At 36.1% G+C, this 144,179-nt stretch overlaps 8 protein-coding genes and 2 long non-coding RNA genes across 10 annotated transcripts; 3 read left to right on the forward strand and 7 right to left on the reverse strand.

Annotated features, from left to right (window-relative positions):
- The first annotated feature begins 2,090 nt into the window (after positions 1–2,090).
- On the forward strand, positions 2,091–16,009 carry LOC127878095 (phospholysine phosphohistidine inorganic pyrophosphate phosphatase-like). The gene is made up of 7 exons (XM_052424517.1): positions 2,091–2,274; positions 7,915–8,102; positions 9,023–9,176; positions 10,038–10,101; positions 12,487–12,579; positions 13,627–13,718; positions 14,459–16,009. Exons 1-7 carry the CDS (start codon positions 2,156–2,158, stop codon positions 14,559–14,561), a joined length of 813 nt encoding a protein of 270 aa, XP_052280477.1. The 5' UTR covers positions 2,091–2,155; the 3' UTR covers positions 14,562–16,009.
- A 4,599-nt stretch (positions 16,010–20,608) lies between these two features.
- On the reverse strand, positions 20,609–21,517 carry LOC127878327 (free fatty acid receptor 4-like). The gene has a single exon (XM_052424853.1). The coding sequence runs from the start codon at positions 21,515–21,517 to the stop codon at positions 20,609–20,611; it is 909 nt and encodes a 302-aa protein (XP_052280813.1).
- A 2,435-nt stretch (positions 21,518–23,952) lies between these two features.
- Positions 23,953–26,101, forward strand: LOC127878328 (uncharacterized). Its single transcript, XM_052424854.1, has 2 exons — positions 23,953–24,426; positions 24,796–26,101. Exons 1-2 carry the CDS (start codon positions 23,953–23,955, stop codon positions 25,660–25,662), a joined length of 1,341 nt encoding a protein of 446 aa, XP_052280814.1. The 3' UTR covers positions 25,663–26,101.
- Positions 26,102–27,603: 1,502 nt separating this feature from the next.
- On the reverse strand, positions 27,604–36,698 carry LOC127879027 (uncharacterized). Its single transcript, XM_052425617.1, has 3 exons — positions 36,572–36,698; positions 34,291–34,468; positions 27,604–32,306 (listed from the first exon to the last, which is right to left on the reverse strand). The coding sequence occupies exons 1-3, from the start codon at positions 36,671–36,673 to the stop codon at positions 32,050–32,052; spliced, it is 537 nt and encodes a 178-aa protein (XP_052281577.1). The 5' UTR covers positions 36,674–36,698; the 3' UTR covers positions 27,604–32,049.
- A 1,582-nt stretch (positions 36,699–38,280) lies between these two features.
- LOC127878329 (uncharacterized) lies at positions 38,281–49,353 on the reverse strand. Its single transcript, XM_052424855.1, has 3 exons — positions 49,105–49,353; positions 44,899–45,524; positions 38,281–38,625 (listed from the first exon to the last, which is right to left on the reverse strand). Exons 2-3 carry the CDS (start codon positions 45,490–45,492, stop codon positions 38,281–38,283), a joined length of 939 nt encoding a protein of 312 aa, XP_052280815.1. The 5' UTR covers positions 45,493–45,524; positions 49,105–49,353.
- Positions 49,354–54,310: 4,957 nt separating this feature from the next.
- LOC127878019 (uncharacterized) lies at positions 54,311–58,792 on the reverse strand. The gene is made up of 2 exons (XR_008048710.1): positions 58,562–58,792; positions 54,311–55,573 (listed from the first exon to the last, which is right to left on the reverse strand). It is a non-coding gene; the product is annotated as an uncharacterized LOC127878019 (long non-coding RNA).
- Positions 58,793–66,427: 7,635 nt separating this feature from the next.
- Positions 66,428–68,170, reverse strand: LOC127878331 (somatostatin-like receptor F_48D10.1). The gene is made up of 3 exons (XM_052424856.1): positions 67,748–68,170; positions 67,229–67,382; positions 66,428–66,441 (listed from the first exon to the last, which is right to left on the reverse strand). Exons 1-3 carry the CDS (start codon positions 68,168–68,170, stop codon positions 66,428–66,430), a joined length of 591 nt encoding a protein of 196 aa, XP_052280816.1.
- Positions 68,171–72,360: 4,190 nt separating this feature from the next.
- On the reverse strand, positions 72,361–77,632 carry LOC127879202 (uncharacterized). The gene is made up of 2 exons (XR_008048967.1): positions 76,894–77,632; positions 72,361–74,624 (listed from the first exon to the last, which is right to left on the reverse strand). It is a non-coding gene; the product is annotated as an uncharacterized LOC127879202 (long non-coding RNA).
- A 2,639-nt stretch (positions 77,633–80,271) lies between these two features.
- On the reverse strand, positions 80,272–102,302 carry LOC127879201 (NACHT domain- and WD repeat-containing protein 1-like). Its single transcript, XM_052425900.1, has 21 exons — positions 102,185–102,302; positions 101,487–101,580; positions 100,861–100,992; positions 98,844–98,973; positions 98,324–98,529; positions 97,455–97,600; positions 96,242–96,344; positions 94,907–95,119; positions 94,307–94,477; positions 93,711–93,870; positions 93,288–93,419; positions 91,676–91,825; positions 90,843–91,062; positions 89,727–89,883; positions 86,458–86,629; positions 85,907–86,077; positions 84,826–85,029; positions 84,256–84,507; positions 83,527–83,627; positions 80,890–83,202; positions 80,272–80,306 (listed from the first exon to the last, which is right to left on the reverse strand). The coding sequence occupies exons 4-20, from the start codon at positions 98,932–98,934 to the stop codon at positions 83,026–83,028; spliced, it is 2,826 nt and encodes a 941-aa protein (XP_052281860.1). The 5' UTR covers positions 98,935–98,973; positions 100,861–100,992; positions 101,487–101,580; positions 102,185–102,302; the 3' UTR covers positions 80,272–80,306; positions 80,890–83,025.
- A 613-nt stretch (positions 102,303–102,915) lies between these two features.
- LOC127878332 (NACHT and WD repeat domain-containing protein 2-like) lies at positions 102,916–111,067 on the forward strand. Its single transcript, XM_052424857.1, has 9 exons — positions 102,916–103,033; positions 103,638–103,731; positions 104,226–104,357; positions 106,245–106,374; positions 106,689–106,894; positions 107,618–107,763; positions 108,990–109,092; positions 110,215–110,447; positions 110,857–111,067. Exons 4-9 carry the CDS (start codon positions 106,284–106,286, stop codon positions 111,065–111,067), a joined length of 990 nt encoding a protein of 329 aa, XP_052280817.1. The 5' UTR covers positions 102,916–103,033; positions 103,638–103,731; positions 104,226–104,357; positions 106,245–106,283.
- Positions 111,068–144,179: the final 33,112 nt, after the last annotated feature.

Consider the following 144,179-nt stretch of genomic DNA (forward strand, 5'->3'; position numbering starts at 1 on the left):
TTCTAAGAGGAACGCTATCTTATGTAACAAACCAGATATAACAGTTGTAAGTATTTTCACAGTTAATTAGTTCAAGTGCTCCCTTAACTTATTTAAGTGCTTATGTAAAATTACTAGCATATGCGATATGCAATATAAACAATACAATAAAAATAAATGTATATCAATCAGTTTTTAATCAGAATATTCGATTTCGTTAAGTGTTTATAATAAAAAGAATATTACACAAAATATGGTTGCTTTTTCTTGTGACATAGTGTGCATTAATTAAAAAAAATCTAGTTAATGCCCTGATCGATATGACATACACAAGTCGATAATAAATAAAGTGTATGCCCTCTTCGAAGACAAGTGCCGTATAGACGTCGCAAAGTCCTTCTGTGAGTCCTGCTGCTTGTCCGGGTGTACGACCGTGCATTATTGTTTGAGCCGGGTTTTTTTAATATTCATAAGACTCAGTGCAACGTTATAAACTTCTCCCATGCCTAAAATTTAAGGTGAAACCTAGAGGTAAAACGTCGACTTTGGGCATACAACGGCTTTAAACGCATTGTTGTATCATAACAGTACACACTATTGATGGATGGTTAGTAATTTGACACAGCAGTAAAACATTATAAGACAACATGTCTGGTGCAATGTATGCCTCCCTTCATTAAAGATTAAGGTAATAGTTAGATGTTACAACTCAAAACAGGTATATATTCTCGTGAGGACTGTATTTTGTCACCATCGCAATATTTATAAATAGCGTTCTACAAATGAGTATCACTACATGATGACATGCATCTGTAAGTAGGTCGGTTCCTCTATGGGTCCGCTTTTATAACATATCTAGATACCAATAAGATCTACTATGAAAGTTTTTTTTCAGAATGCGAGATAGGAAAGTTTGTTTAGTTTTAACTTTTTTATTGGACAAACATTATAACCGGCGCCGCTCGCAAAAGCCTTCAAATTGTGGCGCCAAATTGACACATGTGTAGGGCTTACCGAGACCCGTCGAATGGCGTCAGTCCGGACGTTAAGGGACGTCATATGGCGGTGCTCTTTCGTCAGAACCGACAACCCATTACGGCACTTAAACCGAAAACGACGTCACAGGGAGGGACCGCAACACACGGAGCCTGCGTGGCACACTTGGCGACACATGTTTTACAAGTTTCATGGCTAAGCAACGTCATATTGCGGCGCCGCCTACGTCAGTTCCGCAAATATGCGGCATAACTTATACCGGGAACGACGTCATCGGGAGGGATAGAGACACTTGAGGCATGCTAGGCTCACTGAGTGACACAAGGTTTGCAAAGTTTCATCATTTTCGGACAACAATTTTGCCTCCTGCCTTCATTATAAGGCTTCCGTTATAAGTCAACGGAGCGATGGCGTCACAATGTGCGTTAACACGTAAACGTTATAGCCGACGCCGCTCGCATACGCCTTGGAATTTCGGCGCCAGATTTGGCATGTAGGGCTCAACGAGACCCGTCTAATGGCGTCAGTCCGATCGTTGAAGGATGTCGTATGGCAATGCCTTTTACGTCAAAACCGAGAACCCATGGCGCCACTTATACTGCAAACGACGTCATCGCGAGGGACCGCGACATCTGGAGCCTGCTTGGCACACTGGGCGACACACGTTTGCCAAGTTGCATTTATTAATCTGGTAAATGACTCGTTTACTTAAGTATATAAATTGCGGAATTATTTGCATTTGACGTAAGTGTGTCTTGATTTCTATTGAAATACATATGTACTTTACATTATTTTCCTCTACTATTTGTTATATATTAAACAACATGTAATGAATTATATATAAACATGTATGATGTTGGCGCTTTGCGTTTGAAGATCAATTGTTACAGTAGAAATAAATTAATGCACTGGCTTGTTGTGTAGCGATATTCGTTGCATAGATTCCACATAAAACATCACAAATGGGACCATTTACTTCATAAATGTGCCGTTTGAACAACACATCATTGGTCGTTCTAAAAAAAATTGTTGGATTGTTTTAACTCGGGTTCGTTTTGTCTGTAATCCTTAGTACTTGATGTTGTGTAACCTTAAAACAACGGTCGAAGATTGCCTCCCTTTTTATTTACTTTGCTACTTCCTCATCTGTTATTTGCTCATAGCGTTTACAATAGGCCTAATGTCTGAGTGGTATAAAAAGAAAGTTAAAGGGGTTCTCTTGGACATAACAGGGGTTCTTAAAGATAGCGGGCCAGGTGGCGGATTCGCCATTGATGGATCCATTGAAGCTGTTAAAAGGTTGGTTTATGTCTAGTTTTGTTCTCCGTGGCATGCATGAATAGCCTCTAATTTCTAAACCTTTGTATAAGTTCGTGCACCTTAAACTTCAAAGGCATATCTTTCATGAAAAATAATTAGACAATAAGTAAACTTGATATAAACTAATTATTTTTCATTTGTTTAACAAATAACAAGTGAAATATGTTGGTTGTCAGATAATAATAATAAATTAAATGGAGTTACGTACCTTTAAGCATTCATGTACATCGTAGTCTGCATCACACAGAATTACCCTATAAGATCGTGAACCAATTTTGATGACATCATAGCGAGGCCCTGGGATGTGTTTATAAGAACCAATATATGTTTTTGTGAATATGTGTTTATTTGTATTAAATATGTGTTGTTTTAGATGAATTTCATAAATAAACTGTATTTAACAGAATGGTTTAAACTAGTCTTATTTATAAGACGCGCAAAAAATTTCAGGGCTCGCGCTGTCGTTCGCCACTTGAGCCATTTGCGAACATATTGAGAATTTGGCTCAAGAAAAATCCGATTTGCGAAAATGCTAAAATCTCGTAAAATTTCATTGAAAACAGCCGCCATTTTAACCCGAAACTGGTTTTCTATATTTTTCTCTTTGTTTCAATGAAAGTATTCGCAATTTGAACAGTGAACGAAAACCGGTCTGCACCTGTATCGAGACATCGCTTGACCTTATTGTTATTGAAGTGCACATGGTAGCTGGCCAATCAAAACTGAGCTGGCTTACATATGAAATGACGTTGTTGAATGAAACGTAAAAATGGGTGGAGCTATGAATACACAGTTAATATTGTCGTCTGCAAACAAAATAGCGGATGGTCGCAAATGTCGTATTATAAGATTAAAAATGAAAATAAGCGTGACAATAAATTAATTGTTTCCAAGCTGACTATCGATCCAAATTAAAGAGTGATAATTAAATAATTAGTTCTATGTCGTTGATGTTACAACTTTCTGCCGATTTTCTATTGAAATGAAAAGGTGTTCATTAATAATTTGATCGATTTACTCACACACTATGATAACTAACAGCGGCGTATTTTAATCAAAGGAAAACGTGAAAAACGCGCGGTTTAATTGCAATTAAAATTTAATTAAAGTTACGAATTTGTAACGCATAGGAAGACTAATTCATGTCGTCTACTATATAAATGGAAGATACCACTTTGTCCGTACAGTCGCTAACATGACTTCTTTAACCTTAAAGCGTCCTTTGGACGAAAATGAGTCTGAACAAACAAACAAAATAATTAAAACACAAAAACTAGAGCATTCCAAGAGTCATGGAAAGTGGATAATAATTGGCTTCGCTTTGAGAATGAATCAAAATCAATGTACTGTGACCTATGCATTAAGGTGCAGAATTCCAACACGTTCACTGTAGGTTGCAATATCCTGAAAAAAGACTCGGTGACGAAACATGCAAAGTCTACAGGTAAGATTTTGAAGATGAGAGGAATTTTAATTTGAAATTACTTTGAAATGCTATAGTCTAACTATATGTATATATGCAGATTGACTATGTATTTTTTTTCAGATCACACTCATGCCGTCGATTCCAGCAAGCAGTAAAGCAGCAAAACAATGTATTTTGTGAATGAAATGTATGCTTGTATTTTACATGCCATTCATCATGTTGTTAAAAATGCGCTGTATTAAAATATCTTTATTACTATGAAAATTGTGATGTGATGTATATTATAATATGTGACATGTGCTTGTTGTCATTAAAAGAAATATGAAAAATCTATAGTATAAATTGTTATTTGAAACAAACGAAAACTGGTTGGCAATAGGCCCAAGACGCACCACAGACAATCTAGGATCCAAAAATCTCCGGGGGGGGGGCATGCCCCGGACACCCCTACATCTGGGTGGCTCAAACATTTTTTGGGCCAGCGCTAGCCCTGAATTTAGATATACTTTTTATATGGGCTAAATTCTTGTGAATGTCTTATCGGGGAAAAGTCAAAAATGTGTTGGAAACCAGAAAGTTTAAATTTTCATTGATTTGCGTAAAATTGCAGAAAAACATTACCAAGTTGCGCACAAAATCCTTGCGCAACAATATAGACAAAGAACGAAAAATTCCCACCATTAATTTTGTCTTTCCCCCTTTGTACGCTACAAATATTACCCATATAAAAAGTAGCTTAATATTTGAGATCGTCAATAATTTGGACTAGGTTTAAACAAAACTGGTCTTCATAAAAACAAAATATGAACTATGATAACTGTACTCAGAGGTCTAGATTTTAGTTTATTTACTAATGGAAAAATAGCTTATTACAATTCTATTCACAATGGGGGTATAAAAAGCTGTCACCCTTTCTAATGACAGTTGTTTTTGACAAAATCCCAAATGGACGCAGTGAAAACATTTACTGCAATAGGCCCAGGTCACGATCTTAACATATGGTCTCGTGTCATCATTTGGGGAAAAGAATTTCCCCATACACAGCATACTTTAATCGTATTGTAATGCAAAGTACTCATAACAGATACAAATTCGAGACGGGCCTCCAAGGGAAATTATCCTTACAACATTTTACGATCAAAACATTGACAAACATAGCCGCGTCCATCTGGTGAAGGAAATGTGCAGATTTTAAACATTGTTTAGGCTATTTCTATGGAAACAAGGTCAGAAAAACAGACAATTTATATCATATTTATTGTTTTTTCCTCATGATTGTTGTCTTATCAGCTGAGGAAATTCTTGCGTTACAAAAGTGAACAGTTTTCGGGCATGTGCGTTCGAATGTTGCTCAGAAGTTTACGTCATGAAAAAGTACACTATCTTATAAGGCTGCACAAAGTTATAGGAAAAGAGGATAATATGACCAGTTTTATTAACCCTTAGTCCTGACAAAATTATATGTAATTACAGACAAGGGTTTTGCCCTAAATTATGGCTAGGTTAGCACTGTATGTTTTTAATACTCAATGAATTGTAATTTGTAGTATTATGACCACTCGTCCTGATAATCTTCCTGTTGACCACTGATCTAGACTAAGCAGCATGGCTTTTTTCCTTCTGTGAGAATGGCTGTTTTTCACTATTCTTGAAATTTACGACTCAATTTTTCACAATTTCAACAAGTTTGCAACTCAAATTTTCACAATTTCAAGGAGTTCGCAACTCAAATTTTCATAATTTTAGAAAGTTGGAAACTCATTTTTTCACAATTGTGAACAGTTAGTTTGTGATTAATTTTTTTCACAAAATAGGGGGGCCAAGGCCACTTCACAAAAACAGGAAAAAAAGCCCTGAGCAGTTACTGTTTCTTAAGACACAAACAAACCTATGCTTATCTACCTGTAGACACTTGCAATATATAAATTCTTTAAAAAAAACACCCAAATGAGCACCTTCATACAGTTTTCACCCCTTAACCAAATATTACATCATACTGAATGTTAATCCTCAAGCTACTTAAAAAGAACCATCATAGTTTCAATGCTTTAACACTCGCTATGTACTACAAAATACCAAATAAAAATTAATTTTTGAAACAATAATACACAATCTTGGCATATAATGTCAGATGTGAAATTATAGTTAACTTGTTACGAGTTTTACTATTTGTTTGTAAGTAAATGTTTTCAAACATGAATGTTTTTCCCTGTAGACCTCATATGATGTAATGAATGGTAAGAAGCCTCTTTTTGTGTGTCGGATGTTTATTATTAGCTCATCAATTTTTTTATAATTATGAGCTATTGTCATCACCTGAGCGTGGGCGTCTGCGTCAGCATCGGTGTCCGGTTAAGTTTTGTGTTTAGGTCCACTTTTCTCATAAAGTATCAAAGCTATTGCATTCAGACATGGCACACTTACTTACTATCATGAGAGGACTGGACAGGCAAAGTAAGATAACTCTGGCTGGCATTTTGACAGAATTATGTACCTTTTTATACTTAGAAAATTAAAAAAATTGGTTAAGTTTTGTGTTTAGGTCCTCTTTATTCCTAAAGTATCAAAGCTATTGCTTTCATACTTGCAACACTTACTAACTATCACAAGGGAACTGTGTAGGCAAAGTAATGTAACTCTAACTGGCATTTTGACAGAATTATGGCCCCTTTTATACTTAGAAAATTGAAAATTTGGTTAAGTTTTGTGTTTAGGTCCACTTTATTCCTATAATATCGAAGGTATTGCTTTCATACTTGCAACACTTACTTACTATCATAAGGGGACTGTGCAGGCAAAGTTATGTAACTCTGACTGGCATTTTGACAGAATAATGGCCCCTTTTATACTTAAAAAATGGAAATTCTGGGTAAGTTTTGTGTGTTGGTCCTTTTTACTCCTAAAGTATCATAGCTATTGCTTTCACACTTGGAACACTGGCTAACTATCAAAAGGGGACTGTACATGACAAGTTGCATAATTCTGGTTGGCATTTTGATGGAATTATGGCGCATTTTTTTACTTTGAATATTTTGTTAAATTATGTGTTTAGATCCAATTTACTTCTAATGTATCAAGACTTTTGATTTCAAACATTAAATACTTTCTTACTATTGTGAGGGTACTGTACCTTGCAAGTTGAATTGACCTTTAGATGACCTTGACTCTCAAAATCAAATTATTAAATTTTGCTAAAATTGCCATAACTTCTTTATTTCTGATCAGATTTGATTCATACTTTTCACAAAACAAAACTTACCTGACATACCACAATTGACTCCACCCAAATCATCCCCCACGTTCACCCCAGAATCCCCCCTCATTTTTTCCCATGGTTTTCTTAGTTTTGAAAGATAATCTAATAAATGACCCCACCCCACACTATACCCCCCCTCTCAACCATCGACCCCCCCCCCCCAATTTATTTTATTTTTTTTAAACATAGTTTAAAAAAACACTAATATTTATTTTTATTATTTTATTTTTGAAAGACTGTCCAACCATCCCACCCAAGAATTCCCCCCCCCCCCCCCTCCAATTTTTATTATTATTATTTTTTTTTTTAAAGATAATGTAATAAATGACCACACCCCACACTATACACCCCTCTCCGCCCCCCCCCCCCCCGCCCCCCCCCCCCCCCCCCTTTTGATTGAAGTATTGAGGTGGTCCCTTCACCTTTAAAAAGAAAAATAAATGAGCGGTCTGCACCCGCTAGGCGGTGCTCTTATTAAATATGTTTTTTTATTAGTTTTTTTTCCATACGTAACAACACAGCAAGCTTAGGAAGGATAATTGAACACTGTGAACAAGCAACTGAATCAATGGTTATGTCATCTGACTGAGTAAAGTTTGTTTGCATTGAAAGACATATGCAGTAATATTCTTTTTCTGATTGATCTGTTACTAAAGTTTAAGTGACATTTTATACTGAGTGACAAAAAAAATCAAAGCAAGTGAGATATTTAATTTAATGTTTATGAAATTACAACAAAATAAATGACATATAATTCACATTATTTGGATATTTCCTTAGTTACAGGCCAATTTTAGGAAGGCACCCTAGAAACAAACTTCTCTCAGCAAGTGTTTATTTTTTATAATTAAACATTTTAATAATGGGTTAAGATAAATAATGAGTGAATAATCAATTGCTTTTCATGTGTGATATGTTAACAACATGATTTTTACAGGTTGAAAGCGTCAGGATTGATGGTTCGTTTTTGTACCAATGAGACGACAATTACAAGAAAAACCCTGGTCAAAGATTTGACTAATTTTGGTTTTGATGTATCCGAAAGTGAAATGTTTTCCCCCATCCCAGCTATGTGTTCGATACTGACAAGTTGTGGACTCCGTCCACACCTGTTAGTATCCCCAGGTCAGTACAGTCAAATAAAAGTTGGTTTGAGCCTCTCTCTCCTGTAAAACGGAGCTAGTTTAACGCAATATCTTAAAGTGACGGCCAGATCTGCTCATCAGGGACATCACTTTCCTCTTTCAAATTTGTTTTTGTCCAAAGGAAGTCTCTTCTTAGCAAAAATCCAGTCAAGACAGAGAGTGTTGACTCTGATTAGCCTGTGCACAATGCACAGTCTTATTTGCTACGACACTTTACCCACATTAATTACTGGTTAGTCCAGAGCAAGGCTCAAGTTAAATTGTTTTTGTGTTCTGAAAAAATTGGGCTTAATGCATGTGAGTAAAGTGTCGTCCCAGATTAGCCTGTACAGTCCGCACAGGCTAATCAGGGACGACACTTTCCGCTTTTATGGTATTTTTAGTTTCAATGAAGTCCCTCCTTGCTGAAAATCAAGTTTAGGCGGAAAGTGTCGTCCCTGATTAGCCTGTGTGGACTGCACAGGCTAATCTGGGACGACACTTTACGCACATGCATTAAACCCAGTTTTCTTAGAACGCGACTCCTATTATCATGAACTAGTTTTAAGTGGTTTGTTGTAATATTTTGGAATCAGACAGACTATATATTGACACTCCATGAATACATACATATACAAGCGCATGGAATCTCTAAGACTTTTCCATGTTACATTGCAACAATTGTGCACTCAAAATGTACTTCCAGCTAGATAGAGAATTTGAAAAAGAAATCCATGAAAGAAATGTCCTTCCTCAACTACTCCACATTAATGATTTTATTTGTAAATGTATACAATTGATCTGTGCAACAAATAAACATACTAGTAACATTTTCATTGCCTCAGTTACGAAGATAAGAATCCAGAGTTGCATGGTCAAACTGCTGTTTTTATGACTTATATTTCATATGCTTGTTTTCAGCTTGTTTGCCAGACTTTTCTGCAGTTGAGACCTCCAATCCTAACTGTGTTGTACTCGGGGATTCAGAATCAGTCTTCTCATATGAAAACCTGAACAAGGCATTCCAAGTCCTCATGAGCCTAGACAAACCTGTCCTCTTCTCTCTTGGGAAAGGGTATCTACATTGTCTATATCTAGTTTAAATCTATTTATTTTAGCTTGATTGCATCGAAAGCCTCAGGCTTATTGATACGCTCTCGAGTCTGATTCCTGGGCCTAGAACCAGTACTTGGTGTCTTTGGGGGAGATCTAAAGAACACTCTCCTTGTGGGGATTGAACCCTTAACCTCCCGGTCGCTAAGCAGACACCATATCCATTACACCACGGTGACCTTAGTCTATATCTACAACTATTAAATCATAAAAAATAACAATATCCCGCTTTACCACATTTGACAAGCTTACAATTATTAATTAAGTCTTCCGTTGTTTCATGCTCTTTTAAAAATTGTAAACACAATAATTGAGCCAAGCTGTAGGAAAAATAGGCTTAATGCACGTGCACAAAGTACTTTCCAGATTAGCATGTGCAGTCCGCACAGGCTACATGCAGTCCGCACAGGCTACATGCAGTCCGCACAGGCTAATCAGGGATGATACTTTTAGCTTTTAGGTATTTTTTTGTTTTGTAGGGAATTTTTAATTTAAAGGAAGCCATGTTTTCCCAGAGCGAGGCACACTTACTTATTTATGTCTTCATATGTTTTTTTAAGGCTTTTTATTATAAACAAAATATGTATGCAACTGTTAATAATTTCAACGCTTATGTATATATTCAGACAGTCCCACATTTCATACTTTTTATTTCACTATTTTGTGTTTCTATACTTAGGTCTTAAACAGACAATTGATTTTAAGAAAACACACACTATTTTAAAAAATTTAGTAAATTAAAGATAAATTACATGTATATTGATGTTTGTTACTTTCGTTTTTATTAAAAAGTATTCTTTGTACTTTGGTGGTACTAATTTAGGAAATACTACAGAAGTGGTGGAGAGCTGGTGTTGGATGTTGGACCGTACATGAAAGCCTTGGAAGTCAGTATTACCCTTCATTCTTTGAGCAGTCTGTGCCAAACGCTTTTAAGACTATAGTCTTCTGGACTATGACTCATTTAGAATTTTACAACCCAAATACATGTATACAGATATCATTTATTTCTGAAAAATGTGTTCAAGTATTGACACTTATCACTCCACCAACTGCAGTGCAAACTTTTAGTCCAGTGTTGTCTTCAGCCTGTTGATTGTTGAGAATATTGATGCTTGACCACTTAGTTGGAAAAGATAGAACTGATATTAGACTAACTGTTAAAAAAAATGAAAGTAATTCTTTTATGTATTTCTTGCCAACATCATAACTTTTTATTTCTTACTACCTATGCTAGTTTACTATCACATTATCCGAATTTGTATGTGCGATTTTCAATGGTCACCTCCAACAATTACTCTCAAGCCCCTTTTAATATTTTGTTGTCATTCATTTACAGGGACTCAACACATCTGGGAAGCTAAAAGTCATTAATTTGCTCTCAATTATTGCATCAATCACAACTCACTGATGTCCAGTTAAACCTTCTTTAAAGGGACCTTTTCACAAATTTTGGAATGTATTGAAGTATGTCATTGATAAATGTAAACATTGGCTCTAAAAAGCTCCAGTAAAAAAATCAAGAATAAAACTTTAAAAAAAGTAACCCTGAACAGGGTTGGAGTAAAAGTCTACCTCTTAGACCACTCAGCCATCCGTGCTCATTAAATGTAAGATGTATTTTATTCTTAGTATAAGCAATCCTCGTAGTTTAACAAAATATAACGACATCAACAGAACTCCAAATTATTCAATGGTTTGACTTTGCAACACTTAATTTTCAGGTTTTAAAATCCTCTGAAGATGCATATAATGGCTATTTTAGTGCATGGTGAATGTTCAGTATTTCTGTTTCCTTTCCTCACAAATATCATAACTAAAAACGAAAATTTGTGAATCTGAAACAACTTTTTTTTAATTTGTCAATTTACCAAAATGTGAAAAGGCCCCTTTAACAGCAAACTTGAATACAAGGTGCTCACTGCTACACCTAGCTCTGATGTGCTTGAACTACCTGGCAGATAACTGGTCTGCAAGAACTGTTTCATTAGTTTCCTGAATATGACTAGCAGGCCCACATGGCATTACTGTGGAGTGATGCAGTAGACATATGAGATTTAAAGCTTTGCTGTAACAAGAATTTGGAAGTAAATCACGGCTGGTATTGTTTAGCCCTGTCAGACTATGACAAGGGTAACAAATTATAGCCCGACCAGAATTTTTATTGCCTTGGCGTGTACTTTATTCTTTTGGCACAGACTATTGCAGAACATGAAAGTCTTGGAAATTAGTATTGTCTTGTGTATCTTGATTCTTGTAAACACTAGGGGATAACATTCTTATACAATTAGATCAAATGACATTGTTTTAAAGGGACCTTTTCACATATTTTGGCATGTATTGAAGTTTGTCATTAAATGCTTTATATTGATAAATGTAAACATTGGATCTAAAAAGCTCCAGTAAAAAACAAAAGTAAAATTAAAAAAAAGAAAAAAAAGTAACCTTCAACTGAACTCAAACCACTGACCACTGGAGTAAAAGTCGCTAAGATCACTCAGTCATCCGTGCTCATACAATTAGTCATGTTTTTTATATTTTATATAAGTAATCTCTTGGTGTCACTCAATATAACGACAACAACAGAACTCTCCAAATTATTCAATCGTTTTTGCATTGCAACGCTTTATAATTTTCAGGGTTAACCGTTTTAAATCGTCAAAAGATGCCTATAATGGATATTTAAGAGCATGGTAAATGTTCAGTATAACTGTTTCCTCACAATTATCATTACTACAAAGGAAATGTGTGAATCTGAAACAATTTTTTTTTATTTTGTCAATTTACCAAAACTTGAACAGGCCCCTTAAACAATTATTATCCAGAAAATTAAAAAATCAAATAAGCATGCTTTTGTATAAAATAATTATTGCCACAATAAAACACATTTCAGTGTTTCTTCATAACACTAATTATGAAATTATATCATTTAAGTGAGAATCTGTATTATTTGCAGTAACAAATTGTTTGTTTCAAAGATCCTTGCTCTTGGACAAACAAGGCTTAATGCATGTCTTTAAGGGGTCATCCATGATAAGCCTGTGCAGTGTGAACAGGCTAATCTGGTACGACACTTTCTACTTTAATGGATTTTTTTGTTTAAAGAAAGTCTGTTCTTAAATAAAATCTTGTGTAAGGGAAAAGTGTCATCCCTGATTAGTCAGTGTGGACTGCACAGGCTAGTCTGGGACGAAACTAAATGCACATACATTAAGCCTCAATTTCCTAGAGGGAGGCTCAGATCTTAGTTGCTTCTGTTTGTTTTGCTGCAGTATGCATGTGATGTCACTGCAGAGGTTGTTGGCAAACCAGAGAAGTCTTTCTTCCAGTCAGCCGTACAAGACATGGGAATTAAACCAGAGGAGGTAGCTATGTAAAACAAATAAATTGCAGATAATTGATTATCATTTAAGTTCTTATGCATTAAAATTGAATAATCAGCTTGTTTGTAAGTTAAAATTGTTAAGACTGGAGAATAATTTATACAATCAAGATGTGTCTGTCATATCACTGATGGCAAGTTTTGAAAAGAAAAATTTGCTTTACAGAGATTATTTGAAAATATACCGGTATGAAGTATTGTTATACCGTGATGGTATGGCAGGTATAAAGCTCTGCCTTTTTTCTTTCCTTTTATGTGTTTATGTACATACGTATGTCACAAAGCTTGTATTTTGAATTTGTTAAATACTTGGTGGATCTAGCTAAAATATTTGGCTCTTGAATTAATATAATGTATAAATGATTTTAAAGGACGGAATTTATGCTGCTCCCAATTTTTGCACACTTATGGCCCTTTGTCTATTTGTCTACAATAGAATAGATAGCTGCCAAAAATAATGGGTATTGAACTCATCTCAATTAATTGCTTTGTGGATTTAGTTTAAAATTGAAACGATAAACAACATCCGTGTGTACATGATCGTAAAGAATGGAAATTTGTCTGTGATCACTTTTGGCAGATTTATGGCTGTTTGTCAGTTTAGAAAATATTTAAAATATTTTGTGTACCCAACTCTAGTTGAACTGCCAGTCAGCATTGTCGGTGACACATTTGTTGTTGATTCTGTAATGGGAATAAATTTTTATTTTACATTTAGTTACATTTAGCAAATGTCACTGTTTTATGTTTTGATTTTACATATACTATAGAAACATAATGTCCGCAAAATATTTCACCAGGCCATTATGGACCCTTAAAAGGCAAGTTAACCTGTTACCACACAGACACGCACTTTGATGCGGTTGAAGTCCTCTAGAAAATCAAATTATATATTTATTTATTTTTTCTAAATTCAAGTTTTAACCCCCTCATGTCCAATCCTACGATACTACCATGAGCAGCAAACAGTATAAAACCTGAACAGACTTCACAGTATCGAGTAAAGATCCCCAAAGTGTGTATGTTTCAGTGTGTCATGATTGGAGACGACATCATGGGGGACGTTGGAGGTGCTCAGGGGGCTGGACTACGCGGAGTGCAGGTCCGCACAGGAAAATACAGGTACACATACACTGTCAACAAAATGTTGCTTTGATAATCTTTTAACAGATACTAATTTTGTGATCCACCAGACAAGCACTGTGAAACAAGGCAAAGAGTGGAAAATAATCTAAAGGGAAACATCTGAAATATTTAAGAATAAGACCTAAACATATCCATGACAATGTGAAATCCAGATTGTTACAATAAATCAATACAAAAATACTTTAAAATAAGCAGTAAAATATTTAATAACGGCTAGATATGGTGGATCTAAATAATTGTCATATATTTGTGTACACTTTCAAATGTGGTCTTCAATTTTATTGGGGTATTTGTCGCTTTATACGATGGAAACATGTTGGAATGTGGAACTTAAGTGGCCACCCAGAATTCAGCATAACTATGGTCCCTAACGAATCAACCAAAACACCTGAAGACAGCACTGACCATGGTTCCCATTTTGAAACAAAACAATCCATAAAGCAGAGAATGTCATCTCTTATTCATTTGGTAGGACTGCGTTAGCTAACTTGAAAAACACCTAATGTCAATGCATTAAGCCCAGTGTTCCCAGAACCTGGCTCAAATTGAAGCTGCGAGGCTGAAAAACCAGGTTTGGTATGTACTCCCATATGCCGTGATATAAAAAAGTAGTATGCTTAGTGCATACCATCCCTTGACAAGGCTTGATTCTATGTCACCTTTTTTGATTGTGATACCTAATTCACTAAGAGACAACCATGCCATATTTCTTGCAGGCCCCAAGATGAACAACACCCCACCATCCAGGCAGACGGTCGCACGAACAACTTGGCAGAGGCGGTAGATCTTATTCTTGCTCACATCCAGTTAGGGCAATGACACCTGCGTTTCCTGATTTGATACCATTCCAGTACACAATCTCAGTCTAAACTTGTGACTTTATTACAAAGATATTTCAATTTAAAAATGCTTCATAACAAATGTGTGTACTGTATAAAAATGCTTATTAAAGTACTAATTGCAATCACAAGTAACATTATATTATAGTTATGAAAGCAAAATAAATGAGCCTGGCTCTAGAAAAACAGGGCATTATGCATGTGCTTAGTGTGTGTTCCAGTCTGCACAGGCTAATCATGCACAGGCTAATCATGAATGCCATTTTCTGTTTTTATGGAATTGTTTGTCTACTGGAAGTCTCTTAAAAAAAACATGTTGTCAAGGCTGAAAATGTCGAAAAAGTCGAATCTGGGATGACACTTTAGACAAATAAATTAGGCCCTGTATTCCTAGATCACAGCTCAAATATTAAAGACACAGGAACCTCCCAGAACTGGCACGGCTACATCTTTACTTTTATTATCATGGTTCACACAAATACTGAAATTGCTGCCTAGAAAAGTACTTTAAAAGTTGTTTGCGTTTGAATAGCAAAGTTATTTGTGTTTAAATATGAAAATTATTTGTGTTTGAATATGAAAGTTATTTGCGTTTGAATAGGAAAGTGATTTGTGTTTGAAAAGGAAAGTTAATTGTGTTTGCTGGAAAATAGTGTTATTTCTTAAATAATTGCTCGAAATGCATGTGTTAATTTATATTGCATGTGCTTCTAAACATTTTGCAATATGCAACAAAAATGTTATTGAAATGTTGCTTGTTAATCTGTTAGACCTTTGATTCAGAACGCCTGTTGTGCTATATTTACCGGTCATTTATTACATCTGTTTACTATCCTCAAATTACATTATGTTTATGTTACCAAGCAATTTTATCAATGGATTAAATATATACATTACACATTTGTTTAGGTCCATTAGAAATGTTTTCTACAGTTTTATTGTTTTCAAGTATAAGACGGGTGTGGCAGTGTAACTTGATAAATGTCTATTGAAAAGCTTTTTTGCTCAGCAGTATAAATTAGAACAACATAAGGCAGCGTTATTGATGTTCCGAATTGTTTAAATTGCCTTTTAAAATTTCATTTACAAAATAATGGAATCATGTTTTGAGATTCGTGGATATATGTCTCTCTTAATCTGATAATTACATATTCTTGATAATTAAAAGACTGGTTTCAAATTTTTATAAACCGTGTACTGACACCGAGCTCATATTTTGGAACATTGCTAAACATATTTTGTTGGAAGTTTCTCAAACGCATACATTTTTGGTTACTAATGGAGATATGAAGCAATGCGAGACTCACTCGAATTTGATATACCTCACTCATTGCAGTACATGTATATATCAGTTTTGTTGTGTAATTGGGTTGTTTGCTCAAGTTATTTGTGCCATATGTTATTAAATAAATATACTTTCAATGTTAATTCAATTTGTTATAATTGTTAGTGTCCAACTGCCCTCGGCAATGATCTGGTCAAAATTTACCTTAAAACGTGTGGACATTATTGGTATTTCTGCGTTTGAAAACATACCCTACATTGTAATGGGGGGGGGGGGGGGTAGCGGTTGTCTGTATAAGTCTGTTCGTAGACATTAACTTATCCGAAGGCATTCTCCTACATGAGAGATTTTTATGCCCCCCGGATCGAATGATCGGGGGTATATTGTTTTTGGCCTGTCTGCCATTGTATGTGCCTGTCATTCTGTCCCAAAACTTTAACCTTGGTCATAACTTTTGCAATATTGAAGATAGCAACTTGATATTTGGAAGGCAAGTGTATCTCATGAAGCTGCACATTTTGAGTGATGAAAGGTGAAGGTCATCTTGCAAAGTCAAAGGTCGAATATATGGCTTCAAAGCGGCGCAGTAGGTGGCATTGTGTTTCTGACAAACACATTTCTTGTGTTACATTTTAAGTTAAAAAATAAATAACTTAAGTCCGTTTTTAAGTTAGATAGTCTATGACATCGTGAATGTTAATGTTCACCTTAAAGGGACCTGTTCACGTTTTAGAAAATCGACAAAATATTAAAGAATAGCTTCAGATTTGCAAATTTTCGTTGTAGTCGTATTATTTGCGAGGAAACAACTATACTGAAAATTAACCATGCTCTAAAATACTCGATATATGCATCCTTTGACGATTTAACAACCTGGAAATTATAAAGCGATACAAGCGCGAAACGATTTAATAATTAAGAGTGCTACCGGATTGCTTATAAAAAGTATAAATACAAACTCATCTGACGAGCCACAGACGTACATTTATGATTACTACCTGGGCACATTAAAGTCTCATTGGCAACCGTGCCCTGATTTCCTTCTCGGGCAGTCCGGGTAAATTTGGACCTACTTTGGCTAAAAATAAATATTCTTTCCTGAAAGGTCATAGGTGAAGGTCCGTACTTAATGTAGTGGTGAAGACGCGGATACGGCCTGAAAATAAACACTTAATTACACACACACGTTTCTGTGTCAGCACGGTTGGCCGAGTGGTTTCAGCGTTATTTTTTTTACTCAAAAGGTCAATGGTTCGAACCCAGGTTTGAATAACTTTTTCTTGTTTTAATTGTATTCTTGTTTTATAATGGAGCTTTTTAGTTTGAATGTTTTATCAATTATAAGCATGTAATGACCAAATTCAAAACATGTCAAATTCCGTTAACAAGTCCCTTTGAAGTCCCTGGTCGACTGAACAACGAAACGGAATTACAATACGGATTTTTTTCATAATAATGTTCATATTGTATAGATAAAAATATTTATTAAATATTATTGTCATATAACGTAATCATATTGGAAAAGCAAATGTTTATTTAGTAACGGCACATATTTGTATAAATTATGTCTTAACCTGCAAGAACAAAATGCTTCGTAAGGCAAATCTTACAATTAGGAAGATACAAGACGTATGTTTTAGGTGAGGTTAAACACAACGAATTTGAGAGTATTTAGGTTAATGAAGCACATATCCCCAATTTCAAAACATTCGAATGTAAGTCATGGTTCTAGAAAATTCTGTACACTAAATCGTAGACCAATCATATAAAAATCCTATAAATCTGACAAAAAGGGAAATATCTAATAATACCAGTCAGCACGATTACTTAGAGGATAATGCACGGCTGAGCCGGGCCGGACAGTGATAATCGGCCCGCAGGGAGCATAACTGCGACCTGGGCCGATTATCACTGCCCGGCCCGGCTCAGCCGTGTATTAACGTCTATAATATATATCTTACTTTTATACCACATTATAGATGGGCACAGGTTTTGAGTCATACAATCATACTATTTTTGGTCCTTCATTAAAATTTATGAAGAACCCTTTCCGTACTTTTATTTTCATTCAATTGATTATGCAATTTATGACGTATCTCATGTGACGTAATTTCAATGACGAAACTAGCCAGACGATTTGGATTTAAGGACAACAATTCGGACCAAAAGGGGTTTTATTTAACAGTTTAATATTTTTTAAGCATCGAACGATTCCGAAACGTATTTCGGATTGTGTTTTTGTCGTGCATAAATGTGAGCTTCGATAGAAATACAATTATTGTAATCGCTTCGACATTCGATTTCGTAAATCGTGTTTTGTTGACAGTGTCAGTGTTTAGCATCCGATACTTGTAAACGTTTTAAAAAAGTGTGATTTAAAATCAATATAGCTAAACGAAATGAATAACAGAAAATGGAATTAAAATCTTTGTTATTTTAGTGTTATATGAACCGGATTTAAGTTGTCATCGAGGTAAGTGTGTCTTTTACTTTAAATTTTGCTGTTTGACGAATCTTGTTAAAGCACACATAGAGGCATCAATTTAATGTGCAGATGAGTTTCAGTTTCAATCGATATTTGTATTATCCTAATTGTGTGCTACATGTAATAATAACTGTGTTATATTCTTTCGTTGAGTTTTGGCTTAATGTTATTGATCATCGTTGACTAAGACGTCACGCGCACACGTTCTAGGGCCGAATATTTATAATGACCCCGCAACGGTGATAATGGCATGAACAAATGTACAAATTTGTTACTATATATAGTAAGGTATTTATTATATAGATCTATCTTACGGAGGTTCCGGAGATCTGTCACGATCGAATGCTAGGGGAAAAATAATTCGGAACCACACCTAGTCTCTTGAGATAGTATTTAAAGCCGCCCGAAAACATATTTGATTTCTTTCAAATACAGGTATAGTTCTCCCCAGTGTGCATCAAACGTTGTGCGAACGTTGCCGCAACGTAATATTTAGGTCGCAACGTCGGCAACCATTACCGAACGTTGCGACAACGTTGCATACAAAGCATTACCCGGACGTCCGGGTAATGTTTTTTATGCAACGTTGTGGCAACGTAATATTAAGGTCGCAACGTCGGCAACCATTGCCGAACGTTGCCACAACGTTGCATACAAAACATTACCCGGACGTTTCATCAAACGTTGCAGTTTGGTTGTCACAATGGTGTATATGAAAGTTTTCCCGACGTTTTTTCCCACGTTGCTGCAACGTTATATTTAGGTTGCATTCGAACGTTGCAGTTTGGTTGTACCAATGGTCTATATGAAAGTTTTCCCGACGTTTTTTCCCAACGTTGCTGCGACGTTTTTTCCCAACGTTGCTGCAACGTTGTATTTAGGTCGCATTAAAACGCAGTATTTTTAAATTCTATTTGTTTAATAATATAAAATTAAAAAAAAATATTTACTGCCAACCGCTCTTTCGAGTATTATCGGCAGATATGCACACTGTCGAGTCCGTTTCCTAGAAAGAGCCAGTACTTGGTGTCTAAAGAGGAGATAATAAAACGCTCCCCGAGTAGGTGGCGTAGCATCAATGAAAATATGATTTCTTGTACATTTTTGAAATTCAATTTTTTAATTTTACAGATCAGTTGCTTAAACTTAAAGATGCTAAAGATGAACTTTTACTCAAAATCGCCGGATAAAATATTTTGTTTACGTTGTGTTATGCATTAAAATTGTAGAATCTAGTTTCAAAGTTTCATCAAAAAATAAATAGTCAACATTTTTGTCTAAAACTTGCAATTGTCGCCGTGGTGTAGTGGATGAGGTGTCCGCCTAGCGATCGTGAGTTGGTGGGTTCGATTCTCACTCTGGGAGCGTTTCAATAACTCCTCTATAGACATCAAAGAATGGTTGTTTCTAAGAAATAGGAATAACATTTAACGTATAAATAAGAACACAATTTGGTTCACTAAATAAATAATGAAATATCCTAACTTCATCCGAAATTCCCCAGCCTGAAATAAATGTGAATCCGTAGTAAGACCGACCGGACAATATTAACTTGAAGTGGAGTTGAATGGAATTTGAACGTATGCAACTCCCAAGCGTTAAATCTGCGTACAGTAGAATAAAACATGCGCAACACTTAAAGTTTGTTTAAGTTTTGGGCAAATGTTCTGTTCTGTACTCCACCTCTTCACCTAAAAAGGACGCTATTGTTAAGAGGCCTTTCTTTTAAATAAACCAATGCGATTGAATAGTGTTTCTATTTGTGCCTACTGGAAAAATGCCAAACATTCTTGAAATCAAGAAAAAGTCAAAACTTGGGCAAGACAGTTTAGCCGCACAAACAATGCATACATTTTAAACGAATCATCGACATATCGTTATTGACTTAAAAATAAACAAATTTTAGCATTAATTATCAATTTAGACTGCTATGGGTATCAATTATGACGCGAGTTTAAATGCATTAAATTATATTGATATACATAACATTTTGAGAAAAACCAATTATACAAAGAGACAAATATACAAGATTAATCGTGGCAAAACCGGGATAAATGTAAGTGCAAAAAGCTCAGCGTATGATGTCCGCACAGTTGAATACAAGAATGTAAATCGGCACCTGCGAATCGATTATGTTCTCGTGCGACAGCCCCAGGACATTTTCAATATTTCGGGAACATCGTCTAGCCCTGCACATAACCCAAACTCCCTGCCCACCATTTGTGAACATGTCTGTTAACTCCAGTACACGTGTACTTTAATGTTTGACATTAGCCGGATGGACACTTGTGACAGGGTTGGCAGGGTTGTTGTTTACAGCAATCGTCGCGGCGACGACGTTATTCTCCTGTCGTCTGAAACAACCAGAGAACGCGTTCCAGATCGTGACGTAAATTGATCCGTAAATAACTGCGTTCACGAGCGAGTTGCAGTACGCCACAATCAGCGCCCAAATGAGGGCCGACGATGGAATGAAGTTCAAACCTTTAGTGACGTCATATTCCACCAGCACGATGACGGCGAACATGGGAGACCACATCACGACAAAGACGATGACAATAAGAACGAGTTTCCTCACGACTTGTTGTTGCTTTCTTACGCGGCTTTCTTTACGAGTGTCTGATCGTACGTTAGTTGAGGCGAAACTCTCTATGGCCCGCTTTGCTTTCCAATATTTCTTTAATATACGAATGTAATTTAAAGATATAATGGTGACGGGTATAAAACAACACAGTACAAACTGCAGTGAAATGAAGATGACGGGTAGATGTTGATCACGTGGCCAGACCAGCGTGCATACCGTCACCGTCTCGTTCCTTAGTGCGGTGCCTTCTTTAATATTAAAGTACATGGCGAAAGGGAGATAGCAGATTGCACTCGCTAACCAAATAAGGACACAGATGCAGACGACCTGCCACTTTCGGAGGCGCCTGTTGGACGCCACGCCGACGTTTATGTTCATATAGCGGTCGATGCTGATCGCTGACATCGTCCACAGCATGACCGTTCCGCAGACGTTCATAGAGTAGACAAGCAACCGACAGACGCCTCGACCCACTGCCCAATTTTCGTTCACTCGGACGCTGGCCACGAGAGGGGCGGACATGCAGAACGCAATGTCGGCCACGGCGAGGTTACACACGAAGCAGTTGGTGACAGTTCGCATTGTGTTCGATTTCAGTATGAAATGACAAATGATTGAATTGCTGAACACTGAGAGAATTGACAATACGAGCATGAAACTGGCCTCAAGTGCATTAGCAGCTCCCCAGTCCCTCTGGAATTCTGAGAAAAAAGTGAAATATGACCTCATGTGCGACCCATTCCCGACACAAATATAGGACCTACCCATCTCAGCCCCGCTGCACGACATCGTTGTCTTAAACCTACCGATGTGGCCAAACTATTCCAAACATGCCGATAGGAAGGTTCTTTACAGCCGTATTTATCTTGCTGCAATTACATACTCTATATGTTTGGAATTCTCAGTTATAATTATTAAGTTTTTCTTACCTATGTGTTAGGTATTAACATATTCATTTACACTTCGAGATGTCTTTTTCTAATTACACACCGAACGAGTTCCTTTCCAATATTCAAATCGATTATGAAAAGCGATGACCTTATTAAACTTATTCCTATATAATAAGTTTTCTATTTAAAACACAACTAGATCATTACAGAAGCAGCGGACTGCACTTGCTACTTTAATATAGACTTAACACATATAAACAGTATTGAAAGTCTTTGCACTGTGCGTGAAACCACAAACACAATCCCCCTTTATCACTGTATTGTAATTATTCGTAACATTAAAATGGTAGTGTGTACAAATAGATTTCCATACAGTGATACTAAACATCTTCAAGTTACAAATTTTAACCACTTTAAACTATTAAATAACAGGAAAGAGACGTCAATATTTCGTGCACAACGCCCACAAGCGCGATGTTCACAAATGAGACAGAACATATTATCTGACTATAAAAGTTGACGTGAGCATGTGAGACATTTTACTGTGCGTGCAAATGGACTCACTTGTAAGAGCGGATGGATGTCAATAAAAGAATATTTCAAGTATGGAAGACGTGTTTCGTGTTGTTGTTGAATAGTGTTGGTTGACTTTTAAATGTACGTTAACGGTTCGACATCATACTAGCCCATTAATTAATGTACATATTATTTTATATACCGACACTATGTTTTCGCATATGATTAACAATCTGTCGTAACTTAATGTTGTCCTAGGATCGTTGTTTAGTCGGGGACCATACATGCAATGCACATTGCAACACAATCTCATTAATAATTTTAAATTGATTTATTTGTTATCGTATTCACATATTTAGCTTTATTGACATGCTGATGTCCTGGATAAACTTGTTAGCTTTAGATGTTAATGAATACATTGTCCGTTTAAATTAATAGCAAGATTTTTCCTCTTGAATCGTATTAATTTACGAAGCTTTGATTCCGCGTTAAAGCAATTTTGAAAAATGTAATTCCTTAATATTTGTATCGGTAGATCAGTTCAAGTCCTTCGCATTACGCAAAGTGTTGAAGCTGTGTCTCGGATGAGCAGGTAGTAAGTGCGTGATTCGGTAAATACAAGACTGGTCAGAGCTTTGTGCAGGCTTACATTTTTAGTCAAAGGCTTAGCCGGTCGTTAAAAAACAAACGTAGCAATATATTCTATAATAAAACGGTTGGGGCTTTTGGTTGCATTGATGCTAGCAATCTTCATCAAGCTTCTTATGGGTAATATTTGCACAATTCCTAATCTTTAATCAATGGAGTCACTAGTAATCTATATTTGACAAGTTCCATTACATAATAACGAATATGTATGCATACCTCAAACGCTACCATATGGAACGCCTTGACTGTCTTATAATACCAAAACTTGTGATATTACGTCAATCTGACTCTGCATGAATGCCTGTAACCATTATATATATGCATAATCACAATATATAAATACATAATTTGAATATATACAGATAAAACTTTAATATATAAAGATATAATTTTCTTATATATAGATAAAATGTAAAATTATACAGATATTAATGTATTATACACAGATAATCTTCCATTATATAAAGGTATTTCTTCTTTATATGAAGGCAAAATATCTTTATATGAATGCCTGAAACCATTATATATATGCATAATCACAATATATAAATACATAATTTGAATATATACAGATAAAGCATTAATATATAAAAATATAATAATCTTCCATTATATAAAGGCATTCCTTCTTTATATGAAGGCAAAAGATCTTTATATGAATGCCTGTAACCTTTATATATATGCATAATCACAATATATAAATACATAATTTGAATATACACAGATAAAGCATTAATATATAAAGATATAATAAACTTCCATAATATAAAGGCATTACTTCTTTATATAAAGGCAAAAGACCTTTATATAAACATAAATCGTAATTATATAAACACATATCGTCTTTTTATGCAGATAAAATTTGAAAAATACGTTAAAAATCATTAACGATAACATTTTATATACGAAGCTTTTATTACACACGGAAGACAATTTGTTCTGCATCATTTTACAACAATTGATATGGATTTGATACTTGAGCGACTTGGAGTGGAAGAAGGAGTGATACGGCGCTTCAGACAGGAGAAGATAACACCGGACATCATATCACTTATGTCACTGTACGACTTTAATTGCTTGGGTGTAAATGACAAAACAACTATCATGAAATTGCGTGTTGAATGTGTTTGTTACCGGAGTAATCCGTGGGCACATAATAATGATAGTACACGGTGTCGGAATATACGTTTTGAAATTTCAAGTATCATGATTGAAACATTGTTCGAAGCCGGATATTCAGTGAAGGACACTAGTATTGCACTTGGGGTTTCTGAAAGTACCTTATTCCGGAAGATGGGTCAATTTGGCTTGTCAAAGCTCGCATTTACAGAAATTGATGAAGAAGAACTAAACATTGTTGTTGCCACGACCATCACTGAATTTCCTAGGTGTGGAGAAGAAATGCTGCGAAAAGTTTTACTTCAAAAAGGAATTAAGGTACCATGATTTTACTATGCATAACTAGATCTTTTTATAATTGAAGGCGTATACGGTACATTGTTGATTGATTTTAGTAGACAGTCTATAAATAAACAGATACATTTGTCCGTGCAGATTCCAATAAAGTATTGTCAAACAATTGAAAACTAACTAAATTGTTAAGACTAGTTTTAGAGTACAGTTTGATTTGTGCCAAACAATCATACCTGAAACGGCTATCGCTTTAATCTATTAAAAATAAGAATTTTGTTAGATTTTTTTCATAAAAAATTCTATTGTTTATAAGGCACTTGGCTAAATGTAGAAGTAAATTAAAGCATATTCATTTTTGCATAAAACCAACATAAAGTATTATTTCTTATACAGGTTCAACGTTTCAGGCTTCGTCAGTGTCTGAAACACCTAGACGAAGATGGAATTCGTGCACGAAAAAGAAGGCGATTACGACGTCGCATTTACAACGTTTCAGCTCCAAATTGTTTATGGCACATTGACAGCAACCATAAATTAATTCGATGGCATTTTGTTATAATAGGCGGCATTGATGGTTTCAGTCGTTTAGTTACATATCTTAGATGCACGGACAACAACAAAGCGGAGACGGTTTTGCATTGCTTCAGAGATGGTGTTTCGAAATTTGGAGTTCCTGACCGGGTCAGATCAGATCAAGGCCGTGAAAATATGAAGGTTGCCGACTTCATGATAAATGCTCGCGGGACAGGACGTGGAAGTATGCTCACTGGTAAAAGTACACACAATCAACGTATTGAACGATTGTGGAGGGACGTGTATGACGGAGTCTTGAGTTATTTTTATGACTTATTTTACTTTTTAGAGGACAATGGCCGGCTTGACATTTTAAATGAAATAGACTTGTTTGCACTTCATTACGTATTTATTTCAAAGATAAATGAAAGGTTAAACACCTGGCAAGGTGCATGGAATCACCATCGAATACGAACAGTGAACTCAACACCAATGCGGCTTTACACGGCCGGTATGATGGACAACCCATCAGCACATGTTGATGATATTCTTCCAAACACTCGTACAGAATCTTCGTCTGATGAGGATATGGAGTCCCTGGACAACAGGCCAGTATTATCATCTCTTCAAATTAGTGTTGAAGAAAACCGGATGCGACGGCTCCACGAGCTATGTCCTCAAAACTGGAGGTCAAACAATCACGGCATAGACATCTTTTTGACAGCTAAACAGATATTAAGTGAATGACAACACAATTGATTGCTCGATTTTTACAAGCTGCTTTATGATTTCCAAGCGAAGTTTAAGGGGCCTGTTCATAGACGTTTAACCTTTGCAGAAAGTGTTTTCGTGACATCTATACCAACATACGTTTCAATTATCAAAGCAATTTATTTAGTCCCCGATATGTAAATTGACTTAATTAAATCTACTAAAACGCAAGTATTCATTTTTATAATATTTTGTACTTAATTATGGTTATTATAGTGTATTAAAATCTATACTTCAAGATACAAATGCACTTCCTTCATTTGCGCTATCAACGTAACATTTTCATTTTCAATGTAAATTGAGAATGAGCAATTTTATGATGACGGAGGTGCAAATTCAGCATACTCCGCCTGCACATTATTTTTATCACATGCTATACCTTGCTTCCCCATATTATACAGCCATTACGAATAGTTTTATAATAAACATGTGTAATATACCTTTAAGCGTTTGTATTGGCTAGTTTTCATTAAACTGACCACGTGATAATACGGAATATTACGCTAGTCAATTGTTTCAATTGTTCCGCCCCAGAGACATGCCTGTTCGTCCGTCGGAACTGACATTTACCCAGCACACTTCAATGTATGTGACCTACTTTTCGCCACTAATGTATACCTCAAGGTTGCACCATTTGATGACTAACAAGCATAACAAAAATAATCATATTTATGGTTTGTTACATTCATTTCCTCGTTTATGAACTACTGTAGGTCAAGAGGGTTGATGTGAATGAGGAAATACGGTGTTATTTTTGTCAACACCATTTCAATCATATAACGGAGTTCAGCTGCTTCTTAGTGCAACAAGCAAATTCGTTGAATTGATATCCCCCGCCAAATAAGAGCTTTGTCACAGAAAAAAGCTTTTTTCAAGATACAAAGGGCCATAACTCTGTTATTAACAGATGGTGTACAATGCCATTTGGCTTGCATCATCCTCTTATTTATATATATACTCATACCAAGTTTCAAAGAAATCCGTCAAAGCACTTCCAAGATATGGCTCTGAACACACAAGTGCCGGACGGACGGATGGATGGACGGACAACGCCAAAACAATATCCCTCCACCTTTGGCGGGGGATAACAACTATGGCAAGTTTCATGGCTCTGGCTCATGTGTTAATGGAGATAAAGCTCTAAGCTTATAGTAAAAAGCATTTTTTCAAGATACCAAGGGGCATAACTCCGTTATTAACAGATGGTGTACAATGCCATTTGGCGTGCATCATCCTCTTATCCATATATATACTCATACCAAGTTACAATGAAATCCACCAAAGCACTTCCAAGATATGGCTCCGGACACAAAAGTGCCTATAGTAAAAAGCATTTTTTCAAGATACAAAGGGCCATAACTCCGTTATTAACAGATGGTGTATAATGCCATTTGGCGTGCATCATCCTCTTATCCATATATATACTCATACAAGTTTCAATGAAATCCAACAAAGCACTTCCAAGATATGGCTCTGGACACAAAAGTGCCGGACGGACAGCCGGAAGGAAGGATGGCCGGACAACGCCAAAACAATATCCCTCCGCCTCTGGCGGGGGATAATAAGTTAATGTACTTATTACTCCTCAAAACAGTAAACATTACTAACATGTCGGTTGATAAAGTAACCATTCTGCTGTCATAAGTTAAATAGCTTATGATGGCAGGGATTTGAAATGAGCTTTGCTTGGAACAAGGTTGAGTACAAGAGTGTTAACAAGCCCGTCCACATAACCCAGTCAATTTGAGCTAATGACCTAGTTTATGACCCCCATGACCAAGTTTTACACTCAGCCGAGATATTGGGATATATGTTCCAGCAAAGTTCCATGGAGGCAAAAGTGTGTCATTGAGATCTAGAGTGGACAGAAGCTAATACGTTTACATACACGCTGGACATAATTAAGGCAACAACACAAGCGTTTCATGAGCATACTTTGCTCAGGTTATTTTATTTACTTTCAATTACAAATAAAACAAATTTTCTTAAATAAAACAAAACATACATGGAAAACAACTAAAATATAGGAATCAAAACAGTAATAAAGCACTTTCATTTAAAAATCTTTGGCTCCATTGTTAACAAAGTTATCTCCTATCTCTATATTTATTTGAAAAAATAAAACTAAATATAAAATTACTAAGAAATAATCCCCAATGATATTTACTGGCTCAAGAAAAGTTGCTGTATATAAATAATTTAGCAAAAAACCTACACTAATGCAATAAAAAATAAAGAAATATGATACATTATTTCAATCACTCTATTATGTATTTACAGTTGGTCAATTGAGATTATTTTGAATTTGTAAATAAAAGTTTCATGCAGCTTATCATTTTGTTTTCATATCTAGTTACAAGAACATAACAATAACACATAGAACTACTTACATAGCATGTACTGTGTTCACATACAAACACACAGTATGAACATGAAGAAAACAGCATAATCAAACATACCTGCACAAACTATTCCCACTGTACATACAGGAATCGAGCAAGATTCAAGAAGAACAAGCAAATTCGTAGAATTGATATCCCCCGCAACATATATTTTGTTCAAGGATGGGTGCAAATCGGACGGATGACGTACTACTATACAAAGGGCCATTACTCCATTATTAACAGATGTTGTACAATGCCATTTGGCGTGCATCATCGTCTTATCCATATATATACTCATACCAAGTTTCAATGAAATCCGCCAAAGCACTTCCAAGAGATGGCTCCAGACACAAAAGTGCCTATAGTAAAAAGCATTTTTTCAAGATACAAAGGGCTATAACTCCGTTATTAACAGATTTTGTGCAATGCCATTTGGCGTGCATCATCGTCTTATCCATATATATACTCATACCAAGTTTCAATGAAATCCGCCAAAGCACTTCCAAGATATGGCTCCGGACACAAAAGTGCCTATAGTAAAAAGCATTTTTTCAAGATACAAAGGGCTATAACTCCGTTATTAACAGATGATGTACAATGCCATTTGGCGTGCATCATCCTCTTATCCATATATATACTCATACCAAGTTTTAATGAAATCCGCCAAAGCACTTCCAAGATATTGCTCCGGACACAAGTGTTCCGGACGGACGGACAGACAACGCCAAAACAATATCCCTCCGCCTCTGGCGGGGATAATTACATATCTCATGCTGGCTGTCTATAATTTCCTTGGGCATTTTCATTTTGCTTCTAAATGAAGTAACACAGACTAACCTCAAATAACTAAACATTTAATAAGATTCTCAATTACATGAATGCAGCTCGTGTGCATACTTTCACAAAGTTGTACAAAAGAAATATCACATGAAGTCATTCAAACGGACACGGGCAACATGTTATTGCTAGAACTTTACCTTTAGCTCATTAATTACGTCTTTACCTGCACCATATGGTCTTGTCTCAAAAGATTGCCATTCATGCTAAGCAATTACAAGTACAAGTCGCTGTCACAGACCACAAAGGTTATGCTCCCTGAATGTGCTTTGTCTCTAATTTTGGCAATACACCTACAACAGTGGCTGAAAAATGGAACATGTGTAAGGCTCAGAGAACTTGCGCTTAACAACATGTAATAACATAGGAATCTTTAAAGGACAATAACTCAGACAAGAAGAACTAACTAATTCCCCTACATGCCACATTGACACTGAATATTTAACCCGTTGTTTTCACAAAGTAAGAGAAACTAATTTTATTTTATTTTAAAGAATAATTTATTATCATGCAAGTGTGACCTTGACCTTGGAGATATCGGTGTTGGTCTTTCACCTGACATACTGTTCAATGATGGTGAACAAATGCACTGAGTCATTCACAAATCTCACAAGGAATGACATAGTTATGGCCCAGACAAGGTCAGTTTATGGCCATATATGACCTTTGAACTGAAAATGTGACCTTGACCTTGGTGATATGGACAGAATTTTTTCGCATCACACACCGTGTAATGATGGTGAACAAACCTGCCAGATGATTTAAAAATCTCACAACAAATGACATAGTTATGGCCCAGAAAAACTCGTCTATGGGCATATTGACCTTCCAACTCAAAGTGTGTCCGTGAACTTGGAGATATTGACATACTTCTTTTGCATGATGCACCGTCCCATAATGGTGCACAAATTAACCAAGTCATTTTAAAATATTACGATTAATGACAAAGTTATGGTCCGGACAAAGTTTTGGGACAGACAGACAAAGTGATTCCTATATAGCCCCCCCCCCACCAATGGTAGTGGGGGTAAAACAGATGATATTTTTTTAAGTTTTTCCTTTCGCTTGCCATGGCAACAAGAGCCAGAGTTATTCATGGAATGCTTTTGTTTGAAAAACTTTAAAAGAGCTTCATGCAAGGAACATTCTTGCCAAGTTTAATTAATATTGGACCAGCTGGTAAGGAGGAGATGTCGTTTAAGTAAATATGTTGACACAAGATACAGGACGACCAACAGAGACAGGTCACAATAGCTCATAAGTAACAATTTGTGAAAAAAAACTTTTAAACAATGAAAAAGATATCACAAAAATATGACAAAAACATGGGGTTACATACCATTAGGAACAAAACCAAATTACACGTCATTTTTATGATTTTGATTTGGGGAAATGGTCAAAATGTTAAATATGAGGAAAAGTTACCACTGAGGAGATAATATGGTTTTTAAAAGTAAATTTGAAGGTAAACAGCATAGTTTTTCTTGGGTAAAAGGGTCAATATACTTTGCTGCTGCAAAAGAAGGAAACAAGCCCAGACAACACTTAAATGAACATCACATTTACAATGTAAACAAGCAAAATGTATTGCATGTAAATAAGACATAATTAACAACATGCTAATAAGCAAATTCAAAGAATTGATATACTTTACACATTGTGTACACTACAATACAGTAAAATTTGTAAATGTTCATGGAAAAAAGGCTTATTTTCATGCTCAACCAACAATGAACCTATCATTAAAAAAAACATTATTACAAAATTACATGAAGATTAGGCATCAAATTTGACCTCTAGTGTTCACATGGTTTTTCTTTTTTGACCTAGTGTTTGACATCTTAATGACCCAATTTCAAACCGAGTCCAGATATCATTGGGACTAATTATCTGACCAAGTTTCATTTAGATCGGACAAAAATGTAGACTCTAGCGTTCACATGGCATATATTGACGATGCACAAAAAAAAAAGGACTATATGCACAAAAAACAAAGGACTATCACATAAGCTCTACATAGGGGCTATAGTGCTCAGGAGAGGTAATAATGTTATGGGGACAAATGTGCTGACCAAGTTTCAAGATTGCAAAAAAAGGTTGGCCTCTTGAGGGTTCACAAAGTAAATGTTGATTACACCAATATAACTCACATACTACATTCAAAACATTTTTTACTACATACATATACACAACTAGAGCTTTGTCACAGACGTGACATATACCCCAAAATGCTGCAGTGACATTGAATATTTTGCACGCTGCCTTCACAAAACAAGAGAAGCTAATTTATGGCGATTTGGAAGAATGATTATGCCATTGTCTTTTATTGCCATTTTGACCTTTGAACTCTTGAATTCTTTTGCATGACATGCCGTCCAATGACTGTGAACAAAATTAATGTAGGGAGTCATTTTCAAATCTTACAATGAATGACATAGTTATGGCATGGACAAGCTCATTTATGGCCTTTTTTGAATTTTGAACTCCAAGAGTGACCTTGACATCGGAGATATCGACTTAATTCTTTTGCATGACACACTGTCCACTTATGGTGAACAAATGTACCAAGTCATTTTAAAATCTAATGATAAATGATATGGTTATGAACTTATGGTCCAGACAAACTTTCAGTTTAAAACGCAGTTAGTGACCTGTGACCTAGTTTTTGACCCGGCATGACCCATATTCAAACTTGACCTTGACAACATCTAGATACAACTTCTGACCAAGTTTGGTGAAGATCAGATGAAATTTTTGGGACAGACAGACCGACCGACTTGACCTTTGAATTCAAAGTGTAACCTTGACCTTGGAGACATCGACGTCCTTCTATTGCATGACACACCGTCCTATGATGGTGAACAAATGTACCAAGTGATTTTGAAATCTAATGATAAATGACATGGTTATGGTCCGGACAAACTTTCGGTTTAAAACGCAGTAAGTGACCCGTGACCTAGTTTTTGACCTGGCATGACCCATATTCAAACTTGACCTAGACATCATCTAGATACAACTTGTGACCAAGTTTGGTGAAGATTGGATGAAATTTTGTGACAGCCCGACTGACCGACAGAGTGACTCCTATATAGCCTCTATTACCAATGGTAATGGGGGTATAATTATATGTGAATGTCATTTTTTATTCTAAACCAAAGAATGTGTTACAAAATGCTAGATCAAACAAATTGAACAGTTCCTCTTGCAGTGGTAGTGGATTACTTTCATCTGGCAATGATAAATTCATTCTGTTTATGCAGGTATTTGCAGTGGGCAGGAAATTAGCACTTTCCATAAATTGAATGGAAGGCTGAAGAGCAAAGCTCAAGGCAGAATCCTCCTCTGTACCAGTGGCAAACCTTAATATGCTCCCAAGATTTACAGCACCTCGTCTTCCACCTGAAGATATACATAATACTAAAATAATTTGGTAAATGTTAAACTGTTTATACACACTTACCACTCTGCAAGTGGCAATATTAAGGATATATCAACTGTAATAATCATGTGTGTGTGTGGGGGGGGGGGGGGGGGGGTTGTGGATTTTGATGTGAAATAACTTTTTAGGAATGATTTATGAAATTTTAAATTTTCATAATAATACTTACCTTGAAAATTTAATGGAATAAGCTAACTTACTTAAAACATCCAACATGCTTTAACAGTATTTGAATGCTTGCTTTACAGAAATTATTCTATAATGTTTTGGGCAAAATTTTCGTTTAAAAGGTATGACATATAATGCATAAATATACTTTTGCACCAACAGACAGGGCAAAAACAATATGTTCCCCAGTATAGACTGGGGGAGGTTCAAGGTTTGATGAATCCGGAAGTCAACCAGTGAATAGTTTACACAGAAAATAATATGGCTGCCAAATAACATCACACACCAGTTTAAAATGCAGTTTAAGTATTGCCAGCAAATAAACACACCTTGCTGAACAATTAACAGGAGGGTATATATGGAGGCTTATAGTGGTACACAACTGAGACTATAAATAAAATGCACAAACAAGAGTAAAATAACAAAATAATCGTTAGAAGATCTGTGTAATATATATTACACAAGTAGTCATTTCGCTTGCAATTGGAGTGTTTAACTGCAATATAGCGATTGAAATACTAAGTACCAAATTATGCTCTCTGGTGATGACAATATCATTTAAGACAAGCATAGTTTGTACTAAAATATGCGTTGGACAAGACTACTTGGTTTCTAAAAGATGGACCTTTTTCAAATTAAACATAACCATTATGAACATTTGAACTCTTTAACTAATGGTAATATACATGACCCTGCCTTTGTGAAGATGAACAAAATATCTTTTGACTGCTACTGTGCAATTGGGGGATAAATATAAACATTACCAAACACAAACAAGAGGATCAATTGACAATAGCCAGAGCTCCAGATAAGGATTTGTGAAATTAGTAACGGTACTGCCACTGACAGAAAGAAAATGAGTAACGCTTAAAATCAATTAGTACCTGTACTACCATATCCAAAAATACAGGTAGTACTGTACTACCCGTGTTCTTGGATATTGAAGGGTGCATAACTGACTTTACAGAAACATTTGCAGCAATTATAATTAATATATGTAGTTCTTAAACAGTTACTGTATTAGGTTTTCCATTCTGAATTATGATGCAAACCCAACTTCACATTAAAACTCATGACTAATACTATTTCTTCATTTTTCTTGACAAGAAAACACAAGCCAACTAGTAAGCTAAGTAAATGAACACTTATTTCACTGTCTCATCCGTTTCCCATCGTGTTTTCTAACGTTTTAAGCCATCGATGCAATCAAATCGTTTAATATCGGGGCGACAATGTCTTTTTCTGGGTTTACAGATTTAATGTCAGGATGGTTAGACGACACCGTATGTAGTCATTATTTGACAACAAAGTGTTGTTCTGAACCGCTTTCGGTTAAGCCGGCATTCCATTGCGCGCAGACATATTGTTTTTGACGGATTTACAAGTTACAGGAAATCACACAACAGAATAGACAATAATATATGAACCCAGTCTACAACTTTTCGGTAATTTAAATCAACGAAAAAAGCCGTTAGGTTAGAGACCAACAAATCACGCCGCGCTGACGCAGACGAATCGGTACGGCCAGATTTTGTTCGTAAATGCGTAAATGGATATTAAAGTCGTAATTGTACGTCCAGTTTATAAAAATTAATGCGTAAATCTTCATGAAAAAAGGCGTTTTTACGGCTGTACGGCCCTTATCTGGAGCTCTGAATAGCGTTTGACAATCTTTTCCTTTGAAAAGTGGAGCTATTTAGACACAATTTAAGACTTTAGTGTATACAAAAAGGATGCATACCACAATTGAATGTATAAACGCTGAATGGAACTTACTTGCAGCTTCACGCATGTATTTGATGAACAACGTGTATGTGGAATTCTCTCTCTGTCTTCTGTTTGACCCTTCAGCACTAAACTGTGGGTTCAATAGGTGTGTCAACATCTTCACCATTAAAGGATTCGACTGTTGAGGTGTGAACAGGTGAATAACAGATGGCAGTTCTTGAACAAGCTGAAAACGAAGGTTCAACAAAATCTTGCTGTTCAAAAACTTAAACTCAAACTGCAATTTCTATTGCAACTATACAGGATTTTAATGGATATACACATTCCAACAACAAGATAGCCATAATATCCCTTAATCGCTCACGATAGAGTGATTGTTTTAAAATATAAAATTAATGTGCTCATAAGAATGGATTTGACTTTGTTATATTAAGATACATGAAATTAACTACATTCAATTTGTTGACCCAGAATCTGATAATGTCAAGAGTTATATATTCTGGTCATATTAGTCACATGGGTTCAAAACTTTGCCCTCTATTGTGTTAAAGATTTTGTAAAACAAGAAAGAAGGCAACTCAACTGATGGATATGATTTGCAATATTTAAATGCTGGACATTGGCCAAATGCTTTTGTATGCTATTGGTAAAAAAAGTTATACTGGTACATCATGATAATAATGTACATCTAGAGCTTTGTCACAGACCAGACGAATACCCCCATATGCCACACTGACACAGAATATTCCGCATGTTGTCTTCACAAAAAAAGAAAAGCTTATCCTACCAAGTTTCATGTTAACAGGTCAAACCAAACTCAAGTTATTGAGCGGAAACCATGATACGGATCAACTCTCTTTACTTAAGTCACAGTGACCTTGACCCCAAAAGCAGTCTGAGGCAAGGTCTCGTCATTAGCATCCTTTAAATCATGTTTCATTACGGTATCTAATATGAAATAGAATTTTTTTATCGGAAACCATTTTTCTATTGTTAGCCACGGTGACCTTGACCTTAATCTGATGCAGGGCTTTTTTCCAGCTGATTTTATAGCCGTTATTTGGTCATATTTCCAATGGCAAAACATATCCCAAATCGAGTAAAAAAATCCCAATGGATAGCCTCAGTTTTAAAAATTCAAAAATAATGAAATTTTTCAGTGCAGAAAAGGACTGGTAGGTTGAAATCACCATTTTAGTGATTGGTTTCAGCTCATGTCGTTCTATTTTATGATAAGTTACCAACATTTTCATAATTTTTTAATACTACTAATATTTTCCCAATTTGTGGTCAAAAGATGCTTAAATTACTAATTTCAAGGGTATAAGTCATGTTCCCAAAGTGGTGAAAAAAAGCCCTGTGATGGACCCCAAAATCAATCCCGAGCAAAGTCTTGATACAAGGCACTATCCTAGTTTCATCAACAGGTCAAACCAAACTCAAGTTATTGAGTGGAAACCATGAAACGGCCCAACTGACAGACAAGTGCACTCCTATATACCCCCCTAAACTTTGTTTATGGGGATATAATAATTGAATGGGAACTTAATTGTTTTACATGTTTTGTAATAATACATATATCATCCTTCTTCGCTGGTCAAATGCACAATTCCATTATGTTGAAGCACTCGTTTTGTTCATAACAAAGTCATGAATGAAGATATATTATTTCGGTTATAAAATAAATGGTATTGTCATGTATATGGGTTTGGTTAAGACATTTAAGTGGTAGTCTGCAAAACCACACATTGGGCTTATAAAAATGGAGAAAAAAACAACAACCCACCTATACTTATTTTAAGGGCCATACAATTAACTTTAAACAAGCTTACAGTTAGTATTGCACGCAATACATGTCCCCTACCATCACCTACCTGCATAACTTGAAGGTTAGCTGTGTTTATACGGCAGCATCTGCTAGATTTACAATGTTATTTGTGCATTTACAGTTACAGCATGCACGATAGTTGAAGAATGTGAATTTAATGTATGTTAATTGAAACCAAATTTCTATTTTTAGTAACAGTGACCTAGATATTTGACCCTTTGACCCCATATGCAATCCCACACCAGATCTTCCCCTAAGCTACCTACAGACCAACTTTCAAACAAATCCATCAGCCCTAAGTGAAGTTATCATCCGGAAACCACCTCGGATAGACACACGGACAGACAGACTGACATCGACAGACACTATAGTCCCCTCTGGAAACAGGCAGGGGACTAATAAGCATGTTTTGTATACCGTAATAACTGTTGGTTCATCCGCTGTACATTGGTTTAACTGCTCTAATCAGAACTTCTATTTGCAACATTCAACAGTATTAACCTGAACAAGACCAAGACTGTCAAGACCTTTTCTTAGGTCCTGGATGTACTTGTCTACAGGCAGCACTTGATTGAATACTTTCTCCACTAGCTCTGCTGACATAATTCTAGGTAATCTTCCGTTTTGAATAGTGCTCAGAGCTGGAATGTTAAATGTACCTAAAAATATTTATATATTTTTGTACATGTCTCATTGGGAAATCAACTCCTCACCCAAGAAAAGTTTTTCACATTAGACTATGTAAATGACCAACTGAAAGCAAAATAGTTGATTTCCCCTCTAAACGGGAATCCTCACTTAACCTGAATTTCCTCTTGGTCCCAGGGCAATTTCATGGCAAGGGCATACAAATGCAATAAAATATTATTAAAGTTAAAAGTTAGAAGGTTTTATGATATCTAAAAATAACAAGCTGTAAACACCTTAAAGGGACCATCAACTACGAATGATGAAAAAAGAAAAGTTCTAAAATAGAGTTCTAAGTTCTATGTTATATACCAGTCCTGGTATTTTAATCAAAATAAACTAATATAAATTGTACAAAAATACGTTATTTTAGAACTTTTCTTTTTTCGTCATTCGTGGTTGACGGTCCCTTTAAAACTGAGAATAAATTACCTTGCTGAAATGTGATATACTATCATAAATTTTCAGAATAAACAATTTGAGATGCTCATTAAAGTTACATTATACTGCAGTGGCCTGTTTTTGAACAAGGATTTACAAATAAAAGCAAAACAGCACCACTTTGGCAATTATTTTAAATCACTATGGGGGAAATTTGTTTCTGAAATGGGAGAACGTCATTATATACATTTTCACTGTGCTTATGGGGCTGAATTTTTGCCTCATATATCAGAGTTCAAGAACCCTGTATGTACAACTGGGATAATGTATTTTTCAAAGCCTGAATGACTTGGACTTTGCCTTTGGAACACTAAGTACAGGCCACTATATGGCACTTTGTCCCAGTCAAATAAGCTTAATTTAATAAATTTACCAAATATTCTGCCAACAGCTTCATAGTCATCTGACCACTCTCTCACTGGCTCGAAGTATTCTTCCTTAATGCAATGCAGGACAAGAGAGAAGAATTCCTTTCTTGGACCTCCAAAATCAGCAGCACACTGCAAAATTAAATGACAGGTACAACCCACTAGATTTGTTACAGACACTAATGTTCGCATTTTTTTTTACCAAAATGGTGAATCACCGCATGTTAAAATTGGGTCTTGCACATAAACAGTTTTTCCTTATGACACATGTCCAGTTTCAAGTCAATTACTTACACAATTTATGAGTAGTTTGATCCACCTGTTGGAGCAGTCAGAGAGAGATGAACAAACCCACAGCCGACCAACCAACAAAATGACAACTACATACTCCCTTGCAAACTTCGTTTGCTGGGGTGTAAAAGATTACGTTATTCCCATAGCATGGCTAGGCAAGAACCCGCTGACACTAAAACAAGGAAATTCAATGCCCCAAAATTTCCAAACCTCTTTGCAACATTCTTTCTATATTTTTCAAAGTTTGAAAAATCATATTTATGAAAGATGTAATATAGTGAAACACAATAATCACAAACAGGGAATTATTTTCAGTGAAGTAGACTTGGAATTGGAAAATCGTATGGTCATTTGGGTATGTGGATTTTTTTTCTACACTTTATATGTATTTACCTCTCCATAGAACTGAACTTCAAGGCATTAAATCCTCATGTCGCTTATTGCCCTTATTTCCTCAATTGCTGTTTTCAGTAGATCGCCTCTGTCTACCAAAATGAAATTGGTTTCACCATAAATGCCCGTAGATGATGTCTCTTCTGTTAGTTCTAATGGTCTCCCAGTGACAATCTCTTTTTGAAAGATCTTTAGCACATGAATAGGATCAGACACATCATTGGATTTACAAAATGTAGTACACTTTTTAACAATTGTACTTAAATAATCTCCATTATGCTGGTCCTCACTGCCCGGGAGTACATTGTCCAGGGTCACCATGGAAGTTATGCTGGCAATCTCTGGTAAATCATGGAATTCCATGGAAAACCCCTGAAATTGAAACAACTGTGGTGAGGGGTGTATAGTGTGGGGGTCTGGGCATTTATTACATTATCTTCCAAAAATAAGAAAAGAGGGCCTGAAAGGCCCAAAGTCGCTCACCTGAGATAACAAGATATTTTTGGGACAAATCTTCTGACCAAGTTTCACAAAGATCGGAAAATAAATGTGGCCTCTAGAGTGTTAACAAGGTTTTACTATAGCCATATAAGGAAAAATGCCCCGCCCCCTGGCAGCCATGTTTTTCAACCAACCGGCATCATTTTTGAACTAATCCAAGATATTATCGGGATGAATCTTCTGACCAAGTTTCATGAAGATCGGACAGTAATGTGGCCTCTAGAGTGTTTACAAGATTTTACTATAGCCATATAAGGAAAAATGCCCCGCCCCTTGGAAGCCATTTTTTTCAAGCAAACATAATTATATTCGAACTCATCCAAGATTTATTGAGACACATCTTCTGACCAAATTTCATGAAGATTGGACAATAAATGTGGCCTCTAGAGTGTTAACAAGGTTTTACTATAGCCATATATACCCATATAAGGAAAAATGCCCCGCCCCTGGTGGCCATGTTTTTTAAGCAACCAAAACCATTTTCGATTTTCGAACTCATCCAAGATATCATTGGGACAAATATTCTGACCAAGTTTCATGATGATCGGAAAATAAATGTGACCTCTAGAGTGTTAACAAGGTTTTACTATAGCCATATAAGGAAAATAGCCCAGCCCCTGTGGTGGCCATGTTTTTCAACCAACCGGCATCATTTTTAAACTCGTCCAAGATATTATTGGGATGAATCTTCTGACCGAGTTTCATGAAGATCGGACTATAAATGTGGCCTCTAGAGTGTTAACAGGATTTTACTATAGCCTTATATAGCCATATAAGGAAAAATGCCCCGCCCCTTGGCGGCCATGTTATTCAAGCAAACGTAACCATTTTCGAACTCACCCAAGATATCATTAAGACAAATTACCTGACCATATTTCATCAAGATTGGACAATAAATGTGGCCTCTAGAGTGTTGACAAGGTTTTACTATAGCCATATAAGGAAAAATGCCCCGCCCCCTGGCGGCCATGTTTTTCAACCAACCGGCATCATTTTCGAACTCGTCCAAGATATAACTGGGATGAATCTTCTGACCAAGTTTCATTAAGATTGGACAATAAATGTGGCCTCTAGAGTGTTAACAAGATTTTACTATAGCCATATATAGCCGTATAAGGAAAAATGCCCCGCCCCTTGGCAGAGACAGATAAAACCTCAATACAAACAAGCAAATTCGTTGAATTGATATCCCCGGCCAATATGCTTCTGGACACAAAAGTGTTCTGGACGGATGGAGAACAACCTTTGACCTCAATGTGTGACCTTGACCTTAGCCCCTAGGATTATGGGTGTTGAATGTGAAGCACCCCCAGATGATTGAGAACATCTATGGCAAGTTTCATGGCTCTGGCTCATGTGTTAATGGAGATAAAGCTCTAAGCTTATATTAAAAAGCATTTTTTCACGATACAAAGGGCCATAACTCTGTTATTAACAGATGGTGTACAATGCCATTTGGCGTGCGTCATCCTCTTATCCATATATATATACTCATACAAAGTTTCAATGAAATCCGCCAAAGCACTTCAAAGATATGGCTCCGGACGGACGGACGGACAGAAAGAAGGACAGACAACACCAAAACAATATCCCTCCGCCTATGGAGGGGATAATAACTCATGACTGCATGCTTTAACAGGACAATACGAGATGTGCCCCTTACATTACAATACATGACATCCCCTTTTCTTTTTTCTTTTTTAATTATGATTCGTGCGTGATACATCAACTACTGTATTGTTACATAAGTGAAAAGGTATATGAAAGAAAGAAATTAACATAACCTGTCGTAACACATTATATATTACATCTCTCTTCATAAAATCATAATGGGACTGTGTCTTTTAAAGGGGCCTTTTCACGTTTGGGTAATTTACAAAATTGAAAAAAGTTGTTTCAGATTCGCAAATTTTCGTTTTAGTTATGATATTTGTGCGGAAACAGTAATACTGAACATGTACCATGCTCTAAAATAGCCATTATATGCATCTGTTGACTATTTAAAAACCCGAAAATTATCAAGCGTTGCAACGCAAAACAAATTTATAATTTGGAGAGTTCCGTTGTTGTCGTTATATTTTGTGAAACTTAACAAGGATTGCTTATATAAAGTATAAAATACATCTGGCATTGTATCCAGAACAGGGGCGTAGCTAGCATTTTTTAGCTGTAGGCCCGGATATAATACATAAAAACGGGGGGTCCGGATGTCCTCCCATGGACAATTTTTAAATCCTATAACGCCTGTGGTGAGATTTGAAGCTTATCTAGACAAATAATAAGATATTTGCCGAAAATATAAGACTTTTGCCTGTTTTTCTTTGATATTTTACTGTTTATCTCGATGTTAGTGAACTAAATTTTACTGTATTATCTTCATACCAGAGAACTAAATTTTAAAACAATATGGAACAGAGAAACATTTAAAAGTGTTACACCACACTTATTCACAAGTCAAACCATGGGAATTCTTTCCAATAATACTGGCTGCATGTCTATAACGGCACCGTAACGTGTTGAGTGTTAAACTAACTTATAGTTCATCTATTACACTAATTATTCTAACAAGTGCATCAATTACAAGAAATCAATATTTCTACACTTAACCGAGGCAAATGTGTTGATGATTTCATTGATCGAAACATCCGTTTCTCTGTGATTAAATTTCCGCGGTCATTTACATCATTCGGAATGTGTCAGAATTGATTGTCTTAGGATAATGTAAACATGAAATGCAGATTTCTAACCCCTCACCCACCTCAGGGTCAACATTTTAATGTTTAAAAAAAATGTAGGCCCAGGCCTGCTTTGCCTAAAAGCAGCTTTATATCCAATGTTTACATTTATCGATACAAAGCATTTAATGACAAACTTCAAAACATGCCAAAATCTGTGAAAAGGCCCCTTTAAACCTCAGAGTTTTAAATGGTTATTGAAAATAGAACATTCCATATGAACAAAATTCAATTTAATTAATATAGAACTACTTTTTAATTAAATAGTGAATTGAAGTTCATTAAATCAAAATATTAAACAACATGTACAACAAAAGTTATTCACTAAAATAAATGTTCCCTATAAAGTTTCCATAAAATTGTCGCTGTTATCTCAGATTCAGGTTATGTTCAGGACAAAATATTTTTCTAACAAATGCCAGATATACTCATCTCAGGTTTCAGCTAGGAAATGATGGCAAACTGTGTTCACAACAAAAACAAGCTAGAAAGTAGATACACCTAAAATCAAAGCGCTGAAGGCACTGATATTGTTGGCTATTGCATAATCTTAGACGCAACTCAGTTTTCAAAATTATGTTATAGCTTTTTATATGTCAAGTTTGTAATGAACACAACCCATTCAAATTTATAAAGAGTTTGTCTTAAAGCACAGGTTGAGATGTGTTTTTTTTCTTCAAATAATTAATAAGAAAGATAATTTAAGCTTCATTTTGGAAAAACAGGGCTTAATGCATATGCATTCATTGTCATCCCAGTACCACAGACTCTCTTTAAACGAAAATCAACATAAAATCAGAGGGTGTCGTCCTTGATTGGCTTGTGCGCATTGCACAGGCAAATCAGTGTGCACAGGCTAATCTTATTTGACATGCATTAAGCCCTGTTTTCCCTAAAAGCACCAAATATGTACAGATTTTGAATGTATTTGAAGTTTGAAAGCAAAAGCCTTGATTCTTAAGAAGTAAAGTGGATCTTAACACAAAATTTAACCAAATATTCAAAGTTACTAAGTCAAAAAGAGCCATAATTCTGTCAAAATGCCAACCAGAGTTATGCAACTTGTCCTGTACAGTCCCCTTATGGTAATTAGTGTTGCAAGTCTGAAAGCAATAGCTATGATACTTTAGGAGTAAAGTGGATCAAAACACAAAACTTAACAAAATTTCCAATTTTTTAAGTATGAAGTGGCCATAATTCTGTCAAAATGCCAGTTAGAGTTACATAACTTTGCCTGCACAGTCCCCTTATGATAGTTAGTAAGTGTTGCAAGTTTATGAGAAGTGCTAACAAGGTTCCAGGAACATCCATCCAGACAGATCTCTGGACAGCACAAAAAAAAAATGTCCCCCCCCCCCCACCAATATGGGGGGGAAACATAATTTGTGCAACTTTATTTATTGGTGTTAGTGCAAGTTATTGACGCGACACGAAACCATTGCAATTTTTTGCACATTCACACACACAAACACACGGACAGGGTAAACACTATATGCCTGTAGCCATTTCATGGTGGGGGCATAACAACAAAACATTGCTACTAATCCAAAATAACATAATTATCCCCACGCTTTTTGAAAAAAAGGTGGGGATATTGTGGTTATCTCCGCCGTCCGTCCGTCTGTCTGTCTGTCCGTCCTGGCCACTATCTCCTCCTACACTAAAAGCACTAGAACCTTGAAACTTACACACATGGTAGCTATGAGCATATGTGCGACCCTGCACTATTTGGAATTTTGATCTGACCCCTGGGTCAAAAGTTATAGCGGTTGGGGTGGGGCCGCGTCAGAAATTATCACTCATTTTTTTAGGTTATTTTACATTTACTTCTTTATTTCTACACCGATTCACTTCAAATTGATACTGGACCTCTCTTATAACAATACGGTCAATCTCAACCATGCATGGCCCCATTCCCAACCCTGGGGCGCCCCGCCCACATAGGCCACACCCACCAAAAATTTCCATTTACTATAATTTTTTCATTTCTACACGGATTCACTTCAAATTGATACTGAACTTTTGTTATGACATTAGGGTCAATCTCAACTATGCATGGCCCCAATCCTAACCCTGGGGCGCCCGCCCACATAGGCCACACCCACCAAAAAATTCCATTTACTATAATTTTTTCATTTCTACACGGATTCACTTCAAATTGATACTGAACTTCTCTTATGACATTAGGGTCAATCTCAACTATGCATGGCACCATAACCAACCCTGGGGCCCCGCCCACATAGACCACACCCACCCAAAATTGCCTTTACTATAATTTCTTCATTTCTACACCGATTCACTTCAATTGATATTGAACTTCTCTTATGACTATACAGTCAATCTCAACTATGCATGGCCCCATTACCAACCCTGGGGCGCCCCGCCCACATAGACCACACCCACCCAAAATTGCCTTTTACTATAATTTCTTCATTTCTACACCGATTCACTTCAAATTGATACTGAACCTTTCTTATGACAATACGGTCAATCTCAACTATGCATGGCCCCATTACCAACCCTGGGGCCCCGCCCACATAGACCACACCCACCCAAAATTGCCTTTTACTATAATTTCTTCTTTTCTACACCGATTCACTTCAAATTGATACTGAACTTCTCTTATGACAATATGGTCAATCTCAACTATGCATGGCACAATTACCAACCCTGGGGCGCCCTGCCCACATATGTCACACCCACCCAAAATTGCCTTTTACTATAACTTCTTCATTTCTACACCAATTCACTTCTAATTGATGATGAACTTCTCTTATGACAATACGGTCAATCTCAGCTATGCATGGCCCCATTACCAACCCTGGGGCACACCTAGGTCAAACATTCGGCGTGGGGATACGCGTCGGCCTCTGCCGCGCCATTTCTAGTTATTTATGCATTAGTTGGACATAAAAATGTTTATTTTTTTTATTTTTTATTTTTTCTTGTCATAATTTGAACCATTGATTTTAAATATACATGTACCTTTAAAAACAATTAAATTAACATATTGTATTTATTTAAAACTTGACACACTGTGCACAGAAAACTGACAAACGCAGATAATCTGCATAACAGTGATTTTAAACAATCTAAAATATGATTGGGAGAAAAACTGCCGCAACACCCCTTAAAACAAAAACTGCCGCAACACTCCTTAAAACAAAAACTGCCCACAGACAGGGAGCAATGACTTCCAACTGACTGTCTCCATTAAAATATAAAGAGAACTGACGAAGCCCCTGGTGGCTATTTTGTTTTATAGAACAAAATTTCTCTGACCAAGTTCAATAAGTATTTTAATAATTAAATCTGTGTACAGTCTGGTTTTGATTATAACATTTTTATAAGGCGAGCAAATACATGCAAGTGTATTCACGTATAAATACCGTAAACAAAGTGCACGTACCTGTTGATGAATTATCTCTGAAGCACTTTCAGGAAGTTCTTCATCTGAATTTCCCTGTGAAGTATACAGGTACGTTCCTGTATGGTCCAGATTTGTGGCTATACAGGACTCAACATGGTTACGTATCTGACCTAAAGAAACGTCCTGTTTGCATATGTCACACTTTGTCATTAACTCTGTTTCTTCATCTTCTGTTACTACCTCAACCGTCAAACACTTTTGAATGGGTCTAATATAAAATTTACCTTGAGGTCCTACAACACTTTTCAATGTTTTAACATCCCATTTACAATTAAGTTTTTTCAATTCTCTGCACGAACTGTTACAATGTAATAGCTCAAAGCCCCCACACTGTTCAAGTTTTGTAAACGCTTTAATAAGAGTGTCGTGAACACTTTGTTCTTTTGCATCTCCTTCAAAAGTTACTTTTTTCAAACCCAAACCTGCCTTGTATAAGCATTCTTTTTCAGCACTGTTAGGTACCTTATTTTGATGATTGTTTGAAAGGCACATAAAATTAGCAGTCCAAGTTCGTGGACGTTTTCTTTTGCCTACAGAAGTACTGGTACTAGGCTGCCTGCACCTACTTGGCATAAATAAAGAGTTCCTTTCTCTTAATGTAGCGTCTGAAAAAAAAAAGCCAAGCTTATCTTTCTTACACATTATTAACTGCATTCTGAAACAGAGATGAATATTATTTTGCTGTTCACACAATATATTAATTTCAAATATCTAGAGCACTACAACATATGACAATGTGCGCTGCAGCACTGAGATATTCATTGTGTTAGCCAAATGAAAAACACACACAAATAAGCAGTTGTGCAGAGAAGCTCTACAGGCCGTTTTCTAGAGATTCTGTGGGTCAGAATATCTTACTGATTCCCAATGCAAAATATGACTCAATATGTTTTCCTAATTTGTAGGCAATTTTCCAAATTATATAATAAAAGCCAAAATAATATGTAAAAAAAAATATCTTATAACAAGACGGCCATGATGGCCCTTTTTTGTTCACCTGAGGATTGAGTCAACATATTTTTGTCAATATTATAATATTTTTGTCAATATTAACATGTGCCATATTATTTCAATATGGCACATGTATGTTCTGAACAAATTTTATTAAGATTGGGTCAAACATGTTGCCTCTAGGGTAAAAACAATCTTTCCTAAGATTTGACCTAGTGACCTAGTTTTTAACCCTGGATGACCCATTTTCAAACTCATTTGAAACTTCAATGAGAATCACATTCTTACCAAGTTTCATAAAGATTAGGTAAAAAATGTCACTTCTAGGGTGTCAAAAAGCTTTTCTAAGATTTGACCAGTCCTAGTGACCTAGTTTTGGACCGCAGGTGATTTTTTTTTCAAACTCGTCTTTAAAGTCTGCAAATTCATATAACAACCCGGAATCCTCATGGACGAGATTTCTTAATAAAAGATTTCATTCGGAACTCGCGCACTGTTGTTTTTTCCGATTTCTGAGCGCGCGCATGGTCTTGAGCAAATAATTTTCTTCTATTTTTTTAGATGACATTTAAGGAAAAACATCGCAATAGGGCTATATACATTGACATATAAATAACCAACTTATATGAATCAATATATTAGTTCTAGTACTACGAATGGACTGAGGATATTTATGTTTTTGTTGTTTGGTACTTGTCTTTATTATTACCAATACATGTGAATAGTTTAATATATATACGATAAAGTAAATGTCTTTGTATTTCCGTTGACAAACTTCCATTAAAACTGTATGCCCAGGCCTACACACAATTGTATAATAATGCAATGACATAATTACGTCACCAAACCTGTTAATATGTTTCAAATTTGACCCCAGGGGCATAATTTGAACAAACTAAGAAGAGAAGTTTTCCCACAATAGGCCTTATATAAGCATATGTTCAATTTTGTGACCCTCGGGACAGGGTCAATTTGACCCCAGGGGCATAATTTGAACAAACTTGGTAGAGGACTATAAGATGTCACTACATACCAAATTTGGTAGCCCTAGGCCCAATGTTTATGGACAAGTAGATTTTAAAGTTTTCAAAAAATAAGACCTTTATAAGCTTATATTCAATTTTGTGACCCCCGGGGCAGTTTCAAATTTGACCCCAGGGGCATAGTTTGAACAAACTATAAGAAGAGAACTATTACATGTCACTACATACCAAATTTGGTAGCCCTATGCCATACAGTTATGGACAGAAAGATTTTTAAAGTTTTCACAAAATAGGCCTTATATAAGCATATGTTCAATTTTGTGACCCTCGGGGCAGGGTCAAACTTGACCCCAGGGACATAATTTGAAAAAACTTGGTAGAGGACTATAAGATGTCACTACATACCAAATTTGGTAGCCCTATGCCCAATGGTTATGGACAGGAATTTGTAAAGTTTTCACAAAATAGACCCTATATAAGCATATGTTCAATTTTGTGACCCCCGGGGCAGGGTCAAATTTGACCCCAGGGGCATAATTTGAAGAAATTTGGTAGAGGACTATAAGATGTCTCTACATACCAAATTTATTAGCCCTAGGCCCAATGGTTATGGACGAAAATTTTGAAGGTTTTCACAAAATAGGCCTTATATAAGCATATGTTCAATTTTGTGACCCCCGGGGCAGGGTCAAATTTGACCCCAGGGGCATAATTTGAAGAAATTTGGTAGAGGATTATTAGATGTCTCTACATACCAAATTTAATAGCCCTAGGCCCAATGGTTATGGACTGGAAGATTTTGAAAGTTTTCACAAAATAGGCCTTATATAAGCATATGTTCAATTTTGTGACCCCCGGGGCCGGGTCAAATTTGACCCCAGGGGCATAATTTGAAGAAATTTGGTAGAGGACTATAAGATGTCTCTACATACCAAATTTATTAGCCCTAGGCCCAATGGTTATGGACGAAAATTTTGAAGGTTTTCACAAAATAGGCCTTATATAAGCATATGTTCAATTTTGTGACCCCCGGGGCAGGGTCAAATTTGACCCCAGGGGCATAATTTGAAGAAATTTGGTAGAGGATTATTAGATGTCTCTACATACCAAATTTAATAGCCCTAGGCCCAATGGTTATGGACTGGAAGATTTTGAAAGTTTTCACAAAATAGGCCTTATATAAGCATATGTTCAATTTTGTGACCCCCGGGGGCCGGGTCAAATTTGACCCCAGGGGCATAATTTGAAGAAATTTGGTAGAGGACTATTAGATGTCTCTACATACCAAATTTGATAGCCCTAGGCTAAATGGTTATGGACGATAAAATTTTGAAAGTTTTCACAAAATAGGCCTTATATAAGCATATGTTCAATTTTGTGACCCCCGGGGCAGGGTCAAATTTGACCCCAGTAGCATAATTTGAAGAAATTTGGTAGAGGACTATTAGATGTCTCTACATACCAAATTTGATAGCCCTAGGCCCAATGGTTATGGACAATAAAGTTTTTGAAAGTTTTCACAAAATTGGCCTTATTTAAGCATATGTTCAATTTTGTGACCCCCCGGGCAGGGTCAAATTTGACCCAAGGGGCATAATTTGAAGAAATTAGGTAGAGGACTATTAGATGTCTCTACATACCAAATTTGATAGCCCTAGGCCCAATGGTTATGGACGAGAAAGTTTTGAAAGTTTTCACAAAATAGGCCTTATATAAGCAATTGCATATGTTCAATTTTGTGACCCCCGGGCAGGGTCAAATTTGACCCCAGGGGCATAATTTGAATATGTTTAATTTTGTGACCCCCGGGCAGGGTCAAATTTGACCCCAGGGGCATAATTTGAAGAAATTTTTGTAGAGGACTATTAGATGTCTCTACATACCAAATTTGATAGCCCTAGGCCCAATGGTTATGGACGAAAAGATTTTTTAAGTTTTCACAAAATAGGCCTTCTATAAGCAAATTTTCATTTTTGTGACCCCCGGGGAAGGGTCAAATTTGACCCCAGGGGCATACTTTGAACAAATTTGAAAGAGGTTCACCCCAGGAACATTCCTGAGAAATTTCATCAGAATTGGACCAGTACTTTAGGAGAAGATGTTTTAAGGAAAAGTTAACGCACGCACGCACTGACGCACGCACGCGGACACAGGACCATGACATAAGCCCCGCTGGCCTCTGGTCAGTGGAGCTAAAAACCCAGACTGGACCGAGTTCCGAATTACAACTATTGCATTAGTCAAAACTTACAAGTTATGCTATTCCAGATATGAAAACACTATCACTGTTTGGATTCCGATTGTAGCCATATTGCACTGTGTTTATTGAAAGCTGCATAGTGTTACGTCATTGGTCGTTTATAAATAACTTGTTTATCTATACATAGGATTGGCATTCCTGCCATAAATTTTCAGACCAAATCTGGGACTTTGACTTCAAATTACCGGGACATGTATACATATAGCGATATATATAGACATACATGTACGATATATGCACTTTTGGTACGCAGTTTTTTCGCGATATCCAAGCTATGTAATTAGGTAAATTTCACATGTAACTTACCTATAATAAACAAAAATTAACATCCATGAGATCAATACACAAACAATAAGTCCAAACGCCTATCGGAAATACACTAGATCTATTAACGTCAAATTAAGCATTACTACTTTCATTACTAGATACAAGCCACATGTTGTTGGTGTTAGAAAAAGGTTGCGAAGTTGCTTTTGTGTACATGGTCACATGATCTGCAGGAAACACGTGGGCGTATCAACTGCCACATAAAAACTTTGTAGTAGATCTTTACTTTTGTATGAAAATTATGTAGCGCGTAGTTGTAAAATAAGGTGATCTTTACCGTAAACGATACTTTTACAGATAAAATTTTGTAAAACAAGCAAAATGCGCCTTATTGGTTATGCCTATACGTCCCTGGTTATTCTTTTTGTCTATTAGGTAGTTCAGTGCTGATTTGATTTACATTCACTGTACATGTATACACTCAAACAAGGACTGTGTGCAACACATTTGCCAGATTTCCGATCCGGGACATATGGCAGGTATGGGATTGCATTTGGATGAAATTAATATGCCAAGAATATCCTGTCGATTTAAGATGAATTTTTTTATTTTGCCATGTGTGTTTATTAATATTTTACATTTCAGAAAGATTTCAATTGTGTAGTCCTTTTTGTTAACCAGCATTCTTTTTCCTTCTTTAACTAGTACCGGGGAACGGTACCTTTCCCAAAGCCTACCGGAGGCTTCCCAATTTTAGTACCGGACTTTTCCCAATCTCCATATCTACCGTTCCCAACGATCCTCAGTGCCTTTCCCAATGGCCAGTGCCTTTTATGTTCGCTGAAAATATCTTTTTCCTGTGAAAGAATTTCATCGTTACATAAATCAGTCTTCCTTACATAAATAAACTTTATCAACACTAATTTTTATCAGCAATTTCATCAAAAAAAATCTTAATTGGACATCATAATGAGTCAATTAACGCCAAATACTACCGGAAACGATTAAAGAAAGAAACAATTACCAGCTGTTAATAGAGTTTGAGCGATTGCATTTAGTTAAATGTAACTTTGTGCCTGTGTCACTGTGAGGAGAGATTATATAGTTTGACTTTGATCTGATTATCACCTGTTTAGAATTAAACATATAATTTGATAATTCCTTATTATTATTTTAAATTGTTATTAATTGATATCACTGAAAATGTTAACACAAAAATTACTTTCCAGGGCTTGTGAGACTTTTAAGGGCTTAAACAAAATTATTAATATCATTTTTTATGCAACCCCAGTGATAATCATTAAAAAAAAATCTATTGACAGGCACATTCCTACTGAAGTGGCAATTACACAATTGTGGTGAGGATTTCCAAGTGTTCTATTATTATAAATGTTTGGACTATATACAATTAAATCACCACATTGAGTTCATTTACAACACAACACTTTGATAATATTCTTGATCATATTTTATTTTCTATTTAACCACAAGTTTCATAATATTCCAAAATAAGCTATTTTTACTTTAACACTTAATATTAAGTTCTTTCCTTATTGCTGGTCTAAATGCAACTGATGTTTACTTCTTGCTGGTCTTATTGCAACTGATATTTACTTCTTGCTGGTCTTATTGCAACTGATGTTTACTTCTTGCTGGTCTTATTGCAACTAACTCTAAAATCCCTAAAAACCGAGAATTTCTAAAGTATCTGGTGTCTGTCATAAATCAAAGAGATACAGAATTGACATGTTCTCTGATTACAATTAAGAGAGAGCTTGGAAATGTAAACATCTAACCCCATTTGAACTAATTAATAAAGCCATTAACCCAAGTTTATCAGTCCCATCGCCATGCTCTAGGGAGTCTACAGGTCAGGGAGTCAAGTATCAGCCCCACCATGATGTCTGGTAAATTACTCGCATTTCGCGACAACAATTTTCACATGACATGTTATGATTGTCAAAATATCATCACTAGTAGTTTTTCTGTTAAAACCTAGAGCTTAAAATGCTTTGTGATGCAGAATATACATGTACCCCCTAATGATAGATAAAATGCATTTTAACGATTCCCAATTCATCAATTTTGCAACTCGATTTTTTTCCCAATTTATTGATTTTGCGACTTGTTTTTTTCCCAATTTGAAGATTTAAAGACGCAAAAATTCCCAATTGGGGAAAAAAACGCTGTTAACTGATTTTAGCAAAAGATTAGAACCTGCACATAAGTATCTTTTCATCCGAAGTAATTTTATATTTAAGAGTAAGAAACAAAAACAATGTGTATTTTGTTAATAATATCTATTTTAAAGATCTACAAAGTGATATTCTGACATAATTCGCACACTTTAAAGGGGTAATGGAGGTCTTTACATGTAACTAATGATAATTGCATGTGTTAGCAAAGATTAAACAGGAAGAACTGAAATAAAATTTGAAAAACAATTTGCAATAGGAAAACGATCGTAAATTAATCATTATTTGAACTATATAAATCTAAGATGGCACAACCATAATTTTGATTAAAATAGTCCAGTTTAACAAAATAAATCAAAGTTTCAAAGGACAAACATTTATATTTTGCTATTAACTTGACTTCAAATGGCCTTGTGACTTGTTCATTGGTTTGCATTGGCATGTGGATTTGCTAACGACAGACAGGAAAAACAATGACACTGTACTGAATAACCAAATAAACATTTAATAAAATATATTAGACAAGAAATATCTTTAAAAAAGATATACGGCGTAAATAGTTTAATGAATGAGATCAAGTATAGCGAATGTCTTTTTCTGTGCAGTTCTTAGCTGCATCACACGCAGTACGGGATGTTACTGGGAGTTTTCGCGGCTTATTTAAGAAATAATACGTTATAGTTTGTTGTCGAATAACCCACGGCCGGAAGTTTAGATGCGTAGGGATTAAATCACGAGTGCGAAGCACGAGTGATTTGAAACCACGCATCTAAACTTCCGGCCGTGGGTTATTCGACCACAAACTATAACGTACACGAATTATTTCGATTCTAACACGATTTTTACTAAAGATTTATAGAATGTATCTTATTTTTCTTGCATACTATTTAATGTGAAGCTCCGCCCATAAAAATAGCTTTCGGCTGTTCTGTCGATCAGATCTCCGCCCTCAATAACAGCCAAACTGGATGGAAAAAACCCATTTCATTTCTCACGTTTGGTTAACTAAGAACAACAACTTGCGTAAACTAATATGTTTTCATTGTACTCTTTAAATTAACGCAAGAGTGTTGAATCTACAAGACAACAACTCCGATTCGAACTTCAGCCATTTCAGTATCGAAGCAGCAGACGAACACCGTGGGAAATTGGGTCAAGTTTACGCATTTCTGTTCATAGCGTAGTATTTTGTCACGTGACTTTAATTCATAAATTACCGGATTATTACGCTGGTGGAAAATGTATCGGCATGTTTAGTTTAGCTACAGCGCGTGCTTTCAGTGTATAAGCTCCGCCCATAAGTTATTGCAGAATAACCCACGCTTGATTTCCTTCTTTGTCTATAGAAAACAAGTCACGTGCCGTGTTAGAATTTACATTATAACATATTGCTGGTCATAAACCTATAGATACAAAACAGAAAACCAAAAGAAGAATGGAAGTGAAATTTAAACCAGGGACCTATACAAACAAAGGGATTAGCAACCTCGCGATATCCCGTTACAGCACGCAAAATAAACCGGTGCGCGAGATCAGGGACCTATACTTTAATCTCGATCGATTGGTCCCGGTGTAGCGATAATAAACCGGTGCGCGAGATTTGATAATCTCGTTCGATTGGTCCCTGTGTAGCGATAATGCGGCTACACGATATCGATTGCGAGGGATTTCGCTTATTTAACGCGTTACGTTTTTTCGGATTCAAATTATATTATGTTAAATAAACAAGTACCTATTCGTTTAATTGTTGCGTTGTTGATCTCAAAATCAATCATTAATTAGTCTTATTATTACGCAGTATGTCAAATGGGCACCCAATTATCGGACTCTTTGATGAATATTAATTGCCGGTTGTTTCGCCAGGGTTAAATTGCCGTTGTTTATCGCACGTATGTGCATGTAAAAAAGACCGGTCTTTTAATAGAATTAAAATGTTACCATGTTTTGTTTAAAATAGCAACATTATCAAGACATGTTAAGTGCAAACAACTCAAAATGTATAATTGTTCTTTTAACCTCCGACGCAGCAAATTTTCGAATGTCATTTTAATATTTATTTGGACTCCCTTAAGTCATAGTGAACGTTGGAATTCATGGAATTTACTGAAAATGTCTTCTAAACATAAAAATTTCCTTTCATGGGATGACGACATAGATTTAGATTTGGTATAAGGTTATTATACTGATGATGAGGCAAACAATAAATCGCAAGCAAGCACGAAAGAGCTGTGCTATATTTGTCCTGTTTGTGGTGCGGAGTATAAAAGTGTATCAGGATTTCGAGGTCATGTCATAAAAAAACATTAACAGAATTTACGAGGTAATAAATATTGGATGCATTTTTTTAGTTCTGCATTTTGCGTACAACCCAAACAAAAAACAAGAAAGGTTTTCGTGTTTTAGTAGTTATATATATATATATATATATATATATATATATATATACTCATGTTTTATTCGTTTTATTATCATATATATCTCGAACAATCAATATATAAAACAACATTAATAAATCAAATCCTCGCACATGCAAGTAAGATATCCAAAACAGTGGACACATGATACGGTGTAATAATGATGAGACAATTGAATCAGGCATTTACAGTTACTAGTTAAGTAAATAGTGTGTACAAAGGAGTTTAGTGTTTTATTCCTTTAATTATTTTCAAAGAAATGAATATAGAACGTGTTGTAGAATGGTTTTAACAAAATTATGGACAAAGATTTAAATGCAGTTAATAGAACATAAAAGTTTATTCTGACTTAAGCATGTTAAGCTAATCGTCATTTACATTACATTTACAATAACAGCATGCTTTTGAAGTAAATACAAATCATGCATCACTTCGAAAAAGTTCCTTTTACAATATAAGGAATAAACATGTTTTCGTGAGAATGTTAATATTGTTAATACATAGTGACCTGTCTGTACCAAAGTTCATAAGTGAAAAATATAATTATTAAATGACTTTTTTTAAACAAGAATTACATACATTAATATAAAATTAGGACACATATAAGAAAAATATATGATCCCTGCATATAACTGCATAAAGTATATACTTGCATTGTTTTTTCATTCGTATTTTTTTTTTAGAAATGTAGAATTGAGTAATACTGACAATGTAAAAGCTGTATGATATACCTCTACCTATGCTACACTTAATTGTAGTTAAGTATAAGTAAAATCCCTGTGTTGACAACCTATACTAAAGCAAAACTATAGTTTATGTATAGCGATATGGTTCCTTAGAGTATATAAAGTACAATCATTTTATTTAGAGAGAAATCTATAAGTAAAATTAATAACTCCATCTATATAAACTAGTTAATTTCATTTATCTATATCCTACATCGACTATCTATGCGAAAAAAAAATAATTGAAAATTCCACCTCAGGATTTCCTATGCAGACATCAAATTTCAACAGTCTTTCCTATAACACCAGAACATAAGCAACGCGATTGATATGTTGTGGCAGTCCAGTCCATATTTGGTGAGATCTCGGAATGCATTTCCGATGCACATAGACAGAGCACGTAAAATCACTCTTAATTTCAACCGATAACTTGATTGCTGTCAGACTGTCATTTGCGTACAACTGTAACATTTGAATTGATTGCTCTAATTCCTTTACAACGAACTGAGATGAAAATTTTTGCAGTTTAAGTTCCACAGCAAAGTCTGAGAAGGTTGTCGTCTCCACCTCCATTTCTAGAAGCCCTGAACTACATTCCATCACATCAGCTTCAGGCTTATCATTGTTTGTCTCCTGGAAGGAGTCAAGCTCATATGTGGAGTCTTCATCAATAGCATAACTATGATCACTTGTGAACTGCACATTTTCACTTTCTGACTGGGTAGAAGAATCTGTTGTAGCTTTAATTTTCACCAGGGGTTCACTGGCAACATGGTTTTCTTCCTTTGGCTGTTCAGATGTTATGTAGTGGTACTTGCGTTTCACCGTAAGGGATCCTCTTTTGCGTTTTCTAGGCATTCTAAAAGCATAAAACAAAACATATTCTAAAAATCAGTTAATAAAATGTTTACACAGTCACCAGCATTTATTGAAAACATGGCTTGCCACCATAGGAAGACTAATAGACTATGCCACCCTTTTCCACATTTTTCGAAACGTTAACGCAAAACCTAAACGCAAAGTGTGACGGAATTTCAGACGACCAGACAGATGGACATAAAAATGTACGTAGTTGTATCAACATATTAATAAAATTAATTGAAATATTTATGTAAGAATTCCGATTTTTTGCATTAATTGAATAACAATTATCTACACATTTCAGAAATTCTTAATAGAAGCATTAACAATGTGGAAACAAACTCTTGAAAATATCTCAGAATAAATGTTTTCTCCAATGATAAAGAAATATGACCTTTGCAATTTTTCTATTTTTTTTCTAGAATAATAGTTATTAAATTTATATTTTAAAAAAAATGGCCAAACATTCTGTGAATGAGAACGATTATATGTCTCGTGTTTTGAGAAAACTTGGCATAATGCATGTGCGTAAAGTGTCGTCCCAGATTAGCCTGTGCAGTCCGCACAGGCTAATAAGGACGACACTTTCCACTTTTATGACATTTTTTGTTGAAATGAAATCTCTTCTTAGCAAACATCATTGAAAATTCCACCTCAGGATTTCCTATGCAGACATCAATTTTTTTTTTCAAAAAATGCATTTAAAATATGCACCATACATTTCATTGAAATGTAACATTGGTACAAACACAAACAATAATAGAGCTTGTATTGATCAATCCCTAAGAAAAAGCGGAGACAAATGTTAATCTCAATTGTTTTTTTTAAATAATTGATTAAGGACTAATATTGTATCATCATTGAGCTTATACAAATCAAGAACTTTGCAAATAATGCAAATTAAATGTACACCACACAATGCACTGAAGTGTACAATTTGCTAATCCTTAGCATGCTGGGAAATTTGTCGTCTGCTAAAGTGTTGTCTGCTGAATTTCTAAAATTAGCATTTTCTTAGATTTTTTTCACAGAATACTTTCAGAATAGCAAACAGTTTGAATCCTGATGAGACGCCACGTTCTGTGGCGTCTCATCTGGGTCCAAACAGTTTGCAAAGGCCTTTAAAGTTTGATTCCAGCGCTGAAAGGGTTACGATACCAACATGAATAATATAGGGCTAGTATTTACAGAGCCTTGGCCCTTACGCAAAAAGCAATGACATATGTATACACAACTGAAAGCGGTCTAACAATTAAAAAATGACTAAAGTTATACATGTGTATTGTCCTTTAGCTTATACAAAGTTATGAGTTAGTAAATAATGCAAATTAAATGTGAAACACACAATGCATTGAAGTGTCACATGTCTAAAGATACCAACATGATTATCATAGGTCAATTATTGACCGAGCCTTTTGAAAAGAGCATTGACATACACATTCAAAACCGAGACTGGTTAAAAAAAAATGACTAAAATTGTATAATCTCTGAGCTAATACAAAATTATGCCTTTGCAATTCATGTAAATAAAATGTGCACCACACAGTTTATTGAAGTGTAACATTTGCAAAAATACCAACATGATCAAAATAGTGCTACTATTGATGGAGTCTATTGAAAAAAGCCTCAACATATGTTGATAACACGTTTAACTAAAAAAATTGAAAAATAACTGAAATTATATCATCTTGGAGCTAATACATAATTATGCCTTTGCAAATAATACAAATAAAATTAGCATCACACAATGCGTTGAAATGTAATGTTTGTAAAGATACCCATAAGATTAATATAGGGCTAGTATTGACTGAGCCTGTCGAAAAGAGCCACGACATATGTTGTTCAAACTGATAGTGATTACAAAATAAAAAAAATGACTAAAATGGTATTATCTTTGAGCTAACACAAAATTATGCCTTTGCAAATAATGCAAATTAAATTTGCACCACACAATGCATTGAAATGCAACGTTTGTAAAGACACCAACATGATATATATAGGGCTAGTATTGACTGAGCCTTTCAAAAAAGAGCCACGACATATGTTGATGAACTGATAGTGGTAAACAAATAAAAAAATGACTAAAATTGTATTGCTTTTGTGCTAATTCAAAATCATGAATTTGCAAATAATACAAATAAAATTAGCATCACTCAATACGTTGAAATGTAATGTTTGTAAAGATACCAATAAGATTAATATAGGGCTAGTATTGACTGAGCCTTTCGAAAAGAGCCACGACATATGTTGATCAAACTGATAGTGATTACAAAATAAAAAATGACTAAAGTTGTATAATCTTTGAGCTAATACAAAATTATGCCTCTGCAAATAATACAAATAAAATTAGCATCACTCAATGCGTTGAAATGTAATGTTTGTAAAGATACCCATAAGATTAATATAGGGCTAGTATTGACTGAGCCTTTCAAAAATAGCCACGGCATATGTTGATGAAACTGAAAGTGGTAACCTATAAAAAAATGACTAAAATTGTATTGCCTTTGTGCTCATTCAAAATCATGAATTTGTAAATAATACAAATAAAATTAGCATCACTCAATGCGTTAAAATGTAATGTTTGTAAAGATACCCATAAGATTAATATAGGGCTAGTATTGACTGAGCCTTTCAAAAAGAGCCACGACATATGTTGATGAAACTGATAGTGGTAAAAATTAAAAAATGACTTAAATTGTATTGCCTTTGTGCTCATTTAAAATCATTAATTTGCTAACAATACAAATAAAATTAGCATCACACAATGCGTTGAAATGTAACGTTTGTAAGAATACAAAAAAACAATAGTATAGAGCTTTATTTGACCAAGCCTTTTGAAAAAAGCCACGACACACGTTTCTCGGATTATGGAAGTGTAAACAATGATACGCATGATTTGGTGAAAATACCCACCGTTGTTTTATAAGTAAATACAAAGCATAGTCGAAAACAAATGAAACAATAAGATGTATCAAACTCAACAAACCTTTGCAATGAATACTTCTGTGTTGGCAACACTTGGTTAATTTGTACTCTTATTATTTCTCGATTGCTTTGTCACGGTCTCGCTTTGTCAAAATGGCGGCTGTTAAAATTTGCCTCGAAGCGCGAAGTCTCGTTGGGTCGCAAGTCTCGTTCCCTTTTGCGTAACAACGCGATAGCTTGTTCTTCGGTTCAGTGAGTGTCTCATCCCTTTGTTTGTATAGGTCCCTGTTTAAACATATGAGTCAACCGGCCACACGAGAAGTATCCGTATTTATAGGCGCGTTCTTCGAACAAACCTGTTTTAGTGGTTTGTCGGGCATTGCTATTTGATTCGATTATTAACAGTATCAATTATCATCGTGCTAATGCTTAAAGTGATATTATGGGCATTTTGCACTGTTGAATTGAGCTGAAAAGAATTAACAGGTGAAAATAGTTAGTTAAAATGTGGTTACTGATTAATTATCTGCAACTCACCTTGCTACCAGTTGTTTATAAAAATATATTTTATATTCGATATTCTTACGTGACCCACCCAGTCCTGTAAGCTGAAATGATCCGTAAAACAATTTCGTGTCTTTGTGTCGTATGAACAAATCTGCACTAAAACTGAATTTAGGTTCAACTCGTAAACGCATGATCAGTTGTCAAACGAAAGTACGGTTGATATTCAAATGCATTATTTTTCTCTTTCTGGTATATTGTTTTAGTATGATGATGCTGCATTAATTAATATAAGTGTATATGAAGTAGAAACATCAAAAATAATCAACGGTTGCGATAGACACCTATAAACTGTTACATGCTCATAATATCACTTTAGTACATTAGGCAATATGGACGAATAATTATTGTTAAATTTATCAACAATAATATTTATCATTGTATTGTTGAAAACACATTAAAAATCTATTATTACATACCATAATTATATTGCTGAATATCTTCATTTAACATATTTCTGGTCTAAAGAAAATTCCAGGTCACCTAGTTCACGGATAGCGTCTTTATTATATAACGATTATTTTACTGGCCGCCAACTCCGGTGATGACCTGTATATAAACTCTGAATGACCGCAATTTGACCCGATATACCTCGCGGGTTGAAATGCAATGCTTTAAAGTGAGGCCTCGCTTCCATTGCTCTTTATACTTTTACATGCTAACATGTTGACAGGAATAAGGAAGTAAGTACTAAATATGAGAACATAGCCTTTTAAGTATAAACGCTCTTGCGATGGTAATACTCTGAAAATAAAAGGTGTACGCACAAACTGTATTGATGTCGAGAATTGAGTGTAAAACTGTTCTATCTATTAAGCCTTTTTCATTCGAGATAAAATTGTTTCATACAGTAAAACAGTGTTACAAAGACGCGGATATGTTTCCAATGTTCTGGTGGTATACTCAAATCAGCCAATGGAATAAATGAAGTGTATTCATTCGTACCTAGCCGCGGGAAATTTTATTGGAATTTTATTGGACACTTACAAAGGTCAGGCTAAGGTGAAAAGCTGGCTTAAGACAGCTTACGCCGAAAAAGTGTACCTGCGCTGTCGAGATCCTAGATCCAGATGCGGCCGTATCGCTCTCAGCCATGGGCATGATGGGCATGGATTGCCAATGCTGCACTGCATTTTTAAACTTAATTCTTTCACCAATGGTCACCAGACCTAAATTTGTTAACTGGTTATCTTCTAACGATTTACAAATCTCAATAGAATCTATTTTTTGACTCATAAAATTTTGATACAGTGAATGTAAACCAATTGAATGCAAAACACTCCTTACGGCGTCGTCTGCCATGTTGTAGACGTAGACTGTAGGTTACAATATACTAAATCTTTTTGGAGTGCAATGCTATACTCTCTAAAAACATGAACATCATTTATTTGAAGACACGGTTCTCTGTAGGGTCACTTGCCATGAAATATTTTAGTATATTTCTGTGTGCATGTGGCAGGGAAAACATTGTTGTTTACTAGAAATTCACTCTTTTATCTGAAGATTGGAGACTACATAAGACTTTGACAGATGGCGGGAAACCCTCATGAACTGGATAGAAGCCGGTAAATAGATGGCCGTAAAACAGTGACTTTTGATTCGTGGCGAGTTCTTTCTTACATGTCGCGTGACCTATCTTTTTTATTGCTTAAATCAATTCGGCTTGGAATGCTCTTCGAGAAAAGGTATGGTTATGAGGGTCTCTATGCGCAAAAGTTTGACTTTATTTTTCGTTAAAGTTATTGCATTTACATTGAATTTGTGTAGGAAATCTTTTACTATATTGTAACCTGTAGATTACCGCGCAATTTTCCGGTGCGTGCAAAATATTTGGCTTGTAAAATTCACTCTTTAGTAGTTGTATTATAATGAGGAAAGCACTTTATATAATGATGAGTGACCAATACATAAATAACGAATAGCTTCGTATATTAATGTCTAAACTTCATATAAGAAAATTAAAATACATATATCTTCATATCAATACATAATATCTATGTATCGAGGTATAATACATATATATAATACAATTTTATCTGTATCTCTCAATGTTTTATGTATATATAAGGATCTTTTATAATTATTGCATAACGATTTATGTTCATATAAAGATCTTTTGCCTTCATATAAAGATGTAATACCTTTATATAATGGAAGATTATCTGTGTATAATACATTTGTATCTGTATATTTTTACATGTTGTCTATATATAAGAAAATTATATCTTTATATATTAATGCTTTATCTGTATATATTCAAATTATGTATTTATATATTATAATTATGCATATATATAATGGTTACAGACATTCATATAAAGATATTTTGCCTTCATATAAAGAAGAAATGCCTTTATATAATGGAAGATTATCTGTGTATAATACATTTGTATCTGTATATTTTTACATTTTATCTATATATATTAATGCTTTATATGTATATATTCAAATTATGTATTTATATATTGTGATTATGCATATATATAATGGTTACAGGCATTCATGCAGAGTCAGATTGACGTAATATCACAAGTTTTTGGTATTATAAGACAGTCAAGGCGTTCCATACTACCACCCCAACACAATTTATAATAAACTCACGTCTGCTTGGAAAGTTGTTTCATTGTATATAGAGAATGACTTTGGTTCCGTACATGGTGAACGAGGTTCTGAATATAATAGTCCACCATAGTTATAAAGTAATAAATAAAGTTCGATCAATAACTGTCCCACTTATTCAAAGGTAAATAGGTTATCACTCGGTCACTTTACAATGTTGACTTTATTAAATTTAAATACTACCAGTACAATGTATAGTTGCATGATTTCGTACCAGACCTCAAATCTTTTATTAGGTAATAAACCAAGTGAACGTATGTGAAACATCTTAAACACGGCATGTAGTGGTCTACAAGTGCCCTTGACATTATTGCTAATGAAAATAACGAGTGATTTATGGGTTTATTGCACTTTCTGGCACGGAATTTCTTTATAAGATTACAGAGAACCAATAAAAATGAATTTAGTGTGCAGATTACTATTTGCGGATGACAACTCTTCACAGGCTCTATATTTTCCGGGACGAAGACTACTTTTGTCGGAAAGATTTTAGCCTCTGAGTTTGTTTTCACGAAAGTACATGCCACGCGAAAGTAAGTTTATTCCCTTTATAATTAACCACGATGAATCAAAGCTGTAAACAACATGCGTATGTGCGTGTGTAAAGCGATCGAGCTGTTGCGTACTTGGTAGGTTCATTGTTCGAGGACTCGTAAGCATCACTGCGTATACATTTTAAAGTGGCATTGCCACCTTTTGGTTAATTGACAAAGTTAGGAAAACAATGTTTCAGATTCACAAATGTTCGTTGTAATCATGATATTTGTGAGGAAACAGTAATACTGAACATTTACCATGCACAAAATATGCATTATATGCATCTTTTGACGATTTAAACACCTGAAAATTATAAAGCTTTGTAACACAAAACGATTGAATTATTCGAAGTGTTCTGTGATTGTCGTTATATTTTGCGACACTACGATGATTAATTTTATCAAATACAAGAGATTGCCAAGCAATATGGTCCCCTACCGGTGAATCTCCACCATTGTCAGCATTATATATATATATATATATATATTTCTTGCCAAAGCAACCAGAATTCTTGACGTAGGAACAAACTGAAATGACGTGCATAATCTCCATATTGAAATCTATCCATGTTTCAGGTTTCATGAAAAATATGAAGAACTTTTAAAGTTATCGCAGGATCCAGAAAATTGTGACGGGCTGACAGACAGACTGACAGACTGACATACAGACTGACAGAGCGCAAACCATCAGTCCCCTCCGGTTTCACCGGTAGGGGACACAAATGTATGACCACGGATGGCCGAGTTGTCTATGCGACTTTTAATCCAGGGATCAGTGTTCGAGCCCAGATAAGTGTTACTATTTTTTCTTTCTTTAATTTTACTTTTGTTTTTTTGCTGAAGCTTTTTAGATCCAATGTTTACATTTATCAATATAAAGCATTTAAAGACAAATTTCAATGCATTCCAAAACCTGTGAAAAGGTCCCTTTAAAATGCAACGAAAGTTTGTATGCATTTTGAATCATAAACTATTTCACAACAAAAATGTGTCGATCATTTGGTCAAGATATTTAAATAAACTTTTAGTTTTAAAACTGTTTCTAAATAGGAATTTGCAAATTTCTCGCTTCAAAATGATGCTTAAGGTTCATGTAGAGGCTTCTTTTTGAAAAATGTGGGACGCCTAGCATTGAAATCAAATTTGACTAAAGGAAGAGTGCCACATTGAAAATGTATACATATATGCTCTAAAGGATGTTTTTCCTTCAAACTGCTACCAATTTTGTACATCAACGTATCATACCATCAACAAAACAATCAAAATACAAAGCGATTTTAACACTAAAATATACATTATTTTCAAAAATCTGAATCATGTTTATTCCACGTATTTCGGCGGAAAATTATATAACTAGTGAATAATATCGTCATTGACGAGGGCAAGTTACGCTTAAATAGTAAAAAAAGTTTACATATTTAGAAATATCAAAACTCGAACACATGTCATTTCATCACCATGGGGGCAGCCATTTGTAAATTCATAATATTACATAAAATAGAAAGAAACATGCTAAAAACTCACTCATCGCCTAATTGACATTCCAAACGGTTGACGATGACAAATGCATTGGATTGTAATCTTTTCGTTGATGTTTGCAAACTGCACGATCAGACCTCATAAACACTCAAAAGAATAACTATGTAAGAAGCATTTCACCAATGTTTACAATTGTTGTCGAATCACCGTACGCTTACAGACTGACAGAAAGATCGATACGTAACTCCGTTCAATTCATCACGGTATACTATTCTATTGATAATATATAATAATACATCGCTTAACAATCTAAAAGTAGAAATAATTCTTTTAAACGGATTTTTTTAATAACGAAAGTGAAAACAACGGAAGTTGGATGGATATTCTGTGAGATGCACTTCGGCTCCAGAAAAACAATACAAATAAACTAAAAAAGACGTGTGGGGACAATTTTCAGCTGGAAAATATTTAAAATAGGGTAAGTGATGATATCTCTACGTGGTTATTTCTGTTATTTAGTGCGATCTCTTGCTGATTAATGTTAATAGTTGTTTTACTAGTTGCCACCCAACTGTCAAAATAAATATGTGTTTTCTCAGGTATGTGTATACACATACCCGGTTTTCTCACCACTGCACGTGGTTTCGACCGATTTGTTTTGCACGTTTTTCTACGGAGCACAGCGAGGGCCACGCTTTCAAAATGGGTAGAAGGAATCGAAATATAAAATCAATCGGTTTGCCAATTTCTTTATATTCCTTTACAATTTTATATGTCGTCTGCAATCTATTTCAATTTGAGATGGTTTAAAATTTGCAATTTGGTTGAGAGGTAAATAACAAAATTGTTAAGCCTTTGAAATAGAATTGTGACTCTTATTATCCACCATACCAGGATTTTTAAAAAGTAGTTACGTTTTAGTTATTTTTAGAACTTTGTTTAGGAAATTTATCCAAAAAAGGCAGTTGAATAAAAACTCATTTGTTGTTTTATGACAATAATTTTCTGTGAAATGTTGCTAACTTGACCTTGTATATGTATATAGCTTTGTATTTATTCAACTTAAGGTAGTGCATATCCTTCCTAACTTTAGATTGAGATTTTGTAAATTAGTGTAAAAATATATTGGTTTTAAACCAAAATATGAATAAAGCACACAAATATTGAATGTCAAAAATGTGTTTATGTTATTCTATTCGTCTTTAGCTTTAAAATGATATATAGTTTGACCATATTGTACCACATTGAATGAAGAAAAACCAAAGCGAAGTTTTAATGAATTTTATCCCCCCCATGAACCTTAAAGGGACCTTTTCACGTTTGGGTAAATTGACAAAATTGAAAAAAGTTGTTTAAGATTCGCAAATTTTCGTTTTAGTTATGAAATGTGTGAGGCAACAGTAATACTGAACTTTTACTATGCTCTAAATTAGCCATTATATGAATCTTTTGACGATTTAAAACCCCGAAAATTATCAAGCGTTGCAATGCGAAACGAATTAATAATTTGGAGAGTTCTGTTGTTGTCGTTATATTTTGTGAAACTACTAGAATTGCTTATATAAGGTATACAATACATCCGTCTGTATATCCGGAAGGATGGCCGAGTGGTCTAAGTCGTAGACATTTTATTCCAGGACTCCAGGGGTCAGTGGTTCGAACCCTGCTGAGGGTTACCTTTTTTTATTTTTAAAACTTTATTCTTGATTTTTTGCTGAGACTTTTTATATCCAATGTTTACATATATCAATATAAAGCATTTAATGACAAACTTCAAAACATGCCAAAATCTGTGAAAAGGCCACTTTAACACGTCTACCACCCGACTGAAGCAAACCCCGAACGACACCCGCAGATAGACCTGTTCCTGCAGTAAGTGCGCTGGCCGTTCGAACGCTTGCAGTGAACAAGTCATTTAGTGTTCGTTTGGACCACTCATTGTTTCAGAATGATGACCACTGGCTTACAAAAGCGAAATTAATATCGCGATCTCGCATCATAATCTGTTGAACTCCAATTTGCCGAGCTGTGTTATTAATCTACGTGCTTTGTGACTTGCAGGCAGAGTTGTAGCCAGAGACAAAAGAAAATACCGGCACACGAACGAATTAACCAAACATAAATTTGATTAATTTATTTTTTTTACTTTCAGAGCAGGGACATTTTTATACACATATAGCCTGTAACTAAAAGTCCACACCTATCTCGGGGTTTAACTGTCCTGAGCGAATGTAGAAAACTGCCGACATCTTGGATTAATATAAATGAAATATTACAAATCGCCAAGTGGTATTTGCTTTACTTAATTTTGCTTTATGCCTTGCAACATGCTCATGGCCTATCGCTGTCCATTTGATGGCATAAATCAGAATTGCTGGTATTTATTAAATTTAGAAATTTACAAACTATAACGACAGATGCAATTCACGTTCAACCAAATGTTGTAAAGAAGTAACGAATAAAACAATGCAATAATCCTATGTAATACACAAACATGCAATTGTTATTCATTAACACGAAATTGTTTTTAAGAAATATGCCATCGTCACTCAGCAACATGAATTTATTTTAGCTCCATTGCATCGAAAGCCAAAGGTTTATTGAGACGCTCTCTGATCCGTTTCCTGGGTAGAAATAGTACATGGTGTCTTCAGTTGAGATCTGTTGAATTCTACCACAAGGGGGATCGAACCGATGACCTCCTGGTCGCTAGATGGACACCATATAAACTACGCCACTGCGACTGTTAATCATTACAAGCCTTACATGCTATGAACCAATCCTCATTTCTTTTCTTTTTTCAAATGGTTGTATGAGGGCATGATCCCCATCGGCTCTCGGCAATAGCTTTATAACGTTCAGTTATTCTGTTAGTCTCTTTATATTCGGTGAACATACGATTACAGAGTTTTTTAATATAAATTCATTTGGAGGCTTTTAATAATGTTGTTTTGTATGTTTTGTTACCATTTCCCAAGTGTTAAATATAATAAGTGCATTTTATGCATACATGTTCAATAATTCTCTGTTAACGACATGTGTGTAAATAATGTAGTTTACATGTTTGCACTCGCTTTTTCGGTTAAAAGCAATTCATCAAACATCAAAATTGAAATGAATATACTTGTAAAACATTTTGATAAGTTGACAAAATGAATGGGTTAAAATCAAATAAAAAATCAAAAACATGTACAAACATATCTATAAGACGATGATGTATGCACACTGTCTGAATCGAAAGAACGAGTTTTCTGAGATAACATGGTATATACGAATAAGAAAACTCCAGAACACATCAGAAATATGTGTACTTTTCCCGTAATCATTGCGTCTTATAACCCCTTCTGATAGTGCTTTCCTCGGGATTAAAAAATTGGTTAAGGTCGTAACATGATGAACGCTTGTTCGGGCATCAATAATTACCGTCTCATTTTCGCCCGGAATTATTTTTCGCCGGCAATACCTGAACACAGCGTTCCAGAGTTGGACAAAAACTGACCCGTACATTATTGCATTAGCAAGCGAGTTACCGTAGGCAAATATTACAGCCCAGATCAGTGCGTTCGAATGCATTCCATTCACGTGATTGCTGACGTCATATTCAACAAGCGCAATCACGATGAACAGTGGCAACCACATCGCAATGAAGACTAACACAATGAGGACAAGTGTCCAGACAACCTTCTGTTGTTTACTTTGGCGAGCCGCATTTTTACGGTCCACCTTTTTCGCATTCCTCGAAAAACTGCCGACCGCTCGCCTGGAGTTCCGGAACGTTTAAAATATTCTGTAGTAGCTGATAGTGATGATATTCACGGGTATGAAGAAACAGAAGAGAGCGATGAGGGCCGTATAAATGATTGGAAAGTGTCTCTCCCTGGGCCGTCTAACGTACAAAACTGGACGACTTGCGAGTTTCCTGTTACGCCTTCTTTAACCTCGAAGTAAATGGCAAATGGAAGAAAGAACAGCAAGCTTACTAATTAGATTAAAGAGCAAATTCCAACCAAATGCACTTTTCTAAGTTTTCTGCTTGAAGAGACTCCAACTCTGATGTTCACATAACGGTCAATACTGATTGCCGTCAACGTCCAAATCATAACCACTTCACAAACGTGCATCCAGTACATGAGCACCATGCACATACCGTCCCCTAGCGTCCAGGTTCCGTGTACTCTGACGTAGGCGACAAACGGTGCAGACAGACAATATGCTATGTCCGCCAATGCCAGATTACATACTAAGACGTTGGTCACAGTCCTTGTTGTCTTAGACTTTAAAATAAAGACATAAATAACCAGACTGCCAGGCACAGACATAATCGCCAGAATAAGCATGACGACGGCTTCTAGAACACCCTCCCCGCCCCAGTTCCTATTGAACTGTGAATAGAAAGTGAAAAATGACTTCGACTGTGAACCATTTCCGATGCAGATAAACGATTTGTCCATTTGATCCCCGGAGCAAGCCATATTTCAATCCAACACTTATTGGTTAAAGGACCGATAATATAAATGTATTTGACAGGTACTCCATAAATAATTAAAAGTGTCTATACTGTGTAAATCGTTGCAACACTAAACTCACATTTCCAAAACACAGTGATCGAGTGCGCCCTCAAACAGTTGACAGCTTCAGGTCGACTGTCTCACATTGGGATTAATCACCCTCTCTCCCGTTGCGAAAGGCTTTGCAACGTACACATCCAGAGAGCGTGTTCGTTGCCCTTTTAATCGTCACACATAATAAAAATACAGATTTCCGAGGGAGCTGTTTACTTAATATGGCTTGGATTTTTCATTTATCCCCCACTGCAAATGGTAAATATCAATTTTCAAATTGGAAAGCACTTCACACAAACGGGTTTGCTAATCTAATTATGGTATAATACCATTCATGGATAGATTGCGACTTCAATAAGAGACTTCCGGTTCTCCGGAAGATATTTAAGCAACTTCCGGTCAATAAGGCTATTTATATTTGTAAGAACTTGCGATCAACACTAAGAATCGATTTTAATAAATAGCAAAACTACTTAGGTGGCGTTTACCGATATTTATCAAAACTACTTAAGTGGCGTCCAATATTTATTTTCTGTAAAGTTTTCAATATTTAGGTATTAGAACGCAAGACGGATATTAGATTCTAAGGGTACTGTGCACATAAAAACAAGTGTATAAAACCATAAATGTTTTACATGTTGTTCACATGATATAATGATATAATATTTTAAAGAGACTTGTTCACAATGTGATGAAAAAGCGATGTTCAAAATAATTGTCAGATTTTAAAAATCAGAATGTATGCATTATTTTTAAACAAGCGAAATAAACGTTCTTAAGTAATACACATGTGTAAATGTTGGATTATTAACGGATAAACATCGTTCCAAATCGGTAATATAATAGAGCGTTAAAAACGTTAAGAACTAATATAGCGTTCATGTTTCCTTGAAATTTTCTAAAGCCTGCTAAATGCAGTTTGAGCACATACACTTTTGTTTCAGATGTCCAGGGTTTGAATATCGAAAAAGGCAATATGCTATGCAACTTTTGTCTTGATATTATAATTAATTAGGACTATTAAAGGAACTTGTTCACAGATGTTCGTTTTTATAAAAATTGTTATTAAATATGTTTACTTACTCATCTATAATGTTTCAATAGTACTAATTGTAATGACACGTAAAAAAAGTTGAATAAAACCTTTGGCGATTCACTGGAGTCGAACCCGGGTCCTCTTGAAACAAACGCATGCACGTTACCGCTGCGACACATGAACATAGACTCAATTGTATTTTGTCGAAACATAACCTTTATAGCACTGTACCCGTTAATACAATTGTTTCCAAATCCAAGTATTTTACGAAGTTACCAAGATCTAAGTAATCCTGAACCCGGTTGCCGTTTAGAAATAAAAATTATTTGAGCTCTTGGTTGTATAAGATATCAGTAAAGCGATATCATGTTATGTAAGTGAAATCTATTAAAAACCCATATTGTACTAAGCCTATGTACATAACTAATTGGATAGTTCATCAATCGTGAATTATCCAATGTATGTCATGCATGGTATGGTCTATTATATTTTGAGCAACGTTTTCTAATGCACCTGAACGACTTCTGTATCAACTTTTATTTATGAATATAAGTATATTCATTATTATCTTCTGTAGTGTGTTGTCGCATTTAATGTCCAGTGTAACACATAGGGGAACAAGATGATAACGAAAATGCCCAATGTGCTGATACAAAAGCTAAAAACGCCCGTTATATCGCTGGTGAAAATGTGCTTCTTTGGTTGAACATTTATATTTGAAATTGTCAAAATCCTAAAACATGTTTATGGTCAATATACCTTAAAAAGCTTCAAAAATGATACAAGACGGCATAAGCAGAATTTTTAAACGCTCCCTTAGCATTTTTGATACTTTACAATTGGACGAATTTTGAATTATAGCTGCAATGTCGCATAAAACGGTGAAAATACCTGCCTTGGCAAGGACGTCGCAATCTTGACTATCACGTGATTACCCCCTCTGGTTACAGACACATTTTGTAAACAGACAAACGAAAAGTGTGTATGAAAAGGATGAAATCTCGAACATGTGTCTAAATGGAAACTTAATAATTGTTTAAAATCGTTGCTTTCTCTTCGTCAGATGTATACAAAGTTACGTGTCCATGAATGTCAACCGCCTCTTATGAGCGGTATTACATCAGACTATGAGTGCGTGTTTATGATTTCCAATATTTTTGGTTTTAAATGTGTTCAGTATGATAATACAAAGGTTACAGTTGCTCATCTAATACAATCTCAATATAACTAGGCCATTTTACATGTATTACACACACAAGTTTTCCCGTACCCCCAAGTATATGCCCCGGCAAAAATGACCATTTTTCAAACGCAAATGGCATTCAAAAACCTTCATTATCTCAAAATTATTCACGGTGATCCCCCTGTTTATTTTATATTTATTTCAGATACAGATCTATACATTAATCACCATACACAAAATTATAGCATTCCGGATATTTTGAAAATTTTCACGAAACGATCAAACATCTTTAATATTATATTATTCCTGGAAATCAGTCCCGAAATCAAGTTCGAAGTTATGAAGTAGATAGTGTGGTTAGCATTTCGCATTTTCATCACAATTCCAAGCGACATCAGACTCTTTTCGTTTGTCGCAAAAGATAGACATTATCCTGTTCTCAAAGTTATACAATGAGAGGAAGAAGAGGAAGAAGACATTAGAGCTTTAAGCACGTGTAAATGTAGAGAAAACAACATTATCTCATGTATTGCTTGACGGTTACTGCTGTCTTTATCCTTTGCCCGGCATGTGTAAACACTCTTTAAATAACATATCCTAAACCAGTAGGACAAATTAATGAGCCTGCACATGAAGATCCTTTCGTGGATCCAGACAAATGGTATTAAACTCGTTCTTATTGTCCACTGCTAAAGCAGATTACTAGAGCAAATTTTTTTTTGTGCAAACAGGTTTTCTTTTTCAAATAACATCTCCTGAGCCTGAGTTTCTCCTATCCAAAGAATTATGGATTAGTTGAGTGATGTTGGGCATTAAATTTGTTTTGTGTTAAATTTTGTGATAATAATATTACTCAGGCAGAGCTCGTTATCTCGACTTTACTCGCTGCGAATTTTCTTAGCGGTAGCTGTAATTTTGTGACCCGGTAAGAAATGCCCCAGCGAATAAATTCGAGATATAGAGCGATTATTACAGCGAGTAAATTCGAGATATAGATCGATTATTACAGCGAGTAAATTCGAGATATAGAGCGATTATTACAGCGAGTAAATTCGAGATATAGAGCGATTATTACAGCGAGTAAGTTCGAGATATAGAGCGATTATTAATACGATATAAACGCGTATCACGTAATTGCCGATATGGCTGGAAAATGAAAAGGAATAAAGGGTATAAAACGGCGGAAAAAAAAAACAGTCTCAGAATGGACGTCGCCATCTTGTTTGTCACGTGTTTACCCCACCCCCCTTATGTTTACATAATATATCAATTTGTCACTATCTTTGTGTCAATTTAATTAATACATCGGTCTGAAAATTCATTTAGATAAACTTATGTCGCAAAGAGTTAATTAGTGTGACACGTCTGATTTTCAAATTAGAAAAATATTTAATCACTTGATAGCGGATTTAACTGAACTATCATACACACAGTTTGGTTTTAGTAAAAATGCCAGAAACCGAGTTTGTGTTAAAAAGAGCGTGTATATATTGATCTTTTAATAGAAAAAAACGCGAAATAAAAAAAATGTATTCACCGGTTTATTAAAAAAAATCTGCCTAAACGATCATCACTGATTGGATTGTGCAGTCCGCACAGGCTTATCAAGGGCAACACTTTCCGCCTAGACTGGTTGCCGTTTAAAAGCGCCGTCATGAAAAAATCGATAAAATTGAAGTATCGTCCCTGATAAATCTTTGCGGACTGCACAGGCTTATCTGTGACGATACTTTAAACACTTGCATTAAGCCCGTTTTCCGCAGGGTTAGCCGTTGATACCGTTTATGTTCGGTTAATGGAGACACTAACACAGAAAGGATAGATGATCTCAGAAAAGAAGTAGTCATTGCATGCCCAACAATAAAGAAACAAACGAGCCAGTCCTTGTTCTATACATTTTATTGTTATAAGTCTTTACACAGAAATTATAGATTCTTTGTTTAGAAAAGCTAGTCAGATACATAACGGGTTTCAAAATTTAAGTGATTGCTACAAACTCAAATTCATTCTTTCCAATTTTAATATTGTTAAGCTGCAAAATCCTACTACCTTATACTAGATTAAAGTTCAAAATTATGTACCATATTTAGTAATTATCATTATGTTTTATATGCTTTTACCAATGTTAGATAACAAATTCAGAGTTATAGACAATTTACATGTTTATTAAGCAGGGCAAGCTGTTGGCTTACATACTTCAGAGTGTAGATAAAGTTTGCTCAGAGTCAACTATTTGTGTCTTGTTCTGAGAAAATTGGGCTTAATGCATGTGCGTAAAGTGTCGTCCCAGATTAGCCCGTGCAGTCCGCACAGGCTAATCAGGGACGACACTTTCCGCTTTTATGGTATTTTTAGTTTCAAGGAAGTCTCTCCTTGCCGATAATCAAGTTTAGGCGGAAAGTGTCGTCCCTGATTAGCCTGTGCATACTGCACAGGCTAATCTGGGATGACACTTTACGCACATGCATTATGTCCAGTTTTCTCAGAACGCGGCTCATTTAGTTAAAACATAACATATTTATATTATTAAGGTCAAAACCAATAATAAATCAAAATTGTCCATATGTTCAATAATGCTGGCTGACCTTGTTGGAAATATAGGTGAATCTGTTGATTAATACATACATCTATAGATAAAGACCTACACTATAGTGTAAATATGCACTGTTAATTGACATTATGATCAATGAAAATATCTGAATATCATGGAACAGTGAGATTTTAAATAGAAATAATGTTTTATTGTACAAAATTTGAAATCTGATTTAAAAGGCTATTGTAACATTTTATCCAAGATTAGATTATCACCATTAACCAGTTCACTCATGGTCTGACCATGGCTGATAAAGGCTCGTTTAGGACATTTATAATCTTAGGCGCTAGTGCCACATATACAAATTTCAGTTTTTAACTGGAAATCTTATGGCATTTTTAGATAAGATTAAGAGTTGTAATCTAACTTTTATAATGTAAAAATGATAGTTTTGTAAAGTGAAATGTATCTTATAATTCATAAATTGCATGACCAATATTATGATTATAATTATGCTTTTAATTTACATTGAACATTGTGAAAATTGTATTATATTGGAAGAGACTATAATAAAGAATAAATATATAAGTCTTGACAGACTTACAACCGACTCATACATACATTCTAAATAGGCCAATTATTCAGTGTTAATATAACCCGTACAACATGCATATACACAATTGAAAACGTAAGGTTACATAAACAATACATACTAAAAAAAAGTACAAACAAGTTATTTGAGCTGAAACAAAATATAAAGATTTACTAACAGTGTTAAAAATATATGATATTGCAAAATAAAAATTAAATAGTTTTGGTAAGTTATGTTTGCCAGGACTCCATTTTAATATTTTCCGATATATTTACTATGGCCCTCGTAAATTTGGCGTTGATAATCGAAGTCAATGATTATTAAGATAAATTATACAGTTCCTAATTGATAGCATATTTGACCTGTACATTTACACGTATAATGCGGTCACATCGCATCCATCGAAAGACGAGTACCAATGCAAAGCCAATACCGTATGGTTTTCTTGTTTGAAATTCAAACTGGACATTTTTCTCTATATTTTTGTCTCCTTACAATATTTGTATAGGGATTGAGTACATGAACGAATTTTTGGGCACGATTTTGTGTTAACATCCGCATCGGCACCAACATACTTATGAAACTGTTTGTATTCATGTACGAATTGACAGAGTTTTACCTCAAATCCAAAAATGATGTGAGAATGCAAATGAATTATTGTGTTTCTTGTACAAACTGCACTCGAATTACAAAACAATTAGTATATAATTATACATTAAAGGCTTGAAATATTTATAAAAAAACAAAAACAGTCAACTTGATGTAAAGACGCAATGTGAAAAAAAAAACAAGCTGAGACGGAATTATGACATTCGTTATACTAAATCTTTACTGATCCACTGTATCATCACACTGCGAGGTTTCTGATGACCTCGAGCCTCTGTGACGTCAATTGTCCTCTGACTCATCTGAATCATCTGACCCGTCTGCTAACGTCAGGGACCTCATCGTCCGTGTCGGGATCGCCCGCTTCCGGTTGGTAGCCCTTCTCAACGTTGATCGTCAGACGGGGCAAATTTGCTAACAAAGGCAGACAATGAGAGTGCGATTTGGTTTTCTTGAATAAAATGTGGTAGTAGTAGTAGTAGTAGTAGTAGTAGTAGTAGTAGTAGTAGTAGTAGTAGTAGTAGTAGTAGTAGTAGTAGTAGTAGTAGAAGTAGTAGTAGTAGTAGTAGTAGTAGTTGTAGTAGTAGTAGTAGTAGTAGTAGTAGTAGTAGTAATAGTAGTAGTTGTAGTAGTAGTTGTAGTAGTAGTCGTAGTAGTGGTGGTGGTGGTTGTGGAAGTAGTAGTAGTAGTAGTAGTAGTAGTAGTAGTAGTAGTAGTAGTAGTAGTAGTAGTAGTTGTAGTAGTAGTAGTAGTAGTAGTAGTAGTAGTAGTAGTAGTAGTAGTAGTAGTTGTTGTTGTAGTAGTGGTAGTAGTAGTAGTAGTAGTAGTAGTAGTAGTAGTAGTAGTAGTAGTAGTAGTAGTAGTAGTAGTAGTAGTAGTAGAAGTAGTAGTTGTTGTTGTTGTTGTAGTAGTGGTAGTAGTAGTAGTAGTAGTAGTAGTAGTAGTAGTAGTAGTAGTAGTAGTAGTAGTAGTAGTAGTAGTAGTAGTAGTAGTAGTAGTAGTAGTAGTAGTAGTAGTGGTGGTGGTGGTTGTGGAAGTAGTAGTAGTAGTAGTAGTAGTAGTAGTAGTAGTAGTAGTAGTAGAAGTAGTAGTAGTAGTAGTAGTTGTAGTAGTATTGTCATAAGAGAAGTTCATCATCAATTAGAAGTGAATTGGTGTAGAAATGAAGAAGTTATAGTAAAAGGCAATTTTGGGTGGGTGTGACATATGTGGGCAGGGCGCCCCAGGGTTGGTAATGGGGCCATGCATAGTTGAGATTGACCATATTGTCATAAGAGAGGTTCAGTATCAATTTGAAGTGAATCGGTGTAGAAATGAAGAAATTATAGTAAAAGGCAATTTTGGGTGGGTGTGGTCTATGTGGGCGGGGCGCCCCAGGGTTGGTAATGGGGCCATGCATAGTTGAGATGACTGTATTGTCATAAGAGAAGTTCAATATCAATTTGAAGTGAATCGGTGTAGAAATGAAGAAATTATAGTAAAGGCAATTTTGGGTGGGTGTGGTCTATGTGGGCGGGGCCCCAGGGTTGGTTATGGGGCCATGCATAGTTGAGATTGACCCTAATGTCATAAGAGAAGTTCAGTATCAATTTGAAGTGAATCCATGTAGAAATGAAAAAATTATAGTAAATGGAATTTTTTGGTGGGTGTGGCCTATGTGGGCGGGCGCCCCAGGGTTGGGATTGGGGCCATGCAAAGTTGAGATTGACCCTAATGTCATAGCAAAAGTTCAGTATCAATTTGAAGTGAATCCGTGTAGAAATGAAAAAATTATAGTAAATGGAAATTTTTGGTGGGTATGGCCTATGTGGGCGGGGCGCCCCAGGGTTGGGAATGGGGCCATGCATGGTTGAGATTGACCGTATTGTCATAAGAGAGGTCCAGTATCAATTTGAAGTGAATCGGTGTAGAAATAAAGAAGTAAATGTAAAATAACCTAAAAAAATGAGTGATAATTTCTGACGCGGCCCCACCCCAACCGCTATAACTTTTGACCCAGGGGTCAGATCAAAATTCCAAATAGTGCAGGGTCGCACATATGCTCATAGCTACCATGTGTGTAAGTTTCAAGGTTCTAGTGCTTTTAGTGTAGGAGGAGATAGTGGCCAGGACGGACGGACAGACAGACAGACGGACGGACGGCGGAGATAACCACAATATCCCCACCTTTTTTTCAAAAAGTGTGGGGATAATTAAGTCGAAAAATGATTAAATTAAATTTATATCACCCAAGTATTAAATGTTTCAACATGATGTTGAATAACTCAGGGGTTGAGAGACAGATCGACGCACGGACGAAGAAACACGAGTTTGGTCAATACACAGGCAGCGCTCAAGCGATTTGCTTAAAGATGCCATCTCAAACGAAGTGATGCTCCGACGTGAATCCTAGCTTATATGTTAAAAACCAATCAAGTCTAAACATTACTACTTATCGCAATAACCTTCACTTGTGTTTCTTTTAACATCATGTGGGGTGCGCAATTTTTAAATGAACGAAATCAGCAGAAGCATTCGGAATTATTTTTTCTGTCATAAACGCTGTATAATCTTTTAAATTCCAACTTATAATTCATAATTAAGAAATCGATGTTAAAAATACATTTATAAGGCCGAAGTGCTATTAAACGTTTTAGTATACACTATCTTTTGTGACACACATGGCGATTGTATATATGTGAACCTCTTTTGAAGAATGCGGCCAGTGCAGCTGCATACCAGCATGCGCAATCGCGCGGTCTGATCTGGAACTACGCTGTACGCTATGAGGTGATGCAAGGTTTCGTGGTCTCATCTGGAACTACGCTGTACGCTATGAGGTGATGCAAGGTTTCGTGGTCTGATCTGGAACTACGCTGTACGCTATGAGGTGATGCAAGGTTTCGCGGTCTGATCTTGAACTACGCAGTACGCTATGAGGTGATGCAAGGTTTCGTGGTCTCATCTGGAACTACGCTGTACGCTATGAGGTGATGCAAGGTTTCGTGGTCTCATCTGGAACTACGCTGTACGCTATGAGGTGATGCAAGGTTTCGTGGTCTCATCTGGAACTACGCTGTACGCTATGAGGTGATGCAAGGTTTCGTGGTCTCATCTGGAACTACGCTGTACGCTATGAGGTGATGCAAGGTTTCGCGGTCTGATCTTGAACTACGCTGTACGCTATGAGGTGATGCTAGGTTGTGGTCTCATCTGGAACTACGCTGTACGCTATGAGGTGATGCAAGGTTTCGTGGTCTCAACTGGAACTACGCTGTACGCTATGAGGTGATGCAAGGTTTCGTGGTCGGAATAGCTGTCTTGGTAGGCTCTGACCAGACTGCACGATTGAGGCCATAAAATGAAGTGCCTCAGAGGATCTTGAGGTTCGCGCTGTTAAGGGGAAGATTCATCATAAATCAACCATATCCGTAGGCATGCAGTCTTACCTTCCCCCCGTCCATCGTGAATGTGGCGACCCTAGAGCACGTGACTTTGTTCCACAGGAAGATGCAGTTCTCCTCCTTACGCGAGCCGTACGTCAGGAAGTAGGGCGTGACGTCACTTAGCGCTAACGTCACCGACGTCTTGTGGCCCGTCAGACGGTGGAGTAGCTTGCCTGGTTTTATTGATGGATATTGCTAATTATTTGCATTTGTTAGAATACACACGATTTATCAATTTATCGAGCTCTGCCTTCCCGTACAGTTAACGATATTTATAAAAAAATCCAAGGCAGGAAATATATTTTGAAGGGTTGAATATAATCTATACATTTTCTTCTGGAAATGTCATTTTAAGTGGCTGAATATGATCTATACATTCTATTCTGATTACATGCACCTTATTTTAAATGCTTTTTTTCAATTTATGAATTCCTTTGGGACATCATAATCTGTGTCTTTACTTCACATGCAGCAATTATTTTATAAAAGAGAGTAAATGACTAAACACAGAATGTTATGGAGGAAAGTTTGCAAATTTAGTACTCTTGTACCAAAACACCATGCAAAACGTTTGTGACAAATGTCTTCTAGTACTGTAAAACTGTATTTCTAAATAGCATTATTTATAACAAAATAATTCTCATGTGAACCTAAGAAAAAAATAACTAGCGAAACAATGCATTATGAATTTCGCGGAATTTAGGTTTCCAGTTCATGAAAACCCCAACCTGTTTTGACGTCGTACACTCGGACGACATCGTCGCGGCACGTGGTCACGATGCGGTCGTCGTCAAGAAGATAAGCCCTGTACATATCCGTCATTTGGTCACTGTTTACTTTCTCGTACTGCAACTGTGTCTCTGTGTCGCACAGCTGAAATAGTTTCTTCTCTGAAACATAAATTAGAGCCTCGTTCTGATAAAACTGGGCTTAATGCATGTGCGTAAAGTGTCGTCCCTGATTAGCCTGTGCAGTCCGCAAAGGAAATGGGAGGACGGAAATTTAAAGAAAGTCTGCGATAACATTGAACGCTTTTACGGAAAGTTTCGTTTCCAGGAGGTAACCAAAATCTAGTCTGGCGGAAATTGTCCTCCCTGATAAGCATGCGCGGAATGCACATGCATAAAGTTCAGTTTTCACTGAACGAGTCTCATTAGATAAGCACCCTTATGTCAATTAGAATACAAACTCGGAAACGAGTTGTTATTTAATACCATATATTATTGAATATTGAGTTGACTTATTTTGATGGAAAGCGAGCTTTTGTATGTTATATGCAAATTCACAGGTACTATATTTTGAAATATTAATAGGTAGATGCCGCTGAATGGACCAGTATAATTCAATATCATTCCAGGGTCGATTTCACCGATTGTGTTGTAATAGCACAGTGGCCTATAATACACATAACATAATAATTGTCATGTTGTTAAATACCATTATTAAACAAGAAGATCTGATGCTCGCCGATAAAGAAACATATATTTGCGGAGATGGGAAAACAGCCTACTTTGTTCAATGTCCCAGCAGAGAAGATGATTTACTCTCAGTGAAAGCTGTTCGCCTGATTCCAAGCTAGTATGTGCGCTGAAGAACAAGCGCATGCTGTCTCGGGTAAACAACATGGAGGAGAAGAAGTCTGACTCATGCCGGGTGTCTGAAACCAGTGACCAACTTATTTATGCCTCGTTCAAGGATAACTGAGCTTAAAGCATGTAGTAAAGTTTCGTCCCAGATCAGCCTGTGCATTCCGCGCAGGTTAATCAAGAACGACACTTTTCACACGTGCATTTAAACCATTATTCACATAACGCGCTACTATAAGCTATACAGGCAATCAAAGCTATGAGAGCGTAGAAACACTGCTGTTGATTACATAATTATTTGTTTGAATACAACTGAATTTCTTCAACAGATTAACAAAAAGAAATATCAATGTGGTATCTTTTTATAAACCTCATAGCAGATTGAGCGTTTACAATAAACCGGTCTTAAAAAACAAACAAATTTGCAAAGTACACTAGATTGATCATATATGGTAAGCTAGTATGTAATGCGTACCCAGGAAAAGAAACGACGTTAACCTTAACAGAGATCGTACGACTCATGCCGCGAAATTCAAATATAAGTTTATTCCAGAAAGGTATATATACTGTCGACTCTCCTAAACGCACTGTCAAATATCTCATACATGTAAGAGTAAGTGACAAGGTCCATCAACACTATGGGTCCCTCGTCTACAGGAAATACATATTTATTAAAAAAATGAATTTCTGAAACAGTTTAGAACAATACGAAATAGAGTCATTGGTGTACACCATACGTTCATTTTTAACAGTCACTGTGGTTACTTCTTAGAAGCCTTATAGCAGATGGACCGAATACATAAGACCGACCTTGACAACAACATTTGTAAAGTGCACTGGCTTTATCATAAGTGGTATGCTAGTTTGTTATGTGTACACATAAAAAGAAACGATTCATATAATTAGTTGTACGATAAATGCCGTGAAATTCAAATGTTTGTTTTACTCGGAAAGGTAAAGATGCTCGGGTCTCCCCTCTACGTACTGTCAGATATCTCAGAGATGCAAGAGTAGGTGACAAGGTCCATCAACACAATGGGTCCCTCACGTACTCTCACTGCGGCGAGCGTCCCCGGTTCGTTCACCTTTAAAACATGAAGTTCAGCCACTCTCTGTGAGAACGGGGTTTATTGCTAGTGTCTTAACTGTCGTCCCAGATTAGCCTGTGGAGTCCACAAATGTAAAAAGGGAAGGAATGGAAGTTTAAAAGAAGTCTCTTCTTAGCGAAAATCCAGTTGAGGCGGAAAATGCCTGACTGCACAGGCTAATCTGGGACGTCACTTTACGCACATGCATTAAACCCTGTCTTCCTATGGCGAGGCTCCTTGGAGTTACCTTCCATCGAAGAAATATTTTCAACTATCTATGTTTGTTCGTTTATTTGCTTTTTTTCGCCGTTCCGACATATACAAGTCAGATTATGTCGGCTAGTTAGCAAACTCAAAGTGTTTCTGGGTCAACTGTTTCCACATTACTCCAATTTGGATAAGAGGTATGGGGAGAATGGCAGCAGTTATATGAACAAAGAACGCCGACACCACACGCGAATGTAAATTTTCGTGAATAAATTAACAAACACAATGCAATTAAGTTTTAAGATGTTTTTGCTTGCTTTAACATGTCTACAGGGGGCCTATGGCATAATCATTAGAAGGGTATAAAACTGACCACAACTTGTTGGACATCCTTCGTGTGTCCAGTTTTTATTATGGCGTCTATGCTGCCGTTTGTAATGTTGTACAATTTCACGTTCTTGCCACCACGGGACGTCACGAGGAGTTCTACAATGGAAAGATGACGTCATATATAAAGTGGGCGGAGCTGTAACTTGCAGTGACATTGCAATGGCCCCGAATCTTGCAGTTCGCAAAATGTCCAAGTCATGTTTATAATGAATTTGATTTTCAAGCAACGCTAAAAAGATATAGGATACAATGACCAAAATATGTTCTTATTTATAAAACGATTTGCACAGTCGTTAGAAGAATTAGTCCCAGTTTCGAAACCCGGACTTGCTTCACAATGATTCAACCTATAGAAATTCATATTTATAGTCTGAAATCTACAATTTGTATCAAGTAAGCTATCCCCGCATGGCAAAAGTGTCATGGCGATGGTTGCAATAATATGAAAACCTGCACAGATAAATGTGGACGGAACTTTACGCACATGAAATAAGTCCTGTTTTCTCAAAACGAATCTCAATTTCAACATTTTAACAATATTTGTACGTACGCTTCCGTTTGGTCACGATACAAACACTCTGTTTCGAGACTACACCCGGAAACACGATGCAGACGTCCATCTTTTCAATGTCGAACAAGTACAACTTCCGGTTTATTGCCATGACCACCGATCTATTGTCTGCTTTGTAAAAGGCTACGTTTTCAACGCCATCTCCCTCCTATTTGGAATATCGTTTCCAAGTCTGACACACAATATTTTTATGTTTTTTGAAACTTTTAATTAATTTGACTATTTTGTTATTAATCAAATTTTTCATTCACTTATGAACCGTATCGAATAACTTCGGGGTGTGTGCAAGATATTGCAAAAGACGAACGTATTAATAATTGCAGAAAAAATCATTACATAAAAGATTCTTATAAGTAATTTATTTGAAAACAAATGAGATATATATCTATATAACTCGTCGTCTTACTAGTACTCGACTGGCACGGTACTAAAGTCTGCCGACATCATACACGCCGACGACAGGCGTATGATTGTCCGTAACGAACAGCACATCCTGGTGAACAAGTGGGCAACAAAATAAAGCCCGTCGACTTACTAGTACGCTGACTGCGCGGTATTCCAGTTTGCCGACATCATACACGCCGACGACGATGGTCGGCGAGTCCTTTCCCGTCTTGCCGGTCACAAACAGTGCCTCCTGGTTGCCCAGCGGAAAACAATACCTGGTGCTAATTATAGAAGAGTTGATCGTTTTCTTCAATTATATTGCGGCGTTTTTTCACTTAATAGCGAGGACATTATTCTGATCTTAGCGCATGCGCTTCCGTTTGCTGTTCTATAGACACTATTCGTAAAATCCAACTGATATTATTGTAAAGGAATTTGATGAGCATAAACATTTCCATGACAAATTTCATAAAAATAAACGTTTATAAACAAGCTGTACTTTTTTGCAGTCATGAATCAGGAGGACGCAAAACAATCGCACAAAATGAAAACATGAACTCAATAAAATATAATAAATGACGCTGAAATCGAGATGAAGCCTGAAACGGAACACGACTATCTTGGCAGGCCTTAAAACAAGTAAAATTTAATTTAATATCAACCTCGCTTTGAGCAAATGGGACTTAATACATGTGCGTAAATTGTTGTCCCAGATTAACATGTGCAGTCCGCATAGGCTTATCACGGGCAACACTTTCCATTTTATTGTATTATAAATTTAAAGGAAATCTCTTCTTAACAAAACTACATTCTAGGCGGAAAGGCGGACAATGTCGTTCTTGTTTTGCCTGTGCGGACTGCAGATTGTAATTTGAGTTGACACTTTACGCACATGCATTAACTCTTTCAGTGCTGGAACCGAATTGTGAATGCCTTTCCAAACAGTTTGGATCCAGATGAGACGCCACAGAACGTGGCGTCTCATCAGGATCCAAACTGTTTGCTATTATCATATTATTCTTTGGAAAAAAAATCGAAGAAAATGCTAATTTTAGAAATTCAGCAGACGACATTTTAGCAGACGACAAATGTCCCAGCATGCAAAGGGTTAATTCGCGTTTTACCAGAGCGAGGCTCATGCATTTGTATTAAGATCGCTAGTTACACGATATATGTTATTGGCGCCAGCGTTCTGGCCTGCCGATCTGTGGTCCTCTTTTTGTCACGGGATCGATCCCACACCCTGAGGTTGTTGTCTTTTGTAATCGTTACCACCGTGAACATGTCAACAGTTCGCGCGTCGAGCAGTGCAATTTTGTGTTCCAGACAATCTTCCTCCTGTCGCAAAGAGCGGTGCACGACGCCGTGAAAATATGCCATATCTTGTAATCTTAATCTTTTATACAGGCCAAACCATAGTAGTTCAATTAATAACGTTTTTGATCTTAACCAAACATGTCACATTATTTATTTATTTATTTATATAATTTCTTTTTTATTTTTATTTTAAATGTTTTTTTATGTTTTCTTATTTTAAAGAAGAACTGACATATTTGACGTACACTGTTTTCGTTATGCCATCTGATGCGCTACTTTTTGTTACCTTGTTGCTTGTATAAACTTTTTTACTTGACCCCTAACAGGTTTCAAAGGAATAGTTACCTGCAGTGTGGCAGAGTTGACAAAGACAACGGAGAACCGGCTTGTATAGTAGATATATCTGCCGTCGGAAGAGTAGTTCATACTGTAGATGTGACGATCGCCTAAAGGAAGGAAAGTTATACAAATGATCCTCGCTCTCGGAAAACAGGGCAAACGGTCTGTTCATAAAGTGTCGTCCACGGGCTATTCAGGGGCGACACTTTCCGCCTAAATGGGACTTTTGCTGGAAAGAGACTTCTTTAAACGAAAAAAAATGAAGCGGAATGTGTCGTCCCTAATTACTGTGTGCGGACTGAACAGGCTTATCTGAGACCACACTTTACGCACAAGCAAGAAGTGCGGACTGCATAGGCTTATCTGGGACCACACTTTACGCACAAGCAAGAAGTGCGGACTGCATAGGCTTATCTGGGACCACACTTTACGCACAAGCAAGAAGTGCGGACTGCATAGGCTTATCTGGGACCACACTTCACGCACAAGCAAGAAGTGCGGACTGCACAGGCTTATCTGAGACCACACTTAACGCACAAGCAAGAAGTGCGGACTGCACCGGCTTATCTGAGACCACACTTTACGTACAAGCAAGAAGACCCGTTTTCCCAGAGCGAGGCTACAAATCATTTTTTATCTCAGTAAATACTTGTATACATATGTGCTCTTATAAACCAGTATTAATTAATCAATCAATATACGTACTTCAAACCATAAATGTCTCTATTTACATACTTGGAACAGAACGAAGACGATTGCCTTTGAAATCCGCAAACACGATTTCGCATTTAAACCTATTTGTGTACACGACGTGAGTTTCTTCTGGGGAGATGTCGAAAACTGTGATTTTAAGTACGTCATTCTGACTTTCTGTCAAATGGATCTTCTCAAAGCCTCTCCACCATGGCATCAAGGTCATGGAATCAAGGTCAAGGACACACAGGAAGTATTGATCGCCGTCTGTCACACCAACGTATCTGTCTCGACCTTTTCAGAATAAAGATAAGAAAAGATGTTTTCAATGTTCGTGCTTTAAGAAATGCTTCATTTTCAATATTTGTGTATTGACATACTAATGATATACATATACACTGAAGTAACTTTTCTCGCACAGGAAAACCGGGACGACACTTTCTGACTAAATTCTGAGTAACTGCATTTTGTCAGGAATTTATTAACTGTAGTCGGAATGAAACAACTTAGACAATTACAAGAAATGTGTTACTGTATGATTAAAAAAAAACAACAAACAAGACTTTGAAAGGTCAGTACTTATTAATGCATATTGACCAAACTACCACAAACCTGAAGGCTTGCTCATGCAGTTAAATGTTACTTCGTCACTCGATGACGTAAGAGTCTGCAACAGGCTGCCATTTGTGACGTCATATATGTAAAATCGTTTTCTAATTAGCTTGACGATCGTTTCTTTGCGTTTTCCAGCAGCGCAAAACGTATTAGTGGTGGTCCAAGAATCGCCATAGAACGGTATGTCAACACAGTGTTTACCTGCAAACAGGCTTGCGATAATGAAGGTTATATAATATTGTTCTTTACACCCTATTACATCGGAAACTTTGGAAGTAAAATCGAATCTATTTTATCACAAGAGCAAGTTCTTGATGTCTTTGGAGATGATCCGTTTAGCGCACCTCGACTGGGGATCGAACCTCGGGATAGACCTGTCGCAAAAAAACAACATATCGACTGCAGCATTGCAACCTTTTAAAGGTTGAAAGCAATTGCAGCGTGAAAACTACCAATGCTTTGCATTGACCGTTCCCATGCGGTTATCTCAGTTGTAATCGTGGTATGTTTGTATGTTTTTGGTTGATGTTACTGTTTTACATTTGAAGCATACACTTTCTTTGAGAGGTAAAATGTCGTTGTGTTTATGAATTTACATCGAATCACGACTGATTTTATGATGAAAATTATCCGACACTCTTTGTTATTTCATTACAACCTATGCTGTTTTATACTTGTTACATTTATGCTGTTTTATACATGTTACATTTATACACATGTTTATATAGTCGGTTCAAAAGCCTTAATGGCTTATGATGTTTATTTATGTCTTGCCGACTCAAAATAAATCTTATCTTATCTATCTTATCTTATCTTATCTTCATTTCAATATCATTGACTCGTCCAGGAAATGTGTCAGTAACCACCAACACCGTTGAATAACCGTTAAGTATCTGAAACGCAAACTCTTGATATTCTTTTTCCTAGTATATAGTGCATTTCGTATTCCAAATGCCTAAAGCATTACTGTTTTTTTAATCAATTTATATTGCTGATGTGTAATAAGAAAACAAATATAATATAATATAAAAATACACATTTCCATAGAGTGTACATGTATTTTATTTGCAATGCTCACCTGTTTGGAGTTCTTCTACTTTTAGTACTTTGTCCACTTCAATGGCAACCCACTCGTCACCATGACACAACGCGACCTTTCTGCACTGACCTTTACCCGTCGTCACCTCGCGTAGCAACCGCGGAGGTTCGACCTTCATGTTCCAGATTTTGATTTCACCCACCACGCCGACTAAAGAAGGTCAGGCTTTAATAATCTCTCGATATGAGACCATCTTGTTAAGCGTTTTACGTTTGATTTCAATTTATCACCAATTTATTTTGGTTTCGTTTCTGTAGATGACTGTGAATCATTTCATTTGTTTTCACACCATTAAGCGGTAAATACGGGTTTCTCTCGTGCAATATTTGTTTCATCGTTATGGCAATATGTGGCATCGATTACGCTTATATAAGGTGATTAAGAAAGTTCAAAACTGTAATAAAATATGCACTCGTACAATGTTTATACGTCAAAGAGAGCTTAACTAAGAACGTTAATTCAGTTTCGTAAAAAACAACAAACATCAACTACCGGTACTTTATTAAGTCACACCAACACGTATAACGCACCTGTGATGACGTAAGTTCCGCATGACGTCATGGTCATCAAATCAAGGCTAGATGTGTGCACGTGGATGATGTGTAGCAGCTGACCCCCGGGACGCTCCAGGATGTTGACATCGGGCTCGAACCACACTTTAGAGCTGTATTCACGTAAGCGCTGCTTGAACTCGGCTGTTGCCTGAAACAAAAACAATAATCGATCGAGCCGCGTCATGCGAATATTGGTCGTATGACGATTGCGCAGTCTGGTCAGAAGTTGTTCTGTCCGCTATAAAGTCACGCGAGATTTCTTGATGTCATTATAGACAATCCGAGAATCGATAAATTGACCGCCGCCATATTGGCAATCACGTGACCCGCTGATCCTGACGGTACTGAAGAATTTGGCAGATTACAGCGTAATCGCAGTGTACACCCGCTTTATTCAAATAAACATTAAACAGTACTTAATGACTTCGCACAGTAGGATTGAAACAATTGGAACATGAAACCAAGTGTCGTTTTGTTAAATATCCTTAATAAATATAAGTTAAATAAGAAATATACACTATACATTTATAAAATATGTGTGTCTGCAACAATATTCAGTAACAGCACGTAATGTTTAAGGCCAAGTTTGCTTTTTAAAGCATACCTTTCAGAAATGCCTATGTATAAAATGTAATGATTTCTTTATCGAATAAAATTATTCAATGAAAATTGTAAAGTTTATAGAAATATCTCAAGTCTGAAGTAAACGTTGCGATCTCAGCGTAAATAGTGCCGAAAATAGTAATTGGCGAAACTTTGAAAGATTTCAGACCGAGGTAGACAATTTTATTGAAAAGTAGATATTTGCCTTTGTTTAAGCCAGTATTATTTCTTATAAAATGCCGTACTTCTATTGTTCCGGAGATACTCAATACGAACTCGTTTATGTTAAAAGACCGAAGCCGACTTTCTTTATTGAATAGTACATAATTTTGTGTGTCAAAACATTTTCCATTTCGCTATTAATATTTCCTTTGTAAGTGTCATTTCAAAGACAAGACTATTGGCAAGCAATAAAAGTCCCCTACCGGCTCCACCATTGTCAGAAATTCCACAATTGTCAGAATATTTTTTTATTTGTTGCCATAGCAACCAGAATTTTTGACGTAGGCACAAAATGAAATGACATTCATAATGTCCATATTGCCATCAATCCATGTTCCAAGTTTCATGAAAATATATTAAGAACTTTTAAAGTCATCGCAGGATCCAGAAAAACACCATTTTCAGCAGTATTTCTAGTCTGTTTGTTGCCATAGCAACCATAATTTCAGACGTAGGAACAAAATGAAATATTGTGCATAATGTCCATATTGCCATCTATCCATGTTCCAAGTTTCATGAAAAAATATTACTTTTAAAGTTATCGCAGGATCCAGAAAACCACCATTTTCATCATTATTTGTAGTCTATTTGTTGCCATAGCAACCAGTATTTTTGACGTAGGAACAAAATGAAATAACGTGCATAATGTCCATATTGCCATCTATCTATGTTTCAGGTTTCATGAAAAAATATTCAGAACTTTTAAAGTTATCGCAGGATATAGAAAAAACACCATTTTCAGCAGTATTTCTAGTCTATCATTTGCCATAGTAACAAGAAATTTTGGCGTAGGAACAAAATGAAATGACGTGCATAATGTCCATATTGCCATCTATCCATGTTTCAAGTTTTATGAAAACATATTAAGAACTTTTAAAGTTATCGCAGGATCCAGAAAAAAACACCATTTTCAGCAGTATTTCTAGTCTATTTGTGGCCATAGCAACCACAATTTTTGACGTAGGAACAAAATAAAATGACGTGCATAATGTCCATATTGCCATCTATCCATATTCCAAGTTTCATGAAAAAATATTAAGAACTTTAAGAGTTATCGCAGGATCCAGAAAAAAAAACACAATTTTTAGCAGTATTTCTAGTCTATTCGTTGCAATAGCAATTTTTGACGTAGGAACAAAATGAAATGACATGCATAATGTCCATATTGCCATCTATCCATATTCCAAGTTTCATGAAAAAATATTGAGAACTTTTAGAGTTATCGCAGGATTCAGAAAAAACACCATTTTCAGCAGTATTTCTAGTCTATTTGTTGCCAAAGCAACCACAATTTTTGACGTAGGAACAAAATGAAATGACGTGCATAATGTCCATATTGCCATCTATCCATATTCCAAGTTTCATCAAAAAATATTAAGAACTTTTAGAGTTATCGCAGGATCCAGAAAAGTGTGACGGACTGACGGACTGACGGATACAAAACCATAAGTCCCCTCCGGTGAAACCGGTAGGGGACTTATAATATAAAATTCTATAGCCGAAATGAAGTTTGTGATTCTAAATTTGGTCCGGAAATATTTATTAGCGAACCTCTATAAGATTTCAGGTATAGGCAAACTTTTTTTAAAACTTAATGTATGTATCTGGTTGAGTCTAAAACTAAAGTGCTTTTAAGCAATTTCTTTTATTTAAAAGTCGCTCTCAAGCTAATACAAAAATCACTAGCCGGATATGAATTTTGTGATTCTAACTGAACAAGTACCGGAGGTATTCATTTGCAAAACTGTGTAAAATGTCAGAACATGGCATACTTTTTATTGAAAAGGACATATCAGCTTTTGCCTATAACTTTCTTATATAATTATTTAAATAACGTTTAACATGTTATATCAAAGTTTATAGTCTGAAAAAAAACACACTTTTTTAGGCTGTTCTCAATATTTTCTAAACTGATTTCATTATTTATTAAATTTTCTTAATAACATCTTTATTCATGATAAGCATGTTCAACATGAAAAATACGGAGCCTTAAATAAACTTTAATAGTTCCAATTGTGTTTTCTAGACTTCCTAAACTTGTGTCTTTATTAAATTTTCGTAATAGTCTAAATTTACGATTAAAAAATAAAAACACGATAAAATAAGTGAATTTGCTTCGTTTATTACGGATGATTAATTTCAGTTAGATAAAGGTCTTGGAAAAATAAGCAAAACAAGACTATTGCCAAGCAATAAAAGTCCCCTACCAGCTCCACCTTGTCAGAAATTCCACCATTGTCAGATTTTTTTTTAAAACACGACACCACCCGCTTTTATGGACTTTGTCGTTAAAAGGAAATCTCTTCTAAACGCAAATCAAGTTTCGGCGGACTGCACAGGCTAATCTGGGACGACACTTTACGCACATGAATTAAGACCAGTTTTCTTAGAACGAGTGTCATATGAGTCCGGCTTCAAACCTCGTTGTCCTCCAGGCGCCCGAGTAGCTGTGGCACGAACTGAACCGGATCCGTTTGAAGTCCCTTCCGGGAGAGCAGAAGCGCCTCCAGGATGTTCTTGATCAGGGAATCCCCCGGAAACGCCGCTTTGGCCGCCGTGAAGTCGTCTAAGAGCGCCCTGATATAACCGTGAGAAACATGCGTGAATTACATACTTTTAATACGTGTTTGGCTCATGTTCCAGTGTTAATACAAGAGACAGTGTTTTTGTTTATTTTGACAGTAAAAACATATACTATTATCTATCTTCATATGTATTTTAAAGAAAAGCTTAAACTAATACCGAGCAAAGCTTACTTACTTATTTGTTAAGAGCTATATATAATGTTCCCATAAGAAACTCAAACAATCTAAATTAAAGTGAGACTACACGATTTTTATATGTGTTAAATTGTAATACATGCATATTGATAAAACCATGTTACAATAACACAAAAAAGGCAAGAATTTTTTTACATTGAAGACGAATTTCATTAAATGCAGCAAAGACAAATTAGCGCCCCGAGCCGATTGTGACAAACCTATTTCGTACATATTTTCCTACAATAACCGAAGCATTCGTCTTTCTATTAGGATCGGAGTAAGTGTTCGTGTGAGGTATAAATAGATATCGTTGCAGGAAATTAAAATGATCCGTAAAACACAATAGTGTCTTTGTGTCGTATGAACGAATCTGCACTAAATCTAAATTTAGATTCACATCGTACATGCATGATATACATGCTGGCGAATTCGACTGTACAGACATTTTCGATTTCAGAATTAAATATCTGGCTTATTTAGCATTTTTCGACACATGTTCGTCTTAACTTTAATTTTTATTGAAATATGTGTATAATAAGTATTTTACACATTTTATATAAATTCATAAATATTTGACAAAATCGTGCAGTCTCACATAAACGTTTATTTTAACAGGTAAAAAAAGTCATTTTATCTGCCTACAATTACATCAGGTAACAAAGTCCACATACAATAGTTACAGTGGTATCGATGACAGTAAACAACAACTAAAACCAATGATAGAGGTAAGTAATTATAACAAACGTTGTAACATTTCTTAACCATAAAACTTACTCAACAGGAAGTGCGTGTAACTTAGCAACGCAGAAGTGCACGTTGGCGAGACACTCCTTCTTGAGAAGGTCAACGTGACCCGCGTGCAGGCGGTGATAGGGCAGATTGTTGAGAGCCCGTATGTTGTAGTCATCCTCTCCGAAGAGAAGGGGCTGTGACGTCACATAGCGGTCCCCTTCTATAACCTCCCCTTTAGCGTTCGTGTACGGCTTTTTTCTTCCTGGAATAAAACACTTTAAAGCTTATTTTAGCATTGTTCTCAGAAAACTGGCCTTTATGCATGTGCGTAAAGTGTCTTCCAGATTAACCTCTGCAGTCAGCAATATCCGCCTTAACTGAATTTTCGCTAAGAAGAGACTTACTTTAAACAAAAAAATACCTTAAAACGGAAAGTGTCGTTCCTGATTAGCCTGTGTAGACTGCACAGGCTTATCTGGGACGACACTGTATACGCACATGCACTAAGTCCGGTTTTCCTACAGCGATACTTTGATAGATACTCCCGAGCTAGCACATGAATTTTGTTACATGTATTTTCGGTGAAAATTTCGATATTACAGGGAGTGATTTAATAATAACAATATTAAAATTCTCTATTTAAAAACGACTTGCGTCAATTGGAAAATAATGAAACTTTTAAAAATTAATGAATACGATAATGTTCCACATTATACTTCTATATTTGAGGGAAAAAATATCAAAGACTCACATAGCAAATTGCGCCTGATTGAAAAATCTACGTATATTTTCATTTTTGCATACTTGTTATTGTGATTATGTTTCTGATGTAACGACTGACTGTCCATACATATCATAATTATGCTCAATAATACCTTTGGCCCAGGTTCCCGCGAAGAAATCAGCTAGGTTACCATGGAGACCCTTGTTCTGCGCATCATCTGCGCAGTAGCGCTCGTGTGCAGCTTCCGTAAACTGACGGTGGTACCAGTTTAACACGCGCGCACCGTCTGCACCGCGCTCAACTGCGGTGAAAAAACAACCACACATCTGCTAATTATAGTCAATCACAGAGCATTGAAATAAATACGCGCAGTGTGTATGTAGTACATGTACTTTTTAAGTGCATTGACTTGTTACATGCAGAATGTAGCTAATTTACCACTCCCGCTAATGCTAAATTCATAACAAGTCACTTAAAACAAGAAATATCTTTTAAAAAGATATACGGCGTTGATTGTGGTCGATGTTTATGAACGATCAAAAGTTATCTCTATGAGATAAAAAGTAGCGGATGCCTTTTTTCTGCGCAGTTCTTAGCTACATCATAAGCAAATCAATTACGGGGTGTTGCGCCAGATTTCGTGGCTTATTTTGCTTTATGTGATATTATTACTCAGATATCTATATTTACAGAATAGAAAAACACAAGAAACATGAAAATAAACGATTGCATATAGGTCAGCCGGCAATACTCGAATCTTATTTAATTGCATAATTATAGTATAGTGAATTAGTGTGCTCATGCTTAATAAACTGGTCTAAATGGATAAATATTTCTAATTATTTTTATCAAAATTGGTCCTTATCATGCAAATGTTAAAACCATATTAAAAATCGATGATTGACATACCACAATAATATCGCCGAATATCTCTATTTAGTATCTTTCTGATCAAAACAGACTTCAAGTGCACAAAGTTTACGAGACGGCGTTTATATAAAGATTTCTGCAACTGACCGCAAACTGACCTTGATACCTTGCGGATTGGAATGCAATGCATTACAGTCAGTACGTTATTGTCAGTAAGACCGGTGTAACACAATGATCGCAACCCCTTCTGCGAACTGCGGTGATGAACTGTATATAAACTCTGACTTTCACAAATGGCCGGGAGTTGACCCGAAACCTCGCGGGTTGCAATGCAATGCAAGTAAGTACTAAATATGACAACATAGCTACTAGTATAAACGCTTTTGCGCTGGTAATTCTCTGAAAATAAAAGGTGAACGCACAAACTGTATTTATGTCGAAAATTGATTGTAAAACTGTTCTATCTATTGAGCCTTTTCATTAGAGATAAAATTGTTTCATGCAGTAAAACAGTGTTACAAAGACGCGGATATGTTTCCAATGTTATGGTGTTATACTCAAATCAGCCAATGGAATAAATGAAGTGTATTCATTCGTACCTAGCCGCGGGAAATTTTATTTGAGTATTATTGGACACTTACAAAGGTCAAGTCAGGGTGAAAAGCTGGCTTATTCAGCTAACGCCGAAAAATATTGAACTAAGTTCTTAAGGCAGACGTTCAACCGCGTTGCGATAAACGCTTTATCTTAATTTCAATAATATGCAACGTTGATAATGCATTGGAAATCCCAATATAAATCGCCCAAGTACATATAACATCATTATCTTTTCAACAGCTCAACGTTCGTAAAACATGCAATTCAAACAAGAAAATAACAGTATGGTTTAGTACCGATATATTGGTCGATGTCCGTCCGTATGCGCACGAGAAGTAGAGGTGGCAGTCTGCGCATGGGCGGCGTCCAGTAGGTGTAGACGTCATACAACACGTCATCAAGCTCCGCCTCAGTGATTCCGTTATTGGCTGAAGTAAATATCCATGTTGAACTGGATTTTTGCTAAACAGAGACTTCTTTAATGTGCTTGCAAGTAGATCAACACGGAGGCCTCGTTCTTGGACAGCTGGTCTTAATGCATATGCGAAAAGTGTCGTCCCAGACATGCATGTGTAGTCAATACAGGCTAATCAGGGAAGACATTTTCTGCTTTTATTCCTGAGTAAAATATATCTTCTGAACGAAATTCCAGTCAAAGCCGATTTGGGTGAATGAATCCCAGTTAACCCAGAACAAGACTCAAGTGACTCAACCCCCACCTAAGGTAAGATATCCTAAGGCGCGGCACACCAATATCCGGCCGTGCAGTTTCTCCAGACGACCGAACAGGAAGTCGACAGCGGTGCGGACTGTCGTCTGCAGTACTGTCCGTGACGGCGGGTCGAACGAGCGCCAAAGCATTGCTTCGTCAAACGACAGCTGACAAGATTTGAAAAAAAATGTCGGCATAGCGTTATACAAAATAATGCATTGAAAATACCTAGCTTTGTAATATCTGGTGTGCATCAAACGTTCAAATTTCTTCTAACTTAAAACGTGTCGACTAATATGCATCTGATTTAAGACTTTTAGGACAGTACGGTTATAACTTAGTATCACCCATGAGATTAATAAAAAAACAGAAAAAAATCCCTCTTAATTCAAATATGATTTACTGACTTAAACGTTTTTTGCTGGACATTGTGTGTAAGTTGAAAAATACAACCAGCACTTTGAAAATGTTTATCTTTCAAAAATAATGTTTTGTTTTTGCCCGATTTAGCGTCAAAATTCTTTGTTCGTTGTATTCGAATTTCCTAGGTGGATTGTCCTCATTTTCCTATTGTTGAACCTTTCCAGAGCTGCGTGCATTCACCTTTAAGAACAGCGGTGTCGGGCACTTCCGGAAAGTGCTCAGCAGGAGGTCCATCTGGGGTGGAGTCAACTTCCGGTTCCGTTTCTCCGCCCACGACGACACTATGCTGTGCGCGTCCCTCTCACCTAGTTCCGGGACCTGTATAAACCTTTCCGCGTCAGGAAATAATTTCTATAAAAGACGGCAAATATGTAAATATGTATAAAAGAATAGTCAAACATTTTGCCTTACCTGAATCATTTCAAGAACGTACACGCCGGTTTATGTGTTGTTTTTTAAGTTGAAGATCTACACAGATTTAGATGTCGTTTGGTATTAAACAAATGTTATCTATTCCTCATAGACAAATCAAATTTCAAAAATGTTTAAATCCACATGGCAGCATAAATAAATTACTAAATAAATGATAATTATCATTAAATAACTTTTAAAAGACAATGTTTTTGGTCTTCTCATTTCTATACAACTGTTGAATATTAAGTATTAATGTAGGTTCGTGTGTAGCCCTTCATAACTGACAATTATGGATAAGAATTCGCCCTTACATTGAATTTTATCTTTATACGAGTACACTTGTTGCCTTTTTGAACGCTCCGATACCTTGAGGGCCGGAAACGCCTCATATTTTTCCTCCGGAAGTGAGGACACGATGATCTTGCAGTGTGGCGGCAGGTGAACCGGAAGCCACATCAAAGAGCGGCCATTGTGCGAGGTGTCCAGCTGGTCAAGAGAATCCAAGATGACCACGAGTGGACACTCTGCCATTCCTTGCTTTAAGAGCAGATTCAACTGGTCTTTTAGAAGGTCAACGGTCTGAAAAAGAGAAACTATTGTTAAGAATCCACTTTACGAATTATCTTTGCATGAATCAATAACAGAAAGGAGTTTTATTTATATAATTAGTATGGTACCTGATATACATATGAGTCACGCCTTTAGAAAATTAGGTTTAATGCATGTGCTAAAGTGTCGTCCCTTGGTAGCATGTGCTGTCCGTTTAGGCTAATTATGAAGGACACTTACACTTAATATTCGTGTGAAATAAACATCCTTTATCTGAAAACTTCCATAATATCGTACTGCACAGGCTGATATGGAACGCACATGCATTTAGTCACTTTTTTCCAGAACGAGGATCATATGCAAGTAATTAACCTGGGACTGGCATTATAAAACATTTAAGACTGTACGACCAGATTTATAATGTAAGCATTAAAAAAATCAAAGAATTCAAATCTAAAGAAAAACAAGAAACAAGCAATACAAAGAATAAGACAAGTAAGAAAATGTGATTTGTTATGATGATGATGATGTGAAGGAGGAGTGGGGAGGAGGAGGATGATCATTAAGACGACGACGACAATGATGATGATGATGATGAGTGTTGTGATAATATCGATGGTTCTGATGAAATTAATGAAGATGATAAATATGACGATAGTAAAGATGATGATGATGATGACGATGATGATGATGATAGTGATGAGGCTGAGGATGATGATGATGAGGCTGATAATGATGATGATGATGAGAATGAGGATATGATGATAAGGAGGAGGAGGAGAAGAAGGAGGATGTGGATGACGACCATTAAGACGACTACGACGATGATAAAGATGACTGTTGTGATTATAATGATGTTTCTGATGAAGATGATGCAGATGATAAATATGACGATGATAATAATGTTGGTGATGATGATGATGATAAAGATGAAGAAAAAGAAGAACAAGATGAAGAAAAAATGATGATAATGATAGTGATGATGATGATAAAAATGATGGTGTTAATAATGATAATGATGATGATGATAATGATGATGATGATGATGATGATGACGATGATGATGATGATGATGATGATGCTGCTGCTGCTGCTGCTGCTGATGATGATGATGGCGCCGATAATGATGGCGAAGTTTATGATAATATTTACCAGTCCGGCTTGAAGGCTTTGATTATCCAGCATACTCAGTTGATGCACCAGACTTTGTAGCAGAGGCAGAACGGAAGAACTCGCAACGGTTGTACCGAGAAACCTGCGGCTCAGAGAAATGTGCGTTATTTGAAGTGTGTTCACGTTTTCAGGTACATTAGAATAATGGACCCGCGTTCTGGGAAAACTTGGCTTAATATATAGGCGTTATGGGTCGTCCCAGATTAGCCTGTGCAGTACGCACATGCTCATCAAGGACGAAACTTTCCGCTTTCATGGACTGTTTCATTTAAATGAAGTGTCTTCTAAACAAAAAGCCGCTCTAGACGAAAGTGTCGTCCCAAATAAGGACGTGTGGATTGCACTTGGTTAAATTTATGAATAATCCGTTGTGTGTAAATTAGCGAGTAAATGGACGCATTGGTGAGTTTATATCTAATAATAGAGAGGGCATCACCATATACTGCTAACGGGGTACGCATAAATAATAACTCGACTTTATTTTGTTTCTGCGTGTACAATTTATTCGTACACATCTCTAACAACAAAAAACATTGAAGATAAATATGTCATTATCTGCATTCTAACCGACGAGTTATAAAAATGAAAAGGACCCTGATTTAAAAGGTTAAAAAATTGATGTAAACTTATGAACACTTGATCTATTTTTATTTATAAAGGTCTATCAAAAATACGTGAAATAAAGGAAGTCGATCTGATAACACAACTTTGTATCTTTCATTACATCGGTAAAATTACCAGTTCAAAATTGTTGAATTAAGCGATCTTTCATATAGGGAACCTTATTTTAAACAGTTTAAAACAAATGCTGCGTTTTCAACTTTTCAGTTATTGTATTATTCGCGCTCGAGTGTGAGCGTGTGTGTGTGCGTGTGTTAGTGCGTGCGTGCGTGTGTGTGTGTGTGTGTGTGTGTGTGTGTGTGTGTGTGTGTGTGTGTGTGTGTGTGTGTGTGTGTGTGTGTGTGTGTGTGTGTGTGTGTGTGTGTGTGTGTGTGTGTGTGTGTGTGTGTGTGTGTGTGTGTGTGTGTGTGTGTGTGTGTGTGTGTGTGTGTGTGTGTGTGTGTGTGTGTGTGTGTGTGTGTGTGTGTGTGTGTGTGTGTGTGTGTGTGTGTGTGTGTATGTTTATTGAATCTTTTAACCTTCCGTTCCGAGGAAGCTCAAGATATACTCAAGTCGGCCCGGCATAAGTTACCTTAACACGAGCTTGGGCGTCTTGGCCAGCCAGGTTTTGCACAGTTTCGCCGCCATCGCCAGGATGGAAGTTTTTCCCGTTCCACTGATCCCGTGCACAACGAGCGGGGCCGCTGTCGATGTGTCCAGCAGGTAGGATTCGATCCGCTGCAAGAGAAGAGTTTACAGTGGCGACGGCAACAATTGAGGGTAAACTGGGCTTAATGCATGTGCGTTAAGTGCCATCGCAGTTTCGCCTGTGCAGTCCGCACAGGCTAATCAAGAACAACTATTTCCGCCTATACCTGGATTTTCGTTTTTAAGAGACCTCATATTAATGAAAAAAAATATTCGAAAATGACGTCCGTGATAAGCCAGTACGGACTGCACAGGTTAATTTGGAATGAAATTTAGTGCACATGAATTAAGCCCTGTTTTCCTGGAGCGAGGCTCATATCTTAAGTCATAAACTTCCCACGTTTTGTCATTGCTTCATGTTAAACTATAATAATTTAACATCCACGTTCGTTAAACTGGTAGGTGGGAAATTGCTCATGATTCCCCAAATTGATAGTAATGCAATTTTGAAAGGATGAACATATTCGCGCGCACCTCCAGCGTCTCTGTTATATGTACACAAATAATATATTAAAGCTCTAATATAGGAAAGACTTACCACACGCAGCCACTAATTAAGTCCACTATACAGATGCTTATTAAGATATTCATTTGTGCCAATTTGTTTCCGGTAACCGCTTTGTCTGGGACAGTTGGAGGATCCTTTATTTAAAACCCATTACACAATTCGTTAAACTAGTAGGTGGGAAATTGCTCATGATTCCCAGATTGATAGTAATGCAATTTTGAAAGGATGAAAATATGCGCGCGCACCTCCAGCGTCTCTGTACGTCCATGGAACTCGGCGCACTTGGACTGACACAACCGGATGTGCTGCAGACATTCCTCGGTTAGCTTGTCGTGCAGGAGATATCGATTCCGAATAGCCTGAGTCGTCAGGGAGATCATGTTGTCCGTGAAGTCCTTGCAGAGGCGCGCCAGATACTTCCGGTGCTCTTCGCTGGTATCAGGATCGATCCCTGCAGCGCAAATCGGATGTGCTTAATACTTACACGTCATACGTTTATTCAATTAAATTTGAACATGAATTAACAAATCAAGCAATCTCAGAATATAAATTGGAAACGAAGAAATTGTCTTGATATTTATTGAATTGCATTGAAGGTGTACATGTTTATTAACAAATTTTGTTTACTCGTCCGCACAAACAATCCCAATTAGGACAACACTGTAACTGTTAATGTTATTTAGTTTTTACGCGTAATGCGTTTGATTGTCAGTGGTAAAGGGTAAGTGAATGCATACACAACCAGCCTTTGTGCTCCCGACATACCTTCTGGGCCAACCCAGTGCACGTTGTAGTGAAAGATCTGGTCTGAATGCAGGCGCCGCTCCATCCGGTGCTCCTTGAGTTCCCGCAACATCCGGTGAGCCTTTTCCACCTTCTCTTGAGCACCCTGGCACTTTGCAATACATCTGAACGTATTATCACATGACAACACACACTGTACGTGAACAAGTGCATATATTTGACATAATGAACCACTTGACTGAACAAACCACGTGACAAAACACACAACATGACCACGTAAAAATACGTGACAGGACGAAACACGCGACAAAACAAATCAAGTGACAACATACTCTTTGAGCATGTTATTGTATGTGATAGAATGAACCACGTGACAGAACAAACCACGTAAGAACATACTTCGTGAGAACGTGACTATACGCGACAGAATAAACCACGTTGCAGAACGAACCAGGTAACAAAACACTCTTTGAGCATGTGATTGTATGTGACAGAATGAACCGGTGATAGAACGAACCACGTGAGAACATACTTCGTGAGAACGTGACTATACGCGACAGAATAAACCACGTTGCAGAACAAACCAGGTAACAACACACATTACGTTAGCACGTGACTATGCGTGACAGAATGAACCACATGACAGAATAAACCACGTGACAACACACACTTCGTGACAACGTAAAAATACGCGAAAGGATAAAACATGTGACAGAACGAACCACATGAGAATACACACTACGTGAGCATGTAATTGTATGTGACATAATAAACGACGTGACAGAACGAACCACGTAAAACGCGTCTAAACGCGACAGAATAAGCCACGTTACATAACTTGCCACGTGACAACACACACTACGTGAACATGTGATTATACGCGACAGAATAAACAACGTTACAGAACAAACTACGTGACAACAAACACTACGTGAGCACGTGACTGTATGTGACAGAATAAACCACGTGAGAAGACACACTACGTGAGCACGTAACCGTCTGTGACAGAAATAACAACATACACTACGTGAGCACGTGGCTATACGTGACGAAATGAACAATGTGACAACATGCACTACGGAAGCACGTGACTATACGTGACAGAACGAACAACGTGACAACACACAGTACGTGAGGACTTTAAAATACGTGACAGATTGAACAACGTAACGACATACACTACATGAGCATGTGACTATACGTGACAAAATGAACCACGCGACAACGCACAAAACGTGAACATTTGACTTTACGTGAAAGATTGAACCCCTTGACAATACGCACTACGTGAGCACGTGACTTTACTTGACATAATGAACCACGTGTTATAATGATCCACGTGAAAACAAGCACTACATGAGCTCGTGACAATACGTGATAGCACGAATTACGTGATAGAAGGAAGAACGTGGCAACACACACTACGTGAGCATGTGACTATACGTGGCAGATTTAACCCCGTGACAATACACTGCGTAAACACGTGACTATACGTTACATAAAAAACCAGCTGACAACATACCCTACTTGAGCACGTGACTAAACGTGACATTATGAATCACGTGACCGCATGATTAATGTGACGACAACAATAACTGCGTCACAACACGAACTACGTGATAAAAATGAATACGCGACCATATGAATCGTTTGAGTCAATGCATTACCATTTTCAATCCAACTCGGCTCATCAATCATTCGAAAGATCACAAAAACAATACGAAAAGCCGTTATGCAAAAGTAAAATATTCCTTATAGAATAGGCACGACCTTAAGATACGAAAACAACGATGTACGCATTTATCGCACGTGTTTACATAGAGAGTCTCGCTCTTGGAAAACTGGGCATAATGCACGAGCGCAAAGTATCGTCCCAGATTTGCCTGTGCAGTCCGGAAATGCTAATCGGTGATGACACTTTCCGCTTACACTACGCCTGTGCTGAATGCAAAGCCTTATCTGGGGCAACCCTTTACGCGCTTGCATTGATCCCGAGGCTCATATACTTTATAATACATATTCGTGCGCATGCGCTCACCGGTATATCTAGAAAGTGCGTAGCTGCTCTCCTGGCGGTCGATGTCTTCGATGTTCCGGCGCAGCCAGATGGCCTGCCTGGCGATGGAGTCCTCCGCCTTGAGCAGGCCTTCCTCCACTTCCGCCTCCGTCACTATAGCAACGAACATCACCAGTATTCAACGTATTGAATTTGAAGCTTACATACATGTACATGCTCACTTCTCCTTCTAATGAAATGTATCATATTTGTATTACCTTCTTATCTTTTTTATTTGTTTGTGAAACACAAACCAATTTATAAATCTCGCAAAGTTTTTCACTTTCATATTGTAAACTAACTGTATGAAAATACGTTACTTTAACTACCGAATCAATTATTAAAGCCAGTAAAATTAATATATCGCATTTGAATGTTTTTATACGCATGCAAATAATCTTGTGTATTGTAACGATTGTAAATAAAAGTGTTTTAAAACAACACCGCCACCACCACCAACAACAAACCAAAACAAACAAAATTACACCGGTATTCACCATACCCTGGGTAGAAGACTGGACTTAGACTCCGAATTAAAATACTAAAACGCTTGCGTTCGCAGATATGCTGGAAATCAAATGATCATATGCAATGGTACATCAGTATACCGGAAATTATGTACTTCCGGGCCGTTTCCTGGTCGAACACCCTGGTGGCGGCTGACTCCAGAGCGTGCTGCATTTGCTCGCTCTCCTTCCACCACTGATGGCATGTAACGAACAAAACGTGTGAAGCATTGGAAGACTGTATGACCAGCGTCATGCAAACATGGGTATTATGCCATATGCGGAAAGCGTAGCTCCAGACGAGTCTGCACATTCGCAGACTTCGTTGTCCGCTTATGATACCACGAAACCTTGCGTGACATGAAACCGGACAGCTTAAGCCGTGTATACATTAAGACGAAATTTCGCATGACGCGGCTCATATATAAATCATGTAAGGAATACGCCTGTTCTCGCTATCGATATAACAAAATAGTAAATGGGTGGTATCTGTTGTACATTAATGTTATTGAACAGTATTAAATCAATATGTTTTTATTACAACAATGTTGCATAATGATATTACAGTTTGAAATTTAAGCTAAGGTATTACGTCAAAAAGATTTACAACTATAAACCAAAACTGTGGTACATATGTGTATATCTTTTGTTGCAATATTTTCAATGCTTTATTACAAATATAAATGAGATAATTATGTAGTGATTTGTGACATAGTAAGAGTCTTTAGACAAATCATTTATGAAAAGAACACGCGACATAAACTACTAAAAATATCGGCCTATAAAAGTACTATACGAACCTGCTCTTTGCCGACTTTCTGCCTGTCTCTGTCCATGCTTATGAAATCCGGCAAGTGCGTGCTGATGGATGCGAGGATGTAAGCGGGAGGAACCGCGTTGTCGTCCCGGGAATACCACCTACAGGGGAACGCATTTCGCACCTGAGGCTGCATTATTCGAGGACCCGGAGTGTGTCCTAGCACTCCAACCTTATTAACTTACAAGATTTACAAACGTTTGGACGAATTTTGAATAATTGCTGCAATTTCCAGCTATTTAGTTCTTTTTTTAATATTGTCGATTTCGGTGTAGTGGGGAGGGGGGAAGCCGGAGTTCCCGAAGGAAATCCCACCTGTCCGGTATGATGAACACCAACCAAACTCACATGCTTCCGGGTACGGGGATTGAAACTTAGTCGCCGAGGTGAGGAGTGGTGACAAGCGCGTGTATCAAAAACTGCGCTAACCGGACAACCTGATTTTTATATTTTGGATTGAAGTAAAAAAATCATAGCTGTCCTTAAAGTATGTACCCGATGAAATCTTCTTGTGAAAACACCAAGATACACTACACCCCACTACACCGAAATCGACAATATTAAAAAAAGAACTAAATAGCTGGAAATTGCAGCAATTATTCAAAATTCGTCCAAACGTTTGTAAATCTTGTAAGTTAATAAGGTTGGAGTGCTAGGACACACTCCGGGTCCTCGAATAATGCAGCCTCAGGTGCGAAATGCGTTCCCCTGTAGGTGGTATTCCCGGGACGACAACGCGGTTCCTCCCGCTTACATCCTCGCATCCATCAGCACGCACTTGCCGGATTTCATAAGCATGGACAGAGACAGGCAGAAAGTCGGCAAAGAGCAGGTTCGTATAGTACTTTTATAGGCCGATATTTTTAGTAGTTTATGTCGCGTGTTCTTTTCATAAATGATTTGTCTAAAGACTCTTACTATGTCACAAATCACTACATAATTATCTCATTTATATTTGTAATAAAGCATTGAAAATATTGCAACAAAAGATATACACATATGTACCACAGTTTTGGTTTATAGTTGTAAATCTTTTTGACGTAATACCTTAGCTTAAATTTCAAACTGTAATATCATTATGCAACATTGTTGTAATAAAAACATATTGATTTAATACTGTTCAATAACATTAATGTACAACAGATACCACCCATTTACTATTTTGTTATATCGATAGCGAGAACAGGCGTATTCCTTACATGATTTATATATGAGCCGCGTCATGCGAAATTTCGTCTTAATGTATACACGGCTTAAGCTGTCCGGTTTCATGTCACGCAAGGTTTCGTGGTATCATAAGCGGACAACGAAGTCTGCGAATGTGCAGACTCGTCTGGAGCTACGCTTTCCGCATATGGCATAATACCCATGTTTGCATGACGCTGGTCATACAGTCTTCCAATGCTTCACACGTTTTGTTCGTTACATGCCATCAGTGGTGGAAGGAGAGCGAGCAAATGCAGCACGCTCTGGAGTCAGCCGCCACCAGGGTGTTCGACCAGGAAACGGCCCGGAAGTACATAATTTCCGGTATACTGATGTACCATTGCATATGATCATTTGATTTCCAGCATATCTGCGAACGCAAGCGTTTTAGTATTTTAATTCGGAGTCTAAGTCCAGTCTTCTACCCAGGGTATGGTGAATACCGGTGTAATTTTGTTTGTTTTGGTTTGTTGTTGGTGGTGGTGGCGGTGTTGTTTTAAAACACTTTTATTTACAATCGTTACAATACACAAGATTATTTGCATGCGTATAAAAACATTCAAATGCGATATATTAATTTTACTGGCTTTAATAATTGATTCGGTAGTTAAAGTAACGTATTTTCATACAGTTAGTTTACAATATGAAAGTGAAAAACTTTGCGAGATTTATAAATTGGTTTGTGTTTCACAAACAAATAAAAAAGATAAGAAGGTAATACAAATATGATACATTTCATTAGAAGGAGAAGTGAGCATGTACATGTATGTAAGCTTCAAATTCAATACGTTGAATACTGGTGATGTTCGTTGCTATAGTGACGGAGGCGGAAGTGGAGGAAGGCCTGCTCAAGGCGGAGGACTCCATCGCCAGGCAGGCCATCTGGCTGCGCCGGAACATCGAAGACATCGACCGCCAGGAGAGCAGCTACGCACTTTCTAGATATACCGGTGAGCGCATGCGCACGAATATGTATTATAAAGTATATGAGCCTCGGGATCAATGCAAGCGCGTAAAGGGTTGCCCCAGATAAGGCTTTGCATTCAGCACAGGCGTAGTGTAAGCGGAAAGTGTCATCACCGATTAGCATTTCCGGACTGCACAGGCAAATCTGGGACGATACTTTGCGCTCGTGCATTATGCCCAGTTTTCCAAGAGCGAGACTCTCTATGTAAACACGTGCGATAAATGCGTACATCGTTGTTTTCGTATCTTAAGGTCGTGCCTATTCTATAAGGAATATTTTACTTTTGCATAACGGCTTTTCGTATTGTTTTTGTGATCTTTCGAATGATTGATGAGCCGAGTTGGATTGAAAATGGTAATGCATTGACTCAAACGATTCATATGGTCGCGTATTCATTTTTATCACGTAGTTCGTGTTGTGACGCAGTTATTGTTGTCGTCACATTAATCATGCGGTCACGTGATTCATAATGTCACGTTTAGTCACGTGCTCAAGTAGGGTATGTTGTCAGCTGGTTTTTTATGTAACGTATAGTCACGTGTTTACGCAGTGTATTGTCACGGGGTTAAATCTGCCACGTATAGTCACATGCTCACGTAGTGTGTGTTGCCACGTTCTTCCTTCTATCACGTAATTCGTGCTATCACGTATTGTCACGAGCTCATGTAGTGCTTGTTTTCACGTGGATCATTATAACACGTGGTTCATTATGTCAAGTAAAGTCACGTGCTCACGTAGTGCGTATTGTCAAGGGGTTCAATCTTTCACGTAAAGTCAAATGTTCACGTTTTGTGCGTTGTCGCGTGGTTCATTTTGTCACGTATAGTCACATGCTCATGTAGTGTATGTCGTTACGTTGTTCAATCTGTCACGTATTTTAAAGTCCTCACGTACTGTGTGTTGTCACGTTGTTCGTTCTGTCACGTATAGTCACGTGCTTCCGTAGTGCATGTTGTCACATTGTTCATTTCGTCACGTATAGCCACGTGCTCACGTAGTGTATGTTGTTATTTCTGTCACAGACGGTTACGTGCTCACGTAGTGTGTCTTCTCACGTGGTTTATTCTGTCACATACAGTCACGTGCTCACGTAGTGTTTGTTGTCACGTAGTTTGTTCTGTAACGTTGTTTATTCTGTCGCGTATAATCACATGTTCACGTAGTGTGTGTTGTCACGTGGCAAGTTATGTAACGTGGCTTATTCTGTCGCGTTTAGACGCGTTTTACGTGGTTCGTTCTGTCACGTCGTTTATTATGTCACATACAATTACATGCTCACGTAGTGTGTATTCTCATGTGGTTCGTTCTGTCACATGTTTTATCCTTTCGCGTATTTTTACGTTGTCACGAAGTGTGTGTTGTCACGTGGTTTATTCTGTCATGTGGTTCATTCTGTCACGCATAGTCACGTGCTAACGTAATGTGTGTTGTTACCTGGTTTGTTCTGCAACGTGGTTTATTCTGTCGCGTATAGTCACGTTCTCACGAAGTATGTTCTCACGTGGTTCGTTCTATCACCGGTTCATTCTGTCACATACAATCACATGCTCAAAGAGTGTTTTGTTACCTGGTTCGTTCTGCAACGTGGTTTATTCTGTCGCGTATAGTCACGTTCTCACGAAGTATGTTCTTACGTGGTTTGTTCTGTCACGTGGTTCATTCTATCACATACAATAACATGCTCAAAGAGTATGTTGTCACTTGATTTGTTTTGTCGCGTGTTTCGTCCTGTCACGTATTTTTACGTGGTCATGTTGTGTGTTTTGTCACGTGGTTTGTTCAGTCAAGTGGTTCATTATGTCAAATATATGCACTTGTTCACGTACAGTGTGTGTTGTCATGTGATAATACGTTCAGATGTATTGCAAAGTGCCAGGGTGCTCAAGAGAAGGTGGAAAAGGCTCACCGGATGTTGCGGGAACTCAAGGAGCACCGGATGGAGCGGCGCCTGCATTCAGACCAGATCTTTCACTACAACGTGCACTGGGTTGGCCCAGAAGGTATGTCGGGAGCACAAAGGCTGGTTGTGTATGCATTCACTTACCCTTTACCACTGACAATCAAACGCATTACGCGTAAAAACTAAATAACATTAACAGTTACAGTGTTGTCCTAATTGGGATTGTTTGTGCGGACGAGTAAACAAAATTTGTTAATAAACATGTACACCTTCAATGCAATTCAATAAATATCAAGACAATTTCTTCGTTTCCAATTTATATTCTGAGATTGCTTGATTTGTTAATTCATGTTCAAATTTAATTGAATAAACGTATGACGTGTAAGTATTAAGCACATCCGATTTGCGCTGCAGGGATCGATCCTGATACCAGCGAAGAGCACCGGAAGTATCTGGCGCGCCTCTGCAAGGACTTCACGGACAACATGATCTCCCTGACGACTCAGGCTATTCGGAATCGATATCTCCTGCACGACAAGCTAACCGAGGAATGTCTGCAGCACATCCGGTTGTGTCAGTCCAAGTGCGCCGAGTTCCATGGACGTACAGAGACGCTGGAGGTGCGCGCGCATATTTTCATCCTTTCAAAATTGCATTACTATCAATCTGGGAATCATGAGCAATTTCCCACCTACTAGTTTAACGAATTGTGTAATGGGTTTTAAATAAAGGATCCTCCAACTGTCCCAGACAAAGCGGTTACCGGAAACAAATTGGCACAAATGAATATCTTAATAAGCATCTGTATAGTGGACTTAATTAGTGGCTGCGTGTGGTAAGTCTTTCCTATATTAGAGCTTTAATATATTATTTGTGTACATATAACAGAGACGCTGGAGGTGCGCGCGAATATGTTCATCCTTTCAAAATTGCATTACTATCAATTTGGGGAATCATGAGCAATTTCCCACCTACCAGTTTAACGAACGTGGATGTTAAATTATTATAGTTTAACATGAAGCAATGACAAAACGTGGGAAGTTTATGACTTAAGATATGAGCCTCGCTCCAGGAAAACAGGGCTTAATTCATGTGCACTAAATTTCATTCCAAATTAACCTGTGCAGTCCGTACTGGCTTATCACGGACGTCATTTTCGAATATTTTTTTTCATTAATATGAGGTCTCTTAAAAACGAAAATCCAGGTATAGGCGGAAATAGTTGTTCTTGATTAGCCTGTGCGGACTGCACAGGCGAAACTGCGATGGCACTTAACGCACATGCATTAAGCCCAGTTTACCCTCAATTGTTGCCGTCGCCACTGTAAACTCTTCTCTTGCAGCGGATCGAATCCTACCTGCTGGACACATCGACAGCGGCCCCGCTCGTTGTGCACGGGATCAGTGGAACGGGAAAAACTTCCATCCTGGCGATGGCGGCGAAACTGTGCAAAACCTGGCTGGCCAAGACGCCCAAGCTCGTGTTAAGGTAACTTATGCCGGGCCGACTTGAGTATATCTTGAGCTTCCTCGGAACGGAAGGTTAAAAGATTCAATAAACATACACACACACACACACACACACACACACACACACACACACACACACACACACACACACACACACACCACACACACACACACACACACACACACACACACACACACACACACACACACACACACACACACACACACACACACAACACACACACACACACACACACACACACACACACACACACACACACACACACACACACACACACACACACACACACACACACACACACACACACACACACACACACACACACACACACACACACACACACACACACACACACACACACACACACACACACACACACACACACACACACACACACACACACACACACACACACGCACGCACGCACTAACACACGCACACACACACGCTCACACTCGAGCGCGAATAATACAATAACTGAAAAGTTGAAAACGCAGCATTTGTTTTAAACTGTTTAAAATAAGGTTCCCTATATGAAAGATCGCTTAATTCAACAATTTTGAACTGGTAATTTTACCGATGTAATGAAAGATACAAAGTTGTGTTATCAGATCGACTTCCTTTATTTCACGTATTTTTGATAGACCTTTATAAATAAAAATAGATCAAGTGTTCATAAGTTTACATCAATTTTTTAACCTTTTAAATCAGGGTCCTTTTCATTTTTATAACTCGTCGGTTAGAATGCAGATAATGACATATTTATCTTCAATGTTTTTTGTTGTTAGAGATGTGTACGAATAAATTGTACACGCAGAAACAAAATAAAGTCGAGTTATTATTTATGCGTACCCCGTTAGCAGTATATGGTGATGCCCTCTCTATTATTAGATATAAACTCACCAATGCGTCCATTTACTCGCTAATTTACACACAACGGATTATTCATAAATTTAACCAAGTGCAATCCACACGTCCTTATTTGGGACGACACTTTCGTCTAGAGCGGCTTTTTGTTTAGAAGACACTTCATTTAAATGAAACAGTCCATGAAAGCGGAAAGTTTCGTCCTTGATGAGCATGTGCGTACTGCACAGGCTAATCTGGGACGACCCATAACGCCTATATATTAAGCCAAGTTTTCCCAGAACGCGGGTCCATTATTCTAATGTACCTGAAAACGTGAACACACTTCAAATAACGCACATTTCTCTGAGCCGCAGGTTTCTCGGTACAACCGTTGCGAGTTCTTCCGTTCTGCCTCTGCTACAAAGTCTGGTGCATCAACTGAGTATGCTGGATAATCAAAGCCTTCAAGCCGGACTGGTAAATATTATCATAAACTTCGCCATCATTATCGGCGCCATCATCATCATCAGCAGCAGCAGCAGCAGCAGCATCATCATCATCATCATCATCATCGTCATCATCATCATCATCATCATCATTATCATCATCATCATTATCATTATTAACACCATCATTTTTATCATCATCATCACTATCATTATCATCATTTTTTCTTCATCTTGTTCTTCTTTTTCTTCATCTTTATCATCATCATCATCACCAACATTATTATCATCGTCATATTTATCATCTGCATCATCTTCATCAGAAACATCATTATAATCACAACAGTCATCTTTATCATCGTCGTAGTCGTCTTAATGGTCGTCATCCACATCCTCCTTCTTCTCCTCCTCCTCCTTATCATCATATCCTCATTCTCATCATCATCATCATTATCAGCCTCATCATCATCATCCTCAGCCTCATCACTATCATCATCATCATCGTCATCATCATCATCATCTTTACTATCGTCATATTTATCATCTTCATTAATTTCATCAGAACCATCGATATTATCACAACACTCATCATCATCATCATCATTGTCGTCGTCGTCTTAATGATCATCCTCCTCCTCCCCACTCCTCCTTCACATCATCATCATCATAACAAATCACATTTTCTTACTTGTCTTATTCTTTGTATTGCTTGTTTCTTGTTTTTCTTTAGATTTGAATTCTTTGATTTTTTTAATGCTTACATTATAAATCTGGTCGTACAGTCTTAAATGTTTTATAATGCCAGTCCCAGGTTAATTACTTGCATATGATCCTCGTTCTGGAAAAAAGTGACTAAATGCATGTGCGTTCCATATCAGCCTGTGCAGTACGATATTATGGAAGTTTTCAGATAAAGGATGTTTATTTCACACGAATATTAAGTGTAAGTGTCCTTCATAATTAGCCTAAACGGACAGCACATGCTACCAAGGGACGACACTTTAGCACATGCATTAAACCTAATTTTCTAAAGGCGTGACTCATATGTATATCAGGTACCATACTAATTATATAAATAAAACTCCTTTCTGTTATTGATTCATGCAAAGATAATTCGTAAAGTGGATTCTTAACAATAGTTTCTCTTTTTCAGACCGTTGACCTTCTAAAAGACCAGTTGAATCTGCTCTTAAAGCAAGGAATGGCAGAGTGTCCACTCGTGGTCATCTTGGATTCTCTTGACCAGCTGGACACCTCGCACAATGGCCGCTCTTTGATGTGGCTTCCGGTTCACCTGCCGCCACACTGCAAGATCATCGTGTCCTCACTTCCGGAGGAAAAATATGAGGCGTTTCCGGCCCTCAAGGTATCGGAGCGTTCAAAAAGGCAACAAGTGTACTCGTATAAAGATAAAATTCAATGTAAGGGCGAATTCTTATCCATAATTGTCAGTTATGAAGGGCTACACACGAACCTACATTAATACTTAATATTCAACAGTTGTATAGAAATGAGAAGACCAAAAACATTGTCTTTTAAAAGTTATTTAATGATAATTATCATTTATTTAGTAATTTATTTATGCTGCCATGTGGATTTAAACATTTTTGAAATTTGATTTGTCTATGAGGAATAGATAACATTTGTTTAATACCAAACGACATCTAAATCTGTGTAGATCTTCAACTTAAAAAACAACACATAAACCGGCGTGTACGTTCTTGAAATGATTCAGGTAAGGCAAAATGTTTGACTATTCTTTTATACATATTTACATATTTGCCGTCTTTTATAGAAATTATTTCCTGACGCGGAAAGGTTTATACAGGTCCCGGACACTAGGTGAGAGGGACGCGCACAGCATAGTGTCGTCGTGGGCGGAGAAGAAACGGAACCGGAAGTTGACTCCACCCCAGATGGACCTCCTGCTGAGCACTTTCCGGAAGTGCCCGACACCGCTGTTCTTAAAGGTGAATGCACGCAGCTCTGGAAAGGTTCAACAATAGGAAAATGAGGACAATCCACCTAGGAAATTCGAATACAACGAACAAAGAATTTTGACGCTAAATCGGGCAAAAACAAAACATTATTTTTTGAAAGAATAAACATTTTCAAAGTGCTGGTTGTATTTTTCAACCTACACACAAGTCCAGCAAAAAACGTTTTAAGTCAGTAAATCATATTTGAATTAAGAGGGATTTTTTTTTCTGTTTTTTTATTAATCTCATGGGTGTATACTAAGTTATAACCGTACTGTCCTCAAAAGTCTTAAATCAGATGCATATTTAGTCGACACGTTTTAAGTTAGAAGAAATTTGAACGTTTGATGCACACCAGATATTACCAAAGCTAGGGTATTTTCAATGCATTATTTGTATAACGCTATGCCGACATTTTTTTTCAAATCTTGTCAGCTGTCGTTTGACGAAGCAATGCTTGGCGCTCGTTCGACCCGGCCGTCACGGACAGTACTGCAGACGACAGTCCGCACCGCTGTCGACTTCCTGTTCGGTCGTCTGGAGAAACTGCACGGGCCGGATATTGGTGTGCCGCGCCTTAGGATATCTTACCTTAGGTGGGGGTTGAGTCACTTGAGTCTTGTTCTGGGTTAACTGGGATTCATTCACCCAAATCGGCTTTGACTGGAATTTCGTTCAGAAGATATATTTTCCTCAGGAATAAAAGCAGAAAATGTCTTCCCTGATTAGCCTGTATTGACTACACATGCATGTCTGGACGACACTTTTCGCATATGCATTAAGACCAGCTGTCCAAGAACGCAGGCCTCCGTGTTGATCTACTTGCCAAGCACATTAAAGAAGTCTCTGTTTAGCAAAATCCAGTTTCAACATGGATATTTACTTCAGCCAATAACGGAATCACTGAGGCGGAGCTTGGATGACGTGTTGTATGACGTCTACACCTACTGGACGCCGCCCATGCGCAGGACTGCCACCTCTACTTCTCGTGCGCATACGGACGGACATCGAACAATATATCGGTACTAAACCCATACTGTTATTTTCTTGTTGAATTGCATGTTTTACGAACGTTGAGCTGTTGAAAAGATAATGAGTTATATGTACTTGGGCGATTTATATTGCGGATTTCCAATGCATTATGTTCAACGTTTGTACATATTATTGCAATTAAGATTAAAGGCGTTTATCGCAACGCGGTTTTTTGAATTCGTCTGCCTTAAGAACTTTAGTTCAATAATTTTTCGGCCGTTAGCTGAATAAGCCATTGCTTTTCACCATGACTTGACCTTTGTAAGTGTCCAATAACTACTCAAATAAAATTTCCCGCGGCTAGGTACGAATGAATACACTTCATTTATTCCATTGGCTGATTTGAGTATAACACCATAACATTGGAAACATATCCGCTTGTCGTTTGTGGTCACAGATTACTGTGCATCCGCACTTCTTGCTTGTGCGTGAAGTGTGGTCCCAGATAAGCCTATGCAGTCCGCACTTCTTGCTTGTGCGTAAAGTGTGGTCCCAGATAAGCCTATGCAGTCCGCACTTCTGCTTGTGCGTAAAGTGTGGTCCCAGATAAGCCTATGTCCGCACTTCTTGCTTGTGCGTAAAGTGTGGTCTCAGATAAGCCTGTTCAGTCCGCACACAGTAATTAGGGACGACACATTCCGCTTCATTTTTTTTCGTTTAAAGAAGTCTCTTTCCAGCAAAAGTCCCATTTAGGCGGAAAGTGTCGCCCCTGAATAGCCCGTGGACGACACTTTATGAACAGACCGTTTGCCCTGTTTTCCGAGAGCGAGGATCATTTGTATAACTTTCCTTCCTTTAGGCGATCGTCACATCTACAGTATGAACTACTCTTCCGACGGCAGATATATCTACTATACAAGCCGGTTCTCCGTTGTCTTTGTCAACTCTGCCACACTGCAGGTAACTATTCCTTTGAAACCTGTTAGGGGTCAAGTAAAAAAGTTTATACAAGCAACAAGGTAACAAAAAGTAGCGCATCAGATGGCATAACGAAAACAGTGTACGTCAAATATGTCAGTTCTTCTTTAAAATAAGAAAACATAAAAAACATTTAAAATAAAAATAAAAAAGAAATTATATAAATAAATAAATAAATAATGTGACATGTTTGGTTAAGATCAAAAACGTTATTAATTGAACTACTATGGTTTGGCCTGTATAAAAGATTAAGATTACAAGATATGGCATATTTTCACGGCGTCGTGCACCGCTCTTTGCGACAGGAGGAAGATTGTCTGGAACACAAAATTGCACTGCTCGACGCGCGAACTGTTGACATGTTCACGGTGGTAACGATTACAAAAGACAACAACCTCAGGGTGTGGGATCGATCCCGTGACAAAAAGAGGACCACAGATCGGCAGGCCAGAACGCTGGGCCAATAACATATATCGAGTAACTAGCGATCTTAATACAAATGCACTCGAGCGCGCTGTCGTCTGACAGCTCTTGTTTTCTTTATTTTTCATTCAAGCATACATTGTAGATGATTTCTATGTTCGAAGATTTTAATTTCCTTTTGCCATGTTTTTGTTATGCCCCATTTCGAAGAAAAGGGGGCATATAGTGATCGGACTGTCCGTCCGTCCGTCCGTCTGTCCGTCTTTCCGTCACACTTTGCGTTTAAGTTTCGAAAAATGCTCATAACTTCTATGTCCCTTGAGATAAAGCCTTCATATTTGGTATGCATGTGTATATTGACAAGGCCTTTTAATACGCACAACAATTTTGACCCCTGTAACCTTGACCTTGAACTAAGGGTCTGCGTTTAGGTTTCAAAATCTGCGTTTTGGTTTCGAAAATGCTGTGACTTCTATCAAAGCGTTTATAGGGGCAAATGTCATCCTATGGTGACAGCTCTTGTTCGACAATTTATTTAAAAAAAGACTCGTGACTAGAGATGGCAACTTTTCTCGTTTTCGAAGGACGATGACATCACTTGTTTATTAATTGTTATGCCCCCCTTCGAAGAAGAAGGGGTATACTGTTTTGCACATGTCGGTCGGTCCGTTAACCAGATGGTATCCGGATGATAACTCAAGACCGCTTAGGCCTAGGATCATGAAACTTCATAGATACATTGATCATGGCTGGCAGATGACCCCTGTTGATTTTCAGGTCACTATGTCAAAGATTAAGGTCACAGTGATTCGAAATAGTAAAATTGTTTCCGGATAATAACTCAAGAATGCTTAGGCCTAGGTTTATGAAACTTCACAGGAACATTTATCATGACTGGCAGATGACCCCTTTTGATTTTCAAGTCACTAGGTCAAAGGTCAAGGTCACAGTGACTCGAAACAGTAAAATGGTTTCCGGATGATAACTCAAGAATGCTTACGCCTAGGATCATGAAACTTTATAGGAACATTGATCATGCCTGGCAGATGATCCTTATCGATTTTCTGGTCACTAGGTCAAAGGTCAAGGTCACAGTGACTCAAAGCAGTAAAATGGTTTCCATATGATAACTCAAGAATGCTTGGGCCTAGAATCATGAAACTTCATAGGTACATTGATAATGACTGGCAGATGACCTCATTTGATTTTCAGGTCACTAGGTCAAAGGTCAAGGTCACAGTGACTCGAAAGAGTAAAATGGTTTTCGGATGATAACTCAAGAATGCTTCGCCTAGGATCATGAAACTTCATAGGTACATTGATCATGGCTGGCAGATGACTCTATAAATTTTCGGGTCACTATGTTAAAGGTCAAGGTCACAGTGAAAAAAACGTATTCAAACAATGGATGCCACTACAACTGAAAACCAATATGGGGGACATGCATGTTTTACAAACAACCCTTGTTTCTTTATTCCTTTTGTCACATGTTATAAACTATCATATTTGTATATATTATTCCTTTATCTATTAATACATACTAAACAAGTGTTGTTTGTTCAACATTTGGATGAATGAGAGTGAATTCTGTAAATAAATGGTTCACAAAAAATGGAGGAAAAAAATGTGTACGGTGAATTGTATTTAAACTTTAATGATCAAAGCAGAATACCACAATACTTAGAAATATACGAATAAAAAAGAGAAAATCAACATGTCAACACCCTCAATCTGCGCAGAAAGCGTTAACTTTTTCATACAATGTTCTTTTCTTTCATTTAAATGAATGCCGTTAGAGTCCAAGTAGCCAACGAGTGAGTTTTCATACGTTGTTTTCTTATAATGTTGTGCGTAATAAGGTTTTTCATTTTATCCATTTTACATTGTAGGTAACGGGATCGTTGTTACTTGTCGTATGACAAATGATTAAATTCTTAATAATTGATAGTGTCCGTAGTTCGATTATCGGTCTAAATGTACTATATTCATTAAATTACAAATATTATTTCTACCATATTTATAGTTCAGTGAGCGTTAAGCGCTGATACTCTTTGATGCATGAGAAACGGAAATAATAACTAAGTCGATGATGTAAAAATACATTTTATTTTCTGAAAGATATCTCTGTATAATATATCAAAACAACATGAATATTTTCATGCACAAATATTATTTGTGAGATTTATATATATATATATATATATATATATATATATATATATATATGAAACGATATCAATAATCATTATACATTAAAAAATCATACAAGATACTATTCCCATTGTTCTATCAAATCATAAAACACAGAAATTATTAATTCGTGAGAAAACAGTACTATTATTTTTGCCTGTATAATACTTATAAAATAGCGACAATCATACATACATAATATTTCTATAATTTATTCGGATATTGTGCAGCTAAATAATTTTCCTAAATACTCTACATTGAAGTTTGTTTAAATGAATGAAAGTAGCGAACAATGGTTTAAGTATGAATATATATATATATATATATATATATATATATATATATATATATATATATATATATATATATATATATATATATTTGCAGCAAACAATAAGTGTGAAAATAAGTAAATAGTAACACAGGTCTTACCTGAAAGATATATCAGAACAACTCTGGCCAGTCTGCCGAGAGCGCGCTCTTAAATATTCTTTCAGGGTCAATTTCTTGAAAATTGATCGGCATTTCCAAATACGCATCTCACGTGATCCCACGTGGTCTGACGTGACACGTTTACTCACTTACTAATTCATATTTATTTGGGTCAAAACCGTCGACCCAAAGTCACGGAATTTTCCCGATTTTTCGGACTTTGTTCCAACGTTCCCAACATGGAAAAGTATATAGATCGTAATGTCTTACACATTCTATCGCCGACATGTGTTTGGTTTATTTTTTGGTTCATTCATAGTAAAAGTGCATCATGGTAAAACTTCGAGGTGAAACATGCGGTTGATTTAATACGATAGAGAAATATTTGTTTGCTGTTATTTTTCTTTTACATCTTTTTGTTTCTTTGTTTATTGATTATATTTTATATTTACTATTTGTTTAAGTATTAAATATTTCTACAACTTCATAAATTTAAAGCAAGATGTGCATATCAAAATGGAAGATGTGCTTACAGAATGAGTAGTGCTTTGGGAAACCGGGTCTTAACGCAAGTGCTTAAACTTTTATTAATGTGATAAATTGTTATCAGCATAAAGCTGCATAAGTCCTTACATAAAAGTAAGCGTTTCTAACATTATACAATACCTTTTTAAGATGTTGTTAATAGAAATTAATTAAAACTATGTTAATTATGGTATAAGTAAAATTATTAAATAAGTTAAAAATAAAAATTGACATAATACAATATTTCATGACATTGTAATTTTGCTCGGATTACATCTTCCCCTCCTTCTTTTAATTAGAATTCCTTTTCTAATATATGGGCTGTTTTAATTTACTAGTATTTGCTCTAAAGCAATCTAAAAACGTTAAGATGTATAATATGAACGCATGCATATATAAATCTAACAATAACATAGTTCAAACAGTTGAAATATACACATAGAATAAAAAGGATTCCTAAACAAACTTTTCTATTGAATCACTGTTACTACATAATTGAATCAGCAATAAGAAAACACAGCAAATACAACATAATTGTAAATATACAATGATTACAATGATTACAATGATTACAATTTTTTCAAATCAGTTTATAACATGACAGTGTTTGTTGGGAAACAAAAAAAGTATTAAGTGCTATTTGTTATAATAAAGGAAGTAGTAATTTAATATCAAGCATAGCCAATTTTAATATTCACTTATTTTGTTAAAATTTGTTCGTTTGTGTTCCAGCATACACTGCAATATATATTTAGCATACTAGAGTTGCGACACCTTTAGGGTTTCGCGGGATGGAATGAGTGGAGAGATGAAATCAAATTGAAAATTGATTATTCCAAAAAAAATTGGTACGAATAAATATGTGTGTACGAAAAAAAAACAAATTTGGGTACGAATACGAATTTGAGTACGAAAAAAAGGGTAAAAACAAAATAAGGGTACGAAAAACTATTTTGGTACGAAAAAATGGGTACAAATAAAAAACAAGGTACGAAAAAATTTGGGTACGAACAAATTTTGAGTACGAACAAATGGGTACGAAGAAATTTGGGTACGAACAAATTTGTGTACGAAAAAAATTGGGTACAAAAAATGTGGGTACGAAAAAAAATTTGGTTGCGAAAACGATTGAGTACGAAAAAATACAGGGAACGAAAAAAAATAGGGTACACAAAACTATTTGGTACGAAAAAAAGGGTACAAATAAAAAATTGGGTACACAAAAATTTGGATACGAAACAAATTTGGGTACGAAAAAAATGGGTACGAAAAGAAAATTTGGGTACGAAAAAAATTGTGAACGAAAAACATTTGTGTACGAACCAGTTGGGTACGAAAAAAAAAATCGGAACAAAAAAATTGGTTAGGAAAAAAAATTGGGTAAGAAAAAAATGGGTACGAAAAAAATTGGGTACGAAAGAAAAATTGGGCACGAAAAAAATTGGGTATGAAAAACATTTTAGTACAAATAAAATGGGTACGAAAAAAAATGGATACGAACACATTCGGGTACGAAAAAATGGTTGCGAAAAAAAAAATTGGGGTACGTTAAAATGTGGGAACGAAAAAACTGTGGATACGAAAAAATATGGGTACGAAATATTTTGGGTATGAAAAAAAAATAAATCAAATTTGAACAAGGGCTGTTTGTAAAATATGCTTGCCCCCCCATATGGGCTGTCAGTTGTAGTGGAAGCCATTGAGTGAATATGTTTTTTGTCACAGTGACCTTGACCGTTGACCTAGTGACTTGAAAATCAATAGGGGTCATCTGCCAGTCATGATCAATTTACCTATGAAGTTTCATGATCCTAGGCCTAATCATTCTTGAGTTATCATCCGGAAACCATTTTACTGTTTCGAGTCACTGTGACCTTGACCTGTGATCTAGTGAGAAGAAAATTAATAGCGGTCATCTGACAGTCATGATAAATGTACCTATGAAGTTTCATGATCCTAGGTGTAAGCATTCTTGACTTATTATCCGGACACCATTTTACTATTTCGAGTCCCTGTGACCTTGACCTTTGACCTAGTGACCTGAAAATCAATAAGGGCGACCTTTCTCAATCATGAGGTTTTGATATCAAACGAAAACTTGACAATGTTTTCCTTAAAACAAAAGACGAATTAATATTTAGATATAGTTCACAGAAAAAATCGGTTTAAAAAAATATATAATGCAATGCTTTGGGAGAATTATCAATTTTTGATTTCCATACTTGAAGATAACAATCTTTTATTTGTGTTTTGAACAGATGTTTAAAATTATCTTCATGCCCAACACCTTGACTAAATCCATAACTAAATAGTTATTCTCTGATATGACTAGCCCATGTCCTTCTACCTGCATCATCTAACTCTTTTAACCTTTTATAACACTGTTTAGGATATCTATGGTTTTCCATACGGGTAATTTTCAACCAGAACTTGATGCAATTTGGGATATATGTTATACATTAAGGAAATCTGCCACATTCTCCTAAAGCTAAGATATCAGGTGTGTTATGTGGTAAATTACAATATTGTTTATTGAATTTTATTTGTACTTTTTCAATTTTATCTAAATATTATGAATAGCCCCATATTTCGGATCCGTAACAAAGTATAGGTTTAATCATAGCATCAAAAACTTAAAACATATATACAGAACATAAATGAACAAATTAACGTTGATATTGAAATATACAAGCAATTGATTTTATACTTTTTTTGACCACAGAAGTTTTGGCGTAAAATAAACACCAAGATATTTATAAAATGAGACAATTCCAATATAATCTCCACAATATGTCCATTTTTAAGTTTGTTTAAAATAACCGCCATTTGTAAATACGATGATTTTTGTTTTATCAAGATTAATTTTCATATAAACAGATTTACAGAATTGTTCAATGGCATTAATTTGCCTTTGCAGCCGTTTGATAGTATCAGAGAAACTGGAAACATCGTCAGCAAACATTAAAGCAATTAACTCATTTATATCTTCAGAAACATATATACCATGATCACATTTTGAGTGCAGATATGTAACTAGGTCATTTATGAACATGGAAAAAATTATGGGACTGGCCATACAGCCTTGTATCGTTCCAATATAACATGGGAAAAAGTCCGTCAATCTGTTATTAACCTTAGCACAAGATTTCAACTTGCTATACATCGATTGCAAAAGCATTCTACAATTTTTTATGTTGTATGCTATCGAATGCTTTTGCAAAATCAACAAAAATACAATAAAAACGACCTTTTTTACACAACTTAAATTATCCGCCTATAATTTACAATTCACAGTTTAAATCACTTTTACTCTCCGTAAAAAATAAAGATTTAGGCTGCCAGTGCAGCAACCAATTGTGAAAAAAAAGATACATATTGTTGTCATTTTGTTTAAGTTGTCTCTTTAACATAAATATGCGGATAAAAAGTGCTCACACATTTTGACCTGTGCTTTAAAACACACTCTTTATACATTTAAATGGGTTGTGTGATTTCAAACTTGCGATATAAAAAGCTATAACATAATTTTGAAAACTGAGTAGCATCTAAGGTTATGCAATAGCGAACAACTTCAGTGCCTTCAGCGCTTTGATTTGTAATTGTTTGTAGGATTGACATTCCATAACCTACATGTGTTTGGTTGGCTAAACAGAACTTTGCACTTATAGCCAAATTAAAACATTATTATATCAGCAATATTAAAGCCTTTCCAAGGTAAGTCATTATTTTCGTCAAGTACTTTGCACCTTAGGCCACTCCAAATTGAGTTCGGCTTCCTGTGCGAGCAGTCCATGTTTCTCTGTCGTGACCGTTTTAACAAATTGCGGTGAAAAGTTGCTGCAGCCAACCCTTAAAAATATAAACACATCTTCTACGTACTGTTACTTATTTGAATGTGTTTGTTTACTTTTGAACATGCAACTATCAGCAGATACCGTTGAAGCATGTTCAATTTCAAACAACATCGGGCAACATGACGTAATTTTTTCAAAATATTTTTTCTTCATTAAATGGGCATATGGACGGTATTTCCCTATAACACAGTTTTCAGTGAACAAAAAATAAACATAAAATCATTAAATGCTGGTTCGAAAAGTTTCACAAGGACAATATTTTATCATTTTAAAATACATGAATGACGGAACATGTTTAACAGCTAGGTCTGTGTTTTTCAGAAACATAAAATAAATTCTTTGTAATGTGTAAATTTCAGAAAAATACAATATAATACTAGCCAACGATATTCCCCTTTCAAAATAAGGTAGCTACAATTGTTTATATGCATGGCCTTTGTCCGACAGTCTGTCATTATCATTTTGATGATTGTATCTATTCAAGTGCTATTGCACAGCTTGCAACATGGTATACCTTTTCACAGCTTTCACTGTTTAAAACTTCAAACAAATATAAGCAGCAGTAGGTAGACATGTGTCCCTCACTTCAATGATATGGTTACATGTATATTTCGTGGTCAAAGATCATATGCAACTTACTCCTATAAATGTGAGGGCGATATTCTTTGTATAAGAATTGATTTGAATGTAAAATAAAAGTATCTCTTGATAATGCAATATTTGTCTATCGAAATGTGATTTTTTGTATTCTCCGCTCGAGAATTTTCTTGTTTTCAACAACATTTTTTTTCGCTTGCCTCTTCAACTTTTTTTCCAAAAAATCTGTACACCAACAAATCAATTTGAAGTATATATAACATTATTTAGACAAAAACAATACAAGAGTATCAATAAGTATTTTGAATATTGCATTTGTCCGGTATAAACGGCAGTACAGAATTGTATTTTCTCTTCTTGCCCAGAGTTTTTTCTCATAAGTTAAATGATTAAACAGCAAACATGGATACATTCTATGAGATACCAATGTTACAAAATAAACACCGTCAGTCTTATTAGCTCTATAAAAATTGAAATGAGATATACCATTGTGAACTTGTCATGTTATAATGCTATCATTTATTTAATGACATGCAAGGCCCCTTCATGGACAATGGAACACCTGCGTTTGAATTAAATAAAACATTCAATATATTACCCCTCATAAAATACGGTTGATCATATCTATTTACATGTTTACCATATATATCTTTTAATTAAGGCAAGTTAAGCACTTGTTTTACTGGTTTTTGGCATGACATTATTTCAATTTATTTTCCGTGTAGCATTGTGTGTCACCCAGAAAGCTTAAAAAATAACAGTTTTGGAGCTTATATTGAACACATTTACATATCAGCAAAAGAATCTAGACATGGCTGCTTCTGAATCATGTAATCTAAGGATGTACCAAAATAAATGGTTTAAACAGAAACTGCAGACGCAAGCACCTGTATGACAGTTGCGAACAATAAACTATCGTACTTGATGTCTCGCAATATTTTGCGATGCTTTACATACATAGTGTTCCAAAATTAAATGTATTAAAAAAAATCATAAAACATTTTCATGATTTTAAGAATTATGTAAAATATATCCCCAATGCACCCATTAAATATGTTTGAACAAATCCAAAGAGTATGTCAACCAAAATTTTGGGTAACCATACATGTCTTGTTTATTCACTCAACATATTATAAAGCCAATACAAACTTTATGATGCAAAATATCTTACCAATGTCAGGATGTAAGTTTGACTTTTACATGTACTCTAATGACACAGAGGTTGAATGCAACACAATAGTGATCATTTGCAGCATCTTAATTCAAACATGCATGATAAGTACTGATCTAAATTTACAATAGCTAATGATCTGCCCTACAGCCATATAAATTATTTGGAATTTTACTTTTAAATGAACTTTGAGCTCTTGGTACACGTGCTGCCTGTGACTCAACATGGTTATCTAATGATGATTTGAAGTTATTTAACACTTCCTGATATAAATTATAATGCAATATGCCGGACAAGCTGCTGTATTCCCATACTTAAAGGGACATGTTAACAGATTATCAAAATTACAATTTTCCAAAATTTTGTCACATATAAAAATAAAATAAAAGTTCAACATAAATATCACATGAGAATGAAATACCACTTACAACAAAGACTGATAATGAAAATAACGTCTACTGTAATTATCTCGCAGTCGGTGGGAACAAGAAAAAAATATTGAGATAACGAGTGCTCGAGATATCCGATGAGACGTTTTCAAAGAAAAAATGAGACGAAATTTTACCTTGTTTTTAACATTTGAATATTTGCTAAGTGGTCTAAATAAAGCCGTCACCGTGTGGCATAATACTCACAACGGGGTAATATAACTCAATTCATTTTGAAATGTTGTTTGTAAAAACAATTAGTCTTTTGGCCTTTCAGCAGGCTGTGTATTAATTTCAGTTAATTGTAGTTAAAGTGGCAGGCCTTATTCAAGTGTTAATGGCTAACGACATTAGACACGTGCGGTCATTGATGCAATTAACGGATCGATTATCTACCGCACATTATAGGAACAGAACAGAACACAATTTTATTACACATAAACTTTACAGTTTATAGTGTTAAAAAAAATAATACAAAATACATGAATATAGTAAGTGGATTTAGCAGAAATTTTATAAAATAGTTATGGATGAACTATACAGACACTTTAACAAAACTTGTTTTAAATCACATGTTAACAGTGTATATTGCTACATAATTTTACTACTTTTAGAATCATTAATACGGTAACATATTAATTGTAAATTTGAAGGAGCATTGAGAATAACAGTGCGCATCCAAACCACATACATTTTTAGTAGCAACGGCACAATTACAAATTATAGTTGAACTTGTATAATATACATCAGTATAGTCTATAATCAGTAAAATATAAAAACAATTTTAATTTCGAAATATAACAAGAATTATACTTTCGAAGGAGCACACATTATACATTTGAATCACAAGCACAAAATCAGGTATGAAAACAGTACCGGATATTACATACAGTTAATGAATGCAACATTTATATCCTCATATACTAAAACAATACATGCTCAAATATAGCATATTCATATATATATTATTCATATGAAATAATATATCATCATATAATAAAACCAATACATGTTCAAATAAAGCATATCACATGATGTCATATTGTGTTCAATATACATTTTAAACTATAAAACGAATACATTGAATAAATTATACATTATTATTGATATAACGATTGCGAATCTTGAGTGCTTCTGAAATAAACTTTCCTAACATAAGCATTTTTTTATTTTCTGTAGTTAATACTTTTGTGAGTTTGACCATACTAGGTCTGACTCTATAATAGTTTTTAATGTAGTTTTCTCTAATTTGGGCAAAATTTAGAACATTTTAACAAAACGTGGTATTCATCTTCTATTTCATTACTGTCACATAATTGGGAGAGCCGCAAGTTTCGTTCAAATCTATCATATCTTCAGGTCTGTATTATCAGGTTATGTGCACAGATGCGTATTTTCGTAATCACGGTTCTTCAATTTCTTGAAACAATCGTCTCTAAATATGGTTCAAACGAAAATGATGTTTTTATTGCTTTGTATACAATTAGTACCCTATTTTCATTAATATCGCAATTCCACTCTTGTAAGTATTCGTCGATAACTCTTTGTTTAAACAAAGACAAAACATTAATCTCATTGATTTGTGAGTTATTAGACCAAACATAATTAAATCCGTATTTAGATAGTAAGTCCCTAACCTTCCCAAACCAGTTCAATTTATTATCATCTACGGCAATTAGACCATCTTCCAATATATTTCATAATATAATGTTTTCGCTTCTAGTTATTTTAAACCAATATTTTACAATACGTACATATCTGTTAATATACAACGGGTATCTAACAAGTTCACCGTAAACGGCTACACTTGAAGCTGATATTCTGACACCAAGAACAGCTTTGCAGAATTTAAGGTGCACTTTTTTCAACTCGCTACACTTTGAGAAACCCCATATTTCACACGAGTATGTGATAATTGAAGACACAAAAGCATCAAATAACTGCAAAGCAACCTTTGGTTTACAACTATAAGTTTTCAGGTTGGATAACAATACATTGAGTGCTTTTAAGCCCTTACCATGCAAAGTGTTAGTATTGAGATAAAAGTTCCCTATATAATTAAGTGTTACACCCAGATATATAAAGTCGTTTACAATGTCTATTTTTTCGTTACCATATACCCACCGCTCATTACTTTGATAGCTCCTTGTTTGCAGAAAACAATTATTTTGGTTTTTGGAATGTTATCTTGCAAACCCCAGGTATTACAATATTCATATAAACGGTCGATAGACTGTTGTGGGTCTTCCGACGTTTCACCTATGACAACCATATCGTCTGCAAACAGAAGTAGAATTAATCATATGTCTTGTATATTTATGCCAGCATTATTCTATTTTGTATTAGTAAAAACATTTCAAGATCCTCCACGAAAAGAGAAAAAGGATCGGCGATGGTATCTCCCCCTGTCTTAGTCCAATTGCTATATTAAAATACTCCGAGTATGTGTTACAATGTCTAACGAACGCTTTGACCGACTGGTACATACTGCGTATTATACGCAACATTTTGCCGTCCAAATTGGACTTGTATTCCCTTTTATTATTGTTTAATTTGAGTTACAATGCTATGACGTTAAATTTTATTTACACTTAAATGTATTATGAATATTGCTGGGCCAAGTGTGAGGTTTAGCGCTCTATAACCAGGTTTAAACCCCCAATGCTTTGCATTGACCGTTCCAAGGCGGTGACCCCAGCTTTATTCATATTTTGTGTTTATGTTGGTTTGTATTGTGCTGTATTGTGCTGTTTTGTACTGTTTGGGCAATCGGTCACTTGCCTTAAATAAAGGACCAACTAATTGTTTTTAATGAAAATTCAATACTGCTCCAGCAGCTGGAGTTTCACTTCTTTATATTGTATAACTTTAACCACAGTGCATTTAAATATATAGAATCAAAGCAACGTTTCATATCAATGAAACGACAATACAATGGTTTATTCATATTAACATATTTTTGAATAATTGAATGGAGTATGAAAACTGCATCTATTGTTGAGCTGCCTTTTCTTAACACAAACTGCGCATCAGATATAACATCATTGATTTCACACCATGTTGTTATTCGCTGGTTGAGTACACATGTAAACAACTTTGCAAAGTCACTTAATAAGGTGATGCCTCTAAAATACTAGGGTCAGATTTTAATCACCCTTTTTATGTTTAGGGATTATAATCCCTTCAGTCCAAGATAACTGGAATTTGCGTGTATTTAAATAATGTTAAAAATCGTTGTAATGTAGCCCGCCAAAATATCGCAGGCTTCTATAAAATATTCGTTAAGCAATTTATCTACGCCCGGTGATTTACATTCCTTTAAGACGGCAAAAGCTTTAATTACTTCACTGAACGTTATATGGTTATATAGGGAGCAGCCGGGCGAAGCGCGACAGTGAAGTATCAAAGAAAACATTTCTCACCTTTGAATACACTGGGACAGTTATTCACACTTCGAGATGAAACACAGTAAATACATTTAAAATCGAGACTCGGGACAAATGTTTATATCGAGATATCGAATTATTTGAGATAACGAAAGTCAAGATATTGATGTTTATTAATGTAGATAAAGAAGATTAAAAGTTGGGACATTGAGCTTACCAAGACATATCGAGAAAATCGAGGCATGCTATGTCGAGATAACGAGAGTAGACTGTACAGCTACTCTATGAATTATCATCATTTGATATCCATACAATCAAACAGGATTAAAGAACACAAAACATTATGTTCGGTAGGTAGGCTTTTTTTCCAACCACAACACTTCATTGAATACACTGCAACTCCTATATATCACGTTCCGTTAAATCGTGTTGTCCAATATATCGTAAATTGGCTATGGCTCCCAAAAATCTGACGAGCATAACACCCAAATAACATGTTTTAATCTGAGAATTTGCTGAGATAAAATCTGTGTCAAGCTAGTATTTTACCCTTTTTTTACCCAACTTTTCTGTTTAATCGGACATTAAAAATCTATTTTGACCAGATTGTTTGCTGTCATTGTACATCATACACTTTAACACCTATGTACTGCGATAAACAATAACCCCACTTGCCAAGCAACACAGGTCATTTCAGGTGTTACCAATTCCTATTGAATTTTCTTTGAACTGCCGAAATATACAAGTTCACACATGAAGGCGTATACAATTTTAACTGTAAATGTCACAAGTCAATACTGACCTTTCTCAAAAATCTTTGCGTGTTAGATACAGTGTAAACTACTATCTTTTAATTTACAGGTTAAGCTCTCTCAGTTTGTCAAAATGCACTACTATTAAAGCCCATGCTTTCCGTGTGGATGAATGACGTCATTTTGTAAATGGGTCTTATTTGAGCATGCTTTCTTGAAAAATACAACTTGGCAATGATTTTCAGATTACAAATTTAACCCATTTATGGCTAGTGGACTCTCCCATCCTTCTAAATTTGTTCAATTTATTTCCAAAATTAGGGATGTCTAGTATATTAATTTATTTCTATATTTAGAATGTGTCTTACAGAAATTCCTTTAAACATCTTAGACATTATGCAGCGTCTCATCTGGGTCCAAGTCTTTTTCACTAGACGCTAGGCATACATTGGTTAATTATACAGATTATGCTTATGCATACATATACATGCATGAAGCTTTCCTCAGTTGCGTAAATTTCTTGATAAAACTTTTGAGTCGGCGGTTAAGAATAAGGGTCGGTCGGGTAACCGGAAACAAGACTTCTTTTTTAGGCCTTCTTTCATATTTTTTTTTTCTTTTTTTCAAGTTTTTGTTTTCTTTTCCAAGGTAGTAAACAACAAAAGATGTGTTTGTCAGAAACACAATGCCACATATTGCGCCGCTTTGAAATAAAATTTCAATATATCATTTGGCAGGTTTTAAAATTATCTCCCTTTTTAGGCTTATTACTTCCCTTGGATTGTATTTTTTTACTTTTGACCTTGAAGGATAACATTAACCTTGACCTTTCCCCACTCAAAATGTGCAGCTCAATGAGATACACAGGCATGCCAAATATCAAGTTGCTATCTTCAATATTGCAAAAGTTGTGGTCAATATTAAAGTTTTCGGACGGACTTACAGATGGACAGACAGTTCAAATGCTATATGCCACCCTACCGGGGGCATACAAATCACAGTGCTAAACTGGGATTCTAAGATCCTGTTAGAATCATTCAATATATCTGGGTGTTTATCAAAAATGAAATATTATTATAAACAAGAGATTGCCAAGCAATATGGTCCCCTACCGGTGAAACTCCACCATTGTGAGTATTTTTTTTATATATTTGTTGCCATAGCAACCATAATTTTTGACGTAGGCACAAAATGAAATGACGTGCATAATCTCCATATTGCCATCTATCTTTGTTTAAAGTTTCATGAAAAAATATCAAGATCTTTTAAAGTTATCGCAGGATCCAGAAAAGTGTGACGGACTGACTGACTGACAGACAGACTGACATAATGACAGACAGAGGGAGTGCAAAGCAAAAGTCCCCTCCGGTTTCACCGGTAGGGGACAATAAAATATCAAGTGAGCCTTTAATTTAAAGAAGAAGTAAATCATGCTGGGCACAAAATATTTTGGCGCTTGGCAGGCCTTGCCTCTGTTGCTAGGCCTGATGTCACTGCACCTAGTTTAAATACTCACCTTAAATTATACAAGAGCTGTCAAAAGACAGCGCGCTCGACTTTTCGAGTGCCTGTTAAAGATACGCTGTGGGACAATTTTGTTTGTCATATATATGTAAAAGATTGCTGATTAATGATGAATACAGAAAAAAGGGAAGAATACATTTTAGGAACCTTGTCATGTGATAAATTGCAATTATGGAAATAAAAAATAAAACTTTCCTGACATTCCATTTACTTCAATTTAATACTGTATACCATATTTAATCAATTGTCTGCAAAACTGCATAAATTAACATTATTCATATGAAATTACACTTTTCTGTATTTTAGGACACAGCTGAAGCAGAATGTGCTGAAATAAATGTCAGATTATTCATTATAACTTACACCTGTAGAAGGGTAACAAAATATGTGACTTTCTTCATGCCATACATCAAATATTCGCAATTCTATATAGATAATTGACCAACATCAAAAACTCAGTTAACTGAACCATTGTAAAAATGAATGAACTAGTCATGAATTTTATAACAGGTTAATGAAAAATTATTTTACCCCAAAGAGACTTTTAAAAAAAAGGTTCATGAGTGCATTGTTCTAACTAATGAACTGTTTACAAATATGTAGTTCTTGGGCCAGAAAGCTCATTAACTGTGTAGAAGATCATGAACATTACCATTACACTGTTCATGAACATTTGGTTCATGAACTTTCAGTTAATACGAAATTTATTTACTTAATAAGAACCGAATGCAATAATTGTGCATACATTTATTATTAGCAATTATTACATAATGAGTTTTTATGCATCAACAAACATAAACACCCAGAGGGTCAGTTCCATGTTGTCGTTGGACAGTCGTATGATGAAGTAGATCAGGGAATAGTAAGTCATTACCCCTTTTTCTGGTACTTGAAGGAACCTTTTAGTCACTCTGACCCTGTTGATCAGAAAGTCAATGTTTTTTTAATGTCAATGATATATAGTCGATATGCTAGTTTCAACTATGTTAACCCATGTTTAAGTGACGGATATGATATAAAAAAAAACTGGTGGTTTGACAACAAGCGGGCATATGTGACTTCAATCCAAAACACATGAAAAAGATAGTTACAGGCTTTGATGACACAGTGAAATGACTGATGGCAAATTGCGCTCTTAAAATGTGACCCATTTGACTTCAGAGTATATTATTTCTTCAGACCTAAACAAGATATGCTGTGAGACAATTTAGTTTGTCATATATACGTACAAGATCCCTGAAATGATGAATACAGGGAAAAAAATTAATTTATCTAGTCAAACCTAGTCATTTTATACATTCCAATTATGGAAATTAAAATAAACTTAACAAAGACTTCCACTTACTTAATCCAATTCATACTGCACATTGTGTTTCATCATTGTCAGCAAAACTGTATAAATTTACATTATTAATATAAAATTACACTTATTTGTATTCACAAATTTATCCGCTCCTTTAAGACATATTTAGATCAGGATGTACATGATCAAATATCACATTATACAAATCTGCACCTGAAGAGGCGAAACAAAATACCCAAATATTCTCGTGACATAAAGCACATCTTAAGAATGTTGTAAAGATGAATTACTAACATCAAAAAACTCAGTTAACCGCCATTTGTAACACTTGACAGCCTAGGATGGTCAAAGTCATTGCAAAAAAGAGTTAATGATTACATGATTTTTTATGAACCATTGTGTTAGTTAATTAACAGCTCATGAAATCCATATGAAACCCAAAAGGTTAATACAAGTATTTTTGTTATTAGTGAACTTTTCATGGATCTGTGGTCCATTATAAGGCTAACAAATTAAGTAATCACAGTTTCACAGTTACATTTTACTACACACTTACTACACAAAGTAAAATAATAAACTTTACCATAATTTTTGAAAATTTGGTTCATGGACCTTCAGTTTGTAAATAAAGGAATTCATTGATTGTATGATAAATCAATTCAAAAAGGTGCATACAAAGTCATTTATTATCATAAATTTGAAAAAAAAAACAGGTACTTATAGTTAATATATGTAATGAGTTCAAAAGTATCTACAATCTCTTGCACGACGGTAACATTACATTCACCTCTGTGTTGAGCTCAGAACGGACTATTTTTATGAGAGCGTCTTATTCATGTGATGATCATTCCAAGCGTCCATCATGATGGTTATAGTATACTAAACAATCTCTTCCACGACTGTTACATTACATTCACATTTAAAGCAAACCATCTCATACCATAATATCTTATATCAGTCTTATGCATAATGATAATATGGATATGGTTGTTTGATGTTAACAAACCTACATTTTTGTGTCTCAGAGTATTTAAGATATACAATTACCGTGTATATACCTACATATATTTGAATAAATCTTAAAAGGGCAATATATACAATATAAAAAGGTAGTATAAGAGACAAAATATACTTATCTGTTGGTACAAAGCTTTCAAAATCACCATATAAATTCGTATTAATTTTAATGAATCTATCACTGGTTGATTCAATCAGTCAGCCTTACAGGTGCGGAAGGTGTTAATAAGTTTTTCCAAAGGAGGGGATCTGGATCAGGGGCGGATCCAGGATTTCTGTTTAGGGGGTCGGGGTATTGAAAGATTTGCTGGGAGTCCAGGGGGCGCTTAGGGGCCCCTGGTGGGTTCAAGGCAAAGCCCTGCTAAGGGGTCCAGGGGCGAAGCTCCACGATTTTATTGAATTTGAAGGCTTAGACAATCACTTCTCGAGCATGTCACGCCTTGTGTACTTTCATCAAAGTACCTTCTTATAATGCCAAAAAGTGCAAAGCTTATATGTAATACGGATAAACCCGGCAACAGAGAGTCTAAAGTTAAAACATTTAGCGATTGTCTGTGATAAGTGGTAAATGTTGTGTACGAAAAAGAAGAAAACTGAGTTTTAATAGGTGATTTAGATCTAGTTAAGTATGAAACATCAAATAGATTTACTTTACTTTGGTGATTTTAGGGGGGGGGGGGGGGCATACTCAGCGCCCGCCCCCCCCCCCCTGGATCCGCTTATGTGGATAACACCTAAATACCAAACATGAATACGGGTACAAGTTTTTTCTGAAATAACGCAGGTATCGTTGTCATATGGGTCACTGTAGTTATTTTTCATACACTTCAAATCACAATTTTCAAAACAAAGCTTGGGCATAACTTAGATGATTAACATAAAATCAAAGTATATGGCCTTGTTTCAAAATGAGGCAATAGTCAAGTGGTATACTGTCAATTTGCCATTTAAAAACTCTAATGACAAGGGTTGGTATTATATTTTTGTTTACAAGATATATCAATAATGAAAACATGTCTTCATCATTAATGTATAGACTAACATTTGTACATGTATAAATATGAAATTATGTCTGTTTTCAGGAAATACACTGCATGGATATTTATCGAAAAAAAACATTTCCCCATAAATAGAAAGGCATTTGTTCACCAGTAACATAATCATTAAAGAAGTGTCAAAATCAGACATGAGAAATTCAGTCCCCCTTGTACAATGTTGAAGAGTTCAAATGTGAACAAGAGCACCGTCTAGCGGGAGCAGACTGTTCATCTATTTTTATTTTTAAAGGTAAAGGGACCTATCTCAATACTTCAATCAAAAGGGTGAGGGGTGAGGGTGGAGAGGGATGTATAGCGTGGGTGTATGGTCATTTCTTTCAAAAAAGAAAAACATATTTTGGGGGGGGGGATTCTTGGGTGAGATGGTTGGACAGTCATTCAAAAATAAAATAATAAAAATAAGTATTTGTGTTTTTTTAACAATGTTTAAAAAAAAGATTTTCTTTTTTGTGGGAGGGGGGGGGGGGGTTCTGAGGTTGTGCCTGGGATTGGTTTGGGGGTGTCCATTGTGGTATGTCAGGTAAGTGTTGTTTTGTCAAAGTATGAATCAAATCTGATCATAAATAAAGAAGTTATGGCAATTTTAGTAAAATTTAACAATTTGATATTAAGAGTCAATGTCATGCAAACGTCAAGGTCAAATTCAACTTTCCAGGTACAGTACTCTCATGATAATTAGAAATTATTTAAAGTTTGAAAGCAATAGCCTTAATACTTCAGAAGTAAAATGGATCTTAACACAAAATTTAAGAAAATATTCAAAGTTACTAAGTACAAAAAGGGCCATAATTGCATCAAAATACCTACCAGAGTTATGCAACTTGTCCCGTACAGTGCCCTTATGATATTTAGTAAGTGTTGCAAGTATGAAAGCAATAGCCTATAAACTTTAGGAATACATTTGACCTAAAAACAAAATTTAACCAAATGTTCAATTTTTTAAGTATGAAAGGGACCATAATTCTGTAAAAATGCCAGTCATAGTTACATAGCATTGCCTGCACAGTCCCCTTATGATCGTTAGTAAGTGTTGCAAGAAATATTCTACAGAAGAAGTTAAGGAGCTGCATTCCTACACGGATCTGCTTTCCAAAACACAGGACATGAAATATAAATGGATTTCCAACAACATGGGAATCCATTTTCCAAGCCAAATACTGCATGAGTTCAATGAGAAGATATCCATAAGTCAGTAGTAAACCCATAATTGTTATTGCCTCAGTTTAGGCGGTTCATGTGCACACAATTATTATTATTTACCCACAATTTCAAACCTTAAATTCACAATGTGGTAATGGATAAAAAGGAATTTTAAGCAATGTCATCAATGGTGTAACGGTTGTATCAGTCAGACTCATATTATGGCATTTGCCAAGAGTTTATTACTTAGATGTATAAAAATACCTGTACATTACTATAATCAGTTATTATCAAGCTATTTAAATTGTTATAAATTGGGAAATTGTTTATACATGTAATGATTGAGTTTATTTTGTTCTCTCCTTTTTTGCATTTTTTCTTTGCTTCTAATCGGGAGAGGGTTCAATAAGTTGGGACAAAAGACAACAAATTATGAAAATACATTCAATAGTGGACCCTAATAACCATAGCCCTGATACTCTCAGTAAGACTACCCAAAGGAAGAATCACTGGTATTCATTACACTATGCTTCTAATACATTGGTCAACTGTTTAAACAAAAATCTGCACAGCAACCGTTAGTAGAACAAAACTGCAAGAGTGAACATTTGATAATTAAAATTCACTCAAATAGGGTGTTTGTTCTGTTGTTGTTTGTTCTTCCTATATGGAGAACTCGGCAGATACCCTATAGCAATTAACATCAAATGTAAAATGATCTCATTTTGGAACGGACTATTAATAGGCAAAGAACAGAAAATATCTCACCAAATTTACAAATACATGATGGATCTTCCAAACTCTAATTTTAAGTGGTCTAACAAAATTAAGGAAAATCTCACCTCACTAGATTTAAATGACCTATGGGAAAACCAATTTATAATAACACAAAATAATAATATAAAACACCTAGTTAAATCTTAACTTCTTACTCAATTTCAAACACAATGGCACACTCAACTACAACAAACAAACAAAGGACAAATATATAAAAGTTTCAAACAAACCCCATCTTTTGAAAATTACCTAATAAAACTCACCAAATCTGAATACACATACCTCTTTTAATTCCGAACAGCTAACCATTGGTTACCAGTCGAAACTGGCAGATACGATGGAACCCCATTTGACGAAAGAACTTATACATTGTGTAATTCTGGTCAAGTTGGCTCTGAACATCACTATCTTCTAAACTGCGCTGTCTTTAACCCTGAAAGAGAACAATACTTGGGGCATGAACTGCATGAAGCCAACCTCAACACATTTTTATCGTCCGATTCTATACATATACTTAAAAACACATGCAAATTTATTCGTTTTATCTTTAGTAAATTCAGGACTAGTCTATAACTCAACAATGACTCCAGCCATCCACTTTTTACTTGTTGATGTAGATCTATTAAATAACTGTTTGTTACTGTTACTATGTTGAATACCAAATTAAATTGTAATGTCTGTAGTTATTTCAAATATGCTTTTTGGCCTTGTACAAATACATGTTTGTATGATATGCTAACACCAATTATATATCGAGTATTATTAACAGTATAATAACACATTCTATTTACAATACTGAAATTGACTGGGATAACAAGACCTCAGTCACTTGCATTATCAAAAATATTTTATGATCACCAGACGACAGGCACAAACTACAGTGTCAGCCCCTAACAATAAATATATATGAGATGTACAAGTAAAGTCAGTGTAGTGAATGTAAATTTATAAATAATATTTATAACCCTATGTATTTATTTGTAAATTATTGTTTGTACACACAAATGTACTTGTATATACGGCGCAATTGTAAATAATTGAAGATGACTGTTTCTTCCCAAATCCACTAATATTATGTAACAATGTTCATTTGCCTTACCCTCCAAAACAAACCCCTTTTTTTTCTTTCTGATAGTGTCAGATTCAAATGCAACTAATTAAAAGACACTAGCATGCATGCTCGACCAGCCCATATAGTATGCCCATATAGCACCCATGCGTTAACAATGCTCGCGAAATGATTGCGGATTGAAACTTTCCAACAATAGCCACATGGTGAAATCCGTTACGCAACCATCATTCTTCTATGATTTTAAGTTCCTTGGTTAATAACTAGAATAGAAACTATCGATATTCCTCAACATTTAAACAGACATCTATCTTTCTGGAAAATACGATGGCTAAACGCCGTGTGCAAAACTTAATGCTATACCGCACATCTCCGGCCAAAAAACACTAAGTTCGTACTATTTTTACCCACATAAGTACCCCCCACAATTGTTATACTCCATCAATCATGCTTGGCAAATCCCTTTTGTTAATATTACCGGAAGTTTATCATTTACTTAATATATTTTGCTTTGTTTTATTGCCCTTATTGTATATTTTGTATATATACTTGGGTGAAAAATAAACGTTTTGTTCTGTTCTGTTCTGTTCTGTTGTGAATTAGTGTAAGCCAGAAAGGTTTTGCATAAGAATTGAACCGTAATTATAGACTAGTATGAAACTTGATGTGTTAATTTAAATACTAATACAATACAAACTGAATATTTCTCAAATAACATCTTAATGTAAATGTAGAGCCGATAATGTTGCCTACAATTTAATATGAGTATCTAATGCATGATCATCATCATCACCATCATCATCATCATCATCATCATCATCATCATCATCATCATCATCATCATCATCATCATCATCATCATCATCATCATCATCATCATAATCATCAGTATTAACATCATCATTTTGCACATGAGGACAATAAACACGAAGACAATGATTATATTTTTTTTGTTTCAATAATCAAAATAATTTAATAATATTCTATAATGTGTTTGTAAGCTCATTCAAACATAATACACAATAACCCTTCTCATCTGTATTTGAATACAACATCGATTAACAAAATTTCCATACTACGAAACTTATTACAATAAGGGTCATACAACTTTTAGACTTGGCAATTTGAAGGCCATGTATACCTGACCTGACAAAATGTATCCTTATACAATTGACATGTGTTGTAAACCTTGACCTTTGACCTTGTGACCTAACAAGAGCTGTCAGAGGACAGCGCTTGACTATTCGAGTGCTTGACAGTATAACGTAAGCCATCATGGGGAAATTGTTCATATTCAATAACTAATTAGACGATCTTTCAAAAATAAAAAAGGAAAAATAAAATAAAAAATATTGGAAGGGGTAGGGGGGGGGGGAGGGTGGGTAGGGGGTAGAGGGGGGTATAATGTGGGGTGCGGTAATTTATTAGATGTTTAAAAAAAACGTTGGGGTGAGTTGGGGAGGTAGGGGTGATTGAGAGGGGGGTATAATGTGGGGTGTGGTAATTTATTAGAAGTTTAACAAATTATTTTTTTTGGGGGGCGGTTGGGGGGGGGGGGGGGGGGTGGGTAGTGGGGTGGAGGGGTGAGAGGGGGGGGTATAATGTGGGGTGTGGTAATTTTTTATATGTTAAAAAAATATTGGGGGGGGGCATGGGGGGCGGCTGGGGGGTAGGGGGGTGGGGGTGAGAGGGGGGTATAGTGGGGTGTGGTAATTTATTAGATGTTTAAAAAAATAATATTTTTTTTTGGGGGGGGGGTTGGGGGGGGGGGGAATAGGGGGGTAGGGGGGTGAGAGGGGGTTGGGGAGTGAGAGGGGTGTATAATGTGGGGTGTGGTAATTTTTAGATGTTTACAAAAAAAATATTTCCACTTTTCAACTTATACCATCTGCACTCTCTTGACAACAGCTTTATTGTATTGGCAACGTCAATGAAGTTAAGGTTATTTACTCAACACTTTTAAAAGACTATGCTGTAAATTTAAGTGATTATGTATCTTCAACGATCCTGTTGTAAATTCAAAAATAATTCCTCATTTCTTAATTTGCGCGTCTGCATTCACCTTTGCATTAATCCACTGTTAAAACACATTTTAAATCGTAAACTGCCTATCCGAAGGTAATGCCTCGTCATTTCGGATGATGACCGAGTGAGGCATATGTAAAACACAACCTTGAACTGTATTGAAATAATCGAATTATTTTGTCGATGTCAAATGAACAAAACATTGTTTTCAGTGTAATTTTAATTATTGTGGTATGTGTGATTTGTTAATGCAATAATAGCGAAAATAAAATTTTTCATTAAGATCCAATCACTAGCGTTATGCGTCATATGTCATATACGACAAGCGTAGCTCCGTTATAGCTCTTCAGGAGCAACACTGTCTGCTATTAAGTCACGCCATGTTTTCTGGTTTCATTATAGGACGTTGTAGTTCCTGAACAGAATGTGCGGCTGTACAGGCTGGGCTGAAGCTCCGCTGGTCAAATATGGCATAGAATTCATTTTTGAATCATGCGGTACTTATAACATTGTATAATAATATTGTATTTACAATTTTATTGCATGACCATTTAGTAAGTAAAATGGCTTTTTCGAAACACGTGTTTATATTTGTTTCAATAATTATGTAGTGAGGGTGTACACAATTAAGTTTACGGTCAACTTAAACAAAATGGCATTACTACGAAGGCATAAAGGTGACATAGGAAATATAGTATTAAGCGGTGTCTGCTACGTGCGCACGCTGTAGGTATGACGTGCGCACGCAACAAGTATGAAATGCGCATGCAATAACTATTACGTTCGCATTCGATTTTTAATGCGTTCGAAACTAAAAGCTATGACGTGGGCATCAAATCAGATACACCATTTGAAAATAGCAATAAACGAATGCGACTGAAAATATACTAAAATTCTCCGTGCAGGCGCGTTTTGAATTTGACGGCCCGATTTTAAACACTCATTACCCACTGGGGGCTGACGAGGTCAAAGCGTAGTCCGTTTCTCTTTGACGACGGGTATATGTTTTGCTACGAAACATTGTATTAATCGAAGTACAGATTGGTGGAAAAATGGGTTTTAAACAGGTAAGATTATGCTTTTCTAACAACAAAACTCTGAATTTAAGCACAATGACATTTCATCGGTCTGTTACATCAAATTATGTTCAAGCATGTTTCTGATTTATGCGGATAAACATGAAATATACCGCTGATTCTTCATACCGAAGTCAATTTCAATTTAACAAATGCAATTAAGGTTAACAACTCTATTTAATTGACACAATTTTACAATTTCCATATTGATCTATTTATCTTTAAGCCACTGGTGTGTTTAGAACTGTGTAGGTGACCCAGTTATCAGAAATAAAGTCTGAATAGTATTATAATGATAATGTGTCTGTCAGTATACGTATATGCCTTGCTACGACAACGCTTTAGTGTGTATGCGTTTCTCCCAGAAGGCGTATTGGTTATCTCTTAAGGCAAAAGTCATAAGGTTGTGTTGGAATAAATACGTTCGTCAGTTGTCAGAAGAGAAAGTCGCAAATGAATACTTTGTTGGGGGATTTTGCTGAAACGACGTTATTATGCACACTCTTCTACTTGATCTTTTTTTGTACTTTGCAGTGTATGTTATGGTTTTCTTTAGCGTGTGAAGGGGACCGGACTATATATAGTATAATGGCATTTAACTCTTGACCCTGCAGACGTTTCTTTTGCGTTTTGTAGCAGACGTACTTTAAAAAACTTGTGGCAAACGTAGACATTCGTCATCATGAGTAATGTGTCAATTTGTCACACAGTTTTCAAGCGATAATGATGTCTAAAGAGCATATCCATATTTCAAGCTGCGATTCGATAAAACTATTACAGGCATGATCGAGTAAATCTGCAAAAGATAAATATTCTTGACATAAAGGTGTTTTGTTTTAATAGAGAGTTATGGAGTGGCTGGATGTTTCATTTGATGAGGAGGTATTTACAACGGCACAACATGATACGAACAGCACAGTCGCCATCTTAGATGTTGCTATATTTTCAGTCTTCAGAGGCTGGAAGCGGTATGGTTACTTTTATTTTTAGAAACCTTGTTTAAGATCTTTCTTATTTTTATATGTGTTTATGTTGTTTTTGTATTGTGCTGTTTTGTGCTGTTTTTTACTGTTTTGGCAATTGGTCACGTGCCTTAATCCATTTATGCCTAGCGTCTAGAAAAAAGGCCTTGGCAAACAGCGTCGACCCAGATGAGACGCCGCATGATGCGGCGTCTCATCAGGGTCTGCGCTGTTTTCTTAAAGGAATTTATGTAAGAAATATTCAAATATTCTAAATATACAAATAAGTATACTAGACATCCCTAATGTTGGAAATAAATTGATCCAATTTAGAAGGATGAGAGAGTCCACTAGGCATAAATGGGTTAAATAAAGGACCAACTAATTTTTAAAATGAGAATTCAATACTGCTCCACTTCTTTATATAGTAATGCACATTATTACTATATAATTAAATTCACGACTTAAAACGCTCAAAATCAAAATTACATCTAAACGACGACAGTTGAACTTGGCAGACGTTGTGAGATAAGTATATACGAGAGTCTTGATCCTTCTCTTCAAAGTACACTCGAGAGCATCATGTCGTCGGTCCTCAATAAAAATGACGTATCTTCCGCTTGTGACAATCCCTTATACGTTCCTTTGGATAGAGACCGTCGATAGGTTTTTATCATATGGTACCATTGATCAAATAACAGTCGATTCTTGTAATCTCCAGCTCGCTTATCTCGAAACTCTGCTTATGTCAAAGTAAATCCCATGTCCCAACTTCGACCCCTTCTTTTTTCTTATACAGATTTTGATGTTTATATTGTATATATCAAAGCGATTATCTTGAAAATCCGTTATCGCCAACTAATTTTGAAATTAATTTCATGTTTCGTATACATGATTTTACCTGTAACGGCCGTTTGGTGTGGATAGAAGGACCCAAAATCCGCAATTGCCTAATCAATGTATTGTTGTAAAGGTGTGTCAGTGGGTATCTGTCACAGGTTATTGTATACTGCGTACATTACGGCCGGTAAATTTACCGTTTTTACATTGCGGTTACTTTCGGTTTTCCTTTTTGTGTTTTCGTCTGCGGTTTTTCTCGAATGTTTATCTCCAACTCTGGATATCTCCAACTATTTTGTATGTCCTTACAACTTCGAGATAATGAGAGTCGACTGTAAATCAAATCATATTACATGCACGCAATTACAAAACATCATACGTGCCATAATTTAAGATTCCAGAAGAGGTCATTTGCCGGTATTTACCAAATAGACTCCACATTCACAGGATTTGCAGGATACGACTTTAAAAGTGAAGTTAAATCATTGTGTGAACAATTTCTTGTTTTGTTAAAATGTTTTCCTACTCTGTTCATGGAAGGGTCGTTTAAATTTATAATTAACTCCTTCGCCCCTGTTACAATTTCAACAGACTGTTTTAATCAGCTCAATTATATTTCAGATAGCAACTTGAATGTATAGTGCGATAAAACGATGACGACAGAACGATACGCTATAGTACGATGGCGACAATGCGATAATACGATGACGACATTGCGACAATGCGATTGCGCGATAAAAAGATAACGACAGTGCGATAATTCAATGGCGACAGTACGATAGTACGATGGCGACAATCCGACAATGCGTAAGTGCAATAGTATGATGGCGAGAATGCGATAATACGATGGCGACAGTACGATAACGCGATAGGACGATAGCGATAATGCGATAATACAATTACGACTGTGCGATGATACAATGGTAACTGTGCGATAGTACGATGGCGAAAATACGACAATGCGATAAAGCGATAATACGATGACGACAGTGCGACAATACGATGGGGACAGTGCGATAGTACGATGGCGACAATCCGACAATGCGATAGTACGATGGCGACAATGCGATAATACGATGACGACAGTGCGACAATACGATGACAAAAGTGCGATAGTGCGATGACGACAATGTGATAATACGATGACGACGTACGATAACGCGATAGCACTGAAAAATGGCAGTCTGCGGTACTGCAAACTGCATGTGCTATGTCCTGAAAGTCCTGAAACTTTTTATTTGTACTTCATTGCACAACCAATACATACTCTGTGCGAAACCTATACATAAAGCGACTTGTAATTTCCTTCGAAACAAAGCTTTTGAATAATTAAATATATGTTCGTAACCTGTTTTGTACTTTAAAATGTTTAATGTATAGTGTATCAAAGTCACATGTAGATTCATTTAAGTTTAGTTACTGTAATTGGCTATTTTAACAGAAATTAACACATTATGCATTATTTCAAATCAAATATTCGATTTAGCTCAAAATTTAATCAAATTGTTGCAACTACGCGCATTTGTAATTAGTGTGTTATTTAAAATAACTACAAACCATAACTGGATGTTCCGTTCTCTAATCCATAAATACCAGAAAAGATGAAACTCGTCTGATTAAGTAGTGTATTGACACAATGTTTCGTCGTAAAACATATACCCGGCGTAGAGAAAACGGACTACGCTTTGACTTTTTCAGCCCCAGTGTTACCTATTCCTTTACGAAAGTTTTATTTAAAGAATCGCATCTGAAGAACGGCATGGATATTCAATGCATTCTACACTTTCGTGAAAAGCTACAGTTGTATTAAAGACTTTAAATGATAATGGTGTTCTTGTTTTTACTAGCTTGGTCGTATATGTATTATCCTGATCTGGAAACATTGTAGAAACCTCACTCAAATAAGAAGTTACAAAAGCTACCTCAAATTGTTCACAAATAATAACTTCATTCGAGTAATAAGGGTTGATAGGTATGTGGCAGGTAAAAGTATTTTAATTGTCCTGTCTAACTGTACCATCATCGTATTTGTCTTTCTTACATAATCATGCACATTCCGGAGTAAATCTAATGATCAAGACTCACTAAGTATTTTATTTTCAGCTTATATGTTAATTTTAAATGAGGAACAACTATTCAAAATGCAAACTACAGACTTGTTTTTTTGTATACCTATCTTATGTTTTTACAAGACTATGTTTAATATAATTACCAATATAACGTTGTTAGAAGTAAACAATTAATTGTTAATTTTTGTTATATACCTTATGTCTTATGTTATATCGCGTATAGCTGCTAATATATGTCAGTATAACATATGTATACCATCTTTTATATAAATGAAAAACATATCACTATTCATTAAAATCATACTTAACTCTACGAATTGTGGATTTGCATAGTTTTATTTAATGTAAGGGGATATTACAAACAAAATCATCATTATATTTTTTAATGCAGACACGTTACAAAACTGTGAGTGCGGACCCAGGATCCTGAGATAAATCAAACGGAAAAGTACTTAAGTTACATTGAAGAAACTCGGACTTTGTTGACGCCCTGTCTTCAATAAATACTGTTTTTGAGTGAGGCGAAACTTACACATTTATTTGTGAGCCGATGGACGTGTGCATCGTGGTTTTTTGAAATTACTTTTACAATGACTGGTTTAAGATAGCATTTGGTCCGGTAGATAGGTACTGAAAATATTTCAATAGATTTAAACACATGTTAACACTCCGTATAATGATATTTTATTATTCTATTTTTCACATTTATACCAAGTGAGTTTTCATACAAAATTGACTGCCTTGCGGATACAGATCCATTAAAAAAATGTGCTTTTGTCTTATAATAACAATACATTAGTTCATAAAGTACTACTGTGTTACTGTGATTAATTTTTAGTTGAAATAATGGGACAATCAAATTACAATTTAATGTCCCGTTTAAATAACAAATAGGTTATTGCAATAAATTCCTTAAAACAAGTACAGAGAGTCATGATCAAGCAAGTATAAAGAGAAAAAGCAACAGTTGGTCCATTAAAAAAATAATACAAAAGTCTTACAAGGTTGAAGGAAATGCAAACAACTGCTCTCTCACTGTTTTTTTTAATCAAAATAGCACATTGTTTAAACCATTCTAATTAAAAGTGTGTACTGTGGCCTACCATCACATAGTCTAACATGACATTGTCTAAATGTATAGGCATAACAAATTCATGAAACACTTTTAATTCCAAATTTTCCAGTATGTTTCAGGTGTTTAAATGTTTTTAAGTATTTTGCCCTCTTCACAAGGCCTTAAATGTACTAAGCCACCAATGATCTAATTGAAAATTAGTCTAGATGATGTAACTAATACCTGAAACATGTAAATTTTTTCTGCTATTGTTTGCAAGGAATATTAAAAGACGTTCAAAGTTCCATGTTTTTGGATCATCCATTTTGACATCTGAATCAACGACATGTATCCTGGAACTGGTATTTTCATTTCGTCACTGAAGCAGAGGTATGCACATGCATCTTTTCCTGAGACCATTTCAGCTTAGACAATCTGAAAGTAACAACGGAGTAGGGCTCGTCCATAGCAGTTTTGTACGCTTTTTAAAATTAAATATTGCGCTCTGCAGAATCGCGCAATGCTTTCATAGAAGACAAAAACTTAATATGCATTTCAAATTCTGGATTCATCTTACCCTTTCAAGAGACACAATTTTCAGCCCAAGGTTGATTGTGGAAGCTTTGAGATGGACCTGTCCGAGCTGTCATGTCAAGGTTAAGTGCAATGAACTCGCATAGTGTACTCATCTGTACAATTTGAAGTTGTTACGGTGGTCAGAACCCCCATCAGTGTACCGTTCAAGGATTGGCTTATTAACTTCAACCCCATCGTCACTATGAAATGCACGCATTATTTTGACTTTCTGTGCTATGGCGAGAGAGGAGAAGAACTTTGGGAAAACTTTTTCCGTGACATGTACCGTTCCCCTGAAAAAAACTGTCTACAGGCAATTTAGGAATATCCACTGGTGGATCAATGCCTGATACATGAAAGTCATGGTCCAATGCTACCACACTGTTTCCATTGGCAACTATAGCACCATGATGGCATCGCAAACCAGAAGATACCATGGCCGGGCTCACCAACAGGAAAAATACCATTATAATCTAGACACTGAATCTCACAATACTCACGCCAGGTTACGGCAAAGGTTTCCAAGTTGCGAAACAGTGGCCTGCAATATCCTGAATCAACGTGCTGCACAGGTAGAAGTCGCTGTTGTACAGAAATTTATGTTGAATTTCCAGCATAGTAATCAGCACATTTCTCAAAAGTATTTTGTGGTTGGAAGTTCAGCCTGATCCAGGAACAGGACGGTACTAGGGTTCCAGGTGGGAGCTTTTCCTGAACTTGATCTCGTAATTCGTCATCAGATATAGCAAATGACAGATACTGTGTGCTTTTATGTCTCCTTTCATGTGCCGCTGAATTTTCATCCATTAGTTTTGAAGGGCTTCCCTAAATGAATCATATTTTGGATCACATGGCCTTCCATTTTCTTTTTTCATATTATATATCAGTTCACAATCCTCTGCTTCAAAGAGAAAATTCACAAACCGTTCATCAATTTCTTC

Source organism: Dreissena polymorpha, chromosome 4, assembly GCF_020536995.1.
Source record: "Dreissena polymorpha isolate Duluth1 chromosome 4, UMN_Dpol_1.0, whole genome shotgun sequence".
NCBI classification, from domain to species: Eukaryota; Metazoa; Mollusca; class Bivalvia; order Myida; family Dreissenidae; genus Dreissena; species Dreissena polymorpha.

Excerpts from the sequence above, each read along its gene's own strand:
- LOC127878095 (XM_052424517.1), top strand. The coding sequence starts at position 2,156 with ATGTCTGAGTGGTATAAAAAGAAAGTTAAAGGGGTTCTCTTGGACATA. Across the intron at positions 8,103-9,022 it reads ACACCTGTTAGTATCCCCAG|CTTGTTTGCCAGACTTTTCT; the intron begins GTCAGTACAGTC and ends GCTTGTTTTCAG. Across the intron at positions 13,719-14,458 it reads GTCCGCACAGGAAAATACAG|GCCCCAAGATGAACAACACC; the intron begins GTACACATACAC and ends TATTTCTTGCAG.
- LOC127878327 (XM_052424853.1), bottom strand. The coding sequence starts at position 21,517 with ATGCGAACTGTCACCAACTGCTTCGTGTGTAACCTCGCCGTGGCCGAC.
- LOC127878328 (XM_052424854.1), top strand. The coding sequence starts at position 23,953 with ATGGATTTGATACTTGAGCGACTTGGAGTGGAAGAAGGAGTGATACGG. Across the intron at positions 24,427-24,795 it reads TACTTCAAAAAGGAATTAAG|GTTCAACGTTTCAGGCTTCG; the intron begins GTACCATGATTT and ends TTTCTTATACAG.
- LOC127879027 (XM_052425617.1), bottom strand. The coding sequence starts at position 36,673 with ATGTCAGCAGAGCTAGTGGAGAAAGTATTCAATCAAGTGCTGCCTGTA. Across the intron at positions 34,469-36,571 it reads ACAGTCTTGGTCTTGTTCAG|CTTGTTCAAGAACTGCCATC; the intron begins GTTAATACTGTT and ends CTTCGTTTTCAG. Across the intron at positions 32,307-34,290 it reads ATACATGCGTGAAGCTGCAA|GTGGAAGACGAGGTGCTGTA; the intron begins GTAAGTTCCATT and ends GTATATCTTCAG.
- LOC127878329 (XM_052424855.1), bottom strand. The coding sequence starts at position 45,492 with ATGCCAAGTAGGTGCAGGCAGCCTAGTACCAGTACTTCTGTAGGCAAA. Across the intron at positions 38,626-44,898 it reads CAGAGATAATTCATCAACAG|GGGTTTTCCATGGAATTCCA; the intron begins GTACGTGCACTT and ends TTTCAATTTCAG.
- LOC127878331 (XM_052424856.1), bottom strand. The coding sequence starts at position 68,170 with ATGGCTTGCTCCGGGGATCAAATGGACAAATCGTTTATCTGCATCGGA. Across the intron at positions 67,383-67,747 it reads ACCGTTATGTGAACATCAGA|AAGGTTGTCTGGACACTTGT; the intron begins GTTGGAGTCTCT and ends AGTAAACAACAG.
- LOC127879201 (XM_052425900.1), bottom strand. The coding sequence starts at position 98,934 with ATGTTGCGGGAACTCAAGGAGCACCGGATGGAGCGGCGCCTGCATTCA. Across the intron at positions 89,884-90,842 it reads TTACACGCACTTCCTGTTGA|GGCGCTCTTAGACGACTTCA; the intron begins GTAAGTTTTATG and ends CGGTTATATCAG. Across the intron at positions 84,508-84,825 it reads CTGCATGAGCAAGCCTTCAG|GTCGAGACAGATACGTTGGT; the intron begins GTTTGTGGTAGT and ends TATTCTGAAAAG.
- LOC127878332 (XM_052424857.1), top strand. The coding sequence starts at position 106,284 with ATGTTGCGGGAACTCAAGGAGCACCGGATGGAGCGGCGCCTGCATTCA. Across the intron at positions 106,375-106,688 it reads GCACTGGGTTGGCCCAGAAG|GGATCGATCCTGATACCAGC; the intron begins GTATGTCGGGAG and ends TTTGCGCTGCAG. Across the intron at positions 110,448-110,856 it reads GTATCGGAGCGTTCAAAAAG|AAATTATTTCCTGACGCGGA; the intron begins GCAACAAGTGTA and ends CGTCTTTTATAG.